At 45.3% G+C, this 113,454-nt stretch overlaps 1 protein-coding gene across 1 annotated transcript; it reads right to left on the reverse strand.

The window, feature by feature from the left end:
* Window positions 1-2,502: 2,502 nt before the first annotated feature.
* Window positions 2,503-82,096, reverse strand: FRMPD2 (FERM and PDZ domain containing 2). Its single transcript, XM_082407150.1, has 28 exons — window positions 81,971-82,096; window positions 80,175-80,332; window positions 76,021-76,086; window positions 73,662-73,853; window positions 71,702-71,834; window positions 70,911-70,998; window positions 69,032-69,158; window positions 67,048-67,119; window positions 64,783-64,957; window positions 61,733-61,883; window positions 60,960-61,098; window positions 55,573-55,728; window positions 48,387-48,572; window positions 41,501-41,648; window positions 37,098-37,308; window positions 31,647-31,747; window positions 29,649-29,738; window positions 28,847-28,954; window positions 28,638-28,754; window positions 25,316-25,521; window positions 21,189-21,293; window positions 20,094-20,187; window positions 19,154-19,239; window positions 17,161-17,308; window positions 15,214-15,428; window positions 12,897-12,995; window positions 9,232-9,575; window positions 2,503-3,576 (listed from the first exon to the last, which is right to left on the reverse strand). The coding sequence occupies exons 1-28, from the start codon at window positions 82,092-82,094 to the stop codon at window positions 3,528-3,530; spliced, it is 3,888 nt and encodes a 1,295-aa protein (XP_082263276.1). The 5' UTR covers window positions 82,095-82,096; the 3' UTR covers window positions 2,503-3,527.
* Window positions 82,097-113,454: the final 31,358 nt, after the last annotated feature.

The following is a 113,454-nucleotide window of genomic DNA, read 5'->3' on the forward strand; positions in this document are numbered from 1 at the left end:
TGAAAGAGAGAATATATACAACAGAGGCCCTTAACTTTTGGGGATTTGTTCTCCTAGAGAACTTGGAGAATGTTAAGAGCTGCTTTTTCCAAAAGAAGCAGCAAGTCAACATTCTAACTGTAGAGCGCCCCAGGTGCCTTGAAGCACATCTGTGGGCAGCTCCATGGAGCCCAGTCTGAGAACTCAGGCCTTGAGCACCCACACGTGTAGGCCCGCCTTCTGTCAGCAGGGAAGGTAAGTGACTGTGACAGGACTCAGCCTAACTACGTCCCAAGCCGACATCCATAGCTGAGGGCTATTCCATCCACCCTGGATCCTGACACCTTTGCCATAAACCAGTACTTCTCCTCACCCACCGCACACCCCATGTTAGGGCACCAGTCCTTTGTCTACATGGAGAAAAAAACGACGGCATTGAATGCGTTAATAAGGTTGCATCATCTCACTGCAGTAATTTCCTACTTTATGATTAAAAGTAGCTAACACTTTTTGAGTCGTTACTATATGCCACACAGTGTGCTAAACATGTGAGCCACGTTGTCATCTAACCCTCCCAGGAACAGCATGAGATGGATTTCGTTATCTCCACTTGGCAGTCAGTTAGCTGAGTCTTAGACGGTTTAAAAGTCACTTGCTGCTGGTCATTTAGCTAGTGAGTGGCGAAGTCTGGCTTGGAGCCCTGCTCTCTGCCGCCTCCCCCCACGGCACTGCAGATCTCCTGGGACATTTCATAAGTACTAACATTTATAGGCCTTAATTACTGCCCTGTGGATCCCCAAAGCTTTGCTCACCCTATCTTCTTTTAGCTCCCCAGCCCTGAGGAGCCCCCTCTGGGAAGATTGCCCTCCACATATAAGCTGCTCCCTGCTTGCTGCACACTTTCGTGAATCTGTAATGCATCATTCCCAAAGTTGTCAGAGTGTCTGACTTCCCCATAAATGGCATACAGGGTCTTCAAAGCCTCCATGTCATCTCCTCTACCAATGTGTTGCTTCCTATTTCAGATAAGAACCAGCCCTTTCGGGGGCCTCCCTGGTGGCGCGGTGGTTGAGAATCTGCCTGCTAATGCAGGGGACACGGGCTCGAGCCCTGGTCTGGGAAGATCCCACATGCCGCGGAGCAACTAGGCCCGTGAGCCACAACTACTGAGCCTGCGCATCTGGAGCCTGTGCTCCGCAACAAGAGAGGCCACGATAGTGAGAGGTCCATGCACCGCGATGAAGAGTGGCCCCCACTTGCCACAACTAGAGAAAGCCCTCGCACAGAAACGAAGACCCAACACAGCCAAAAATAAATTAATTAATTAACAAAAAAAAAAGAAAAAAAAAAAGAACCAGCCCTTTCGTCATATTTGAATTTCAAATATCCACCCACCTTATCAGCTTGCCTGCCACTGTCCTTTAAGAGTCCAGTTCAATCATTTGCGATGAAAATGTAGCTGGGACACAATGAAATGAAAGTGAACGAGTGTGTTTCAATTATACCTAAACCTTCACAGCCAGTGCCTTGGTAAGTTTCGATGTGTCTTGAAAATGTATTTATCTGAAAGTTTCTTGAACACTGAGCATTTTTGAAATATTGGAACTATCTATGTTGTAGGCACTTTAACAGAATGCTGGGTGGTTTACCAACTGGTCAAGAGTTTAACCCTCTCTACTTGAAGTCTGACGGTTTTTATTACACTTACTCCTCCCACGTCTTCATCAGTCTGATCTGACTCCAGCCTGGTCACCCAGTCCCAGCTTCTGGCAGCACCTTGTGTCAACAGTTTGACTTTCTTGATCAAGAAAGAGCTCACTGTGTTGAGGCACAGGGGCTGTTGAGAAGGGCCACATTACATGATACCAAGACTCTTCTCTGAAATACATTTAGCCCAAGGGCAGTCAGGAGCAGACAAAGTAGGAATCAGAACTTTACCAGCAACCCACCGAAAGAGAGAGGCCCGAGGAGAGATGGTGGGCCCAGCCACATGCAGGAGGCCGCAGAGGAGAGCACTGAGCAGGGGGTCCATGGAGTGGGAGACCTGGGGTTGAATTCTGACTGTCACTTACTTATCTGTCACTTACTATATGACCCTAGGAAAGTCCTAAATGTGTCATCTGTAAAATGGGAATGACAATAACCCTATCTCATAGGGTCGTTGCCATGGAACATGTACCATGAAAGTGCCATGATGAGGTATGACCCGAAGAGGGACTGCAAGGGGAACATGGTGATGTGCATAGACCATCACCCAGCCAAAGTGGAGACACTGAGCCCCACTAGAAGAACTCAGCCCAGCCTCATTCCACCCAGACAGAGTGATACCCACCTGAGGGTGCCATCATCTGGGTCCTCAGCCTCCTCAAGTTCTTCCCACTCGCTGTCACTCTCATGGGACTCTTCTGGAGGCAAAGACTCTGAGAAAGTGCCCCAAGGACAGAACTGCGGTAAAGGAATGGTCCCTGAATCTGCCTTCAAACATTCTCCACAGGGTAGCTGGTCTTCCAATGTAGAGTTGATAGTAGGATATGTTTCATCCTCCAAGGTGAGAGAAGGGACTTCAGGTAGATGGCACACGTCACCTTCATCATCATCACTGTACAATTCAGGACTAGAAAACAGAAACCCACGTGTCTTCCAGCATTGATCAGAAATTCCTCTCCCCACCTTCCCTTGCTTTCAGGATGCTCATCATGACACATCACAGGCAAGCCAGCCAGGCTTGAAACAGTTCTTGCCAGAGACTGCTCTGGGGTCAGGAGATGAACAGTGAATACGGCATGGCCCTTGACCTAGAAGAGCCCCTGATTTAATGGGAAGAGCGAGCAGTGAACAAATGTTAGAATCAGGCAGTAAGTGCTATGTTAGAGGCAGCACAGAGCCTTATGGGAGCAGGGGGAGCTCCTTACCGAGTCCAGAAGACAATGGGGGAACTTGCCAGAGGACATTGATCAAAAGCAGAGCTATGACCCAGTTTTAGGACTGACGCTTCCTATGGAAGACAGACCTCAGGCAAGTTTATTAACTTCTCTAGAACCTCAGTTTTTTCATCTGAAAAATGGGAAGGTTAAGAAACTTATAGGAGCATGGGGATGCTTACATTAAATAATTCTGATACAGCCACCCATGGCTCCTGGTACAGGGTAAGGCTCTCAGTAAATGGAAGATGTCATGATTACTACTATGATTACGTTTGCTATTTTGACAGAGGAATTAGATGGAAAGGGCCAAAGCAAGAGGCTGGGAACAACTCAAGCAGGTGACCTTCAAAGCACTCTGCCCAAATATCAGGTCCTTTTCAGAGCACTGAAACAGTGCCTATTTGGAGAGGCAGCCAGCTGGAGTGACATTTAGTCCCTGTGTGACATAGGAAGCAGATGAACGGTGAAGCTCATTGGTTGGCAACGAAGACGCAGAAGCAACAGGGAAAGAATAAGCCTTCCAGGGGCCACCGAAAGTCACCACACACATTTTTGATTAGAAAGAGCAGTCCATGAAGATGACAGAGCATTGGGCACAGTGCTTCCAACATGCAGACAGCGTACTCAGAAAATATCTGTCGAGAGTCTGGTTAGAGAAGATGAGTAGGAGAATCTAAAAGAAATGCACATAGGTTGAGCTTTGTACCAAATACATGGATCCTTGTTTATCAGCCTCCTTCCCCGTCCCCAAATCAATGGGTTGGCTTTGTCAGTGCCCCTGCCCTCCCTTTCCCTTTCCTGCAATACCTCTTTCCCTTAAAATCAGCGCTGGCACCTCCTTATAGCTACAAGCCCCCAAACACCCATGTAGCTGGCCCTCCTCCCCAGTAGGGCTGCAGTGTTGGTCCCAACCTGAGTTTTGCTGTCAAAGAGACATCATTTCTGCTCATGAGAGATACAGAGTTCATGTAAATGGGCATTTCCTGTAAATATACATGCACATGTGTTTAAAAAGAAGACCATATGCATAAGGACTAAAGGGGAACATTCACTTTAAGAAAACAATATCTTAAAATTGCTAAGCTCTTTAAGGAAAAATTGATTTAACACCTTAAAGTATTTGATCAAATTGTGCAGAAAATGTGTTTTCTTATAAACATAGGGAGGGAATACCACGGAAGTTTGGTCAAAGGACAGGAAATCCAGCTGGTGCCCAGGCCCACCCTGCCGCTGCTCCCCCGCCCCCCAGCAGCAACCCTCTCCTTCCCTCGCTGCGGAGAAGCAGGTGGCAACACTGCAGCGCCTGGCTGTCCACGCCTCACCTCCCACCGTGCTCCTCCAACCTTTGTAATAAGCTCCTTGCTCTCCAGGTTGGATTTGGGGCTCCAGCTACTGGCCCTGCCCAGAGAGAGACACAGGGAGGCCATCAGCCTGAGAGGCAAGAGGCAAGTCCGTTGGGTGTCCAGAGGGGGCTCAGTGGTCTCCAGGGTGACATCTTGGCCATTATCTCAGGGAGAATAACTGCCTTTCCATCCACCCTTCCACGCAGGCCACCAGGCTGCTCTTGGAGCTCTGACCTGGAGTTTGCTTGTGGGCACGGGGAAAAGGAAGTGAGGCAAGAAGAGGTCCAGAAAGGCCCAAGAGAGCCCACCAGGCAGAGCCTATTTCCCGGAAGGGGTGAGACTTGGAGATTTGGAGAATTTGATAAGATGTTTTGGCATGTGGACACGCCAGGTAGAGAGTCAGAGTCCTTCCCCCAGGGCTCAAGGCCAGCTCGGGACCTGGGGATAATGCAGCAGGGCTCCATCCAGAACCTGAAGGGATCAGAGTGCCCCGAGCTCTCTGTTTACCCCCGGGTACATTTTATGACCTCAGTTCCTCCCTGCCCTCATTCTCTCCCTCCCAAGCTGTCTGACAAAAGGAGCCTCCTGTAGACAGATGGTACTTAGAGGAGAATCTGGAGACCCCACCTGGGTCTCCTCAGGTGTGCCCAGCTGCCTCCTCCACACAAGCTGGCAGGGCCCTGGCACCAGGCCTCCCACCAGATCCTGCAATTCTTCAGCGACTGCTTTTAAGGAAAGGAATCCCAGTTCAGCTCTGAGGTCAGTGAAATCGTCGTGAAGCCTCTGCTTGCTACAGGGTATTTACTGAGAGTGGAAGACACCATGCCCAATGTCCCAGGAGGGCTGTGCCTTAGAAACCTGAGCCACCAAAATCACATTCACCTTTCAGGAAGACAAGTCAAATGAGTAGATGGCATTTCAGGCCTGAAATACCGGGTGTTGTAATTGCCCTATTTACTGCGGGTAAACTCACAACAAGGTCGGGTTTTGTGTCTCTTCATGTGAGGCTCAGCCTTCCCCAGCTCTCCAGCACCAGGCCCGCTCCACATCCCCATTAGCCTGGTGAGTGCCACTGGGACTTCCTGCCGGTGCCAAGTTTAACATCTGGGGGGGTTGTGTTTGCAGTGTTTCTAAGACATCAAGTAGAGATGTTCAGTGGATCGCTGGGGGTGAAGTTCAGTTGATAATCCTGAGCTGGAGTTCAGTATTGAGGAGTTGTGAGAGTGGGTGTGTATGGGGGTGTCCCCAGGGAGCCTGTCAGCTTGCGGAGAGAACCCAGCTGAAGGCAGCGCCCAGCCCCAGCCTGCCATGGGCTCTGCTCTGTTGGGTTAGACCACTGCCACTCCTGGCCAGGCACCTGCCCCACTCACTCCTCTCAGTCACACTTTGGCTGCAGAGCAGGCCTTCACAGGGGTCCCCTGTGTCCTCCCATTTGACTGACAGCCCTGCTCACCTAGCAGCTCATTCAACCCTCGGCCAGCTACTCTGAGGTTGCACCTGGCATGGCAGCTGCAGTTGAGTTAGACCCTTAATCTCCTAATCATCCTTTGCTATTCCAGGAACACTGCCCTCCCCAGAACGTATACAGTAACTTTAGGTTCATTTCAAGGACCTGGTTTCATTTTGCATTCTTAAATAACCATGAAGACTTATATCCTCACCTTCTCTAAATGATACTTGCTGAAAATAGATGCATTTTAATTACAGGAATATAAGTATATATGCTAGGGGAGAGAGACAGAGACAGAGATAAAGGAAGGAAGGAAGGGAAGGGAAGAGAAATAACCTTAAACACTCTGCAATGACCAACTTCTCACTCAATGAGTTTAAGCCCTGAATTGAACATGAGTGGGAAACTTGAATCTGCCATCCCTTCATTCCTATGAGGCTAGCATTTAAAGATAAGCATTCTGCAGTCAGCATGGCCCATAAATGCAAGTCACCAGACTTCATCTGAGGCTCAACCAAAGAAAAAGTAATCTCCTCCCACACCAAGGGAGAAAAACATCACATCTCCCAAAGTGATGTTCAGGGTAATGTGACTTGATATGATTTTACCTTATGCCCTACTTTAGAAACTACCCTTGCATAAGATGCAACTCCAGCCAAGTACCAAGTCCTCTCTCTGGAAGATACACAATTCCAGTGTTCCTCCATGAAAATGTACTGTACTGCTTTATTACATGTTTTACGACGATCTACTACTGTATGGTAGTAGTATGTGTACAGTTTGGTAAAAGAAGAGAACAGGGAAAGAAGAGTAAAACTTCGTCTTCTCCATGAACACTCTGGGTTTGCTGGGGTGCTGGCAGCCACTAGACTATAGGAAGTAACCACCTGGTAGGTGGTAAGATCTGGCAGTTTGCTGGGAATTTTAATTGATTGCGACTTGTTTTTTAGCTGAAAATGGCTCAGGAAAGGGAAGGAAAACTGTCTTGAGTTCGTGCTGCGTGCGTGCCAGGCTCTGGACTAGTGCTCTGCATGTGTTATTTCTTTTGAAGGGCACAGCACCCTGTGGAGTTGTCACGGTCTTCATTTACATTTGAGAAGCCTCAGGCTCAGGAAAGACAACTCTCCAGACACACTGTAAGTGGTAGAGCTGAAACCAGGGCTATATGATCAAGAAGTCAGTACTCTTTTTGATCTAAACTGCAGAAAGAAAACTTCACTCAGGGATGCCAGAAACCAGAGGCAGTTACCTGGGGCAGCCACCTCAGAACTGAGCTGTGGATATTCAAGGGAGATCCACAAAGAACCACAAACCCACTTTGGAATCGTAATTCTGACCCTACCCAGGAGCTGGGGGAACTGTGTCCAGGGATTGCTGAGCCTGTGCCATGCTTTTCCTCCTGTAGGGGGCAGTCACTAACTATATGTGCTTTAAGTGCAAGCTAAGGTCCCATTGGAGGAGAAACTAATATGGCTTGAGTCCTTCCTTTGTAGAGAAAGAACGGTTCCTGAATGGAAGAGAGAAAACGCAGTACAAGTGAAACACAGTAAAAGGAAATGTGAAGAGGCAGAGCGCTGCCATCACCAGGTCTGTGGGAGGTAAGTACAAGGGGGAGGAGTTGGTGATGGAGGGAGTCAGGGCAGAGAATAGCAAGGCTGCCACCCTGTAACTCCATGGACCACATGGCCTGGGCAGCAAGCATGGGGCAACAACCAAGACGGAATGATGATCTGGGGCTCCACCAGAATGTTGTGAAGAAACTCTTAGTATAACTCTAGGAAGGGGCAGCCCCCTGTGAGGATGGCAGATTTTGGACATCTGGTTACCCTTGCAAGTAGGAATGCTAAGCCAAATTTAATTTGATTCAGAAATATAAAATGATGTGATGTTTCTTATTTTTTTAAAAAAGAAATGACAAAAACATAGGAGGAAAACATATCAGGATTTATGAGTAGAAGATAGAGAAAAGCAATTTTCACATCAGTATAAGGAAGAACTTTCTGATCAACAGCTACACGATGATAAAATGGGCCACCTCAATAGGCAGCAACTTCTGCCTCCCTGGAGATATTCAAGCAAAAGCAGGCCCTCTACTTCAGAGATGTCACAGAGCAGATTCCAGCATGGGATATGAAGTTAGATGAGACCATTTTTATATGGAACAACCCTGAATTTCTGTGAGTCCATGAATGAAACAGTGACAACCTACAGTAATAATTAGTTTAAATACTATTATTAATAAGTAATAATTATATCATATTAAAGGCACATGGCAAGTCAAACTCCAGGCTTGTACCTAATCCTAGAGTCACTTTATAATCCAGTCCATCACCCCAAACTATCTATCAGTAAAACCTTTAAAAATCCAAAAGAGTGGCCCCATGTCTACAGGGAAGTACAGCTCCTTTTATATTTCCTACAAGATCATATGAATAGTTGTCCTTGGATAAATCTCTGTAGGTTATTTCCTTTATCATTTGATCAAGTACATCAATTACTGCCTAGAATGCAAATGTAAGGAACTATACATACACTCGTGCTTGTGCATTTTCAAACAATGAAAATGAACACCACTGATGAACGTGCTTGCCCACTCTGTTCTACTCCGCAGAGGAGCTGGATTTTGTTTGCTTGGCACAATACAGTGTACTTTAAAAATTGTATCTGGATGCTTCTAGGAACATATGCCTGGCTCCTGTCTGTCACGGATCTCACCCTGCCTAATTGCATTACCCCAGCTGCTTCAGAGTTCATGTCACCTACTAGTCCCTGTAGATTTGCCCTTGTCAATCTTCTAGGATGACCAACAGTTAAGAGCTATTTAATATCAATGGGTTTTTACGGTGTCAAACACAAACCATTGTTCCCCGTTGTTTGTCTGCGTTGTGCCCATGCATCTAGTTAGCACATTCCTAGGAGCAATGTCTCACCCTCTCTCAGTATTTGTACCCCTCTCTCTGCTCCTAACAGGTTTCCAAGTACCCTGGCTATGTGTAAAAATACTCATCAAACTGAATGAAAGAGTTTGTTTTCCATCAGAACAGGACTGAGAAGTGGATGAGCACAAAAATGCAGACTATGTTAAAAAACAAATGGCTATTAAAATGAATGTTTCAGTCTGGTTTTGAAGATGTAGATTTGCTTGTTTTTCTTAAGCTGGTGTTGATTATAAAGCATTATATTAGCAATAGAAATGATGTACACAAGGGAACCTCTTTCTTACCATGGTGCTTCAAGAGGCCATGAGGGATGCAGGACAAAGGTTTGTATGTGGGGAAGAAACCCCAAGGCCTGCCATCTGTAGTCTCCAAGGGTACTGGAGGACCTCTGGGTGGGGTTTGCTTTCCCAAAAGCTCACAAGTTGTGGTTACAGCAGCTCCAGATTGCATGCTTCTCTTGTCTCTTCCTCCCCTACAATGCCCAGAACAGTCCTGGCCCAGCAAGCATCTGAGCATAGTTATTAATTGCTTGATTGTAATTTCTAGCAATGACATGCATACAATTTATAATATGTCTGCAAAGGAGTGATCCTTACCTTTCAAGTCTCCTGATATCACAAACTGAATAGCAGTTTTGCCTCCTATCGTTTTCCAAAGAGGTAGCCAATGTTGATGCATCCATTTCTTGGTGAAGTCTCAATAAATGAGGGTAGGAATCCCGAGGACGAGTCAAGGAAGTGGCCCAGGGTCTCTCTGTGTCTTGGTCCCATTGTGCCTCTCTGGTGGCCTGTTGGAAAGACTCTGGCCTGAGACCCAGGCCTTCCCCTGCATCTGCGGAGGCACTGTCCCTCTGGCTGTCCTCTTGATCCAGGCTGGGGCTCTGCTCTGAGTCAGTGCATGTTGCCCTGATGAATTCTTTGTCTGCTGAGAGCACAGGTGTCTATTGAAAGAAATGCTAAGGATTACTGGATCCACGGTGCACACTGAGCAAAATCTAAATATTGCTTTGGTACCAAAGTTGGTACCAATCCACCCCTTTTCTCTGTTCTTCAAATGAGTGTCTGTACTCACTATTTCTGTGTCCCCTCCTTCTCCTTTGTACCCACTCCAACCAGGCTTCTGTCTCCATCATTCCACTGAAAGAGCTCTGATTAGGATCTCTAGTGACCTACATCTTTCTAAAGCCAAAGGATAATTCTCTGTCCTCATCTCACTCTAACCCTCAGCAACATGCAGCATAACTTGTCCCTCCTCCTTCTTGAGAATGTCCCTTACGAATTTACTCTACTTAAACGTTGAGTTTACCCTGAACTCCGCCCTTACCTGGACCACTTCCCAGGCCCTTTCTCAGTCTCATGTGCTGTCTCATTTCTTTGGACCAGACCGCTCAGTGTTGGGGTGTCACATGGCTCACTTCTCAGACCTCTTCTTGACTTTTTCTGTACTCCTTCCCGCGGTGATCTCATCCAATTTATGGCTTTCAGTGGCATTATTTGCTGACAATTCCAAATTCGCTTTTTCCAGCCCTGACCTCACACCAGTTCTCCACAAATAACTACCTAACAGACATCTCCATTGAATGCTCCACAAACATTTAAGTTTACACGCTGTCAAGAGCTACTTCTTCTCCCCCATGTACTTTAAACTGCTCCCTCCAAGCACATCCTATCATGGTAAGTGGTGCCACCATTCATCCAAGCTGATCAAGCCAAACTCTACTCTCTGTCCTCACACCCATATCTAATCCAAAAGTCATCCCATGGGCTCTACCTCCCAGTCACATCCCAAATCTGACCACTTACCAGCTATTTGGCTACAACCTGAGTCTAAGCCACAATACACCTGAATCGCTGCCAACTTACCTGCTCCACTCCATCTCCACCAGCAACCTAAGTGACCTCTCTAAAGTACAGACCAGATGAGGCCACATTCCTGCTTCACCATTCACCCTCCCACCCCTCCCAACCCAGTGGCTTCCTGTCGCAGCCAGGATGGAATCAGCACATTACCAAGACCTACAAGGTCACACATGGTGCAGTCCCTGACTCCCTCTACAACTCCTCCATTCCACACTCCCCTTCATTAGCTACTGTCCAGGCACAACCATTATCTTTGTGTCCTTCAAACCTCCAGGTCATTCCTGTCTCAGAGCCTTTGCACTTGCTATTCCTTCTGCCTGGAATGACCTTATTCCAGATGTTTGCACAGCCGCCTCCTTCTCATAACTGCTTTATTCTAGTTCTGAACTAAATATTCTCTTCCTTGGTCTTCAATCTGACCTCTGGAGCCACGTGAATGAAGGAAAATTCTTCTTGCACTTGGTCCTCAGGTATGAGGAGAGAGGAAGCATGCCCACCATTCCTCACCCCAAGCCCTTCCCACTAGATGCATCTGGGCTCTCCTTGGGGGAGCTCTTCTCCAGGACAGAAGGACAACTCTTTCCCTGGCATTACCAGATATCTCACAAAAACACTGGGTACCAGCCCCTTGGCCTGATCTTTGTGTGTATGAAGCTTGACCCTCCCCTGCCCTGTTCATTTGCTTAACACAATTGCTGTCATCTACCTTCTTTTCCAAACTGGCAACTGGAAACTTTCAGATTTCCTTCCCATAGCTCTTTTCTCACCAAAGTTGGTATCAAATGACCTCTTGGAGTCCAAGCATCAAGAGGATCTGGGTCACCAAGTCCCCGTGCTGTCTCTAGTGACTGTCACCCTCAGTGATGATAAGTGATTGATTTTATCCTCATCTTATCCACGTCTCAGATGAGGAATCATGAGACCTAGAGAAGTCAGGCAAGTGCCCAAGGTCCTTGCAGCAAACAGAGCAGGTGCAGGTGATTCCAGGGCGCTCACACAGATCCCCCTCCACAACTGAGGCCATCAGCCCCCAGCTGCCAGGACTGCTGGCTGCTGGCAGCTTACAGCTATCCCCTCCCCAGGAATTGTGCTCAGCTCAAGGGGACTGCCTTGGCCAAAGTTAGGCCCCCTCCCTTGGGGCAGCTCTTACCCCAGTGCTGGTTGATGCAGAGAGTAAAGGTACAGGCTCTTTTGTCCCAATTCGGGACAGCTCTGTGGGGCCATCCCAGCTTCAGAGCTCCCTGTGAGGTCAGCCAAGGCCCCTGCTGCAGCTGCAACACATTTACTTCCCCTTCCGCCCAGCCCTGCTTCTCTTGCCCTCACAAGGGTGTTCCCAAGAGCCGGCCCCATAAACCTCCTGCACTCCAATCTCTACCGCAGAGTCTGTGCCCAAGGATTCAACAGGTGGCATTGTGATGGTTAACGTTATGTGTCAACTTGGCTAGGCCACAGTACCCAGATATTTGGTCAAACACGAATCTAGATGTTTCTGTAAAGGTATTTTTTAGATGAGAGTAGCATGTAAATCAGTAGACTTTGAGTGAAGCAAATTACCTTCTGTAATGTTGGTGAGCTTCGTTCAATCAGTTGAAGACCTTAAGAGAAAAAAGACTGAGCTCCCCAAGAAAGAATGAATCCTGCCTCCAGACTGCCTTAGGATTCACCCTGCAACACCAGCTCCCCACTGGGTTTCCAGCCAGCCAGCCTGCTCTGCAGAATTTAGACTGGCCAGGCACCATGATCACGTGAGCCAATTCCTTAAAATCTCTCTCTGTCTCTGTCTCTGTCTCTCTCTCTCTCTACACACACACACACACACACACACACACACACACACACACACACACACACCCTATTGGTTCTATTTCTCTGGAGAACCTAATACAGGCATCAATGTAAGAATTCTGAACTGTCCTGATTCCAATGCTTCCCTTCTTTGCACTAGACCATACATGCCTAATTCATGTTTTAGAAGAGTGGACATATATCCTTCTTTTTTTTCTCTCCATTTTATTCCTCAGAATGGAAATTCTTACCTTCCCTTCATTTGGTTTTCTATCTACTCCCGTTGCTCCTGGTTTCCCCTCTCTGGTGCTTGGACTGCCAGAGAACCTGGCTCTAGAAGTTTCACAGCCAAGATCTAAACATGTAACCATCTACAGGAAGAGCCAAACATTGGGAGAGGCAGAAGCAGGGAGAGGAAGGGGAAGGCAGAGGTAGGACCTCATGAACTTGTCACAGACTAATTGAGGTTTGGGGGCCAGCTACTTTCCTGCCCCAATGAAAGTAGATGGCGTTGAACACTACCAAAAGCAAAGCTGGGCTTCTCAGGACCCACCAGACAAGAAAAGGAGTGTATGAACCTGAGGCATGTGGAGAGAGCACAGGGCACTGCCCATTACCTGCCAGCCCTGATCCATCTCAGGCAGCACACCTGGCAGCGGTCGGCAAAGCAGGAGCGTGACTTCCTGTGAGGCTCCGCGCAGTAAATGCAGCACCTCCTATCAGAATCCAAAATCCATGGTTACTTGTAGGGCTGTGAAGTGTCCTCCTCTGTGCTCTCCACTATCTTCCGGGCCCCTCCCTCCCCCCCCAACCTTGATCTGTTTCTTGGCTCCAGAGAACTTTGGAGGACACCGCTGACTTCCCAAAATGCATGGATCCAAGGCCACCGGCCTGCGGTTCCCACAAAGATGATGCACCGATGCTGAGCTGGAAATGGCCAAGGTCTGCTTGGGGCCTTTTGATGGCAGCATCTGCCAATACTGATGCCTTTTCTTCAGCGAGAGAGTGAATCAAGCAAATGACTCTTCCCGTCTCAACCTCCTTTCCCTCTCTACCCACCCCCACCTCAGGGGCCACCGGTCACGTAGATGCCACCACCCCAATCTCTAAAGCCTGACCCTCAGCCCTGAGCTTCTTCCCAGGGTCAGCTCGGGCCCTCGGAACCTCTCACCTGTGAAACTGCAGTGACTTCCTCTCTGCTCCTTGCCTCCTCCACTGTCACCCACGTCCCTTCCTCCACATCATTAACATGCAGTCGTTCCAAAATACACATATAACCAGGTTCTTCTCCTGGTGAACCCTCTCTCTGGCTCACCTCACTCAACATAAACACAGCACCCAAAACCTGTTCTTACCTGCCACTGCCTCTCACCCTGCTCTCTCTCCCAGCTGCTCCTCCCTGCACCCACTTCCTAAGCTCCCACCATGCTGAACCTCTTGCTCCAAGCCACCCGCTCAAAGCCCAGGGCATGAGGTTGCCTGAATAGCTCTTATTACCTATCTAGACCATGATTTCTCAACCTCTCAGCACTACTGGCATTTCAGGCTGGATAACTCTGTTGTCAGAGCTGTCCTGTGCATTGCAGGATGCTGAGCAGCATCTCTGGTCTCTACCCACTAGATGCCAGTAGCATCCATTAGTTGTGAAAACCATAAACATCTCTGGTCTTCACCAAATGTCCCAAGAGGCAAATTCACCCCTACCTGGAACCACTGATCTGGGTACTACTCAGTAGCCCCCGCTGCAATGGACTGCCATAGAACGGGCTCCTTCCCAGTTCCCTGGTGCAAGCACGGGAGCAGGGCCTTTTATCTCTCATGACACTTATTTCCCGCAGTGAGAATTGTTCTCTTGTCTATCCCACTACCCCCGTGAGCTCTGAGACCAGACCATATGAACTGTCCGCCTCTCTGTCTTCAGTTCCTCGTACAGTTGCTGGCCCAGCAGCAGTTCTCAGAGGATGATCCTGGGTCAGATGAAGGATGCAGGATGGATGGAGGTATCCCCACCCTAAAGCTGTTCTGAGGATCCTCCACCCTTCCCCATCCCACCTAGAGCCACTCTCCACCTTCGTCTGCCTTGCTCTGTGCCCTGGAGGTAGACCTGTGTGGGCTGCAGAGGCTTCCTGCTGGGCTCAGCCAATGCGAGGGTGAACAGGGATCAGAGCTGAGGAGGAGAGGGAGGTCCAGGTTTGCTTTCCTGCCTTCCTCCCCATGGGGTTGTCACAGGATGACTATATCCCTGATCCACCCAGCTCACTCAGTCTCTAGGATCTGGTAACTGCTCCTACCCATCTCCCTTTGGACTTGGGGGGTAGGGAGGGTGAATAACTGCACCCACTGTTCCCAGCCCCAGGGCTCTATACTCTCCCTTGAGTTTCCCAACAATCTCCGCACCTTTATTAAACTTTCTCAAATGGCCCAATTTCTGCCAGGACCCTGACTGATATGTACAATATTTCATTGAGATTTTATGCTATAAGATTAAGAAATGTCCACTTTTTACTTTCTTTTTTATTACATTTTTGATCATACACACGACAACCAATGCAACACTACACGTCAAAGCGGTAAATTTAGTAGAGAAATGGGAAAGAGGGCAGAAAGGGACCCAAGGTAGCCCGTTGAGCCCTCACGCCCACCTCTGGGAGTGTGTGTTAGGAGATCTTTAGCCAGCACAGAAGCCAGGGTTTTATCTTCAGTTTCATTACGAACCTAATGAGAAGCAAGGCTTACTCAAGGTCAGATACTTAAGAATTGAGATGGAAATTTTAATATGAGGATGTTCTGCCAATTTCTCTCTTTACATGATCCAAATCCAGGCTCCACGTGTGATTTCTGGGAGCCCAGAGCATTCCCCATGGTGGGTGGCCCTGAAAGGAGCATGGCTGACCTCAGCCTGCACACAGGGCTGAATCCCTCATGGTCTCCCACCTGGAAGTCGAGGCCTTCCGTGGGCCTTCCGTTCACAGCCAGGATAATGTCACCAGCTGCGATGGCCCCATTCTCCTCTGCCGGCTGCCCCGGGAAGAGCCGCTTAATCCTCACAAGATCGTTCTTGAAATGGCCGCAGCGTTCACTCTCCATCTGCACGAAACTGAATCCCAAACCACTGGCATTCTTTTTTAGCTTGACTTCAAACCTGGGACCTGTATCGTGGGATGTGAATGAGATCCATCCTTCAGTAGATTACAAATGAAATTGGCCAGCCTCAAAATGCAAATTGTCAAGTAAATGAATTATTCCTGTTTTACATTAAAAGATTTCATTTTGCTTATTTTTATGAAAGAGTCCATTATACCTGTTATAGGTCAGTGTCATCCAATGGAAATATGTGAACTGCATATGCAAACCACACACATAATGTCAAAGTTTTCAAATAGCTACATTTTAAAAAATAAGAGGAAACGGGTAAAATAAACATAATCATATTTTATTTAACCCAACATATCTAAAATATTACCATTTCAACATGTAACAACACGAAAAAATTATTAATGAGGTACTTTACATTCTTCTTATGATCTAAGTCTTTAAGACTCGAGTATATATTTTATCAGTTTGGAGTGGTCACACTTCAAGTACTCAATAGCCACATGGGCAAGTGGCTACCATATTGGACAGAGCAATTATAGACAATCAACAAAGCTTATATGTAAAAATATAACTTAGAGACGTACACAATAGGCCCAAATCATTTAGTAAAACTTGAATCACATATATTCCTATTACCCTTTTAGAACCAGAGTCATTTTTTAGTATACTTGAAAAAAAATTTTTGCATAATTAGACCATGGAGATAATCACGGCCAACTCTATGAAAATGTTTTAGCTGCCATTTTGTTCAGCCCTATGTAGTGACCATAAGACAAAACAGTTGCTTCTGGGCACCCAAGATGGATACAGCCCCAAGAACTTATATGGTCTGGCAGCCAAAGAGGCCTCTGGGCCTCCCCTACTCTACTTTCACCACCTCAGTTGGCAATCATTCAATAGAGGGACAGAGCACTGATTTATAAACTATGATTTGGGGCAAGAATGAAAGTGTCTGAAGCAGTTAGGTTCAGGTATGTCGTATGACCAGTTTCACCATCACCATCGTCTGACCCCTTTAGCTCATTCTGTATTCAATTTCTCAAAGGCCCTCACTGGAGTGAGCCGAGGAGCAATGAAAGAAGAAACAGACTTATTTTATGCACATGCTTTTCCCTCTCCACCCAACCCCATCGCTCACTATGGTTACCTTGCATTCAACCTGACTTAATGCCTTCAGGAAAATCTCTATAAAGGGGTTAACAAGTAGCTAAGCTGCAAATCATGACGTACTAAGGAAATAAATGTTTTCCTAGCAGGAAACAAAATCCCAGGAAAGTGCAGAGAGGCAACCCATCAGACGATGTGTAATAATGCCCCTGTAAACTGATCATGGGTTTGCTTTTTGATGCTAGTAACGAGGCTAGGTTTCTGAGCACCTTCCTCTCCACCACCCCCCCACCTCATCTTTCCTCAGATTTTTGTTACAAGTGTCTCGGCTGAAACGTGGGCCCTTTGTCAGAAAAGGCATGATCCTTTCATTCCAATTTCAACCCCAAATACTTATTTATACACAAACATTCCAGCAGCTGATCAGAAATCCTCAGAAGGCTTGGGGGCAGAATTATGCCTGGTCATCATTTTGGGGAGAATGCATTTTTTTTCTAGAAACATGTTCCATTAGATTGGCTTCCATTGCATCAGAAAGCTGGCCACATGATGACCACCACTGCTCACTATCTTTTGAGAGCCCAGACGGAGCCTTCCTGCTTTCCCTTTGGAGTTGACAATTCAAAAGCAGCACAGGATGACATGACAATAGTAACACTCAATCCTCTCTCCTCTCACCATATGTCGCTGAGACACTGCTCGCAGGCCTTCCAGGCAAGACTGTTGCCAAGGAAACAGCCGTGCATTCATCTCCCATCCTGTCATTAGCAGAAGGACACTGTTGTGCAGTCCTGGGGCCTCTTCTCTCTAAGACCAGTCTTGCAACCTAGAAGGATGGGTGGACGAACTCAATTTACACCTCATATGGCAACCAGGAGTCTCTCCCTCCACTCGGCAAATGCTTCGTAATTTTCTGATACCTCCAGTAGCTGCTTCATTTGAATCTCAAATCAATATCTCCAATCTAGCTTATTTGTTAGGATCCAGAGCCATATTTCCAGCTGTCTGTTGGACAAATGCTTCTGGAAGTAACACATGTACTTCCATTTCAGTGTATTCAAGGTCAGATTCATCTTCTTCCCCTCACTCACCCTCACTTCCCCCTCCTCATTTTGCTTAAAACATTCCTCCTCTTGCCTTTGCTCTCTCAGAACACTGACTTTTCCCTCAACTAGTCTCCCAGGGGCCACACTTGCAGTGGACCAGCTCTCCCCCTTCTGCCCTCCAAATACCCATCTGGCTTCCAAGGCTTGCATGTTCCCCATCAGAAACATCTCCCTCAGTGCTCCCCTCTCCTCCATGCCCTCTCCTGCTGCCAATGGCCAGCTGGACTGGGGCAAGTGCCCTCTAACTTGACTTCCTGGACCCTATCTCCTCCTCCTTCAGTCCACTCCCCTCAAGGTTACCTGTGGATTGAAATAAGACACAAGCTGAACATGCAACACTCTTGATTAAAAATCTCCAGTGTTTTCCATCACCTAAAATCCAAACCCCCAGCACAGTATCCCAGGCCTATGTCAGTCTGGCCTCCCCCTTTCTTTCTGGTTCAATTTCCCTTTCTTCTTCCCCACACACTGTATACTCCCGTTACCCAGAGCATGACCCAGTGGCTAGACATCGCCTGGAAGCTTTGGAGAAATTCTAAGCTTCCACTCGGGGGACTTGACCCTGCCAACATCCTCCTGCAGCAACAGTCATTCAGCACCAAGCCTGTGACCCCAGAGTGACAGTTCCTACCTGTCATCACCGCCAGTATGCTGGCCAAATACATTCTCTAAGCATGTCTGTCAGCAAAGTTCTGAAGAATAGAGAATACTAATAAATTATGACTTTGTTCTCAAGATATGTCAACCAAGGTCGCCAAGACAAGTAAATCTCACCACAAAATAGAAGAATGGTTTGGGAAAGGAAGCAAAAGGGGGCCCTTCCACCCCTCTGTTTGCCAGAGGGGTTCCTAGGAGCCCTTTGCATCTCTGATGATTGCCCAGTTGCCAAGAGGGAGACCCCAGCTCTCTGGCTTAGGCCACCATGGCAAGTAAAGGCTCCCACCCTCAGGTGGAGGATGGGACAGAGTGTAGTAACATCCAGATGCTGCCTGGGCACTGCATAGAATGAAGACCTAAGGGTAAATGCTCTTGGCATCTTGAATTTCTACCTCTTTGTAATAAAAGGACCCCTAGGACAGTGCAGCCTGTAATTACACAGGATGATGGGAATGGCATGAACTTGGGCGGGGGTGGGTGTCAGCACGTGCCAAGGCAAGTGCTGAGAGGCCCTGAGAGCAGAGAGAGGCATTGGTCAGTTACAGCTGGAGCAGAGGGCGTGAGGGGGCGGCCACAGCCAGGCAGGAGAAGTCGCTTCACTCTGTCAGCTCAGTCCAGCTGTCTGATTCCAGAATCTAGGCAAGAGACAGTAAACTTTTCAAGGCTCCTTAGAGGAGGTGAGTTTCTCTGCCTGGGAACATCTGCCTGCTTCCTCCTGACTTTCACACCTCCAAAGAAAAGCACTGGTAAAAGGAAGATGTGAAAGGAAAAAAACAGACAAAAAAGAAAGTCTCGTTGGTTTCCTGCCTACCCACCTCCCACCCAGAGGCAACCACAGCTTCTGATGTTGTCGAGGAAAACTCTGGGGGGAAGGAAAGCTCCCCAGTAACCAGTAACAGTGCACTCACCTGCCCAGAGCCCTTGAGGCACTGCACGGCCTGCTTGTGGGTGAGGCCGCACAGACTCACTCCATCCACCTGCAAGAGCCGGTCACCTGGGAGGGGGACAGATGTCATGTCCCTGAGCTCCTGGGGCTGCAGGAAGGACTCTTCTGCAAGGCCCCTGCCCAGCGCCCCTCCACACAGCCTCAAGGAGGGGTAGCGAGCTGAGCTGGAGGGAGCCCCGCCCGGGCCCTACCAGCCTCCCCTGTGAGCACCTCCACAGATCAGTGGTCTAGAAACCTCTATCCTTGGCTCACAGAGCAGTTAAGCCAGCTAACAAGTACAACCTTATCCTTTCTCCCGATTTCCTGTGAAACCATTTTTGAAAGTTTTTGCAAGTCTCTTAGGGGTGATATTTATATCTCCAGGATGTTTTTTTATTTCAAAAAACGTCAGGGAGACCGGGTTGATGCCAGGGACCCTGGAATTCTAGGGGAAATGGAGATAGGTAAGATCGTAGGTGCCCTTTTTAGCTCAATTCTAGCCATTTTGGAGAACAGTAAAAATCCACCCCCCCTTCCTTCAGAGCAGTGGACGTGAGGAAGGGCAGAGAGGAAGCTTGCTGGTGTCCTCCCCGGATACTTAAGTGGAGGTCACCAGTGCCTGCTCTGTCCTCCATGGGGAGCACGGCTTCTCCCATGAAAGCCAAACAGCAACAAGTTTATTTAAAATTTCATATTTTTAAATCACCTTATGTTTCCCAAGCATTTGGGCCCCACGTTAACATATCAGGTAGGTGGGTCAGGTTAAATCATCTCCTTTTCCAGGTAAGGAAACCATGACCTGGAGAGGCAATCATTTGCACAAGGCATCAGAGTGAGAGTGGGGCAAGGCTTGAAGGCTGCACCCCCCACGCCGGGGCTCATCACACCACAGAACGCAGAGCCCAGCATGACTCCATCCTCACCCTGCAGGATCCGCCCTTCCTTGGCTGCTGGCCCTCCGGGAATGATGGATTTCACGTAGATACCTCCACAGAGCACACTTGTGTTAATGCCACCCTGGAAAACACAATGAAAAACTCACCACCCATCTGTCCCCTCCTGAAGGGGCCTCCCCCACCTCCCTGACTCAGAGAGCCCCCATCTGCCTTCCGCTCTATCCCATCACCTCATCTCCATGTGACACCATCTTATATGTTCACTTGTTTGTTTAGGCTTTATTATCCACTGAGCAGAAGTTTAGGTGCTCACAAGAAGTATAACGATATGAGCCGTGTGAGGGAGCTGTGTCATATCCAGCCCAGCACTGGCCAATGGCAGGTGCTCAGAAATGAGTCACATCAATGTACCACATCATCTCTCCATAAGCAGTGACCAGCAAAGGTGGATACAGCGATGGGCCCAAAGGCTGGTGCCTGGCATATTCTGTATCCTTGTGTGTTGGTTTGTGGATACAAAAGCAGAATTCAACCACACAGTATTTTGCAACTTTTTTTTTTTAACTTAACAATAGATTATGAACATCCTTACAGGTCACTAAAGATCTAACTTTATCTTTTTCTCTAACTTTTCCATGTATGTATACACACATATATAAAATTTTTTACATCAGTGGGATTATATATCATTCTTGTACAATTTTTATCCTCCCTCCTCCCGGGTCTGCCAGATGGAGCCCAGAAACCAAATGCAAAGTGTCTGTCCTGAATAGAGGTCTTACCAACCTGACGACCAGGGACCACCCCATTCACCTTTGGCTTGTGTCCCTGAAGCTCTACAATGCTACCCTCTCCTTACTGTCCAGCATAACCATAATTCCACCCACACTGCTTGGAGTGTCTGCTCTTCCCAAGTTTGCCATTGGTCTCCCAGTTTCACTTTGAACTCCCATCCCTCACTGAGGCCCCCACTGACTTTCTTGGTTCATCACTTCTGACGTGCTGCTTGCACCCAGCGAGCACTGGGTCATCAGAGGTTGGCATATGAGTGCAATGCCCACCAAGACTCCAGATGAACATCTTTCAACTGTTTACTTTCTAAGCTCTCCTAAGAATTCTTACAGTCACGCTGAATCCAAGTGTCCCATCTTCTTTAACCAGCTCCACAAAGTAGATTTCACTCGCATTGTTTTCTGAAGGTGATAGAGGGCACGAAGAACCAGTACCCTGCCACGAATGAACAAACAAAAAGAAAGAAGAAGTGAAGGCGCTGGCCCTGCCTAAGCAGATGGCACCTCTTAGCTCTCACCTGCTCTCAGGAGCCAGCAGCATTGCACATCAAAAAAAATCATAAGTTTCAGGGCTGGGCCAACAGGGGATTCACTCTCAGCTTAATCAGTTCCTCCCTGTATGACCTTGCACCTGTCTCTTGGTCCCTCCAGACTTGTTTCCCAATCCACGGAACTGCAATGAGAGATCACCTTCTAACAGTGAGTATGAATGATGTCCAGCACATAACAGGGTCTCAGTAGATTCCCTCCTGTTTCTACTCATGATGCAAATATTGTTATGAGAACTGAAGTCATCCAGACACTTGCTGGTAGCTTCACACATGACACCAATCAAGTGAAGGCATGCTGGATACCAGATACACAGCAGCTTCTGGAGCAGAAGAAAACCTCAGGAGGACCTTCAATCATCTCTAGCAAGAGTAGCTGTACTGGGTCTCTACTTTACAGTGGTTGAATGCTTGAGGGAATGACAGAAGAGAGTATTTTCTACCTCATGCCAGGTATTTTGCTTGGTGCTGTGACATGCATGTCATGTTGATTCATCCGTCCAGTCATGCTACAAGATTAATTAAGCACCTGCTATGGGTCAGGTACTGCGATAGTTGGGGAGATGACAGTGATAAGACAGACCTGCCCATATTGAACTACTTCTCATGGGGAAGGGTCTTTCGATGAACTGTGCCAAGAAGATGGGGCCACAGATACTCCCAGCCTTTTGTCCTATCTGTCCCCTTGGCTAAGCTGCTTAGCGGCTGCCCGGTCCACCACATCAGAAAATACAAATAATAGACAGGAAAATAAACAGGCTGAAGTAAGCTTAAAAAAAAAAAAAAATGAGTCAACAGAAGAGGTTCCAAAGAGATTTGGTATAGAAACAGATGAAACCCCAGTTGTTTCAGAGACGCTCCACATCCCGTGGTCTGGCAAGGGGTTTTATCTAAATTTTAAAATTCAAAGGGTAAAGCAACCACTGAGGTCGAGGTCCAAAGTGAGAGGGTGTAACTTGACTATGCCACAAAAGGTTACCTACCCACAGAGCTGGCCACGTGACCCAGAGAGCCCAGATGGCACAAGTTCTGCAGTCTGTGCCGTGGTCAGCTGTGGCCTTGGTGCACCATTGCTCCCCTCAACTGCCCAGCACAAACCAGCTCGCAGGTGCAGCCCCAGAGGCCCCAACTGGAAGCCCTCTCAGCCCTGCTTCCTGTGAGAGGGGGCTTTCTGAAGTGCAGCCTGGGGGGAAGGTTTCTGCTCTGGAATCCCACTCCTATGATTCGCATCCCAGCTCTGCCACGTACTCCCTGGGAGACCACGGGCACGTTCCTGTCTCTCTGTGCCTCAGGAACCCCACTGATAAAAAGTGTTGATGATAGTAATTATCTCACAGGCTTGTAATGAAGCTTGCGTGATGTAACACATCCAAGTGCTCAGGATCTTGCCTGACACATGGTTAATCACTCAGTAAATGTCCACTGTTAGTATTATTCTTTTGCCGACTTCCTGTCCAGCTCTTCATGGGATGCACCATCCGGGTGAGCACCACGGCCAGTGAGGAAGGATCTAGCCTGCACGGAGCCCTACTGCCAGCCAGATCCTTGGCACTTTTGTCTCCACAGCTCTGTGCCCAGACATCACTGCTTCTCTCATAAGAGAGAAAAATGAGGTTGAGAGAGGTGGGGTAACTTGCCCCTTTCAACCAGAGTCCCAGCAAGGAAGAGAAGGTGTACATCTCCATCCTGGGTGATGGAGGAGAGCTGACACAAGGCCTGCTTTCAAAGGTGTGGGCAAACAGTTAAAGAAACCAATTAGGAGAGCTAAGCACCCCAGGGCTAGAAACTGCAGGTGCTCTTACCTTCCCTGAGCCTGAGGAGTGAGAGGGGGGATGGCTGATGGAACTGAGTGAGTGGTAAAGAGCTCTGGGGCAAAGGGCACCTAACAGGAGCTGTGTTCTTCAGCAGAGGGTCACAGCCGACCTGAGCACAGGCAGAGAGTGACAAGCCAGTACTCACTCATCCCCCAGCTGCAGGCTCCCACTGGACTGTGAAATAAGAGAAAACCTATATAGTGGTCTCTGCCCCCTATTCCTGGCACAGAGCTCCTTCAACCCTTGTAATTTCCTAAGTGATATACGTGGAATCTAAAAAAACAAACTCAGAAGCAGAGTAGTGGATTGGTAGTTGCCAGGGTGAGGGTGAGGGGTGGGCGGTGGGGAGAATGGGTGAAGGTGTCAAAGGGTACAAATTTCCAGTTATAAGGTAAATAATTTCTGGGTATGTAACGTACTGCATGGTTACTACAGTTAGAAATACTGTCTTGTATATTTGCAAGTTGCTAAGAGAGTATATCCAAAATGCTCTCGACACACACACACACACACACACACACACACACACACACACAATTTTAACTCTGTGAGGAGATGGACCTGCTAACTAACCTAGTTGTGGTAATCATTTTGCTATATATGCGTGTGTGTGTCTATACATATGTACATATGTATAGACACACACATATATGTCAATTATATCACAATGAGTGATTAAAAAACTAAAATACACGGATGGCTAAATTCAAAAATAAAAAACTTTCCTAAGTGATAGGAGACTAGGAGCATCTTTTGTTCTAATATTTGGTCTTTGATCTCAGCTCCTGACACAGAGCTCTCAAATCCCTTGAAATTTTCTGGGTTATAAGAATGTCTTTTGTTCTAAAGAGGGAACTCTGGTTCCTGTGTAGCTTCAGGATGGGGGCTGGTCACCAGAAAACCAAGCCATGATTAGAAGCTTGAAACTTTCCACTCCACTCAACCCCCCATCCTCTGGGGAGGCAAGAGGGGCTAGAGATTGAGCTAATGGTCCACCATGCCTGCGTGCTGAAGCCTCCATAAAAATTTCAGAAGTATGGGATTCGTAGTTTCCAGGTTCATAAACACATCTATGCAGGGAGTACGGCACACCCTAACTCCACAGGGGCAGATGATCCTGCCCTCAGGGCCCTTCTAGACCTCACCCTATGCATCTCTTCATCTGTCTGTTCCCTTGTACCTTTAAAATATCCTTTATAGTAAATCAGCGATAGCAAGCAAACTGTTTTCCTGGATTCTGTGAGCTGCTCTAGGAAATTAACAAACCCAAGGAGGGGGTCATGGGGACCTCCAATTTGCAGCCAAGTCAGACAGAAGTATGGGTAACCTGGGGACCAACAACTTCATTATCATCTGGAGTGGAGGCTGTCTTGAGGGATGGGTCCTTCATCTGTGGGATCTGGTGCTAATTCCAGTATGTTAGTGTCAGAATTGCTTGATGTGGAAAACCCACCCAACTGGTGTCAGAGTGTTGTGAGTGGGGTAGTAGTGTGAGATAAAGGAAAACAACTCTCTTTTCCTAGACACAGGGCTTCTGGGCAGAGCCAACAAGAAGGCAGAGGGCTGACACAGTCTGTGAATGTCAGCTCCGCGGGGCCCAGAGAAAAACGGAGAGAGGTCTGGAGGGGCAAAAGGAGACCTTTCCATCCAGTGTCTAAGGAAACACAGCTGGAGTCTGGCGGCCCTGGGACTAAAGCAGACAGTTCTCTGTATGCCAAAGTTGGCCTTTGTCTTCTTCCTCCTTGGTGTGTTGTCAAGAGCAAAGGCAATGAGTTGCAGCTTGAGGACTAACTGGAGACCAAGAATACAAGACGTCTGATTGTCCATGCATTGCCCTTGGCAGAAGCCAGTTATTACCAGTCACAGTTAAAATTAGTGACCGAGGACACTGAAACCTCAAACGCTGAGCCCTGGCACTGCACTAGAAGCTTTGCCTTTTCCCCTTTATATTCTTCTCAACAACCATGCACTGTAAGTATTTATTTCCTGACGTGGCAAATAGAGAACAAAGAGGGACTTTGGAGCCAAGGCTGTTGGGCTCCACAGCCTGTTCTCTTTCCTCCGGATTCTAGAGAGTGAAGCAAGGGAATGATTACCTTAAATGGCAGAGCAGACAGCTGAGGCCTCAGCCTGGGCATTAAGCTCTGAGTCCGAGCCATTTCCAGTTCTTCAATATTTCTTTCCTGGTCTTGTGTGTGTGATGAAAAACTTCCCAGGTGCCCGTTGCTCAGGCTGTCTGTAGAGAAGACCCCAGAGTTGGCCGTGCTATTCTTCTCCTCGCTTGAGGTATTTCCACAAACACCTATAAAAACAAGCCAAGAAGAAATCAACAGCTTGGAAAGGCTGGCGTCTCAGTGGCATTTCTATGTGGGGCATAGCATTTTCCTCCAATGACAGAAAGACCTTTTATAGCTGCTGGGAGCCATGTGAGTCTAGCACCTCATGAGAGATGATGCATTTAGAATAGAGGAAGGGAAGATTCTGGATGTGTTCTTGAAAGTTAAATAGAGCTTGTGTGACCCAATTATGAAAACACAGGAGCAACGGACAGTTATAATGGCAGTTCCCCCTTTTTAAGCTCTTGCCACATTATGGGCACCACACACACACACACACACACACACACACATACACATATATATGTGTGTATATATATATATATATACACATATACATATACGTATCTTTCCATGTTTTCAACATACCCACCAGGAAGGTGTGATCCCAGTTCAAACATAAGGAAGCAGAGTCAAAAGGATTAAATATTGCCCAAAACCCCACAACCAGCATGTTGCTCTTAAAGCCAGCCTCTTCCAGAGTCCCTGCTGAGCACACCTGTAATCACCCTGTGATCCAAAGTTCACCGTGTCTGGTTCTTTGGAGGGAACTTGGTACTAACCAGATGGTGGACTCCCTTTGAGTGAAGCCTGGGCTACTGATTCCCATTTACCCCATGTCTGACCCTTGAGCTGGCACAGAGCAGAGGAAAGAACATGAGGTCAGGAATCACTAGGTAAAACCTTGGGCAAGGTAGTTCACATTTTTGGACCTCAATTTCCTCATATCTAAAATAGAGATCATCTCAACTACCTTGTAGGGTTGGTGAGGCTTAGAAATTAAATATAGAGAGATGCTTATACATGTAGAGAGAGAGAGAAAGAGATTACAGCTTAGTACATAGTACTAAGAGCCTCAATACATGTATTTACCATGCATATGTTAATGTCAGCTATTTACCATGCATATGTTAATATCAGCTATTTAACAAACCTATATGGGAGGAAGGAACACAGTTAGATTTTCTTTACATCTGGATATGTAGACACACAAGTAAGTTTACAACTTTTGATACAGACTCATTAGTACTCAGGAAAATGCTCAACTCACACAGTGGATAAACTTAATTTAATGAATCAGATTAGAAGTTGTTCAAGCCTAACGGTGTTCAGTAGAGAGTGGAGGGCCACCGTTCAGTAATGTCTTATTCCTGACAATTTCTTTTTTTTTTTTTAACATCTTTATTGGAATATAATTGCTTTACAATGGTGTGTTAGTTTCTGCTGTATAACAGTGAATCAGCTATACGTATACATATATCCCCATATCCCATCCCTCTTGTATCTCCTTCCCTCCCTCCCTTTCCCGCCCCTCTAGGTGGTCACAAAGCACCGAGCTGATCTCCCTGCGCTATGTGGCTGCTTCTCACTAGCTATTCTACTGTCATTGTCCTTCTAGCAATGTTGTAAGCATCTGTTCATTTTCTTCCACACCCTCCACAAGAAACAAGAACAAGACTTATGACTGGATTAAAACGTCAAGCTGTGCAATGTATGTCTTGCCTAACGGAAATACAAGCTAGAACTTCTGCAGGTAATTAAAACTCAATCTGTAGTGGAGGGTGATGTCTGCTCCTGATGGGAAGGCTCTCTGTCTTGTCTTTGATCTCCAGTCTAGAGCACATGCCCCAACAGCAGCCCAACCAGATAGAAACTCACGGCGGTCAAGCCTCTGCCCACAGTGACCAGCCAGAGTCACTGTGGAAGCATCTTCCTCCAACAAAGGTGGCAGCTGTTTCGAGGAACCCCAACTGTGACCAGGCAGAGTTACCAACAGGTGACAGGGACTCCAGGGTGAGAGGACACGCAATTCACAGGAACTGTGAGTACTCCATCATCTGAAACTCTAAAGTGAGGTTGGAGCCTCACAGATTTTGGGTGCCAGTTTTGGACATCCCCACCCCAGCAGGCCATCCTTGACACTGAATTGATCCCAGCTCAGCTGCATTATGTTTCCTGATTTTAAAAATAGGATGGTTTGATCGCTCCCCTCTGTCCTTTCCTGTGCAAAGTATGGAGGGAAATGCAAGGACAGCTAAAACATTGTGGGAAGAACAGTGACAGTGTAGGAAATCCAACAGAGCAGTGAGCTGGGGCGGGTGCTGTGGAAGGGCCGGGCCGGCCCCTGGGTCAGGTCCAAGCACAGGATGAAAGGCACATGGCTAAGGCCCCAGTTTTGCCACCCCCCATCCCCCCACAGCTTCTGGACGAAGGGCAGATGCAGCACCTGGAAAGCCATCTGGTGATGGTGTGTACATGTGCAAGAGTGAGAGAGGGCATGTGGTTTTCAGAGGGCAAGGCCAAGGGGGTGACTACATTTAGGACCCAGAAAATGCTGGCTGGTGTGACATGAAGCATTTCTGTACATGAGAGGAAATTGTACAAAGCTCCTAGAGTGTGGGCCTGGCTTTGTAGGCAGTCTGCTGAAAAATGGCAGGATCATCCAACCAAAAAGCTGTGGTGAGCCCAGGTAACTGGGAGGGAAAGGGATGTTAACATCCCCCCATTACCACCCCAAACCTGACCCAAATAAACATAGTCATATTATTCTTCAGTATAGGCAATTGTTGGATAGTTATCTAAAGGATGAATAAAATCATCTTTAAAAATAAAAAAAACCTTTACTCTTTTGGTTGATCTCTAACATGCTGAGTCCTAACCAAATTAGAACAGAATGCTTGTTATGTTCTTCAGCTTCAAGAACAGCCCCCTGTCTCCTTCCCACTGGATTCCACGACTAAGCCCCAAATATGTAGAATTACTGCAGTAGCTACTTTCAATAAGGACTTGGGTGATAGAAAGAATATCCTCCCTGTCATGCGAGAAGAGTGGCAGAAAAACACACAATAGCTGCATCTAATAAAGAACTAGAGTAGGCTTCTCCCATTCAGCAGGACAAGCAATGGTAGAGCCCATTCTGCCCCTGAAATTGCAGAGTTTATTGATTTGTGCCAAAGCCACTACCACGAGAGAGGTAATACAAAAGACCTACATGGACTTAAAGCCCCAGTACTCTGTGGTAAAAATGTACTCCTGAAAATAAAGGAGGCTCTCCAGCTTCTGAAAGTGGGTTAAGACATACCTTTTGACTGAGAAATGATTAATTCTATGTTGTCAGGAGAATTCTGAATCATTCTAACAGCCATGTCGAATGTGAAGCCATCCAGACTGATGTGATTCAAGGCTAGTATCTGCCCTCCTGGAAAAATAAGACATCTCAATAATCCCATCAAGGAAATGAGAAAGAGCAGTTCCTTAAAGCAGCATCTCTGGCAATCAAAAAAGACATACCTGGTTTGATCCTTTTAGCTTTTTCAGCTGGTCCCCCAGGTATAATAGAAGATATAAAGATGCCAGGATCAACTTTGCCTACCTCTTCTCCCTCATTAATGACAAAACCTATAATCCAATTATATGAAAGAAGATGATACTTAATGATTTTGCAGCTCAGAGAGGTTAGGTTATTTGCTTGAGATCACACAGCTACTAAGTAGCAATGCTGGTATTTGTACCTAGGTCCTCTGATCCTCCAACAGCTCTTTCTACTCTGCCATGACGCATGGAGAAAAGTGGATTGTCCCGCATTCATAAGCACAACTACAGCTAGGAACACAGCCCACCAAAGTGCATGGATTTTGTTCCAATACATAATCAGATTGGAAAAAAAAGATGATTTTTAATCAAGTAACTTCTCTCAGTGCCTTGTTTCTTATGTGTTCTTAAGGGTCTTCGAATGTGGTAAATAGTAAGAGGTGAAAAAGATTGACTACTCTTCCCCATCCCTAAGAATCTAAATATAATAGAGAAAGGTTATTACGTGGTATTAGACGGAAAAGTCTTTTTCTATCTTGTACTTAGATTTTCAAGATCTGCACCCCAAAACCTGATCAGGCCTAAAAGGAAACTTTGACCCCAACATCCCATTGCTGGTTAGGGACATTTAAAGGGAAGAAAAAGAAGTGATCACTGAAAAAGGCAAATTGGGAGAGGACAGGCAGGAAAAGGGAGTAGAAAAGTCTAAAGGGAAGATGGCACACACCTCCCCTCTGCCCAGAGGGAAAGACTGGGTCCCCCCTGCCAGGACCCCTCTTACCAAAACCACGGCGTGGATCCCGGCTCAGTGTCACACGCACAATTTCTTGGTCTGGTTCGGCTGTAAAGCTCCTTCTCTTATTTTGTGGCCCTGGAAGTGGAAACAAAGCCCCACATTGCGCTTTTCCCCCAAATTATCAGAGACCTAATACAAAAGGTGTGAACACTATTTCACACACACGCACAATGCTGGGCATGGATGGCTGAACACATACTTTTTTTTTAATAAGTTTTTAAAATTTATTTTACTGAAGTATAGTTGATCTACAAAGTTGTGTTAATTTCTGCTATACAGCAAAGTGGTTCAGTTATACATGTATATACATTTTTTTCATATTCTTTTCCATTATGGTTTATCACAGGATATTGAATATAGTTCCCTGTGCTATACAATAGGACCTTGCTGTTTATCCATCCTATATATAATAGTTTGCATCTGCTAATCCCAAACTCCCAATCCATCCTTCCCCCAACCCCCTCCCCCTTGGCAACCACAAGTCTGTTCTCTACGTCTGTGAGTCTGTTTCTATTTTGTAGATAGGTTCATTTGTGAACACATACTTCTGATTAGCCTCACCGGGTCAGTGTTGGCTCATCAAGAGCAGAGGCAAAGGTAGGGTGGGCCATGGTGCTTGCTCTGCATGACTTACTACAGCTATTTTTTTTCTGCATTGGTCTTGGGACAAGACAGAATCCAAGCAGAGATGACCTTGCTGGCAGTGAAAACTGAAACTAAAGTTGGAGCACAGAGATGAGACAGCAAAGCCTTCCCCTCTTGGGCCCCTAACAGTAGGGGGTGATATGGCCCTGCAGCCCAGCGCAGGTTTCCCCCAGCTTGGGTCTTGGAGGGGACCCAAGGCAGAGCCCTGATGAGCAATCCAATGCCAACCACAGAGCACGTGGAAAAATCCCCAAAGAGTGACCCGCCACCCAGCGTTTTCCACATCGCTCCCTCCCCCAAGGGACCATGGTGGGACCTGCACACAGTTCATGGTGAAGAGCCACCTGGTGGTATTCCAGATCCAATCCCAGGCTTAATGCTCATCAAATATAAATATCTTCTCTAGCTCAGGAATCTCTTTGTGTTTATGTCCCACTGGGGACCTGCCTGGAGGATATATGACAGAGGGGAATGCCGCCTGCCCTGTATACGTTTTCTGGTGAGTAGTGGGAGATGATATTCTGGGCCCATATGAAGAGTTGTAAAGAAAATGAATGATACATTTTTCCAGCCACGCCCCTCCACAGCAGGTATTCCTCACGCTGGACTAGAGCGCTGGGAATCTTCACCAGTGCTAACACATTTAGGATCTATGTGCTCAGCCCAAGCCAAAGGTGGACAGCATGGGCTTTTCCCAACCATAAGTAGTTGTTTGTTTTTAACATCTTTATTGGAGTAGAATTGCTTTACAATGGTGTGTTAGTTTCTGCTGTATAACAAAGTGAATCAGCTATACATATACATATATCCCCATATGTCCTCCCTCTTGCGTCTCCCTCCTACCCTCCCTATCCCACCCTTCTAGGTGGACACAAAGCACCGAGCTGATCTCCCTGTGCTATGTGGCTGCTTCCCACTAGCTATCTGTTTTACATTTGGTAGTGTATATATGTCCATGCCACTCTCTCACTTCGTCCCAGCTTACCCTTCCCCCTCCCCGTGTCCTCAGGTCCATTCTCTACGTCTGCGTCTTTATTCCTGTCCTGCCCCGAGGTTCTTCAGAGCCTTTTTTTTTTTTTTAGATTCCATATATATGTGTTAGCATACAGTATTTGTTTTTCTCTTTCTGACTTACTTCACTCTGTATGACAGAATACTCTGGTTTCTCTTCAGATCGAATAAATCTTTCACCTTCTACATAAGTAGTTTTGAGATTAATGGGAAAGCAAAAAGATTGTGAACATTATTGGGGAAGCAAAATGAAGTAGTGGCAAAAGATTGAAAGCAAGAGTCACGTGTAAGGTTTCCTTTACCCCAAGCCCATGGCTTGGCCCGTACCTGTGTGTGTGCTCTGAGCAGGCAGTCCAGAGAGAGGGTCACAAGTCGTTGGCTTCTGGGTCAAACAGATGTGCTCCAGCTGCTCGTGGCCAGGGCAGGGCCTGCAGGGAAAGTCAACAAGATGAGGTAAGATGCCCCTAGAAGGCAACTTCCTGCCATTCTGAGTATGGGTGGTGGCCCCATGCTCATCAATCAACAGATCCATAGGCAGACCCCATCAAGGGCTGATCTGGTTATCAGAAGTACACTGGAAAGAATGGCTTTGGGGGCTTTCTATCTTAGAGGGGACCCTAGAGTCACCCAGGCCCCCTATGAACCTCCCACTATCTCTCCTTTGAGTTGAATAAGCAGCCCTTCAAAACCTCCATTTCCTTAACCAGAAAATAAGAATATTCCTATTTCCTAGACTTGTGATGGTCCCAAAATGAGGTAGTAAGTATAAAGCACTGATATTTTTAGTGGGTCCTGATTTTTCTGTTGTTTGCTTTTTTAGCTGGGCCAGCCCTGTTCCATCACTGCCACTGTGATGGCCCCTGAGGGCTTCACACAGTAACTTACCTGCTTGATCCTTGCAGATACTGGAGTTGGCTACCCCCTAGTAATACTGAGCTGAAAACAAGAATCTTTCATGCCGACATTCAGTTGGCTTTGCCAAGCCAGCATTCTATCAAACAAAGGATGTTCTAGGCCCTAGAAGAATAATGAATTAAGTGGGGACCCTGCCCTACCCACAGGGTCAGCTTTGCTCAAGATAAGCTACATTCAGGGATGAACAAAGTACAGAGTGAGCAGAAAGAATAGAGGCAAAGTCACAGGACTTAGAGCCCTGGAAAAAGCCAGCACTGGGCCTCACCTGAAGAAGGAAGGCCAGGAGGTTGACCATCTGAACAGATCCATCAGCCCTTCATCACCCAGGTTGGCCCCAACCTCAGGGAGCCCACACCTGCCCCACTGCTTTAGGCGGCCGGCCCAAGGCAGGGATGGATGCTGCCACCGCACCTCTCACTGCAACCTGGGATCAGTGATGCCAGGTGCTCCGGGCACAGAGCCTGGCGCTGTTCAAGGGGCCAGAGCTAGAAAGGGAAGAAGAGGAGCGAGGTGGGGAGAGAAGGCAGGTGTAGGGCGAGGGACAAGCACAAGGCCATTCTTCAGAGATTAGGGAGGAGGCCTCACTCTGACACGGCTCCTGTTTATACTGTGCATTTCAGCAAGTTCAACCCAAGTTGACTGAGACCCTACTAGATGTCAGTCCCTGGGCTGGCAAGGGACTGAGGGTAAAGGTGTATCAGACATGGGCTCTGCCTTCTGGGAGCTCCCAGCCCGCTGCAAGTTGAGGGATGGGTGCCTTTCATGCCATCTAGAGCCGACCTAAGTGCCCAGGAAGAGGCTTTGGCAGAGCACTCCTGGGTTTCAAAGAAGGAGGTACCCCAGCAGTCCTAGAGGGGCCAAGAAAGGCCACAAGGGAGGGCCTTTGGAGAAAGGAAGGGATTTTCTGCCTCAGGCTGCCACGGCCCATGTGATGCAAGTCACACGTACAAGTCTATTGTTTAAAAAGGATAAAAAGCAGCATCTACTGCAAATCACAAAAAGACTAACACTGTGTGATTCCACTTCTACAGTAGAGTGAGGTCCTTAAAATAGTCAAATTCATCGAAACAGAAAGTAGAATGATGGTTACCAGGGTCTCAGGGAGGGAGGGATGGGGACTTGTCTTTTAATGGTCATAGGTTCAGTTTGGCAAGATGAGAAGAATTCTGGCTGCACAACAATGAGAATATACTTAACAGTACTGCACTGTCCACTTAAAAATGGTTAAAATGGTGACTTTTATGTTATGTATATTTTACCACAATTAAAATAAGCTTTTAAGGGCTTCCCTGGTGGCGCAATGGTTGAGAATCTGCCTGCCAATGCAGGGGACACGGGTTCGAGCCCTGGTCTGGGAAGATCCCACATGCTGCGGAGCAACTAGGCCCATGAGCCACAATTACTGAGCCTGCGCGTCTGGAGCCTGTGCTCCGCAACAAGAGAGGCCGCGACAGTGAGAGGCCCGCGCACCGCGATGAAGAGTGGCCCCCACTTGCCACAACTAGAGAAAGCCCTCGCACAGAAACGAAGACCCAACACAGCCATAAATAAATAAAATAAATAAAAAAAATTTAAAAAAAAAAAATAAGCTTTTAAAAATGCAAACCTAAAGAAAATAATGCCATTTACCGAAAGTCTCCGCATGCTGGCCTCAGAGCTGAGGAGGAGACAGGCGCGTTACTCTCCTCTGGAAGTTCCCCGTTTACAGGACAGATAGATGCATGTGGATGTCAGGGTGGAGGGGCCCCAGGGTCGGCTGCTTGAAGGCGAGCCAGTGGTGCTGGCCAGGGCAGTCAGGAAAGGCTCACAGAAAAGGTGCCGTGAAGTAGGTGGGGCAGGGATCGTATGTCAGGGTTGGCACCCTGATGGCATCCCCGTTCTAAGCAGTGCTGAGCACACAGCCCCTCAGGCTTGACGCTGGGAACGGGGTCCCACCTCTTGAGTGTCAGTGTCTACATGCCATCCCATCCCTCCCGTCCTGGCTCTGGCCCGCTGGTCAACAGCACCACCTGCTCCTGCCACACGGGCCCTCTGCTTGTCACCTCTGTGAGCGCCATGAGGCAGGGGCTGGGTCTGTCCTGCTCACTGCTGAGCCCTCAGTGCATAGCTCGGGGCTGGCACACAGCAGGCACTCAACCAATTTTTGTAGCAAGAGGAACTGGGCCTTCGCTCATGGCATTCCTGCCTATCTCCCCTCCTTCTCACTGTGCCCAAACCCACTGTTGGTCAAGACCTGCTGTCACTTCCCCCATGCAGCCCTCCTCTGTCCCCTTACTTGGAAATCACCTCATCTCTCGGGGGAGCGATAAAGCTGTATCTGTGTCTGCCTTAAACATTTAACCATTCTATCCCCTTTAAGAGGGTTTGTGTTCCTACCTTCTCCCCTAGAGACGAGGGGAAGGGCACCAACATTAGGACACTCATCACCGACTCACCCCATCTTCAGGGTTCTATAACACCATTTAATTCCCACAGCCATCCAGTGGGGTGGGCACCACTGCTCCCACCACTAGACAAATGAGGAAAGAGAGGCACGGGTGTTATAAACAACTAGCGCAACATCACACGCAGCAGACAGCTGAGCAGGTGTAGGTGGATTTCCATGGCACTGGGCTCGTTCCAGCACTCTGCCTGAAGGGGACCCTGGGCTGGGTGATCTTTGCACCAGCCACAGCAAGGATGATGCACTTCTCATCCATGCACAGGGATGACAGAGCCGGATGGGTGCAGCCCTTGTCCCACCTCAGACCGGCCAGAGCAGTGGTGGGCAGTTCCACATGAGCTCAGGCTCAGCTCATGCTGATCCTGCCTCAGATGCAGTCCTCTTTCTGCCCTAGAGCTTCTTGAACGTCTTGGGCATCTCACCCACCCCCTCTATCCCCCCACCTTACCAAACAGTATAGGAGAGTTCATACCTCCCACAGACAAGCTTGCACCAGAGCGGGATGGGAGCCGATGCACAAGTGTCCACTCCCTGGTCCTTCAGACAGACAATTCTGGGAGGACTCCTGTGCACTTCTCGTGGAATTAAGCCCTGGCTGCCCACAGCAGCTATCTTGATGACACTGCCCCCTTTCTTTTCACTTTCCCTCCTTCCCTGTCTCACTTACCCTGCTCACTTCTGCTTCTCGGCATCACCTCCACAAAAACCACCCGCACCCAAGTCATTGTCTTGGGCTGTGCTTCTGGGGATCTTCCAGATGGCCAGAGACCCTAGATTTCCCTTTTCATGGAAGGTGACCCATAACCTCTGATGTGAGTTACTAAGGGTTGTGAAAGTCCGGCATTCATAAACTAACATTAGAGGAGAACCAGAGATCACTGAGGACTCCAGTTCAGCTTCCGACTGAGAAGGCTGGCTGCCATGCTGGGCTGCCAGTCCCCTCCCGTGCGTGCCCACTGGCAGGTCACCGGAAGGGTGCTTCGCAGTCAACATATTCTCAAGGTGCCCTTGAGTCAGTCATGGCTCCTTCAGGCTTTTAATCTATAAAGTGCTGTAAAGTACTATCAGTTTGAATGATAGATTAAAGATGGCCACATATGCTTTGACACACTCCTACTACATCAGGAGGTGGGGTCTGTTTCTGCTGCCCCTGAATCTGTGCTGACATGTGACTACTTTGACCAAGAGAGTATGGCAGAAGTGACCCTGTGCCAGCTCCAGGCCCAGCCTCTTAGGAGACTGGCAGCTCGCCTTGGGCCCTTGGAGCCCTGAGCTGCCACATAGAAGCCTCACTACCTTCCACATGGAGGCACCACATGGAGAGGGCCTGAGACCACACTGGGATTGAGGAGGGGCCCAGCTGAGCTCACCATCCCAGCCATCCCCACTGAGGGCCTGGGCACATGCACAACACAGTCCTGGAGCCTCCAGACCAGTCCTGATGAGTACGCTCAAGAGAAGCAGAAGAATCGCCCAGCCAAGCCCTGCCTAAATTTGTAACACAGAAAATCGTGAAACAGAATAACCAAATGCGTGTTGTTTTAAGTCACTATGCTTTGGAGTTGTTTGTTACATGGTAACAATAATAGATAGTTTTGCTTCATCATTATTGACTTAGATTGCAGTGCGTGGTGATGCATATTTGCATCAACAGAATCTGGAGCAGTAATTTTCTAAGAATTACTTTAAGATATAATATATGCATTGCAATTCAAATCAATCACCCATACCCTCTTGCTGAAGCAGATGTATAACTCATTCCAAAAAACAGCTCCCTCCCACAGCCCCCTTCATTGGTCCTGTGCTGCCTGCGAATCTGTGCTATTTATAGAACTTGTAATGTAAGTGCAATCCAACTTCCAGGCTATTTTAAAATTTATGGATCATTATGTTATAATGTGAAGTTGTGTTGATAAGCTCATTATTTTCCCTTGCAAATTAAATTGCAAGCAATCCATCAAAAGAGAAAGCAGCGGCAATGTAGAACTTAGGAGTACAGACTCCAGGGCCAGCTGTGTGTGTTCAAGTTTCACATTGGGAGAAAACAGAAAGTACTTCACAGGGTTGTGAGGGCTAAAGTAGTTGATGGGTACAGTCCTTAGAACAGTACCTGGCTAAACAGGCTATTGCAACTTGTTTATTTTGTCCCCTTCAATTTTGTATCATCACCTAGCTCTTTCTCCACCAAAAGATAGAGCAACGCAGCAGGGAGACACGGGATGTCTGTCCCGTGTCTAGCATAGATCTGGCCCATAACTGCCCTTTGGGAAATCTCTGTGGATTTAGTTGATAATTACCCAATGAATGCATACTTCCCTTAGACATCTGACATCCTTTAAACAATGTCTTCATGTATGAATTACTCCAGAGCACCAAGTACATGATGCTTTGGGCCCAGAGAACAGATATGTCAAACCCACCTGCCTCTGAGTCCTTGCGCCCTGGTCCCCTTGCTGGTGTCCACAGTGAAGTTATCCAGTGACCTGTGCAGCAGGCCTCCTGCCGCACTCTCCAGCCCAGGTACAAACAGAGCATTTTCTGAGCACGACAGTCTCTGAATCCAAGTGAGCGGCTTGGACTGGGCCAGGTGTGCAAGACTCAGATTGGCCATTTGCACACACTTATCATAGTCTGCAATGTGGGAGAAACAGATAAACATAAATACTCACAAGAATGACGCTGGCCCCGTCGCTCTTCTGGCAGCCACACACCACAGGCCCCAGGTTCTGTCCTGGCTTTTCTTTGTCTGCACGGAGGGGCTTATTTTTCCTCATGCTAGCTTGTGGAGCTGTCCTATGATTAGCCCTGAGAATGCCACGTCTGCCTAATTAGCACTGACTAAGGAAAGAAAACTCAGACACACAGGAAGGAGGAAACAAGATGCCCTCCACCCCCTGGCAGCTGACGGGCCTTGGAGCCATGGTTCACGGCAGTGTCACAGCACCAGCAGAGCCTTGTATAAAATTAACCGCTGTCATCCGCTCTGCTCACTGCCTTTACAAACCATCCTCCAAACGTTGTTTTAACAAATAGGTCTGCAAACTACCTGAGCTCCCAAGAGCTCTGCCCTGTGGAATGTAATCTTTCACCTCTACATGGCTTAGTTTCCTTGGTAATAATATTTAAGATCCGATTTTCTGAAATATGAATACGGATCAGATGTGTTGTCTCCCAGCTTTCACACTTTCCTTCCTCCCTTCCTGCAGAAAGAGGTAATAAATGATTCTAATGAGCCCGGGAATGTGAGTGGCTCTCACCACTTCACTCCTCACGTCATTCACAGGAAACTGGATTTGACAGATAGATTCCTTAAATTAACTAGGATTTATACGAAGCCCAGTTTGTATTTTGAAAAAAGAAAATGATGACTGTGTCCCGACCATCTGTTCCCTGTTAAAACCAAGAAGGAAAGAATGCCTGGGCACACGGCGTTTGTATGGCTCCAGCTGTACGTGTGTTTGTGTGCGTGTGCTTGTGTGTGTGTGCATATCTAAAGCACAGTGAAGTGCCTCCACTGAGAGCATTTGTTTCCTCAAGCAGACACCCCCCCCTTTCCTACAACGGTGCCTGGTTCATTGTCGGGACTGTGCCCACTGAAAAGGTAGCCTTTAAAAAATACTTTTTGAGAACGTTCTGTGTCTAGGAGGCATTAGGTACCATCATTCACATACAGTAGGCAAGGAAGAAAGGAGGACTAAAAGCAATTTGAATATGACCTGCAGCTTTTGCAGAAATTGTCCAGTATCTGACTCCAGAGCTTGGACCTGTTCAGACACATAGCAGCAATGACTGTAACATCCACACCAGCAGTTCACACATCCTGCATGCTTATTGCATGCCAGGCCCAGTGGTAAGCATGTTATCTGCATTGTCTCATTTAATCCTCACAATAACCCTGTGGGGTAGATATTATTATACCAATTTTATAGATGAGGAAAAGTGAGGCTAAGAGAGAGTTAACAATTTGCTCAAGGTCCCCGGGCTTGTAGGTGGTAGAGCAGGACTCACACTCGGCTGACTCCACAGTCCACACCAGAAAACGGACGTACAGAGAACATGGAGATACAAACAGTAGCACAGGAGATTCATCTGAAGCATGCCCAGCCCTCTGATCGCTAAGGTCTAAAGGGACAGTGATCTTAGCTTTAATTGTGGTGTATATTAATACCCACAGGGGGACATTTCAGGGAAAGAAAGTGGTGACAGGGAGAGGCTCAGAGAAGTTTTATGGGTTTCAAGGGAGCCTTCATATAGAGGTTGGAGGTGCAGGAAGAAGGGGCTTCCCCCTGGGGGAGGAGGGCTCCCAGAAGGTAGTAGACGAATGAGAGCATCACAGCCCTTGCGTTCTGAGCAGGACTTTGTCCCTGCAAGAAGCTGGAGAACAACAGGGCACTGGGAAGGATGCTCTGTTAACAGGACAGATCACACAGTGAGGTCAGGGAATGAGAGTCTGGATGTCAAGCACTTAGCATCAGGCATTCAGCATGAAGCAGGGGGCCTCCTGGGGCTGGTGGGGTTGGTGGGAAGTGCTGTTATCATTATTAGACCTTAGCTTAGTGGGGTTCAATTGGCTGGACAAATGGTGCAGGAAGGATTGCTTGGTAGGTAGGAGAGCCAAGAGTTGATAACCTTCCAGGAATGGAAGGAAGGGATACCAAGAATGTCCCAATGCCACAGGCATGTCAAGCAGAGCGAATGGTTTCTGTCCACCGGTGGAGGGCGGGGGCAGGGAACTCACAGCCTGACTGTGGCACCAGGAAAGTAGCTGACAAATATCCAAATCAGTCTAGATGGCAAGGCTGAAGCCAAGGTTAGTTAACAGAGTTTGAAGAGTACAGGAGCCAAGGAAAAGGTAAAGGGAACCAGGGCAAGATCCTGGGCAGCCACTGCAGATCTGCAGAGTCTCATAGCCACAAGCTCATGGAAGGGCCACCGGCATCCCTGCAGCCCCCTGCTATGCGTCTGAAAGGGCTGAGTGAAGGCCTGTGGTCCCACTCTGCAATGCTGACAGATCCTGCTTGATTTAGCCCTGAATTTATGCACTTGTAAAAGCTTGTTGAATTTTCTCTCTCCCCAGGGAACCAAATATAACTATAGAGTAATATGCTTGTTGAGACAATTCACAGAAGAATGACTAAGAAACATTTGGAAAATGTCCAACTTCTTAACAATCAAAGAAATGTCAAATGAAACAACACTGAGAAATCATTTTTCCCTATAAATGAACAAAGATAAACATGATAATATCTATTCCAGCAAGGATGCAATAAAACAGGCACAATGATACTGGGCATGGGAATGGCACTCAGGAAAACAGCAAGGGCCCTAAAAATGCCCCAACCTTTGTACCCCAAATCTAACTGAAATCTACCTTAAAGAAATAATACACAATACAGAAAATTTTTCTTCCAATGATGTTTACTGCAATATTATTTATGTTATTGGAAAATGAAAAGCAAACTTAAAATCTAGAGGAATGATTAAGTAAATGATTGTATTTCCACACTAATCATCCATCCATTCATTCATTCAATAAAACATGTATTAACCATCTCCCACTTGACACACCTCTGTTCCATGCTGGAACCGTAAAGGTACTGGGACACTGTCCCTGCCCACCAGGAACTCCCAGCCCACTGCAAACTGGAGGCAGACACATCCACAAATAAAAGGGGCAGAACATTACAGGTGAGAAGATGGAGTCTGCACAAAAGAGGGGTAGTCAACTCCACCTGGGAAGGGAGTATGGGGGCAGTCAATCAGGAGGGACTTCAAGGAGGAGGTTGTCCTTGAACTTATTCTTGGAGAATGAGGCTTATCTTGATGGTCTGAGCCTGGAAGGAGGCAGGAACAGCATTGTATGTGGAGGCCACACAAATGTTAGATTCCCCCAAACTCCTATGATGGTAGAATTTGCAGTTTGAGAAAATAGCATATTATGAGCAAAACAGGCTTAGAAGGACTAATTTTGCTAGTAAGCCCAAGGAGTCTTTATAAATATTTTATGTTCACTGATATCAGGCAATAAAATTGATATTGATGATGTTTCACACTGTATCTCAGCAATAGCAGGTAAGACATAATTAATTTACATTCATTATCTCCAATTCCCTGGAAACATCATGGAAATGCTACTCTGAAATTTCAAAGAAATATTTATATATTTATTTGGTTTCGCTGCAAATAATATGCCACCTTTGTTTTCTGTATTTGGTTCTACGTCCGAATGCTCAGCAATTTTGGTTCCTAGTTGATCCCCCGTCCCAGGACTGCAGCAGCCAGTGACACAGCTCCCCTGTGAATTGACTGGCACCTAACAAAACTCCCCACAAGCAGGAGCTGCCATTACTAGTCACATGGAGCCATGAACGCCAGACACTCATTCTAGATGAGCTACAAACAGCACACACACTATCCTGTTGGAGCGCAGCACAAACCTGCCGGACGGCCAGTTGCTCAACTGAGGACACCAAGGCTCAGAGCGGGCAAGTGAGCGGTCCAAAGTCACACAGCTAGTAAGTGGCACCTCTCTGAGTCTGTTGAACTCCAGGCTCCACATTCCAAGCCTGGAGTTCCCAAACTTTCATCTGCATCCAGATCACCTGGGTTCTTTTTCGAATGCAGATTCTGATTCAGGGGCCTGAGGTTCTGCATCCCTGGCAAGCTCTCAGGTGATGCACATGCAGAGACCACTCTGAGTATGAAGGGTGAAACCACTATGTTATATTGCTCCCTCTTATAAATGAATAGGAAATAATGGTGAGAGATCAACAGCAAACTCAAAGCCAAATATCTCGAGGTTGAGAAGATAGTGTCTACTCACCAGTTGTAACTCCGGGAGAGCTCGTCTGAGCATTAAATCCATGCTGGGCACAGCAGAGGCCCAGTAAATATTTACAGGTCTTGGCTGAATCAGTGACAAACATGTGCTTTTTCCCAGTGATGCTGCTTGTGATGATGAACTTCTTTCGCTGAGGGAAGCAAACACAGACTTTAATATATTGATCATTCTCACCTATCCACTGAAGCACAACTATCCAGAAAATAGCCAAATGCTGGAGCCGTCAGTTGGATACCAATGTACTAGGCATCCAGAAGTGTGTGGCCGATGTCTGACTATGGCCCAATATTTTTTCTTAGATTAAAGACAACCCCTGTTTTTATTTTTTCCTTCATTCGTAAATCAAATGTTTGTTATTGGGCAATTGCTATCTGCCAAGGAGTGTCCTAGGTGAAAAGAATATGAAATGAGTTCAGTACAGGCTTGGCCCTCAGCAAGTAGTGCATTGTGAAAGGCCATTAAATACACCTATAGTTTGCATTGTCCAAATGCCCAGAAATTGAAGGCAAAATCTCAGCTTGCATCATTATAGAAAAGATAAAAGCACATCTGTAGGCGCATGTTTCATGCTATTATGTGCCAGGCCCTGTGCTAACTCCTTTCTGTGTATTAATTCATTTCATCCTCGAAGCTATAGAAGGAGGGAGGTCCCATCATTATCCTTATTCTACAGATGAGGAAGCAGATGGAGACTTCTGAGACTGCAGCAGGAACTGAGGTCACATCACCAAGAAACGCTTTCCTACATTTATACCTTCAAGGTCCATGCACAAAGTGATAATATTTGTACAGCTCACTGTGATAAACTGGAGAGGATTATCTATATAGGGTTATCTATATGGAGTTTCCAGGAAAAAAATCCATAAATTTTTGCAATATAAAATTCTAATAAGAACAATAAAATACAAAATAATAGAGATTATATTAGATATGAATTTATATATAACTTCCAAATAAAATCTCTATTCTACATATTTCAGTAAGAACCTTGAGCTTGCTCCTATAAAGATAACTTTATAAATACAGGGTTTGTGCTTGAAAGGGCTCCCTGAACCTCTTTAATGTTGATTCCTTTTAATTCATGATAGTCACCATTCCTAAGAAACTCCATTCACACAGTCAGATATTAACAAAAGACAGATAACTATTCATTGCTTTTCCTCTAACTCCTTTTTATCATTAACCTAATTTCAGACAATTTGAGCATTCTCTAAATACCCTTTTCTTATATTAACAAATGTAATGTTGAACCTATACTAATGTGAATGGATTCTGAATCCAATTGAACTATACTATATCTAGTATTTTTTTTTATATAATGTGTTTTCTCAAACATTCATAGATGCTGTCCTACTAGCCTTACTAATTCTTCCTTAGTATTCAAATTATAATAATGTCTAAATTCCACTAGCTAATCATTTTATCCACACTTTTCCAAAGTTGAATATTTGCTTAGAATCCATCTACTTTTCCAGTATGCATTGATATGCTTTCATACAGTCCTGACAATTTTATATCAAGTTCACTCAGGTATTAAACATTTTAGATAAGTCATTTTTTAAAACTGAATAACTTGGGACTTCGGTGGCACAGTGGTTAAGAATCCACCTGCCAATGCAGGGGAAACGAGTTCAATCCCTGGTCCGGGAAGATCCCACATGCCGCAGAGCCACTAAGCCTGTGTGCCACAACTACTGAGCCTGCTCTCTAGGGCCCGAGAGCCACAACTACTGAAGCCTGCACACCTAGAGGCCGTGCTCTGCAACAAGAGAAGCCACTGCAATGAGAAGCCCGCGCACCACAACGAAGAGTAGCTCCCGTTGGCCCCAAAAAGAGAAAGCCCGTGCGCAGCAGCAAAGACTCAACGCAACCAAAAAAAAAAAATTAAATAACTGTTCTTGAACAAATCTGAAAAAAGAGAATTGTTCACACACATGTGCCACTTCTTTCTTTGAGCTCAAAAACTCTTGGCAAACTCTTGTCCTTTTGGACCTCAGTGCCCTAAGGTATCCCAGAGAGTGGAACTTTTCGATCTCATTTCTTGGCATGAAGCTGAAAACAGTCTTCACTGTAGCGGTTTGGATTTTTTTCCATTTTGATAACATCATTTAATGGGAAATTCATATCTGTAGGCCAACTTTCACACAGGCAAGCTGCTCTACGAATAAGATGATGTATAACTTGAATCCCAGGGTTTTCAGCACAAACATGAAAAATGTATTTACATCCCTGCTGTTGCAGAACAAAAATACTTGGTGCTTCTGTAACATCATGTTTGTTTCTAAGCATGGTTTTACTATTTCAAATATTTCATCCCCAGTAGTTTTATTGTTGCCGCTGTTTGTTCACAGGCTGGTTTCTTTGTTTGGTTTGATACATCTTTGCAGAATAATAAGATTCTTCCAGACACAGGCGGATGTGCCCTGAAGCTAAGGAAGTTGAAGTCCCAGGCCTCTACTTGGGAAGGCCATTTCCTGGGAGGGACCCAGCATATTTTCTTGTGTTCTTGTAAAACGTGGGAAGTAAGATGCTTTCGCCACAATCTGTTAAGACCACTGACTCTTCTTTCCACTGCAACTCAGTCTCACTTTTCTCACCATAGGTAACGTTGCATGGTGGGGAAGCAGATCTCACTAAGGAGAAGTTGAGATAGGGCTACATTTAGTGTAGATTTAGCGGGATTTATTTATGCGATTTGCAGTCTCTTCTGCAGTAGTTTATTGCCAACCATCCCAGAATACTCCTTGCATTGGACCGACTCACTCAAAGTCTCAGCATAAAGATATAGGGCCAGTGGCCATGTGAAATTGACTGTGCCCTACAGTACCCAGCCCCAGAAGTATGCGGTGTCAGCACTGGAGGGGAACAAGGTTTAAAATACACAGAGCCACAATATCAAAAACAAACAAACAACCCAATTAAAAAATGGGCGGAAGGCCTAAATAGACATTTCACCAAAAAAGACATACAGTTGGCCAAGAGGCACATGAAAAGATGCTCAACATCACTAATTATTAGAGAAATGCAAATCAAAACTGCAATGAGGTATCACCTCACACCAGTCAGAATGGTCATCATCAAAAAATCTAGAAACAATAAATGCTGGAGAGGGTGTGGTGAAAAGGGAACCCTCCTGCACTGTTGGTGGGAATATAAATTGATATAGCCACTATGGAGAACAGTATGGAGGTTCCTTAAAAAACTAAAAATAGAACTACCATATGACCCAGCAATCCCACTACTGGGCATATACCCTGAGAAAACCGTAATTCAAAAGAGACATGTATCACAATGTTCATTGCAGCTCTATTTACAATAGCCAGGACATAGAAGCAACCCAAGTGTCCATCAACAGATGAATGGATAAAGAAGATGTAGCATATACATACGATGGAATATTACTCAGCCATAAGAAGAAACGAAACTGAGTTATTTGTAGTGAGGTGGATGGACCTAGAGTCTGTCATACAGAGTGAAGTAAGTCAGAAAGAGAAAAACAAATACCATATGCTAACGCGTATATATGGAATCTAAAAAAAAAAAAAAAAATGGAACTGATGAAGTGGCAGGGCAGGAATAAAGATGCAGACATAGAGAATGGACTTGAGGACATGGGGTGGGGAGGGGGAAGCTGGGGCGAAGTGAGAGAAGCATCGACATATATATACTACCAAATGTAAAATAGATAGCTAGTGGGAAGCAGCTGCATAGCACAGGGAGATCAGCTCGGTGCTTTGAGACGACCTAGAGGGATGGGATAGGGAGGGTGGGAGAGTGGCTCAAGAGGGAGGGGATATGGGGATATACGTATGCATATGGCTGATTCACTTTGTTGTATGACAGAAACTAACACAGCATAGTGAAGCAATTATACTCCAATAAAGATGCATATAAATTAATTAATTAATTAATACACAGAGCCAAAGGCCAGTCTGAGGGAAATATTTTCAATTATCAGAAATGAAAACCTGTAATTTAATTCTCAAAAACACCTAATTAAGTGGAAGTTTTATCTTATCAGGGATATACTTTATAATTGTATATACTGCCTTATAAATACAGCACACAATTTTCTCTTTTTTTTGATAGGAATCACACAATATGGAATGTATTCGATTTTCCTGTGTTGGTAGCATTTAGAAACCTACAGAGGCACTTCAAAGAGCAAATATGTCTCTGCCGCAAAGCTGCATGTTTTATGCATCTCATCAACAGTAAAAACAACTTTCAATCAGCCATGCTAGAAGGAACACTAAATTAGATTTCTCTTCTCTGTAGAGAAAATATTACAAAAGTATCATCCTATGGAAAAGTAATCAGAGGGTACGCCACCAAAAATTTGAAAGGAAAAAAAAAGAATTATAGTGTTTATCAGGGAGTTCATTAATAAGAATATTACTTTTTTTGCTTTTGTGATTTTGCAGTAGCTGTTCAAGTTTTTTAATATATATTTATTTATTTATTTTTTTTTTTTTAAATTTTTGACTGTGTTGGGCCTTCGGTTCGTGCGAGGGCTTTCTCTAGTTGCGGCAAGCGGGGGCCACTCTTCATCGCGGTGCGCGGACCTTTCACTATCGCGGCCCCTCCCGTTGCGGGACACAGGCTCCAGACGCGCAGGCTCAGTAGTTGTGGCTCACGGGCCCAGCTGCTCCGTGGCATGTGGGATCTTCCCAGACCAGGGCTCGAACCCGTGTCCCCTGCATTAGCAGGCAGATTCTCAACCACTGCGCCACCAGGGAAGCCCTCAAGTTTTTTTTTTTAATTCACAGGTTGTGGTGATTTCTTTTCTCATTCTAAATGAACACTCACTTTAAAATCTTGTTTGTGTTTGGAACTTTGCTTCCTTGTTCTTGAAAAGAGCCCTACAAAGCCTGTATTCTCCCAGATTTCAGGCATTTCTCTCCAGACATTTTAACTACTGCTAATACCCAAGAACAGTTACTAACATGGGAAGGTTCATCATTACACAATGAATGCTTTCTTGATTGAATAATCTTCTGAATTGATGTCTCTGTCATAGATGGGCTACCAATGCACCTACAAATCATATTCATTGAAAAATGGCATTTTCCTCTATTTCCTTTGTTACTTCTCTCCAGGCTGACAAAACAAATGTCTGCAATTGTCTGGAGCATTCCGGCTTCCGCTATTAATTAAGCAAATTTGAAACCAGCTTCCTGAGCTCATTCTCGTATTGTTCGTGGAGTTCCCATTTTGTGCTTGCAGAAGTGTGAAGAGTCCAAGTCATTTTCTGTGTAAGACGCCTGGTTTGTGGCAAGCAGCTGGTGACATTACTTCCCATGATGACTTTTCCATAAAAAAAAGGATATTTATGCTGAGGAAGAGACTGGTCATCAACATGAAAATTCTAATTCGTGACAAGGGTGTTTTTAAGCTACTAAGTTTGTTTTGTGAACCTGATGATTTTCCAGCTTTAATCAAGAAATTGTCTATTGTCATGGGGAAAATAAATATCTGTAAAAATTAAACCAACTTAAATATAAAATACTTAAGGGGACTTAAATTTTATGTCTTCAAAAAATTCTATTTTTCAAAATTACTTTGTAGGTTGTCTGCATTTCTACAAATGTTTTAAAAGAAATTACACTGAGAATTTTGAACAATTAAATATGAGATAGAGAAAATAGGAAGTAATATAATAGCATTGAATAAATTCAATAATTAAAATTCTTCAAATAATCTTTCAGTTGAATTAAAGTTATTTGAGTCATTAAATTTCTGAAAAGTTCACAGAAATAAATATCAATTACTTTTAGATAAGGTCAAAAATATTTGGGAAAAAGTCAGTTTCCTGATATTATAAAGGCCACTTTAATAAAATTATGCTCAATTATTATTTATTTTTAGATGTCAGCTTTTTTTCTAAGGAAAAACAATACTTTATTATGAAGTTCTATCAAGAATCACACTTTAACAATACGTCAACTTTAACAGCCAAGATGGGAGAAACACAAGAAACACTGAGAAAATGAATAAAATCAATTATGTTCTGCTTAGGAAACTTTAACATTAGATAATGATAATGAAAACAAAAACCAAAGAATCAGATCATGAAAAAATATCTCGTTAGTAGGAAAAATTTTAAAACCACAAGAGACAATTCAATAGAAAGTAAAACTAAAATGTTTCTTGAGCCACAAGTCAAAGAACTTCATGTTTTATAATGAAATCATTGCTGAAGTTATGGGATACTGACCCACAGGACAGGCAGGTAGATTAGCTACTGGAGCATTCTCTGCTATGGTGACACACATAATGTTTTTGATGTCAAATTTATTGTAACTGAATTCAAGAAAATGGTGTTCAAATGTTATTTCAAACATTGTACATTTAATAGGGTTGTTGTTTTGTTTTGTTTTGTTTAAATGGCTGACAAAGGTTTGCACACTTGTAGTCCATGGGAGACAGGCCAGATGCCTCGGTACAATGTGTGCAAAGGGAAAATTAAAATACAAGGAAAATGTTTCAAAAGCATGCAGACTCCATTGCACCTACTATACACTCTCCTCCTCCATCCCCCACCTCCAACCTTGCTCTCAACATCAATAGATTCCCCAAATTAAAAGAACTTCACCCAGAGGGAAAGTGTAGTCCTTTAGGCCAATGGCTGCCCATGGGGGTGAGGAGGAACTAGGTGACGGATGGCAGAGAAGAAATGGCCTCGTGGGGACCCTCAAACCCCCTGGTAGACTTCTTCCAAATATGTAACAGTCATCAGAGTACAGGTTAGCTGACAGGCTGTGAGCTTACCTTCTTAGGAGAAGATCACCTGACCTATCGCTCTTTAAAGGGATAACAGATCAAAGAAAAATGAAGCATGGGTCATAATCAACTGAGTGACACTCACATAGGCCAAAATCTTTTCAATTTCTCTCCACTGAAACCGTGAAGTCGCAATTCTGCTGTTGTTTCTCATTTCGTACACTATGACTCCCTTGGCACAGAGCCCCAAGGCCATCTCTCCTCCTGGCCTTGTCTTCTCTGGGAGAACTTGGTAAACCAGCACACCATATTCCGGGAGCTGCTGAGTCACCTGGAATGAGAAAAAGGCCAATTAAGAAGAGACAGGCACATTGGTCTAAAATAATGGATTTCAAACCATTCCATGAAAAAAACACCTTCACGTATGTTCTGAAAAAAAAGAGTAGGATTGTCAGATAAGTTTAGGAAACACTGAACTAAACAGATCTCCTTACTATAGAATTCCTCCGTACCTCTAAGTATGATAGGGTTTTTCTATTTTATTAACCCAAGGAATCCTTTCCTAATGAAGTACCTTAAGACACTTGGAACACAGTTATTATGAAAACGGTACAATAGAGTAAAAATATTCTGAACAAAGTTGTAGAATTCAGACTCTCTTGAATCATCTCAAAGTAAAGAATCCTTTTCCCAAAGTCTACTGCAATACAATCCGGTACGACCCCTTCATTTTACAGATGGAAGAACTGAGGCCCAGGCACAGAAAGCAAACTTCCAAATGGTTAGCATCACTGTTAAAGCAAGATGAGCCATGAACATCCTGCAGAGAAAATGACCAATCACTGGCACTTCTCACCACGTAGCAGTGCTTTGGTGGGGTCCCCACAGCACAAGATCTGTCTTCAGTTTACCAGTTTAGGAGATGGAATTTTGTCAGGGGCATGAGGGTCAATCAGAGCTGGGAACTGCATCAGGCCAACCAAAATCTTAAGAGGCTGGAGTATAAACCTAACACAAATGTTTTTATGTCTGAATGGTAATCATGTCTCTATTCTGGTCTCTACCATCTTCATCTTCACCTGGAAGGCTCCAGTTTTTACCAAATGGTTGATGTACCTCAGCTCACAGCAGGGACATTTTTCTCCAGGCATTTGAAACCCTCTCAGAAGGGTTTCACTGGTGAGATCTGGTATCTCATCTCTACCCCTGAGCAGAGGGCTCTATGTCCTGCCTAACCTCTCTCATCCCCAGGTGGGGTCACAAAAATGAGGACAAATTATGGCTTTTGAGAGCTCCTTTCTCAAGCTCTTTGCTGACCTTTCTCCTTCTGCTGATAAGTAATCTGTGCAGATAGGTTTCACTGCCTTCAAAGCCTACAGCTCTTCACATGATCTTCATTGCATTTCTGGACCCTGAACCTCCCCGCTTTGTTTAACTTTGGAGAGACCCTCTCATTGCCACTATCATCATCGTCATCATCATCATCCAAAACAATATTTGTTGGACATTGGTGCTGAAATATCCAATGGCCAGACCAGGCATGTACTTAAAGTACGACAAAGCAGGGCCATCCCAAAACAATTAGGTAAATTCTTTTAAAGAATTTGATGTGATACAGCAAAGGAAACCATAAACAAGATGACAAGACAACCCTCAGAATGGGAGAAAATATTTACAAATGAAGCAACTAACAAAGGATTAATCTCCAAAATTTGCAAGCAGCTCATGCAGCTCAATATCAAAAAAACAAACAACCCAATCCAAAACTGGGCAGAAGACCTAAATAGACATTTCTCCAAAGAAGGTATACAGATTGCCAACAAACTCATGAAAGAATGCTCAACACCTTTAATCATTAGAGAAATGCAAATCAAAACTACAATGAGATATCATCTCACATCGGTCAGAATGGCCATCATCAAAAAATCTAGAAACAATAAATGCTGGAGAGGGTGTGGAGAAAAGGGAACCCTCTTGCACTGTTGGTGGGAATGTAAATTGATACAGCCACTATGGAGAACAGTATGGAGGTTCCTTAAAAAACTAAAAACAGAACTACCATATGACCCAGCAATCCCACTACTGGGCATATACCCTAAGAAAACCATAATTCAAAAAGAGTCATGTACCACAATGTTCATTGCAGCTCTATTTACAATAGCCAGGACATGGAAGCAACCTAAGTGTCCATCGACAGATGAATGGATAAAGAAGATGTGACACATATATACAATGGAATATTACTCAGCCATAAAAAGAAATGAAATTGAGAATTGAAATGAAGTGAGGTGGATGGACCTAGAGTCTGTCATACAGAGTGAAGTAAGTCAGAAAGAGAAAAACAAATACTGTATGCTAACACATATATATGGAATCTAAAAAAAAAAAAAAAAAGGTCATGAACAACCTAGGGGCAAGACGGGAATAAAGACGCAGACCTACTAGAGAATGGACTTGAGGATACGGGGAGGGGGAAGGGTAAGCTGGGACAAAGTGAGAGAGTGGCATGGACATATATACACTACCAAACGTAAGATAGATAGCTAGTGGGAAGCAGCCGCATAACACAGGGAGATCAGCTCAGTGCTTTGTGACCACCTAGAGGGGTGGGATAGGGAGGGTGGGAAGGAGGGAGAGGCAAGAGGGACGAGATATGGGGATATATGTGTATGTATAACTGATTCACTTTGTTATAAAGCAGAAACTAACACACCATTGTAAAGCAATTATACTCCAATAAAGATGTTAAAAAAAAAAGAAAAGAATTTGATGTGATAGTTCAAAAAAAATTTAAACCATTAATGTAGTCATCATCAGAATAGAGATGCCTTTGTTAGACTTGCTTACATTTTTTAAATTGTTTAGTATTTATTTTAATTTTTTAATTATATAGAGAGGGATATGATACTGAAGTACTTGGAGCCACAAAATTCTTAAAATGGTAAAGTGCCATTCTGTAATGGAGCAGGACCCTATGGGGCCTTCCTGGGACAGACACACACACACCCTCCCCATGTCTTCCGCCTGCCTCTTGTTTGTAGAAAAACTTTAGCTTCCTAGTCCTTCCCCGAGTTCCAAAGAATAAATTTAATCAGACAAGTGAGAAAATGCAGAAACGAAGGAAAACAGTCAAGCAAGACAATTTAATAAGAGCCGTTAAACAAAGTTAAGAACGTGTAATTCCTCCTCAAAGGCTATAGATAATATTCTGAGCCATATCCTTTGAGCTGTTTTGCAGATACTGAAAGCCCCACCAGGAGGAAGAAGTTAACTGTATGCTGACCACCACCAGCATGTAGACCCCCAGACTGGTTGGAACCAGAAGTTGATGATGGTGACTCCCAATTACCTCACTGCCAACCAATCAAAAGAATGTCCATGATTTGATCACACACCCCACAGCCCTCTCCCTCACCCTGTCTTTAAAAACCTTTCCCTGAAAGCCATCAGAGAGTTCGGGTCTTTTGAGCATGAGTTGCCCATTCTCCTTGTTTGGCACCTGCAATAAATGCTGCACTTTCATTCACCACAACCGGGTGTCCGTAGATTGGCCTTACTATGCACAGGTGAGAGGACTAAGTTCAGTTCAGCAACAATTCTAAACATTTCTCATGCATTTATTTCATTTAATCTTCACAGTAATCATAAGAGATAGGTGTAGCTACCTCTTTTCAAATGAGAAAATGGTGGCACAGGAAGCCTAAGTAGTCTGTCAAAGTTCCCACTTAGGAGCCAGGAATGAAAAGATGAGTCTGTTTTCTTCTGAGTCTTCACTCTTAACAACTAAAATACAGAGTTTCCATAAAGTCTGCAAACATAGGTAAATTTATGTAATGTCGTCAAGGGCATCTTCCATCTGTAAAATAAATAATATTACCTATGTCTCCATGCTTTACTAGGGAATCTTCTGTGGCATCACTCCTCCTCCACTCTGTGCTGCTACTGCTGACTTTCCTCTCTGAGGGGCACCTCATCTCCTTGTGCTTAGGGCCATCTCACCGTTTTCGCCTGATCCCTACAGTGAGCAGCAAAGCTGAGACTGGACCCAGGCTCTTCTGGCTCCCAGCCCACACAGCACCCTGGCTGTACTAAAAATTGTTGGAACAAATGGATTATTTCCAGATATTCTTCAAGAGATTTACAGCAATTTATATCCTTTGACCCTATCATTCCACTTCTGGGAATCTGTCCTAAGAAAATATACTGAATGATCAAGACAAACCCTTGATCAGAGCAATGTTTGTTGCACACTTGCAGAATTGGGTTGGCAGGACTAGTTTCCTAAAGGCAGTACCACCTTAAAAGGGATTATCAGGCAAGCTTTACAAAGGATATTTACAAAGCATTTGTAATTATCTGGGAAATGCATCTGTTATAACACTAAGTGGGAAAAAACACAGGGTACAACCAGTATGATTTCAACAGCAAAAAGAAAAGAAAAGAAAATATTTTAACAGCATATGGCAACCCCTAGTTATGTGGAAAGATGGTTCCATGGTTGAAGAAGTTTGGAAAACACTGAGTTAACCTTGAACAGGTTGTTCTGGGACTAATATGCTAATATAACTGTGAATCTTGGAGACAGAGTATGTTATTTAGCAGTACCCAAACTGGACTTCTGCCAAGTCTCCTTCTAGTGTGAGATGATGAAATAGCAGAATTAGTCATCAGTGAACCGGAGGCCAATAGGCGCCATCTGATAATGGAAAAGGGAGCCACGAGGAGCTATAATTAAACAATCCAGTGACTGTTTATGGAGTAACTGGGCTATGTGCTGGGCTCTGGGGATTCAAGACCCTCTGGACATTTACAACTTAGTAGAGAGGACAAGAAGTGAACAAAATGACTGCAGTGTAGAGTGTCAGAAATATATACCAACAATGTTTCAAATGTTCTTAACCTTCGACCCTGTAATTCCACTCATGAGAGTCTATTCCCAAGAAATTAATCAGAAATGCAGCTAATGACTTATGTAGTAAAAATACTAACCTCAGTATTGTTTAAAATAGTCCCATATTTAAAACAATTTATGTGCCAAACAACAGAGTATTGAGAAAAAATTTAGGGTACCCCATGTGTTGACTCAAAATAAAGTTTCAAAATTTTAGTGAGATGGGATTATAAAAAAACACAAAACTGACTATATAATATAAACCCAATTTTAAATATATATGCATGTACACATGTGAATGCACAGAGAAGGATGAATATACTCAAATGTAATCGTACTGTCTCCAGGGGGCAGGATCATGAGCTAACGTCTACTTTTATAATCATGGAGGAGAGGGCTTGTTTAACAAACACTAGCCGTAACAAGAAGGGTCACAATGTGGTCTGGGGGTTACCAAGAACTCTCTAGTCCATGTGTCTGTACCGTGGGCAGGCCTAGCATCAGCAAGCCCAACCAACAACTGTGGGGAACCACGGTAGGTGTTCCTTGAAACTGGTAAGATCGCATGCAAATCAAATCTATTTAGTGTTTTCCATCAAAGACTAAAAAAAAGTTTAGAGATTACCATACTAAGTGAAGTAACTCAGACAGAGAAAGACAAATATTATACTGTATCACTTATATGTGGAATCTAAAAAATAGTACAAATGAACTTATTTACAAAACAGAAACAAACTCACAGACATAGAAACAAACTTATGATTACCAAAGGGGAAAGCAGTGGGCGGTGGGGGGGGGGGTAGATAAATTAGGACTATGGGATCAACAGATACACACTACTATATATAAAATAGAAAAACAGCAAGATTGACTGTAGAGCACAGGGAACTATATTCAATATCTTGCAATATCCTATAATGGAAAAGAATCAGAAAAAATATATATCAATATATGTATATAACTTAATCACTTTGCTGTACACCTGAAACTAACGCAATATTGTAAATCAACTATACTTCGATTAAAAAGCAAAGATATGCCCTAAAGAATTTCCTGCATTTTTGCTTACAAGATGGTGGCTTCCTTTACAACCACTTGTCATCCTTCAACCAGAGGAAGGAGGGACACAGTGAGCCCAGCACACTAAGCCAGGGCCTGGGCAGAGGCAGGCCAGACATCGTCTGCCTGCAGGAGCCTCTGCAGACCTGAGTCCTTATTCTGTCCGCTGGCTCTATGGTCCTGTGGCCACTTTCCATCGGATGTGTGCTGATGGCTTTGAAGTCCCCACTTGTCTCTCGTCAAGGAAATGCTGCATCCCCTTAACAAGGAACGCACATGAAGTCTGGATAATGGAAGACAGTGAGAGCCTTTCTGCCCGGGCTTCTCAAATGAGATGCTTGAGGGTTTACACTGTGCTAGGTGTTGCAGACAATTCCAAGTGACTGACCAAAAAAAATGGACAGACCTCACCTTGGCAGTTCTGCTTTCAAATGACTGTCTCTATCAAAGGCAAGAAAACACAGAATATTTCTACCCGCTTCAGGAGACTTTTGTACAAAGAAATGTATAAACCCTGGAGTTTCCTTTTGAAACTGATCCCCAGCTCTAAAGGCCCCACCAGGCACATCACCCTGGGGAAGCTGGGGGGCCTCCTCCCACGTGCCCCCGAGCTCTACCTGCACAGGCAGAGCGGCCATTTCCTCCCACCCTGAAGTAAAGTAACTGGTACTGTTATTGTTCTCATTGGGCAGTTATCACAGTGTTGCATGCCTCTGGGTACCCATCTGTCCTCCCGACAAGACTTGGGACTCCCTGGTGGCAGGAAGCATGTCCTTTCTGTCTCTATTTGCTACTGTGCTTGGTCCACTGCAGGTGTAAGTCGTGGAGTGAGCAAAAGCTATTCGTCGGAGGCTCTGTGTGCCCACAAACATAAGGGACTGAAATATCACTGCTTTTGCTAAAGGGCCAAAGAAAGAGTAGACCAGAGCTGCACCCATATGTATGGACCACACCACCTGTGCTGTGCTGAGAACAGTGCCCGGAAGGCTGCAAACTTGAAGTCTTCCAATGGCTTTGCTTTTGGCTCACACGCAAGGTTTTTACTTCAGTTGTCAGAAATGTCTCTATGAGAAATGTGGTCTCCCCCCACTCACTGAATAGTGACTGTGAGCTCCAAGATTGAAGAAAGGCCCTGCCATACCCACCCCAGCCCAATAAATCTTACCTATTTGGGGGGATCATTTCCAATGCCATCTGCTTCCAAAAGTCTCTCCTTGCCCCACAGGGCGATGGAGCTTCCTCCCTTCCAAAGGCTCAAGTCCCTTGGTCATACTTCCTTGTGGGTCTGAGCACATCCAGCCCCAGAGAAATCTCTGGAGGGGATTGCCGACTATGTGCCCTTGAACACTGATACACCCTCTCAAGAGTCCAAAGGCCTCACCCTCAAGAACTCCAGCTCCGCATCCTCTCCCCAGAGCACAGGACTTAGACGGTGCAGCTCTGAGACTTCGACTTGGACCCGGAGAGCCGTCATCCTCTCAATCAGACTTGCGGGGATGTAATCTTCAACTCGAAAATAGGCTTTACTCTCTACCTGCTGGAAAGATGCAGAAGAAAAGAGGTGCCACCAAGATGCCTTCTATGGGACTCTGAGCAGAACAGAAGCCTGTCTGCTCCTTTAAAGTGCCCACTGAGATATCATTTCCTACCATATTAGAGGCTGGGCCAAACCATATGATAGGACAGAAGGGAGAGAGGAAAGAAGCCACCTGTTTTTGAGCCCCTTCTGTATGCCACGTGGTGCCCAGAACACATTAGCTCTTTCTATCCTCACGGTAATCCTATGAGGACAGTATTATTATTGTCATTGCCAAGATGCACAAAATGAACAAGAAAGGAAGTCATTCAACAGGGCCAAGGTCACACCACTTGTAAGTGACAGAAAGAAGATTTCATCCCCCAAAGGCCTCACACATTCCACAATGCCACTCCACTTCCCAAAAGGCACAGTGAAACCATGGCCCTAAAGCTTTGTTTCTATGTATTCATTTAGCACTTCTGTCTGCATGTGCTACCAGTACACTGTCCCCTCTCACAAGGGAGGTCTGGGCTGTGGCACCGTCTCTCCACAACAAGGTGATCAAGAAGTTGTCCCCTGAACAAGAGAAGATCTGACACCCACACCCTGCCCCAGGCCAGAGCCTACATCAAGTCTACTCTTCTGGGAACCTGAGGCTGCAGCCCACCAGGAGCTGCAGGAAGATCGTCATGACTCAGCATCACTTGCTGTCTGATGCTAGGTTCCCTGGTACAGACTCCAGGGCAGAGAGAGGTAGGCAGATGTTTTGGAGGCATGGTCTCAGGGTTCACTGTAAGGAATGAGGAAAGTTGAGCTTGGCAGATGGAGAAGCTGACCCTTCCCTGGTATTCCTGAATCAGCCCATCCTAGTCTCAGGAAGCCCCTCCCAGTCTAATCTTGGGCAAGACAGGTCCCCACAGCTGAGGACAACTGCCCATGAGGGAGGCAGCTGGGAGCCGGGAGCATCTGGCCTTCTTGGGGCTGGGATTGGGCAAGTCGGTCTGATGAGGGGGTCTGAAGGGAACAGCACAGCATTCACTACATCCCCATGCTCCTGGTGTGGCACAGGAGTCCCCATGTAGCTGTGGACTGAGAATCCTCCAGCCGAGGGCTGGCCCATGCCACTTCTGAGCTCAGCTCAGAGACACAAAGGGAAAGAAATTGCTCAGCAATCCAGTGCATAAAAAAGCATTCAGAATGCTATCAGAATGGCCAAAATCCAGAACACTGACAACACCAAATGCTGACAAAGATGTGGAGTAACAGGAACTCGCATTCATTACTGGTGGGAATGCACGATGGTTCAGCCACTTTTAGAAGACAGTTCTTCAATTTCTTATGAAACTAAACATACTTTTACCATATGATCCAGCAATCATGCTCCTTGGTATTTACCCAAAGGAGTTGGAAATGTATGTCCACACAGAAACCTGCACGTGGATGTTTACAGCAGCTTTATTCATAGTTGCCAAAACTTGGGAGCAAAAGAGGTCCGTCAGTAGGTGAATGAATAAATAACCTCTGGTACATCCAGACAATGGAATATTATTCAGCACTAAAAGGAAATGAGCTATCAAGTTGAAAAGACATGGAGGAAACATAAATACATATCATTAAGTGAAATAAGCCATTTTGAAAAGGCTGGATGATTCTGACCTTGTGACATTCTGGAAAAGGCAACACTATGAAGACAATAAAAAGATTGGTGGTTGCCAGGGGTTGGGTGGAGAAAGAGAGACGAATGGGTGGAGAAAGAGAGATGAATAGGTGGAGCACAGAGGACTTTTAAAGCAGTGAAACTACTCTGTATGATACTATGATAGTGGATATATGTCATTATAAATTTGTCCAAACTCATAGAAGGTAAAACACCAAGAGCAAACCCTAATATTAACTATGAACTCTGGGGGATAACAATATGTCCATGTAGGTTCATCAATTGCAACAAATGTACCACCCTGGTGGAGGACGTTGATTGTGGGGGAAGATATGTATGCGGAGGCAAAAGGGTATATAGGAAATCTCTGCGCTTGCCACTCAATTTTGCTTTGAAACTCAAACTGCTCTAAAACAAGTCTACTAAGCTTTTTTTTAAGTATGTAGGATCTTTGACCCAGCATCTCATTGCTAGGACTATGTCCTAGAGAAGTCAGCATGAAACTAAAAAAACTCCAGCACAAACATTTATTTCTATGTCACTTAGGTTAAAAAGAAAGATCAGAAGCAACTGGAACAATAATAATAGTAGTTATTACCACTCACATGGTACCTCTAGGTGATGCCCACCGGTGAGAGAACAAATAAGTAAACAAAGGTCCAGCCCTGCTGAGGCATACCACGTGGCTATCCCAAAAGCTCATTAGGAAGGCCAGGGGAAGACATACTAAGGAGTGAGAAAGCAGAATGCAAATCGAATGTGGCAACGTTTACAACTGCATAAAATCCCTGCGTGTGGTCAAAGGCTGGAAGAGAATGCACCCAGAGGAAAGTTGTTCTACTGTAATGATGTGATTAAGGAGATTTATTTTTGTACCAAATTGTCTTTGCCTCCCTTTTTAAAATGCAAATGTAATCATGTTACTTCCTGCTTAGAATTCATCAGTGGCTCCCAATCTTTCACTACAGTGGTTTCTAAATCATGGTTTCTTTTTCCAGCACCAGAACCATTTATCAAACAAAATATCCACCCCTTAGGAGGGCACACGAAGTTTCTCCTGGATCTGACTGGCAGTGCCACCCAACCTCACAGCCTGGTAGCTAAGGCTGCCGTGAAATCCCTGCAGAGCTGGACGGGCCAGCCTCCTCCTCCTGCCCACTCAGTGACCCAGACACAGGGAGGGGCTCTCCCCTCTGAGACCCCCTAATGCCCTTTGATGTGCCCACCGCAGTGCCTGGCACATAGCGAAGCAAGGCCCTAAAAGTGAGTCCTGGCTGTGCTCTCACTAGCTTACCTAACCTCACAGAGGTGCAATTCTTCTATAATGCAAATAGAAATAACACCAGCTTTGCAGGGTTGACACAGGCTTAGATGATGCAAGCATGGAGGAGGCCCTCCATAAATTAGGGCTGAGCGAGTGGCTGCACAAATGAATGGGTGTGTGTAATCTGTTGCCTTTATACACACACACACACACACACACACACACACACACACACACAGAGAAAGGGAAAAAGTCTGCCTTTGGAGGCCACACAGGGGCAGCAGAGAACATCTTGGAACCACACTGGTCCCCAGAGCAGCTGGAGAGGTTGAGGTTAGGCAGGATCTGGGGGAGAAGCTAGAGGTGAAGGATGAGATTGGGCTAAGGCAGGAGCTAGGTGTGGCCAGTCAGAAACTGGGCAGGCCAAAGGCGCAGGGGGTCGCCAGAATTGGGCGCCTAGAGTCAAGTCTGGGCCCCTGGAGCCTCGGGGCAAGTGATCCCATAAGAAAGGTCTGGGCCTGCGTGTTCCCAACTGCCTTCAGTGGACCTGGCCCACAGTTTCCACCAACTATCAGCCCTAGAGTTAGGGTCTTGGGTTAAACATCGTGTCTGAATCCATAGACTGAAAGTTAGTCTTTGTTTTGTTTTATAGCAGAGCACTCCTGATTCTGGGGTAGGGGAAGGGAAGCTTGCAAACAGCAGTTGCTACATGCCGGGCCTCATACGTACGTCACCACCTTCCACCCTTACAGCAGCTTTGACCTACTACTATTTCCATTTTGCAGGTGAAAAAGCCGAGACTCAGAGAGACAACGTGCCCAAGGCCACTTAGCTACTTAACAACAGAGTCAGGGTTTGGACCTGGTTTCTGTCTGACCCCAAAACTCAGGCGCACTCCTTTGCTCCATAGAGCCTAGTAAGGGCAGCCCAACACTCTGCCCCTGGAGGCTGCCCTCCCTACCCCCACAACCTGCACCCAACCCGTCCACATGAGCTGCACACAGGGCTGGACAAGAGGCTGCAGCTAGGATGGTGACTGATTCACCGGGGCACCCCTGGCTGATAGCACCATCCATGTGCCTGGGCCCTTCTCCTCCCAAGACCCCCTCCCCACAAGTAGCAGTACAAGGGCAGGAGGGAGCTGGCCTAGGCATGGCTAGCACCCCAGCTCTGGGGACTGAGGAGACAGCAAGGAGCTCCAATGTAAGCAGTGACAGGCCTGGAGGCTTGTCAAAGGGGCAGGGAGGGGTTCCGGGGGCCAGGCCAGCCCTGGGAGACTGCCTGCCCAGGACAGGGGCGTGGGTGGTGCCAGGAGGAGAAAGTGAAGTCTCAGTCCTTGTGGACTGAAGTGGGAGCAGGGAAGGGAGGGTCAGAAGGACAGGGTGTTGGGAACTGAGCTACATTTCCCTGACAAGCAAGCTGCTGACTCCCCTGATGGATGACTTTTATCCACAGTGTTATCCAGCCAGGAGCCTGTACTCCATTCGTCCATCCACTCCTTAGATCAATGCTCTTGAGCAAACTGCCTGTGTTTGAGACACTGCTTTGGTGCTGAGGAAATGGCAGAACAAAACACACAAAACCTTTACCCTCTGGTGGATTCCATTCTAATGGAGAGACCTACAGTAAGACTGATGAGGAAATGGATACACCATGCTGGGTGGTGAAAAATGCGAGGGGACGAAGAAGGACTTAGAAGGCTCCAGACATGGTGGCACCTTCTGAAGATGTGCTAGGAGGAAAGCAAGATGATATTGGTGTAGTCTGAAACGTATTTTTCAAACTGCAACCTGCAATCCATTAGTGAGCTATGAAATCAATTTTGTGGTTCATAGCCTGCATTTATAAATTAACTAGAATAAAATAGGAAATACCAATGTGTATCACATATAGAAAGGGTGCATCTGATTTCCTAAACTTTTGCCTCAGTTCTGTTACATGGACACATGTGTACCGGTTGGGTGGTAATGTCTGTCATTTTTTTTATCAGGGGTTATGGCACAAACCATTTGAAAGCCAGTGATTATGAGAACGCAATAAATTAGTAAATTACTGTTTTTAGGCAAGACCTCAGATTAGAACTACATTACAATGTATAAACTTGACCTGTTGATCTTTGTATCCCCCAGAGTCTAGCAAAGAACACTTGATGGTTGTTTGTTGGATGAATGGATGGATGAATGAATGGAGGGATGCAGTTTACCCCAATCTCAGTGGTTGATAGGTGCTGAAAACACAGGCTCAGTCTTCACATTTCTAACTGTTCCCCCCATCCCATAATTGCTTCTCCAGTGACCCCACCCAAGGGACCTCGGTCTCCACCCCTACCTCCTCTGGGTAACTGCCAAACTCAGCCTGCAGGGCGAGGACCCCCAGCTGCAGCAGCATCTCGTCATTGCAGTACAGTTTCTCCTCCAGGACGTCTCTCCGAAGCTGCAGGTAAAATTGGTGCCTTGTCCAACTGTGCCTGGGAAAGAGATGCAGGAATAAAGGTCACTGGAATGCTGAGGGTGAGGGAGACCACTAAAGCCTGGGAAGCAGAAAAAGGAGAGAAGATGAGATACAAGTCAATAGAACCCAGAGGGCAATGCCAGTAAGACAAGGATGGTCTCCTTTATCCACACCGTGCTTCCTGTTACTCATTGAGGTCTACTCTGTGTCAGTCATTTCCCACAACCATGGAGATGTTTGTTCCTGTGGTTCAAGTGAGAAAACTGATGTTCAGTTAGATGGTGTTTCTAGTAAGCAAAGGAATAGAGACAGTGATCCAACCCCAAACCAGTGACCCTTTCCTCGAACCCTCATCACTGGGCTGCTGGGAGGCGGGGCATGTTGGGGTCAGGGGAGAGAGAACTTGACCTTGACTGGCATATGTTTGAAACAAAAGGGTAAGTTCTCATTTTGACCAGGGCCTGTCCCCAAACACTGACTTTTCCCCCTTTTCTGTCATATTGGAATCCGATCAACAGAAGATCAGCCACAGTAACTGTTTTTTATACGCACATTAGTGTGTCAAGCACTTGCCTACCCATTATCTCTAATGTCAGCTTGGATGTACATAAACACCTTAAGGAACAAACAAAGAAGTTTGCAGCACTCACTGGAGCAGCCCACAGTGACTGACAAAGAACTTTATTCTCAGAAAGAGTGTGAAGGTATCCGGGGAGCTCTTCTTCTGGGGCTGCTCACTCCAGCCTTCGGGGGCTATTTTGCACAACCTGGTTTCAACGTCCAGGAAAAAGAACTCTTTGCCTGAAATGGAAGTAGAGAGTATTTAGAGGGAAAAGCAGTCGGTCAGGCACCACCCCTCAGACTCACAGCCCTGAGCTCTGCCCGGAGGGTCAGACAAGAGCCAATTGAGTACAGGAGAGAACAGGAAGCAAGTCATCTGGATAGCTAGTACCACAAGACCTTTGTTGGGTCCATGAGGGGCCAAGAACAGGGGACAAAGAGGAGAGCGTCAAGGAAGAGAAACTCAGCACCCAGAGGAGAAAATATGATTATTTATCTTAGAGAAGATATCATTTAACATCTGCCTCCCAGCTACCATCTTATGGAAATAAAATTAAAAAACAAAGAGCTGAGTATTTATTCCATTTCTGCCATGGGCCAGGTGCATCAGCTGGACCATGCCCACATCTCCCCAGCCAGAGTGTTATGGACTGAATGTTTGTATCCCCCAAATTCATGTATTGAAGCCCTACCCCCTGCAGGTGTGATGCTATTTGTAGGTGGGGCCTTTGGGAAGTAATTAGGTTTAGATGAGGTCATGAGGGTGGGACCCCCATGATAGGATTAGTGTAATAAGAAGAGGAAGAGACCAGAGCTGGCTCTCTCTGCTATGTGAGGACACAGTGAGGAGGTGGCCATCTGCAAGCCAAGAGGAGGGCTCTCACCAAGAACATGACCATGCTCGAAGCCTGACCTTGGATTTCCCAGCCTCCAGCACTCTGAGAAATAAATGTCTGTTGTTTAAGCCACTCAGTCTACAGCATTTTGTTATAGCAGCCTGAGATGACTAATATAGGGCATAAGTGGAGTCACCTTTGTCTTTTGACCTGAATGTTGCCACCTTGAAAACTCCACCAACCCAAGCTCAGGACTTCAACTTCAGTTAAGTTTGTCTTCTAGCACCTCTGGGAGGGAAGCTGAATCAGCTCCAGCCACTGGAGGCCCCACCTCTACCCCCTGCTCTCCTCAAGGCAAAGCTTGACCCTCACCACCCTGCCTGGGTGCCCTTGGACACTCCCCCTGAACCCCTGCAGGTCTGCCGCAGCCCTGCTCTGCCCCACGCCCTTCTCCACACTCCGCCCTCACCACATAGTGTCCAGACCTCTGCCCACTGTGTCCTCAGCCCTGGCTGCTGAACCTGACTCCCCACACCGACTCACCCTTCCCTTTGGGTCACTTCTTCCCAAGGGATGCGCAGGTCCCCATTACAGTTTGGCTGGAAGACCCTCCCAAATGGGTTTATATCTAAACCCCTGACTGTCACTCTTGAGTGATTTACCCAGGAGGCCCCAGCTGAGTAGGTCTAGGATGTCCACGTGGAAGGGGTCCAGGGGTGGGCACCTGACTGGGAGGGAAAGTAGGGGAGAAGCCTTAAGGTTTTCCTCCCAGAGCAAGCACACTGGTTTTATTAAGGCTGCATGTTACAGATCAATAAAAATGTTTCCTGCAGGTTCTTCTATTCACACTTTAGGAAAGGTTGAGCAAACATCAACTGACAACATTGAAGCATATATTGTTGTTCTTTTCACTTGGGAGAGGGATTTTTCAGAGGTCTGCTGAGAACTATGAGAGGTAAGGACCGCCCTCTACCCACCATGGCACACTGAGTGATCCTACCACAAGCTGATAAGCCTCTCCCACTGGGGATGGGAGAACAGAGGAACACGGAGATCATGACACCTAGCAAGGTGGGCTGGTGGAGCAGGGTTTAACCTGAAGGCCTATGTGATCCCAGCTCAGCCTCCTTCCCATCACTCCACACAGTGGTTAAAGAGCTTCCACTACAACGAAGGGATCTTTGCGGTAGATGGAAATAAAAGACTCCCTTTAACAAAAGGGCAGAGATGGGAAGGTGTAAAAACCCTTTCCTTCTGGATCTTCAGAAGGGGTTCTTAACTTAGGCTCCTGGGGTGGGTGTGCTGATTTCCCATTAGTCTTGGATGATTAGATGGACTCCTTTTTATTTTTATTGTGGTAAAATACACACAACATAAAATTGACCATCTTGACCACAGTTAAGTATACAGTTCAGGAGAGTTAGGTACATTCACACTGTTGTGCAACCCCATCACCACATCCATCTCCAGAACTTTTTCATCTTGTAAAACTGCAGCTCTGTCTGTACCCATGAAGCAATAACTCCCATTTCCTCCTCCACCCAGACCCTGGCAACCACCGTTCTACTTTGTGTCCCTACGAAGTTGACTGCTCTAGGTACCTTACGTAAGTGGAATCATACAATATCTGCCTTTTTGTAACTGGTTTATTTCACTCGGCATAATGTCCTCGAGGCTCATCTATGTTGTAGCCTCTGTGTGTCATCTAGCCATCTATGTGTCAGAATTCCCTTCCTCTTTAAGGTTGAATAATATTCCATTGTACGTATATACCACATTTTGCTCGTCTATTCATCCGTCAGTGGATACTTGGCGTTGCTTCCGTATTTTAGCTACTGAGAATGATGCTGCTATGAACATGGGGATACCAATATCTCTGGGAGATGCTGCTTTCAATTATTTTGGGTGTATATGTCAATGTGGAATTGCTGGATCATAGGGTAAATTTGTAATGTTTTGAGGAACTGCCATATTGTTTTCCATAGTGGCTGCACCATTTTGCATTCCCACCTAGACGAAAATGTTTCTCACATTTGCTTGTCTAACCTCAAGGCACTGAGATTGGTCAACCAGACCCAGCAAATCACAGAAGCTACATCTTACAAGCATTGTTTCCTTACCATCCTCTGCACTTACTTGACAGTCTGCACATGAGTACTTGACATACTGACTAAGGTCTAGGTGTGCAAGGGGCAATGTCCCAGTCTCAAGCAGTTTTGTTAGAAGGAATAGCACTCAGGTACCTAGACACTGGGGTTACCTGAGGCCCCAGCCCAGCTGCGGGCTACCTGGGAGACACTTACCTTTCATGTAAGCCAAGCCAAAGTAGGTGAGCTCCCCAAGGTTGGCAAAGGACGCAACAGCGCTGAAGACGGCTCCCACTGTCGACGTGATGTCACATCTCACCTCCAGGCACTGCCCGTTCAGCAGCACTACACAGAGGGCCCGGAGAGCCAAATAGGACTTCCCTTTTTTGGTCTGAAAACAAGAATGGTATAAATTGTAACAACAACTACAAGGCATAGAGTCTTTACCATGGGCTAGCTATTGTGCTAACCACTTTATATGTATTTTCTCATTTAACTGACAAACAACCCGAAGAGATAAGTACGTTTGTGATTCCTGTTCAGCAGAGGAGAAGCAAGGCTCACAGATGGTAAGGGACTTGCCCAGAGTTACACAGTTAGTAAAAGGCAGAACCAGACTCAAATCCGTGCTCTCTGCCAGCCTCTGCAGGGGCCAGGAAGGCTGGGGAGCCACATGTAACAGATCTCTCCCCTGCAGAAATCCTGGCTGCCCCTTGGGCTCTGCTTCTCGAGAGAACTGCCCAGGACCACAGTGGTGAATCGTACACCCCCAGGAGTGCTGGACAACCTGATACTGACCCCCAGGCCTTCACAGAGCACAGCAGAGAGAATTTGGGTGGGCAGAGATCCAAGGAAGAGAGAGGGCTGGCGCTAAGGTGATTACTGTGAACCGAGAAATTGATCAGCAGAGCCGCATCCAAAGATGTGCCTTCTGTCCCTTCACCCTGCTCAGACTAATTCCAGATTCATCGGCCTCTGTAGCCCCCCTAACCACTGTCGCCTGGGCTCAGCCGCGCAGAACAGCCCATCTTCTGCCCACAAAATCTTGTCTGCCTGAGTCTCTGCACATACTGCCCGCTGCCTGGAATGCTCTTCCCCTCCATCCCCACAGGGCAAATTCCTATGTGTTTCCCAGATCAGGCTCAAGACCTCTTGTCTGTGGCCTGGAAGGTCAAGCCACCCTCTCCCTTCTCTGCTCCCCTGAGGCTTTCTGCTCAGGGGCCCAGCCTCCCTAAGGACGGGGGCTGAGTATCCCCTGTGCCCCAAAGCCTAGACTGAGGCCTGGCCCAGACCTCCTCAGAATGTCCTCATTAAAAGACAGTCATGGATGGACACTACAGCTGGCTTTAGTGCCATTGAGACCATGCCTGCCACCACACCATGACCTTCCTACACCCAGGGGCAGCCCCACACCCCAGGGGCCAGTGCAGGTCTGAGGACCCTGTGGGAGGGAGAGCTCTCCCATGATCCCAGGCAGGGCTGACCACATGGCACACTCTAAGCCACCCTGGTTCCTGCCCATCCTGCACACCTGTGTCCCCTGGGGCGGTTGTTTACCATATGTGCGCATGCTGGGGTGGGGAGGGTATGGAAGGTGCTCTGAAGCACCCGGTGCTTCGGTTTAATGCTCTGCAGTTGCCCTCTTGAAATTTGTAATAATTGTATCCTTGAATGTGTGTTTTCTAAGTGATGTCCCATTGGAGCACGCACAAGGAGCTTGGGTTCACAGTGATCCTGCCTCTCCACCTCTGGTAATGGGGTCTGGCTGCCAACTCCTCTGTTCCCTGGTGCCCCAGGCCCCGTCCAGTCTCTGCCTCCCACTCCCTACCCTGCAGCCTCTGCCACCCTTCACCCAGGGCAGCCCCCGGCTTATATATTCCACCATCCCGCCCCTCCTCCCCAGGGGGCTGGTTCAGGAAGGGTCCCAGTCAGGCATCTCAGAGCAGGGCATGGCACTGGCTGTACCCACTCTGGGCCGACAGCACCACAGCTCTTTCCTTGGGCCCCAGGAGGGACAAGCCTGTCACTCACTCCCAGTCCAGGTCCGCCTGAGCTGGGGCAGCAGAGCCAAGGGAAGGGAAACTGGCTTTTCCTCCCCAGAAAACAGACAAATGCATAAATGCTAGAAAGCAAGCTCCACGTCAAAAGGACTCTGCTTTGTTCATATCGGAGATCTAGGGTCTGGAGTAGTGCCTGGTACCTACTAGCTGCTTCAAGAATATTTCCTGACTGAATGGGAAGAAGAAGGCAGAGCTCGTCTGGAAGGACAATCAGGACTTTGTCAGAAGTCACAGAGGGTTCCTCTTAAAGGGGAAGAGGATGCTGAAGAAAGGACATGAAGTAGGAGTGTGACTTGGCGAGGGCTGGCAGGTGCCTGGAGGAGAGAGTGAGCCCCTCAGAGCTCAGTCAGCCTTATGGCCTGCCCAGCTGGTCACTTCCCTCGCCAACCTCCAGCCCTACCCAGTCTAACCCAGCAGTTACCACAACTGTTCCAGGCAGATACAAGATCACCGGGGCCTCTCCAGCCAGCAGGACGAACTCCGGCCTGGAGAACTGAAGAAATAGGCAGAGTCACTCACGGTAGAGGAGAGAAATTAAAGTCAAGTTCCACGGAGCTGGACCCCCAGCTCCAGAACTGGGCTTTTCCCATGGCCTCACTTCCCTCTGCCCACTAGCAGCACTCCCTTGCCCAGAGCCAGCAGCAAGCAGGTTTCAATGAAATGGAGCTCAACTGTGCTGAGGCCCTAGCTAGGCTGGGCATCTCAGAGCAGATGTCTTACAAGAGGGTGTGGTTTTGGCGATGTTCTAACTCTTCAGTTAGGTGTCCACTTCATTCTCAGCGTCATAATTCATGCATGATCACATAGTCTTTTATATGTCTCAAAATAAATATACATTATATGCAACAAGATTTTTCGAAAACGAAAATACCTTTAGATTTAGATCCGATGAAACGTTTTTCCAGCTCTGGATGTTGAATCAGTAGTGTGCATGAAGAGCTATTTTCAGTTTCACAATACTTTATGTTTGTAGCACACTTGTGACGCAGGAAGTGCTTTAACGCCACCATTATTTAGACCCAGCCATCTAAAATGGGCTGAGAATGTGCACCCTATGGGGTGCACATTCTCAACCCATTTGGCAGGAAGTCGAGGCTCCAAGAGGTTAAGAAACTCACCCAAATCTAACAGCAGTGAGTGATAGGATTGGGTGGGCCTTCTAATGTGTCCCCCATGGGTACCTGGCAGGACTTCTGTCTCAAGAGGCCGAACACCCAGCCAGGGTGTCCCTCAGAAGCGCCTTTAGTGAGTGGTTATGAAGAAAAGCCAAAGAAGATGAACAAGGCCTCCCTGATGCCCGTCCGTCCCTCCCCCTCCAAGCTCATGAGGACCTGAGAGTGGCCTTGGAGGGCAGCAGGGGCTGGAGGGGAGCGTGGCACCAGGGCCACAGAGGAGAGGATGTCCTGAGGCTGCCCCGAGCTCAGCTTATCCCTAATTAGTTGAGCACATTAAGCAAATCTCTCTGCAACAGACAGACAGGCAGACAAGGCCTTCTGGGGGCATCTGGGTCTGACGTTCCCAAAGGGCTCCTGATGCTCGGACAGAAGGCCTGGCAGGGACAGCCTCCTCAGTGAACAGCCTGCTTGGGAGGGGCTCGTCACAGATCCAGGGGCACTGATCCCCATGGTCACTGTGGGCTTGTGTGGGTATTAAAACAGTTTTTCAGCTGATGTCAGTATCATGCATCGAGGAAGGGATGCTTTTTATCTAAACACCGGAAGTGGCTCTGACCGCTGGTGCCAGAGCTGTTTCTGGCAGAAGGTGTTACCCTGCGACCATCCCTGATCTCACCCTGCAGCACAGGTGTAGCAAGCCGGCCCATCAGCAGAGACCAGCCTGCCTGCCAGGAGTCAGGGGTCCCTGGAACCACGAGCAGGGGTCACCCAACATGATCCCTCCTGTCGTCATGGACTCCCAGGCTGGGGCAGGCTGGCCTGGCTACTCATGAGCCCCGACTCCCCACACTCGTCCAACCCCTACTGCCCTATGTGCCAACCAACCTGGAGAATCTCTCTCCCTGACTGTCCCACCAATTCCTTTGCTCCCACATGTCATCTGTTCAGAAGGCCCTTTCCAAGTATATTCAGCCTTGTCAGCTCTCTTACCACCTCCCCTGTTCTGCCACCATCTACGCCAACGGCTGTGAACTTCCTGAATGCTGGGACCTGGCATCTTCAACCTTCTGTCCTACACAGAGTCTACAGCAAGGCCACTCAATAACACCTATTGCCCTGAATTTCAAAGTTCAGGATGATTTTAGTCCAGTTCTCTGTAAGTCTCAGCCCAGGGAAGCTGCACCCCCCGACCCCCGGCAGGACCCTGCCCATTTTCAGCTGCTGTGTCAGTCACACATGGCTCCTTGCTCACACCTCTCTTGGGAGTGCCCTTTGGTCCTCTCTGCTCACCTTTCCCTTTCTTTGCAGGAAACCCTTTCCAGAAGAAGTTGCTAGCCGTGAGTTTTCTGGGAGAGCAGAACCAGAGCTGAGCCGTCGGCCTTCCTGAAGATCTGGGGGAACTTCAGCTGGAAGAACGCTGGCCAGCGGTCAGAGAAGGAGCAACAGTTAACAGTGGAAACAGCTTCCATCTAGCAAAAGCCCCCACACACATGTGTACCCACTACTGCCCCTTCGCCCCACGAGTTATATCCGCTTTGTCAATGAGGAGGCTGAGGCCCAGAGAAGTTAGGCTGCAGAGCCACGGGGGTTGTTTTGAGGTACAAGGGTGCAGTCCATCTCTTCCTCACCCCACTTTGACCCTGCCTCTGCTCACTGAGCTCAGGACAGACCGGGCCCACGACCCCAGGTCCTGAACACAGGACGATGGGGCTGCAGAGGGTTCTGACTTTCCTGCCTAGAATTCTATCTATTGTTCAAAATGTTTCAACGATAAACACACATTGTTTATGGAATCAGAAAGAAAAAAAAAAAGCGATTTTCATTGGGAAAATAGCAAATAGAGTTTTGTTTTGTTTATTTATTTTTGGCTGCATTGGGTCTTCGTTGCTGCACGTGGGCTTTCTCTAGTTGCGGCGAGCAGGGGCTACTCTTTGTTGCGGTGCACGGGCTTCTCGTCACGGTGGCTTCTCTTGTTGCGGATCATGGGCTCTAGGCACCTGGGCTTCAGTAGTTGTGGCACGTGGGCTTAGTTGCTCCACAGCATGTGGGATCTTCCAGGACCAGGGCTCAAACCCGTGTCCCCTGAATTGGCAGGCAGATTCTTAACCACTGTGCCACCAGGGAAGTCCCACAAATAGAGTATTAAATAGAGGAAAAAGCATTTTGAGGTGAACTCTGCAGCCTCCTGCCAAGGCCCCAGCTGTGTATTTGACATCAAGCTGGCTACAGCCCTTGGCTGATCCGTGGAGGGACAACGAATCAAGATGTATATAAATAAAGTTTCAAAATGCATAATGTTCCAGGTCCAGGAAGATATGGGCCCATATGGGTTTCAAGCAGGTTTGTTAGACTGATTTTGAAAATAGCCACAATTCTTCTCCCTGATCCATGCCCTTAACCGTGGGACTTTGACCCCCCTCCCATCAGCAGGTAGAGTCTGTTCCCCACTCCTTGAATTTGGGCTGACCTCTAGCTTTCTTTGGCCAATTGAATGAGGTGGAAGGAGTGAGGGCTAGGGCTAGTTCTGGAGGTTCTGTGGAGATATCTCTCTCTCTCTCTCTCCCTCCCTCCTTCCTCTCTTTTCTCCTTCCCTCCTTCCCTCTCTTGACCTCAACTCTGCCATCGTCATGAGGACAATCCCAGGCTAGCTAGCCTGTGGTGAAGAGCCAGGGCTTGCCTAGACAACAGCCAGCCATCCCCCAGAAGTGAAGCTGCCCAGCTGAGGTGCAGCTGATCACAGATGCACAAGAGTACCCTGCAGAGTCCAGAAGAACCTCCCAGCTGAGCACAGCCTAAATTCCTAACTCACAGAATCAAAAGCTAAATAAATCATTGTTTTTAGTCACTGTGTTTTGTGGCTGTTTGTTACACAGCCTCATGTGACATAGATAATCACAACAACAACAGAAGCATGTTGTTCCATAACTGAGTCTGAACTTGGTTCCCAGAGGAGACAGAATGCCCTGACACCATAGCTGCCATCAGGCCCCTCATCACCTTGGCTTCATATCTGCTTAAATGTGGCTCTTTCACCTGCCAATGCAATAGGGTCAGCTTTTTCTGGAAAAGCAACAGACTTCTCAATAATCAGAAGAAAGAAGCAGGGTACAGCAGGTCCCACACCAACGTCCCACACCAAGTTCACAGCCCCGTACACCTTGCTGCTTACCTGTTCACAGAGAGGCTGCAGCAACTGTGTGCTGAGGCACTCAGTCTGGGCTCCAGGGAGCTCTGAGTCTCTGTGCTTCTCTCTGAAACTAACCAAAGAGCATGGTGGAGGGCATGAGCAGAGGCAAAGCGCATGGCTTTCTTGAATTAAGCAACCTAGGGTGTGTATATCAGCATCACGACTTACTAGCTGTGTGCCCTTGACAAAGTTACTTGACCTTTCTGAGTCTCTTTCCTCATGTGAAAAATGGAAATGGAAATAACAGTTACAGAGGGTTGGGGGAGTTTTTAGGAGGAAAGATGAAGTCTAACAACAAAGAGAACCTTATTTTATGGACAACAAATAGTAAATTAATTTTTTTTTTAAATCTCAAATTGAAAAGCAGAGAATGGTGGAAGATTTGAAGATTACTCTAAAGGCCATTCTTCTAACACACCTAGAGCAACAACAAAAACACTCTTTCACAAATTGCTTTTTCTTTCACTCCACCTAGAAATCAATTAAAGGGAAAGTTTTTTCATGTCATTTGTTTAAATTTGTTTTTATCAATTTTAAAAAAGTTTACATTGGACATAAATAACTCTGCTAAATTACATCTCCAAATGAAGTTTTCCTCAGGACACAGGCGAGTCCTAAGCTCAGCCCCTTCTCTTCAGGGGCTTCCTGGAAGAGTGGGGTTTGCACGGGCTTTCTCTGCCTCCACAGCATGGACATCAGGCCCACAGGGGCCAGGAAACAACAGAGTGGGTACCATCAGCCCACCCAGGGAATGCTCAGGGCACCATACCCACCTCTGCAGGGATGCAGACACCCCGGGGCCCTCGCTGCCCGGCTCTCACAGCTGGCCTGCTGCAGCCTGTTTCTGAGCAGGTAGCTTCTGTCCTGCTGCCCGGACGAGCTTTCCTCCACAGCCCTCCTCTCCACCTGAAGGTCAAGTGTATCACACATCCGCATCCCAAGGTCGAGAGGGGACATTTACACAGACGCATACAACCTGGCTATCGGTTTGAGTCAGTGTGGAAGGGTCTGTCCTGCACAGTGGGAGCCCAACAGTGAGCACGTAGCAACCAGAGCGAGGTCTGTGTGTACCAGCCACACAGCCTAGAGGTGGTTCACTCACCCCCACCCCCCAACACCTGCATACTCATGCACATCTGTGCCTTCGCTCACACGCCCCCTCCACGGGCCAGGGTCTACCTGATGATCTCTCCTGTGCTTCCAAGGCCCAGAGCTACATCCTCTCTACTTCTAACCCTCTCCACCTCTGCCCTCTCCATATCTGCAGATAGGAATGTCCTCTCATCACCTCCCCTAGTCACTTTACTCACATCTGCCTCTATTCCACCATGTTACAGCAAGTTTGCTTGCTTGTCTCTCTCCCACAATCTCACTGTGTGCTTAACGCACCCCTGTAGCTTACTGAGTTCAGTGCCCCAGTGAGGGTCGAATAAGCAGTGGAAATCACTTCACAGGTCCCTGACTGAAATCACTTTATGATTTCCCGATGGCAATGCTGCAGATCATCACAATGTTCATCAGGGGACAATGACATATCAATGGATGGTAGGCTCTAGCGTCCTTCGAATACATGGACCTCCTACGTCCCCACCAAATCCTCTGGCTCAATGAACGGGAGTGACATGTTTACACGCCAAGAGAGAAGGGGTCCAAGAAGGAGGACAGGATGGGAGAGGCATTTTCTTTTATTTTTTTTTTCCCTCTTTTTCTTTTTCTTTTTTTTTTGGCCACCCGCACAGCTTTCCGGATCTTAGTTCCCCGCCTAGAGATCGAACCTGTGCCCCCTGCAGTGGAAGCACAGAGTCCTAACCACTGGACCGCTAGGGAATTCCTGGGAGAGGCCTTTTCTGATTGACTGTGGGCAGCACCTCCACAGCCATCCCCTCCTCTCCATTTGCATGGCCCCTGTCTCAATTCTCCAACACGCCCCTGGACAAGCGCAGTGCTGCCCAGCGAACACCTCACTTGCCTCACCCGAGTCCCAGCTCTGTCCTGGCCTCAAGGGGGACCAAGGCTGGTGCAATTCCTGCTCTGGAGCTCCCTGTGGGATCAGGTTGAGGCTGTCTCCTCCTGAGACCACCTCCTTACTCGGCTTGTCCCCCATCCTTCCATCGCTCCCTCTCCTGGGAGTACTTCCCCAATAACTAACCTGCACAAGAATGCCCACCTCTGGCTTTGCTTCAGGGAAACCCAGCCTAAGTCAAATGCTCACTATGTGCCAGACCCCTTGCTAGGCCCTGGCGAGTGCACAGGGCAGCAAGCAGCACCGTGTGACAAGCACAGCAAGGGGACCCTCTGCAGGTACAAGATGGCAGAGGGGAGGGAGCGGCCAGGGACGATGTAGGCAAAGTCAGGGAAGGCTTCTCGTGCAAGGCCTAGAGCTGAATTTTGATAAGCTAACTCATGGGTCATAAACACGACTGTTTTTATGAAAAGAGGCTCTTTCAAAGATCTCAAGGGTCTTAGCCACATTAGAAATCTAGTTTCACTCAAAGGTCTTCACCAGCACTGCCCGATAGAACTGCAGTAACAGGAATGTTCTAGATCTGTCCTGTCCACTATGGTCCTCGCCAGCTACAAGGGGCTACTGAGCACTTAAGTGTGGTCGGTGTGACTGAGGAACTGAATGTTTTATTTCCTTTCAATGAACTATGACTTAGCTCATTTGAACTTCAACAGCCACACGTGGCTAGCGAGTGGCCCCTGGCTTGGAAAGCGCAGATCTACACTGACCTCGGAGATGGTGCCCAGAACCAAGCCGACCAGCTGTCTGACGTGGAGACTGGCAGAGGCTGGGTGGACAGCCACTTCTTCCCAATGAATCCGACAAGCTTCCAGGATGGACTGCAGCGGTAGCCGCCTGCCAGGCTGGTCTTCGCACATGGTCAGCAGAATGGAGTGCAGGGGCTCGCAGAGCTGCAGGGGCTGGAGAGTGGGGCAGCCACGTGAGAAGCCTCCAGAGCCGCAGCCCCTGAGGCCAGTGCCTTGTCAGGTGTGCCATGGAGACAACTAAGAACGGATGTTCTCATTAACTAGGTAGATGCTCACTCCTTCTGGGGAGTTTAGGGAGGCTAAACGGCTATATCACTGAGGCCACAAAATGCGGAGCAATTATCTCTGCATCAGCTGTGTGTAGTTTGCTGCTTTCTAATCTGCAACGTCCTTCGGGGCGCGGGGAGCCCAGACACATCCTTGAAATGCCTACGAAAAATAGGTGCTTGACAAAACGGATTTCTGCCTATGCCAAGCACCCAGATCAAACCAGGTCAGCCTTTAACTCACATTCACCTGGCCAGCTTGACATTTTCTCTAATTATTTAGGTGGCTCTCACTGTGCCTTTCCGCTAGAGTGTGAGCTCCAGGACCACAGGGACTGTGGCTTTTTCACTTTGGAATCTCCAGTGGTCAGTGTAAGGTCAATAATCATTGATTGAACTTTATGTCACATGTACACATCAAGCAAAAGAAAAAATAGTTATCTTATTAAACACTTCCCTCACGTATTTGAATGACCATCCTTTATATAGGGAAGGTCTCAAATTCATACTCACTCTCAGGTGTTTTCTCACCCTCACCCATACTGTAAGTTACTTTCCAGATGAAGACTGCACTACCATTTCCTGCCACGGAGCATGAGTTGTGAATGCCTATCTTCATGTGTATCCAGGCTACTGAGTCCCACACTCATATAGCACATCTGAGGACCTCTTATGTGCCGGGACTGCGTGGCTACTTGCAGTATAAGGTGGGAGACAGTCCCAGCCTTCAAGAGGTGTAAAGTCTAATGAGGAAGATGGCCACTTAAAGAGACAAGGACAGTACAGGGTGATAAGGGCTTTGGTCTCAGAAACATAAGACATGGTCATAACACAGAGGAAGGGGCCTAACCCAGTCTGGGGAGGGAGGAGGGAGCTGGGGAAAGAATTTGAACTAAATCTCAAAAAGCACACTGGGGCTGGCCAGGAGAAAGGCTGGGGAGTGAGCCGCAGACAGAGGGAGCAGTGTGGGCGAATGTTGGCATGTGTCTAGAAGGAAGGAGGCTATGGGCAGGACCAGGCCCAGGGCAAAAGGACAACGCAGGGCCCCTTGGTCAAAATTGTTAAGAACTTTAATGCAGAGCACTGAATCAAGTGGGGAGCCCTTTTAAGTGCAGGGCCCTGTGCTATTACACAGACCACACGCCCACTAAGCCATCCCTGATTATGGCAGAGTATCAGAGAGGAACCAGGGTCACAGGTAGGAACCAATTCTGGGCTCCAGGTATGCTCTGCTGAGAAGTGGAATGCAACCCCGTGGGGAGTGGGGAGCTGTGAAAGATTCCACAGGAGAGGGACATGGGCAGGTCCCTTTTCAGAAGGAGCCGGAAACACTGGGATGTTTAATTGGAGAGGGCAAGGGTGAGATGGAAGGAAGGAAGGAAGGAGGTTAGGAAGGAAGGAAAAGGGGGGAGGGAGGAAAGAAATAAGGCAAACAGGCTGGACAGAGTTCTCCAGTGTATGTTCTTGTTACACTGGTTTCTACGGAATTCTTAGTGTCAGATGAAAATTTACCCATACACACAAACACACACATACGCATCCTGTAGTCAAAAATTTTGTAAAATGCTATGATAAAATTTAAAAGTTTCTGTGCTTTAAGCCTTCTCAGAGTCTTTAATAAACTACTCTGACAAATCTTCAAGAAGAAGACATCGTAGGGACATTTTTCCAAATCAATTGAGCACAGAACCCTTTTTCATGGAAGCATCTCACTTCAGGAAGGGCTGCTTTAAAGCCTTTTTTATAAATTGGTATCTTCAGTATCTATAAAATTCTCTAGCTTCCTACTTCCTCTGGACTGGAGTGGCAAATAAGTTCTTATCGTGCTTGCCAATCCCAAATTGTGTCTGCCTGGAGTGCCAAGTTGAGTAGGATTCTGAGGTTCTTTCTGTACGCAGCAGGAGCAGCTCTTTAATCAACTGGTAATCCTTCCTAGAACCTAGGAGTGCAGAGTGGTGGCACATAGCTCAACAGATGTGGTCCCTGCCCTGGGGAAAAACTAAATAAATCCAAAGACATGACCTGGCAAGGCTTTGAATATCTTGTTCACAGACCTGATTTGGTGGAATGTGAAACCCTGCTGACCAGTAGAGGGTCATTCCCAAAGAATAGACGTGCATCTGCCCAAGAGAAAAAGCACATGATTAGATTTGTCACCTCTGTTATTCCATGGTCCTGTAAACAAGATACAATTCATTTCCACATGTGGCAGACACTGTTGGCTGGCTAGCCGAACAACCATCTGCAACTCCCTTAAACTTTGCTGCATCCTACTCTAGAGGCTGAAAGTCTCAGTGACCATGACGCTCAATTTTTGTGAAAGATGTGAAGTAAGTCTGTTAGGGGGCTTCTGAAAAAGTTTGTTCTTTACTGTCAACAGGAACACATGTGGCTGGTCCCATCCTTTCTCCCCTGTTTCTGTCTTGAACACTGATATGATACATGGAATCATGGCAGCCATCTTACGACCATGAGGCAATAAGCATAAAGACAAAAAGTCAACAGCTAAGGAGGATAGATTGGAAATATACAGCCTAGATCCTTGATGACATTTACCAAGCTTCTGACCAATCTCTTAACTTCCTGTTACATAAATAACTATATGTATGGTTCCAGCAGCTGTATTTTAGGCTTTCTGTTTCTTGTAGCCAAAACTGTCTCTACATGACACACTATGGTTCAGCCTGATTAAAAAGCATCATATGTTGTCAGAAAGCAACATGGTATAACAGAAGAGCATTATCTGACTTCCCTGAGCTTCAGTTTCGTCATCTTTAAAGTGAATATTCTGCCTAAAAACTTCTGAGGATTGAGTAAAGAGGACCTGGACACGGTAATAATAATATTCATTATTGTTTTTATTATTATTAGTCAGAGAGCACTTATAACAGACTAAGCCTTTCTCTAAGTCTTTTACTTATATTAATTTATTAAGTCCTCACCACCATCCTGTGAAGTATGTATTTAATTGTCCCCATTTCACAGAGGAGGAAACTAAAGCAAAGACAAGTTAGGGAATTTTCCCAAATAAGACCTAAAGCCTAAACTTGATCCCAGGCACCAGAGCCCCTGCCTTGAGCCACTTGGCTTTGTCACCTCTGGATCATACTAAATCCTCAATAAATGTTTATTATTATTATTATTATTATCATTACTATTATTATTAGGCTTCTATTATAACTGACAAGGTGCATTTCCCTTAAGATTTTTCTCTTCATGAAATGATTTCTGGGACTTTGAAAGGGAGACGTTGAATTCACAAAGCATGATATGTAAAAAAGTATCGTTACTTGAGCAATCTACTGAGTTTAGTGCAAGTGGGTTTTGTTTTGGTTTTTACATTTTTAGGTCAAGGGCATGTGTCCAATTCACATGTGCCAATTAGTCCTCTTCTTGGTCCGAAACTGTACACCTAAACCAGCTAACCACTCCTCTGATAAAAGGTTAGACACCTGCAGGGAAGTTCACCAGCTGCACCCTCATTTCCAGAGAACTGACCCTGAGAATGGCTGCCTGAGCACTGCCAGAGGCACCGTCCACACCTGGGAACTCACCTGGATTCCAAGGGCTCTATCTTAAAGTGTCCCAGCGCAGGGCCTAAGGCTGCAATGACAACAGGCCTCATCCCAAATCCCAAATACAGCCCACTGGTAGTTGCTGCCTTAGAGAAGGGTGGTGAGAAGGATTCTGAAGGCAACTCCTGGCTCAGTGTGAAAGAACATCATGATAGATTGGTAATGTCTGCCATGATCCCGGGATGGGATGATGGTGGCATGAGTGCCTTGTAGTTAGAGACCTGCCCACACCTTCCACCTGCACCTAGAACTAACACTCCAAGCAGTGGGGGAAACATCTCAGTGTGCTGGGTAGAGCTGAATGTTGCCCTGAGGAGAGGGGTCAGAGTACATCCTCTTAACCTCAGAAAGGGCCCAGGGCTGTGGGAGGATTCTGAGCACATCCTCCCTTGAGACTACTTTCCTGATTGTCTACCCCACCTCCCACAGGACCCAAGCCAAACTGGATGAAGACAGGAGACCCTGATGAATGGAGGAGAACAGCAGTTAATAGAACTGTGTGGTAGGGATGCTGTAAGAGAGAGAATGGCCAGGTAACCTTGCATCCTGGCCTAACAAATAAGGCTGAAGGCCAGTGGTTTCTTCTCCTTAAGCCACACTCCCATATGCCATGCCTAAGGAATTAAACCACCAACAAAAATTGCTGTTTGGTCCATTAAGGACTCAGTCCCTGCCCACACTGACCCTCTCCCAGCTCAAACTCACCCTTTCCTTCCTGGCTCAGATTCTCAGCAACACACTTCCCTAGTTCTTAGCTCAGCCTATTCCTTGAGCCTTGGAACTCTGAGAACCCTCCCTCCTCTCCATGGAGGAACATGTGCAGAGAGAGAAGGATGTTCTTCTCCAGCTTGGCTCAGCTCCAGGATGCTCTGAGCAAAGGAGTGACTATATCTTCAGAAGACACTCAGCAGAGGCCAAGCTGCAGTCAGGAGGGTGATGTCTGTCCCTCACCAGTGAGTGTTGGGAAGGATGGGGAAGGACCGCAGGAGCACTCAAGATCTGTCTTAGCTTAGGTCCTGGAGAAAGCAGAGCCTGAAGCAAGGATTCAGTGTGACATTTAATTCAGGAGGAGTAAGCCCAGGGCAATGAGGGTGAGGAGAAAAGGGGGAGGGAGGCAAGGACAGATGTGATGTGTGGGGTCACTATGCTGGCCACTTCCTTGTAACAAGCGACAAAGCACAGCAGGAAGCACAGCAGACTAAGCCTTGGCACTCAGAACTTCCCTGGAAGGCTAGCAAGACTTTCCTAAAAGCAGTTCATGAAGAAAGGAAGAAGGGAGAATTTATCTTCTCCTTCCCCTCCCATCTCCCACTTCCCATTGGTGGAGTTTCACTCCATAGGAAACTAGCTCCCCTGCACTTTCAGGTTTCATCAGCAGGCCCCTCTAGTGTTTGCTCAGAAAGTCAGATCGCACAGCTCAGGATGTGTCATCTTAGCTGAGTTCAGAGTGTAGAGGCAACTTGGTGTGGGTGGAGCATCACCCAAGAGACCCAAATAGGGACAATCTGAGAGGCACTCAAGTCTGTGTCCAACACAGGAGTCCAGGGATTCACCCCTGGAATCTGGCAGTGTAGGAAAGGGTTCAGGGGCCTGGAGTGCTGGGGCAACTGCCAGTGGGGTGAGAGAGCCCAGGCCACTGCAAAGGTGACTCTCATGTTTTTGCCATGGTGATCTGATTTGGAGACAAACCAGTCAGACATGGGCCCAAACTAGACAAACCTGGAAGCCACTAAGGTCCTATTCTCCAAGCCCAAAGGAAAAGCAGCTCCCATTCCAGGATGCCTCCTGAGAGGAGCGGAAATTCCAGATTTGCCCTTTTCCCATGAAAGGGAAAGGAACAGAACTCAGTGATTAAACACACACTATGCCCTGCCCAGCACTGTGTGCCTGCCTGACATCATTCTTTCCTTAGAAATGCTTCTTTTTAAAATTGAAGATCATGTTTAACTAGAACGTTTTGCTATTCAGAAGCAAAACACATCCATGGAAAAACAAAAATCACCACTGATGTTGCCATCCAGAAATAATCACTCGAGACATATTTTTAGAACTCTGGGCATGTGTATGTGCGTGCGCACGTGTATGTGTACCCAACTAGGATCACGTTGTACATGTATATATTTAATTTCTTTTCAGGTCATTAAGTTTCTACAGCTTAATTTTAATGCTGTCTTGTTTCATGTCCACTCTCACTGGAGATTTAGCTTGTTTCCAGTTTGTCACTAATGTCAACAATACAGCAATAACATCACTGCAGCCAAATCAATCTTTACTCATGCCTTGGGATACATTCCAGTTGAGGACTTGTTGGGCTCTTTTTACCATTTTGCTACATGCTGCTGAACCATTTATCTACAACTTTTCCAAACTTCTTTTTGAGTATTTCTAATAAGCTGATTTATTAGGTCATATTAACCCCACTTTACAGACATAGATCTTGGAGCTCAGAGAAGTTGACTTGTCCTCATCTAAGAGCTAATAAATTACTGGCAAGAAAGCCTGGGAATAAAATTCTTTAACTCCATTCTGCTTCAGTGTTCCTCGGGGCTGAGCTGGGAGCTGGGGATGACCTAGGACCAGGTGTTTCCCAGAGGACAGGCCCAGGGGTGCTGCAGAGACACCACGTGCCTTACCTGAGATGCATCAGGCTGCTCGTCATCACTCTGTCCCTGTAGCAGTTCACGGGCCTTGAAAGGAGCCGCCTCTATATGAGAAACATGGTCTTGGAAGGAGAGACTTCCAGTCGCAGAAAGCAAGACTGACCAGGGGCAGACCACATAGTCCGAGGAATCTGAAACCAAGGCAGCGACGCGGGTGTAGAGATAGGGCTGCCATCTGGAGGACCATCTGTGGGACTGTGCCCGGCAGGCGCCTTGCAAACCCCCCTCTAGGATGAACTGTGAGCAAGACCCGGGGAAACATGTAATGGAAGGAATTCAACCCTGACGTATGCAGGCATAGGAGCATGTGTCATGAAAGGTGGCTGCAGCGGTAGCTGGGAAACTAGCAGCTGCATCCAAATTCACTGGTGGCCCAAGAGTCTCAAGGTAAAAGGTAAAGAGAGATCAGATCCACCTGGAAATTAGCACAAGTCTGAGTTCTCTGGAGCCAATTCAGGGACCAAGGTAGCTGGTCTTCTGGATGTACTATACCTGTTTATCAGAACCTCCAGGGCGAGGAAGAGGGAGTGAAGACTCAGGAAGAAGATGCAGCTGAAGGGACAGGTGCACAGCCTCCCTTCATCTCCCCACGCGGGGACCCTCACCCTGACTGCGCATGTGTCATCTCCCGCATGGGGAGCCTCCACGGCTGGCTGGCAGCCCCCAAGCACGTGTGACTTCGGAGCTGACATCTGAGTGTGGGCAGTCAGTGTTTGTTCCAGTTATGAATTTAATGCCTCGAATCTCCAAATCCGTCTTTCAAGACCTGCTCCCTCCCTTAAGCATCTTTTACGGCGAGCGCGATGTGCAGTTTTCTCAGTAGAGGGCGCTGGAAAGACATTGCGGGAGGCGGGCTCTCCTGCTGTTTCGAGGGGCGTGGGGGAGCGGTCACCGGTTTGTGCGTAAGAGTGACACTCTGCTCCTACGCACATCCCTGGGCCACCCCTCGGGCCGACCTTGTCAAGTGACCATCTTCCCGCGACCCGGTCTACACAGACTCGGCGGGCTCCAGGCCTCCTGCCGGCACTAGGTCCCGGGGCTGTGGCTCACCTGCTCCCGCCCCCACCCAGAGGGTCACCTGTAGGCAAGTGCCTGTGCCTAGCTTGTCCGGTGACTGCAGACGGCTATGTCCAGGCAAAGCAGAGAACTTTGCCATCATCGTGGGCTACAAGCACAGCTCCTCCAGCCGATCTGAACCCCAACCTGGGGAGGGGGCTTCCCTTCAAATTTTGTCCCTCACTGGGTACTACCCTCAATCCTAGGGGGCCATGTCGAGTTTTCTTATATATGACAGTTACTTTTCTATCGGAGTTAAATAATTCTTTATATTAACCTCCCCTGTTTAGACCACTGAGTGTGTGGGTTCTGTCCCCTGATGGGACACTAGCTGTTGCAGCATCTTGCAGGGGACCATTTTGGGGGTGCCAGCCATCCCGATAGCTGCCCCCTGCCTCCTGTCTCTGATTCTGCCCAGACTGCCCAGGTGTTGGGAGAGGCCCACAGAGCTGCAGCCGCTCTCTCCCTAGACACCATGCCCAGAAAAGTTGCAATACCAAGGCAAAAGAACTCTCTTCCAACTGCGGCATGCCATGGGTCCAAGAGACAGAGCTGCCCTCCCAGAGCAGCTCCATGGGCAGGTGTCCTTTGCCTACTCATTCTAATACCTCGGACGGATGACAGATCAATAAGCAGCACCCAGAAATGTGTTTGTTTGGGAAGCTTCACATTCAGCTCCCTGTGACTCAGCTGCCCCAGTCACACACTCTTACCACCACGGAGGTCTTCCAGGAGCCGCTCAGCAGCCAGGGACAAGAGAGACCAGATCTCCTCTTCAGACAGAGCTTCGCCCCGGACCTGCAGGGCACTGGCCAGAGTCACAGAGGCCGGGCTCATGCCTGGAAAGACACACGTGTGGCAGAGCCCTTGCAGTGTCCAGGAGCATGTCTGGACCAGCATTGGCCATGCCAGCCCATGCATGGTCCAGCCCACTCTGCAGCACACCAGCCCCATGTTTTATCGCTTGTATCCCCAGGGCTGGGTGCAGGGCCAGGCACACAGGAGAAGCTAAAGGAATGTTCATTGGGGGCTGGCTGGGTTCGGCTGGTTCTCAGTGAATGAGCACGTAAATAAATAAACTCCCAGTTAAGTGTTAAGTCAATAAATGAATGAATGAACAAACAAACCATGAGAATGGTTCCCTCTGAGCTGGGCATGTGCTGTCACAGAGAGCTTCCTTGTCTGGGGAATGTCTCTCGCCTGCTGCCCTCTCTGTCTGGGAAAGTGGGTAAACAACCTTTTTTGCCTCCCAGACATGATTCATGTCTTTTCCTCTCTGGCTGCCACAAGCAGAGTTGGATTTGGTGCCAGAACCAGCCCTGTCTCTAATGATCACCAACACCTGCCTGAAGGGCAAGAATCAGTAGAAGGAATAGTAAGCCCTGTGTTTTGAAAAGGTGCAGATTCACAGGAAAGCAAGTGACTGATCTGCTGGAGAAGGAGGTGAGAAAGGCTGGTCTTCTCTTCCCTCTCTTCTTAGAAGCTCTCTTTAAACTAAAGCTGACGTTTAAATGTCTGCCCCCTGACAAAGCTGCCACCCACTAATCTCCAGCATGGAGAGCCCCAGGTGCAGTGGCAGCAGGAAGAGGCCAGGCAGGCTTTTCCTAATCCATTTGCGTCACTGATCTTTTCTATAGCCGGAGCTCCGAGGGCGGGTGTGCTGAGTTGGGGGCAGGGTGGGGAGCACATTATGGCCCAGCCATCCCTCCATCCAACATGCTAATCCAAGCGCTCCACTCGCCAGCTGCTCAGCTCCCTCCACGCGCCTCCAAGACCAGCCTCCTGCAGCCTGAGTCCCAGGAGAAAGAGCCTGGCTCTTCCATCTGTCCCCTGAGGGTGAGAAGGGCACTGCAGCAGAACCTAGACACTTTCTGTATGTGATATTATTTACCACAAGGAGTCTGTGAAGAGGGACTGTTGATCCCATTTACAGGCAGGAAAGCAGTCCAAGGGAACCCAGGTAAACAATGATGGAATCAAAGCTGTAATCCAGGCCCTCACTTGTCTTTCTTTTCTTTTTTCTTCCTCCTACTTCCTCTTTCAAACTTTTCTTGATAGGCATTCTCATTCTGGCACATTTTTCTAAATCTTTATAACCACAGTGAAACACTGCCTAGTAAGGAAAAAACAATGGGACAAGATTATGATTCTCAAATAGGAAATGAAATCTCTGAATCTCGAAATGAAGTATCTCTCAAAAAATATGAAATGTGATTTTTTTTTCTAGCTATTTTATGACTAGAAAAAATTTCATTAAATGTATAGAAAGGCTGGAGTAGTTAGTTAATACCATCATTTCAATATAGTAATTGAATGGAAGAAGGACAGCCTTTTCAACAAATAGTACTGGATCCATCATGAAAAAAACTCACACCTTACACAAAAATTAACTTAAAATGGATTATAGATTAATGTACAACATAAAGCTGTAAGTTTTTAGAAAAAATAAGAGACAATATTTGGATCTAGGACTAGGCAATGGGTTCTTAGACTTGACACCAAAAACACATGCCATAGAAGAAAAAATTGATAAATTGGACCTCTTCAAAATTAAAAACTTTTGCTCTCAGAAAGATGCTGTTAAGAGGATGAAAAGACAAGCTGGAGACTGGGAGGAAATATCTGAACATGTGTGAGGTGGTTAATGTTGCCATGTCTGCTTCTTCAGTAGATATTTCCTGTGTCAACTCTTAATATCAACTGTTGAGCAGAAGAACAATATTTGCCCATCACAGGCTTTTGTGCAGGGTTTTAAAATGAAGAGACTGAAACTGGGGACTTCATGATTATTGAGTATAATGTAGTCAACACTTCCCAACAGATGCTAATAGGAGGAACAAAATGTATATATTGTATATATTCACATTTTCAATTTACCAAGCAGAGGGAAATGAAAATATGCACAATATGTAAAAGGGAGTAGGGCAGTGCCTAGCACAAAATAAATATTATGTAAGTATTAACTTTTATGATTAATATTGGACAGCACTGACCTAGTATTCATAGGGAATTATTATACTGTACTGAAATATTACAAAAGTTATTATAGTTATAGATGGTCTTAGATCCTAAAAGTTCTATATTTGACAAACCAACATATTGAATTTTTCTTGTTTAATAGCCAGCTAAGAGGGTTTAGGTTTGTTTGAATGAGATTTCTGCTCCTATTTTAATTTTGGAATGTAAATGTACTTACCATCCTGCTTGAAAATAAATTTGACTGCACTAGAAATATGCCCTGAAAATTCATATATTGTGTCTCCTGTAGAAGGGACACAACACCAGCTATAGTCTTACAAAGGGATTAAACCTGAGTCATATCAGGTCTCTGTATCTAGCTGCCATTTTATGACCTTTAAAGGGTAAAGAATATATTGAACTACACAGAGTATGCCATTGCAAAATCCAAACTTGGGAAACTCTGCAAGTCAAACAGCCTAAGTTCTTCAGCAAATAAATTATTTAAAAAAGAAGGAAGGAAAGAAGGAATAAAGGAAGGGAGGGAGGGAGGGAGGAAGGAAGGAAAGAAAGGAGGGAGGGAGGAAGGAAGGAAAGAAAGGAGGGAGGAAGGAAGGCAGGAAGGAAGGAAGGAAAGAAGGAAGGAAGGGAGGGAGGGAGGAAAGAAGGAAAGAAAGGAGGGAGGGAGGGAGGAAGGAAGGAAAGAAAGGAGGGAGGAAGGAAGGCAGGAAGGAAGGAAGGAAAGAAGGAAGGAAGGGAGGGAGGGAGGAAAGAAGGAAAGAAAGGAGGGAGGGAGGGAGGAAGGAAGGAAAGAAAGGAGGGAGGAAGGAAGGCAGGAAGGAAGGAAGGAAAGAAGGAAGGAAGGGAGGGAGGGAGGAAAGAAGGAAAGAAAGGAGGGAGGGAGGGAGGAAGGAAGGAAAGAAAGGAGGGAGGAAGGAAGGAAGGAAGGGAGGGAGGGAGGAAGGAAGGAAAGAAAGAAGGGAGGGAGGGAGGAAGAGAGGAAGAAAGGAAGAAAGAAGGAAAGAAAGAAAGAAAGGAAGGAAGAGAAAGAAGAAAGGAAGGAAGGAAGGAAGAAAGGAAGAAATGGAAAGGGAAAGAAAGAAGAGGGAGGGGGGAAAGAGGAAGGAAGGAGTGAAGGAAGGGAGGGAGGAAAGAAAGGAAAGGAAAGGAGAAAATGAGGTAATGGGAATGCCAGAGTAAAAACCTCCAAAAAACCCTCTCCTCCATAAAAGCAGTGATGAAACAAGCAGCCTTGTAGAGATAGTAAAGATCAAAACAGAGTTGTAGCTCTTTCAAAACTCCATTGTCAGAGCATTATCATTATTTGACCTGTCTGGCAGTTCTCTGGAAAGCCCCTCTCACAATGTTTGCTATCACTTGACCCAATTCAGAGCTTGCCCAGTGCAAGCAGACTTTTCCCAGGGGACATTTCTCGAAAACAATCAACAGCAATTGTTTAACATTGCAGCTGCTGGAGGTAGCAATAACAGTTGGGCAAACAGCAAGCTAATTAAAAAACAGAACAAAACAAACAAACAAACAAAAACCTTAAAAGAAGAAACTGAGAAATGAGATATCTATAGTTACCTTTGAAAAGCTCCAGAAAATCCCTGAGAGGCGAAACACTCACCTCTGGCTGACCATGAGATTCTGAGCAAGTCGGAAGTGATGGCTAAGGCAGTGTACTGCCTGGCTGAGTGTTGAAGCCCTGTTCTCACATCACACAGAGCCCTCCAGCAAAGACTGGGAGAACTATTGGTTACAAGCACTTAAAGAAACCCCTGTCCAATCATTAGGTACCCACTAAATTAACTGAGTGGAGACTTCAGTGGCCACCATGACAAAGAGTACAGACTTACAAAATTAGTTCAGGAAAGTAACTAAACAAACAGCAAATGGGCTATGAAACAGTCATCATCAGCCTTTCACCAGCATGTTGTGATGCCTCTGGGCTTCTCTCCAAGTTTTTCTAAACGGTCTGGTGGGCGAGTACATGCTACTGCTGTACCGTGGACTAAAAAGGGTATCGTTAACTATCTAAAGGATGGAGGGATCCCACCATATGGATAAACCCAGTCCTCCTGCCAGTGAGGATGCTTGGAAACAGCGTCCAGCCAACAGGCATGCCTTTTGGGGGGAGTTTCACTGCTGCACCCTCATCTCTCAAGCATCTTGCTGGATCTCACCTCCACTGCCTGAGTCCTCTGTATTGATTCCATTCTCTGAAGACTTCTGTGGTCATATAATAACCTAAAAGTCTCTTTTTCCATCTGAAACCCCATTGCCCATTCAGGAGTTTCATGGGGCGCCCTCCCATAAGTTCTCGTGCTGTGGTACATCCTGTCAGCCACCAGCTTCCAGCAGCCTCGCACCCGGGTCTAGCTTGGCCTAGAAGCTCCATCCATGACCTTGCTCTTTAGTGCTTCTTCTTGGGCTGCCCTCTCACGTGGGCCATGGTGGCAGCAGCCCTGAGCTTCATCTGTGAGATTGCCTAGTATATTTTAAGCTCTGGCTATGAATAGAATGGTAGGTCCCATAGAACATCATACACTCATGAGGCTTACATTCTGGGGGGGATGGGGAGAAGGGGACAGACGATGAACAGGTAAACAGATAAACAAAATAATTCCACAGAGAGAGAGAGACTAGGCAGAACAAATAGACAAGGGGATGCACTACAGCATGCCTTTGGTGTGGGGACACCTGAGCTGGAATGGTCCAGGAAGGAGCCTTGGGGAGGTGACATTTGAGCTGAGACTTGAAGGTTGAGAAGGTGTCAGCATTGGGAAGAACTTTCCAGGCAGAGGGAACACCAGGTGCAAAATCCCAGGGCATGGCAGATTCTGAGATCAGAGAGAAGCTGGGCAGGACAGGAGCATGGGGTGAGGGAAGCGAGCAAGGGGGCAGAGAGGTGTGAGGGGAGGCGCAGAGCTGGTCAGGTGCACTTCTACCCATCCTCTCTGGCCAAGGACAGGAGTTTGCATGTTTGCCTCAGAGCAGTAGGAAACTTGGCATACCTGCTAGCTTGCAGCAGAAATGCAACCCACGCTGTGTGAAGCCACGCTGTGTGATGCCACGCTGTGTGATGCCACGCTGTGTGATGCCACGCTGTGTGATGCCAGGCAGAAGCCTTACTGACACAGCCACACTGCTGAGTATGGACCAGAGCAGAGAGGGGATTACGATGCCTGAGGGCTGGAGTCTAACACCTTATCTCATTTCACCAATTCTGTACCTGGAGATGGCTTTTCTCAAGGGCAAGGCTCACATCTGCCCCCACCCTGCCCCCTCAGGAAGAACCATGTCTAATTCACCTAGACATCTGATGAGTGACAGTCACCGAGTGCCAGCTGGTGGATCAAGCCACCTACCCGAGGGTGTGCCTTGTGCATTTGTTGCCGTGATATTTTACAGTGTTTGTAAAGTGCTGGCTTCAGAAGAAGTCAGGATCTCTACTAATCCTAATCATCTACTGACTGTGTAGTGGCTTTTGAACTGTGAGATTTTAGTCACGTTCCAGTATCCTGCCCTCACTTACCTCCTCTCCCTCACCTTCCACCAAGGCACCAGTGATGATCTCTGGCCTTAAACGATGTATAGTTAGTGTGATTTACAACCCTCTGCAATGTCCTAGGAGACACTCCTGCATTGGGACAGAACTTGGACCAAGGTCTCTGGAGCTTCAAAGAGCTTTCTTAGCTCAGGAGTTCAAGGGCCCACTGCCTAGGAAGAGAGGGTATAAAGGTGGAAGCGAGGGCAGCAGAGGAGACCTGTATGGTGGGGATGGTGCACAGCCTCTGGTCTCCTTGGGACAGGCCAGTGGTTGAATACTCCCTCCTTGAAACACTCCGTGTTACTTCAGATTCCTGGTTCCCCTAACTTTCTCAGTATTCTTTCTCCCTCTCACTGTCCCTGAAATGCTGTCCCTTACGATTCTATTACAGACCCTGTAATAGTTTCTTGTGGTTGCAGTAACAAGTTACCACAAACTTGGTGGTTTGTAGAAATTATTATCGCAGAGAAAACAGTCTCTCAGGGCTGAGATCAGTGTCAGCAGGGCCACACTCCCTCCAGAGGCTCTAAGGGAGAATCTGTTCCTTGCCTCTTCCAGTGTCTGTGGCTGCCACCATTCCTTGGCTTGTGGCCACATCACTTCAATCTCTGCCTCTGTAGTCACCTCACCTTCTCCTCTTCTGTCTGTTTTAAACCTCCCTCTGCCTGCTTCTTACAAGGACATGTGGAATTAGGGCCCACCTGGATAATCCAGCATAATCTCCCCATCTCAAGACCCTTTAACTTCACCACATCTGCAGAGTCATTTTTGCCATATAAGGTAATATTCACAGGTTCCACAGACCAAGATGTGGATATCTTTGAGGGTGTACAGGTGGAAGGAGGCATTATTCAGCCTGCCATAGACTTTTTCATGCAACACTCTCTACCTGTTAGCTAAAAAAAAGACATGAACTTTGGGAGGTTGAGTCCCCAGTCAGGATAACAGGCTGTGAGCTTGGGCACAGAGCATATGCATAACCTCTCCGAGCCTCAGTTTTGTCATCTGGGAAATAGGGTTAATCATGGCAGTTCCCTCATGGAACTGTTGGGAAGATTATATCAAAGTGCTCGATATATAAAAGGTGCTGAACTCATCTTATTTACCTTCTCTTTCCATCTCTGCTCCAACCACCCAGAGAGGGATTTTAAGCATCAGGGCTGCTGAGCAGCTTTCAAGTATGAGATTTTTAAACTATGGTGTTAATTGTTTCCATCTGTCTGCCAGGATTGAGCCTCTATAAACTTCCCATTTTCAACCTTCAAAAAATGCCTAAAATATCTCAATGTCCCCAAAATAGACACCCCGGGGAGAGACCAGAGAAGGATGTGGGGCTCCCAAAAAATCAAAGCTTTCAGAATGATCCTTGTTTCTCTTCTCCTTTTGTTCCATGTGTCTCCCTTCATTCCTCTCCCTTTGGACATTCATTAAAAACCATCCATCTGCACTCAGGCCAAAATCTGAGCAAAACTTTGCAGAAGGCAAATGGCATCCTTCTCCCCAGGAGGAAAAGACAGCTTCTGCCTCATCCCAGTTCTGTTTAAAGAGGTAAAGGTCAGGGCTCTTACCTTCCAGAACTCTCCTACAGTGAGCTCCTTGGAACCTGACCTCAAGTGACATTCTCCACACAGTCCCTGCCCCCAACCCTGATTTAAATACTGGCTGCAGCACCGGCATAGTATGACCTTGAACAAGTAAACTCTCAAAATCTCATTTCCCACATCTATAAACGGAAGATGATACTTCCTACCTTACAAGACAGCTGTGAGAAACAGAACAAGCTAATGGAAAAAAGGCAACTAGCAGATAGCCTACCCTTCTTTAGTACCCCAAGGTGGAATCTTGCATTTCTAGATAAGAGAGTGGATACTGGTGTCCAGAAAAATATTTAGAGCATTTTAAAGTAGTGTTACTCCCACCTTCCACTCTTACATACCATTTTCCCAATTATTTTGCCACTTTCCTGTATTATCTGTCCTAATGAGGCAAGTTTTTTAATTTAAGTACATTTATTTAAAGAGGAAACTGTATAATATACTTATAGTGAGTGAAAAATTAGTATTATTGGACATAAATAGAAGGTAATTATAACTAATTTTTTATTCACTGAATTCTTGCCAGATAATATTGCCTTCCAAATGCTCTGAGCCCAAGGCCTGATCTTTCACTGTGAAAGGAGCAATTCTTTCAAGAAATGTGAAAGGCCTTTGGCTCTGAGCAGACTCTCTTCTTGACATAATCTGAAGAATTAAAGTTAAATGTCAAAAACATAATTCAATGTCATTAACGCAGCTTGCGTTCCAGCTGTATTCTTTGGTCCTGCTTGTCCTTTGGAAAGCACTGTTTCACCCTTTTTTAAGGCCTCAGGGCCAGTTATAATGCAATCTGTACTCAGAGGGTACCAATTTTACTTACTTTAAGATAATGACTTAAATTTTACTTTAAGGCAATGCCTTCTAAGGAGACAAGCCCTTTATAGCTTAGAGTTTTCATAAAATTGTGTGCTTCCCATAAAAATGTTTCAAAATAGGCAAAGCAAAATGATCCCCATTTCCAGATGAGGAAATTGAGAATTTAACTGACAAAAGGTCACAAAAGTCACATGTCTAGTCAGTGCCATTTAAGGTTCTAAATGAGGGGAAGGGAGGAGTTGTAACCTAACGAGATTAATTAAAGCTATGTGTGTTTAAATTAGTATTCAATTTATTAATGTTGTGAATTTTAAAAGCTGCTTTTTCTTAAACCTTAAATTCAGTATTATGCTCCATTCATCTAGTGATTGATATAAAAAAAGAACCACTTGACAAGATACTTGATTAATGTTCAACTTATTCATAATATTAACTGTCAGGGTGTTCTCCAGAGAACCAGTAGTAATTCACACAGTCAGAGAGGTTTATTCACATACCTCTTCCCAGACTTCCTTGTGACCAAATTTTTAATCATATTCCTTCCAAGTCCCTGGCCAGACAGCTAAGTTATTGGCCACAGCCCATGAATCGGTATAGATTTGACCTCTGGCCATTTCTCTTTCCAAGAAAAGTCAACAACCAGGCACACAGCTAGAACTTCTGCCCACTGGGAGGATTTCCCTTCACCACTGTCCTCCTGGGTTGTCCCAGAGTGGGGCTGCAGCACTGTAGCTGTTCCACTTTGCGGTGGTGCCAGCATATTATGCAGAACCATCTGTAAACCAGGTCCCAGTTCTTCCTCAGTTAACTGATCATAGGGAACTCATCATGAGACCACAGGTGCAGGCTGAGAGGGAACAAGCAGTGTAGCAGGAGAGGGGACCCTGGCCTCATGTAAACTACTTGTGCCTTCAGGGGCTGCTGAGCCAGATATCACATATACCACTTCCTGTGCACACCTAACTTTATGGCTTGGTGGGTCAGACTGCACCCAGCTCATGATGGGCAGCTCAGGTCATATGGTAACTTGGTGGCTCATAGTTAAGTTTTCAGCCTGTACTATGGTCTAGTACAGGTCAAAAGATGTTCCTCAAGAGAGTAGCTATCCTCAGACGATGGCAGGGCTGTGCTCCAAAATCCTAAGGGTCTGAAGGTTCTGCACTGTGATTCACTCACAGGGGCCTGACAAAACTCCAAACACCTTTATCTGCCACAGACACTTCAAGCACCATTGGATCTGCTGGGTCATCTGGGCCAAGCATCAGAGCAGCTCTGTTGCAGAACCTTCTCTTGTTCTGGGCCCTACTCATAATTAGCAGATTTTCAGGAACTTCAGTAAATTGGCTGGAGTAGCACAACCAAATGAGGAATATGTTTCCTTCAAAATCCAAAGAGCCCCACTAAGCATTGTGCCTTTTTTTTATTTGTAGGAGAGGCCAGATGCAGCAACTTATCCTTCACCTTAGATGGACTACTTCAACGTGTTCCGCACCACTGGACCCCTAGAAATTTCACTGAGGGGGAAGGCCCTTGAATTTGGGGGAGATTAGATTCCCACTCTCTGACATGCAAAGGTCTTATCGATAAGTCTAGGGTAGTTGCTACTTCTCAGTCATCAGGTCCAATCAGCATAATACAATCAATGTAATGGACAAATGTGATAACTTGTGGAAGGGAAAGGTGGTCAAGACCCCTGCAAACTAAATTATGACATAGGGCTGGAGAGTTAATATGCCCCTAAGGAAGGACGCTGAAGGTGTATTGCTGGCCTTGACAGTGGAAAGCAAACTGCTTCTGGTGGGCCCTACGAACAGGTATGGAGAAAAAGGCATTTGCCAGATCAATAGCTGCATACCAGGTACCAGGGTATGTGTTAATTTGCTCAAGCAATGAAACCACATCTGGAATGACAGGAGTTACACCTTGATTAAGTTTGTAATAATCTACTGTCATTCTCCAAGATCCATCTGTATTCTGCACAGGTCAAATAGGAGAATTGAATGAGGCCATGATACAAATCACCATCCCTGCATCTTTCAAGTTCTTGATGGTGGCTCTAATCTTCGTAATCCTTCCAGGAATGCAGTATTGCTTTTGGTTTACTATTTTCTAGTGGCTTCCACTTGGCCTTTCCCACAGTGCTAGCCCTCGCTCCATAGGTCAGAGAAGCAAGTTAGCATTCTGCCAATTGCTGAGTATACCTATTCCAATTATACATTCCAAAACTGGGTAAATAACCACAGGATGGATTTGAGTACCACATCTACAAAACACTTTCACAGCAACACCCAGATTAGTGTTTGATTGAATAACTGGGTACTATAGCCTAGCCAAGTTGACACATCACAAACTAACCATCATACCTATGATTAACATATTAAATACTCCTAAAAAATTAACTCCATTTTCAAAATTAGTTAATTAAATTCTCTTGAATATTTGAACTGCATTTAAACTTTAATACTTTTAATTAGGCCAAAGCAAATTAACAAACCTATCAGGCCAAGTCTTCTTATATATATATATATATATATATACACAACTCCTACCAATATAATGAATAAAAGTAGAATAGCAAATAAATCAGGTTCTCTTAAACATTTCATAATTGTTTGGTGCTGATGCAATTAATATTGTGTTTATAATTTCAAATTCTAATCATCAAAGAACAGTTGACTATTTTTGAATTGTATGTGTCTCCCTTTAACTTCCACCCATAAACACTGTTTATAAACTTAACTAATTAAGTTAACTTAACTAATTACATTCATATAATTTCACATTAAATCATTAAGTCAAGTATGTTGAGTGTTCTCTAATATGTCATATTTTCTTAAATATTTCAAATATCTTAAACATATTTCTTCATGATTACAAGGCTTATCTCTAAAGGAACATTACAATTATTAATGCTCTCTGCCTTTGTCTTCCCAAACTTTTGTTTTACTTCCCTAGTTAAAGGCTACTAGAGGCTACTGGGTCTAAATATTTAGTTTATAGATTAGTTACAGACAGAGATTCTGGATCTGGGTCCAAGGTTTTGCAGATTAACTGGCTGAACTTTTAGCTTTGGGACTTTTCTATTCTACAACACAACCTCTTACAACTGGGAATGAACACTTTTTCATGATGTTTACTTGCCTGAGTTGCATCAATTGGATGCATCACTGGCTCATTATGATTATAATTAAGTGCTTTATCATCCAAGTTATACTGTTAAAACTCTATACTCTCTTTTCACTTTCTTATCTATCTCCTGTATCTATTTTATCCACCTCCTCTCCATAGTTCTTTAATTTTCCACAAGTGTCTGAGAATACTCAAATACCCGACCCCTGTCTCAACAGGCCCGTGCTTCTCAGGGAATATTCACTGCCATGCAAAGTGAAAAGCAAAGAGAGCAAGAAGACCCCACGTGACCATAATCAAGCCATGTTTAAATTCAGCCCTTGTGGGCTTCCCTGGTGGCACAGTGGTTAAGAATCTGCCTGCCAATGCAGGGAACACAGGTTTGAGCCCTGGTCCGAGGAGATCCCACATGCCACGGAGCAACTAAGCTCGTGCGCCACAACTACTGAGCCTGTGCTCTAGAGCCCATGAACCACAACTACTGAGCCCACATGCCACAACTACTGAAGCCCGTGCGCCTAGAGCCCATGCTCTGCAACAAGAGAAGCCACCGCAGTGAGAAGCCCCTGCACCGCAACAAAGACCCAACGCAGCCAAAAATAAATTAAATAAAATAAATTTTTTTAAAAAGTAGAACTCTTCCTTGTGGAAGGAGCAGAGAGAGAATGGCTTCAGATAATCTACCTTTAAAAAAAAAAAAAGCCTTATGGCAGTAACGAATGGGTGAATTTGAGGAACTGTGGGGGAGGGGATTATAATATCTTGATTCAACCTTACTAAAAATTTCTGTTGAAATCCTAACAGTGTCAATGGTGCTTAATGAAAGACTTCAAGTAAAGAAATTATTGACCCAATGTTTGAAAGCTCAGGGTTGGAAAGATTAGCGGGGAGATTAGTGATTTACCTATGAGGTATTGTAAAATTTAAGTTAAATTTATATTTATACTATAGCTTATTAAAATGGAGGTTCTGACTAAGTATTTGTTTATTTGCTTTAATAGTCAGTCTACTATCTCTGACTTGTAACCTTGAAACTGTGTGTTTGGAAATGTAAATTACAGTTGTTAGAAGGCTTGCCAGAGAGAAGCATGTTTGTTTCACCCAAAAATGACAACAATGTTTGCAATAGGAAGTTAGGTGTGTCCAGTCCTGTAAAAACTAATTCACTATAACTGAAGGCTTCTTTACATTTTACACTGCCTGTATATCTGTTAAAAATATATACACAAAGATACTCTTAAAGGTAAAAATGTATATTAAAGGTTTTGTCTTTGTGAAATTTACTTTTGGAAATAATATAAGTGATTCTAACAAATGGACTTTGAAATACTATGCAAGGGACTTCCCTGGTGGTCCAGTGGTTAGGACTCCACGCTTCCAATGCAGGGGACATGGATTCCATCCCTGATCCGGGAACTAAGATCCCACATGCTGCGCGGCAAAAAAAAAAAAGGAAAAAAAACATGCTACACAATGTCTCATTCCTCCACAGATCTATAAGGTGTGTGTTGGGTGATGTTCCCAAGACCGCCCCCAGGTTCCATGATTCACTAGGAGGACTCAAAAGGCTAAGTTTATAGTCCTAGTCATGTTATTATTTAATACAGAGAAAGAATACAAAGCAAAATCAGCAAGAACAAAAGGTACATATGGCAAATCCTGGGAAAACAAGGCACAAGGTTTCCAGAGCCCTCTTCCAGTCAAATTACAGAGGATGTGCTTATCAATTCCCCCAACAATGAGTTGTAACAACATAAGTGAAATATTGTCTACCAGGAAACTCATTACCCAGCGTTTTTATTGGGGGCTGACCACATATGCACCCTCTGCCTAGTACGTACCAAAATTTCAGAGTCCCAGAAGGAAAGTATGTACTCAGCATAAACCATATTATTTGCACCATCTAGGCACAGATAATGACGCTTATCAGTTAGGGTGATGGAGACTCTCCCAAAAACCAAACTCCCAGACATGAGCCAAGGGCCAACCTTTTAAGCAGGCTTTTCAAAGAATAGCAATCAGTCCTGCTGTGTTGTCCTTTCTGTACAGAAGGCTAATATGGCTAGTGTACAATGAAGGAGAGGTAGAATGGAACAAGATGAGACTGAGGAGGTAAACAGAGGTCACATCATAGAGAAGTGTTCAGGCCATGGTAAGGCATTTGGAATTTTTCTGAATAAAATGGTAAATTAATGAAGAGTACATCTGTCAGGGTTCCTCCAGGATAAGAGAAATTAGGTTTTTCAAAAGGAAAATAGTTAATACAAAAAATTGATTGTATAAGCAATGGAAGAGCTGGAAAGCTGAGAGGGTGGTTAGGAAAATGTCCAGCACAGAGAGTTGCAAGCATGTGACCAACTGATAGAATTCATACTTGTGAAAGATCACTCTGGCAGCAGGGTAGATGGTACAATTGAAAGGCTCCAACATCCTTCTAGTGTAAGTTCCAGAAGAAAATGGAGGGAGAAGAGAGGAGGAGGATTTGAAGAAATAAATGAATTGCTGAGGGTTGTCCATAGTTAAAGAAATGGGAGTCCTTAGGTACAAAGTACATTCAAGTAATGAACAGGATAAATCAAAATAAATTCACACCTAGACACACTGCAGTAACACCACACAACATCAAAGACAAAGTCTATATGTTATCATTTACAAAGATAGATTATCTATAAAGCAATTACACTAGTCTTGGAAATTATATCTTAACAGTAGCATATAAGCCAAAAAATTTTAGGCTACTCATCTCAAAGGTAGAAATCCAGAGAATTCCCTGGCAGTCCAGTGGTTAAGACTCGGTGCTTTCACTGCGGTGGCCAGGGTTCAATCCCTGGTCGGGAACTAAGATACTGTAAGCCGCTTGGTGCGGCCAAAAAAAAAAAAAAGTAGAAATCCAATCTATAGTTTCCAAATCAGCAGATTACAAAAAGAATACTAAAAAGTTTATTAATCCAACAGAAAGTAGAAAAAGGAAAAACAAAGAAAAATAATGATAAATAAATCACACAAAATAAGACCAAACACATTAATAATATATCAGAAATCAGTAAATGTAAAAAGATTAAATGTACCCACTAAAAGGCTGGATTTAATCTGTTTAGCAAAAGACACCATTACCATTAAAGAGTAAAATGATAACCCAGAGGGGGAGATGATATCTGGAATACATATATCAAAAAAAGAACTTTTATCTAGAATGTATCAATATTTTTAAAACTACCACAAATCAATTTTAAAAGAACAGATGCAATAGGAAAAAATGGACAAAAACTTGAACAAGAACATCATGAAAAAGAATACTCAAGTGGCTAACAAACATATAAAAAATGTGCTCAACTTTATCAATCATCTGGGAATTCCAATTAGAATCACAATGAGATACCATTATACACCCATCAGAAGGACTAAAATGAAAAAGATGTAAAGTACCATGAGCTGGTGAAGATATAGAATAACTGGAACTCTCATATCTCATTGGCAGAAGTGTAAATTAGTACAACGACTTTAAAAAACTACCTGGCGGTATCCACAAAAGCTAAGTATATGCCTACTCCATGACCCCAAATTTCTACTCTTCATATATACATGTCCACAAAAGGCAAGTAGTGAATGGACATAGCAACACTATTCATAGTATCACCAAACTGGAAACTACTCAAATGCCTATAAACAGTAGGACAGATAAATAAATTTAAAATACTCTACATCAATGAGACAGAACAAACTACAACAAAATGCATCTGATAAATAGAATAGTGAGCAAAATAAGCCATGCACAAGAGTATATTCTGTTTGATTCAATCTATATAGATTAAAAAAAAAAAAAAAAGAGGTAAAACTAACCTTTCCTGTTAGAAGTCAGGATAGAGGTTACCCTTAGTCAAGGGAGAGTGGTGGAGAGGGTACAAGTAAGGCTTCTGTCATGCTGGTAATATTCTGTTTATTGATCTGGGTGCTGGTTATGCAGGTGTGTTCAGTTTGTGAAAATTCATCAAGATGTGCACTTATGATTTGTGTACTTTATGTATCTTTAATGTCAATAACAAGCTTTTTTAAAAAGCTGAGTTCATCATATTAGAGGAAAAAGAAAATCCTCCTAGAGTTGTTTAAAAGAAGCCATCTAAAACAGAATAACAGAAAAATTGAAAAGACAGAATTAAGGATAGGAGTGCTATGGAAGCACTAACCAAAAGAAAGCTAGCATAGCAATATTAATAAAAGACAAAAGTTAAATTTTTGTCAAAATAATGACCAAGAAAATCCTCAAAAAAAAAAAAAAACCAATCATGAACTTAAATGCACCAAAAATACAACCATAAAGTCTATAAAGAAAAAACTGACATAGTTACAAGGAGAAATTTACAAACTGACAATCATAGGAAGAAATAATAACATATTTTTCCTAGAAATTAATTATTCAGATAAAATAATAAGGACACTGAAGATGAACAATAACATTGACATATTTCTTCTAATAAATCTATGATCAACAAACACGTTTCTGTTATAAAATTACATGATTGGTAAATAGGGGAAATAAAGTCAATATAATATGGAAATAACATTGGTAAACACTTAATTAGTCTTCTGCCTAGAACAGAGATGTTTTGCACCAGGTAGTAACAAATGAACACCAAGTAACAGAGCTGAATTCAGCAAGCCAATAGGCTACGGAATTCATTTCCCCATTCATTTCCTGTACTTCATCCTCACTCAGTGTGTTCTTTTACTCTGCTTTGGAAGTATTCCATCTTGAAATTTTCTCTGATCTTTGTGCATCATTAGCTAAATGTTGGATTCCAAATATTAAGTATGCAAAGTGGTTTGAAAGTGCCACAGAACCATGCTGTGACATAATTTATTCTGGCAAGTGTAAGAAAAGACAAGTTTTAACAATGAAAGAAAAGCATGAAATTCTAAAGCATTTTTAAAAAATGGAAGAACATGGGACATCCCTCGAGCTACTGAATCAAGGGCATCAACACTGTTGCACACAATTAGAGACAGTGTAAAAATAAAAGAAAGTTATCTAGCTGGAACAATTGATTGCTAGTTCAAAAAAATCTAAATGAAGATGAGAAGTAAGAATAATAAAGGCAATGGAAAGACCAAAGATTAAACACAGAAGTCATCAGGGGAAAACTTCTCCACAATTAAAGAAAAATCCTTGGCAACATATAAAGACCTTTTTATTAAAGCTAAAATATTTCAAGTCTGTTATCCTTTAACATTCACAATGGCTGGTTTAGTGGCTTCAAGACCTAGTATGTTTTCCACAATGCTGCTCTCTGGTGAAGCTGAAAGTGCAAACGAAGAAGCTGCAAAGACTTTTTACCCAGTGTTAAAAACAAAAATTAGTCGTATTATAAAACCCCTATGAATAAAATAGTGTGGTATTCGCATATGAACAGACTAATGAAATAGAATATAAAATAGAAATAGATCAAATTGAATAAAAAATTTAGTAATTTAAATCAGTGAGGAAAAATGCATTGACTAATGAATGATATTGGGACAATAGTTATTCACTTGGCAAAAATAAATTCAAATTCCTACTTCACACTGCACACAAAATTTAGGATTAATTAAAGTACTAAATATTATGTATCTATATAGGAGAAAGAGAGAGAGAGAAAGGAGGGGAGGAAAGGGAGAGGGAGAGAGAGATTTAGGATATAATAATGTTTATTTTATTTATAAATGAAATGGTGAAAGACTTAAGCAAGATAAAAAAATTCAAAATCCATGAAAGACAAGTGATATATTGGACTACATTAAAAAAAAATAAAAGTTTGGTATGGCATTTACATGAATTAAGTCTTAAAATATGCAACAGGCAGACTTCCAGTTTCCGCTCCAGCCTGTGAAGAGTTTGGAAGTCATCACTCCCATTCTCACAATTAGAAAAAAAGTAAGTGGCTGGAGTCAGTACCAGGAAGGAAAACAGACGGTAACTGACAAGCTGCAGAGGCTGAGGGTAGACTAGCTTAACAGTTAAAAATTCTGCAGGGCCCAGTCTTAGAGGGACCCCACACTTTCGTGAGTTTTATCTCTAGGAGTCCCACCAGGTTCTTGTGGCAAATATGAGAAAATCCCCTCATGCTTTCCAGCAGGGGAAGAAAAAACATAACCATTTTGAAATAAGCCAAGAGCATTCTGATCTCCCCATTAAGGGAAACTACTTTACCAGAGTCTAACCAAGATAAGGGAAGGGAAGGGAAATACCCAAATCCATTGCCTCTAGCCTTCCTGTCTCACCACAAGGGAGAAGGAAGCTAAGAAGAATGTGTGAAGGTCACAGCCCAAGGGAACAACAGACTTACTAAGAGACTGAGACCTAATCATAGGATTATAGAACACAACTTCTTCCCCACACCTCACCACCACATCAAGAGGACTCCTGTATAATAACAGAGGATGACAGTGAAAAGAACTGCAAGGATTCTATCTAAGAAGGAGTTTTTAGAGACATCCAAAGACAACAGGGGAGACAAAAGCAAAGATACTAGAAGAAGTTGAAGCCTCAGACACCTACAGCTACAGTAAATAGTAAACACAGTGTGAATCTTGGCCAGATAAACACAGGTGCTCACACTAATGGCCTATGTATCTCAATTATTACCCAATACATCATGTCTGGGTTTCAACAAAAAATTACAAGTATGTATAAAAGCAAGGAAAAAACACAGTCTGAAGAAATAAAGCAAGTGACAGAACCAGGCTCAGATACGACAGAGATCTTGAAATTATCATACCAGGAATTTAAGAGGATATTACATAATAAAGGAGTTAATACTCCAAGAAGACATAACAATCCTTAATGTGTACGTGCGTCACAACAGAGCATTCAGAATGATGTTAGAATGACCAAAATCCGGAACACTGACAGCACCAAATGCTGACAAAGATGTGGAGCAACAGCAATTCTCATTCATTGCTGGTGGGAATGCAAAATGGTGCAGCTACTTTGGAAGATAGTTCGGCAATTTCTTGCAAAACTAAACATACTCTTACTATATGACCCAGCAATTGTATTCCTTGGTATTTACCCAAAGGAGTTGACAACTTATGTTCATACAAAAACCTGCACACGAATGTTTATGATAGCTTTATTTATAATTGCTAAAACCTGAAAGCAACCAAGATGTCCTTCAGTAGATGAGTGGATAAATAAACTGTGGTATTTCCAGACACTGGAATATTATTCAGGGCTAAGTAGAAATGAGCTATCAAACCATTAAAAGACATGGAAGAAACTTAAATGCATATTACTAAGTGGAAAAAAACAATCTGAAAAGGTTACATACAGTATGATTCCAACTATATGACATTCTGGAAAAGGCAAAACTACGGAGACAGTAAAAAGATCAGTGGTTGCCAAGGGTTAGGGAGGAGAGTGGGATGAATAGGTGGACCACAGAGGATGTTTAGGGCAGTGAAAGTATTCTGTATGATACTGTAATGGTGGATATATGTCATTTTACATCTCTTCAAACCTATGGAATGTATAACACCAAGTGACTCCTAATGTAAACTATGGGCTTTGGGTGATGATGTGTCAATGAAGGTTGATCAGTTGTAACAAATATACCACTGTGGTGGGGAATGTTGATAATGGGGAAGCCTATACATGAGTGGGGGCAGGGAGCATATGGGAAATATCTGCACCTTCTGTTCAGGTTTATGTGAATCTAAAACTAGAAAATAAAGTCTATTTTTAAGAAACTTTAGTGGACAAAAGACAGGAAGAGACATTTTACTGAAGCAGTTATACACATGGTGAATAAGCACATGAAAAAATGTTCAACATCACTAGCCACAAGAGGAAAGAAAATTAAGACTATAAGGAGATATCACTACCCACCTATTAGAAGAGAAAAAAAAAAGTGATCATACCAAATGGTAGTGAAGTTGCAGAGAAAAAAAACTGTTAACAACCAAAATGTCCTTCATCTGGTAAATGGTTAAACAAATTGTAGTATAGCTATACCGTGGAATACTGCTCAGCAATGAAAAGCAAACTGTTGATACCTGCAACAACTTGAATGGATCTCAAGGGCATTATTCTGAGTGCTCTAAAAGGAAAGTCTATTAAAATAAAGTAAAATAAAATAAAATAGTAAAATAGAACTAAATTAAATTTAAAATACATAAAATAAAACAAATATTGAAACTTAAAGTTCTTGGAGTAGGCATTAACAAGCCAGGTTTCTGGTCCTAGTTCTCCAGACATTCACTTTGATCTGTAAAATGGAACAAGGCTTTACATCTCAGCTCAACCATTTCTCCCTGACAACCAAAGACAAAGAGTACATTCCTTTTGCTGGTTGCATCACCCCGTGGGAGAGGGAAAATGTGAAACAGAGGTAAGTGTGTTGGGGGCTATGATCTGTGAATACCAGCTGGCGAGGTCTGCTGCCTCCAGAGGGGTCCAGGAGCCAGACAAGCCTGGGAAGGCCCCTCTTTACAGAGACCTTAATCTCCTCTCATCTTGCAGCCACAGCTAGGAGATCAACCTCTGGTGGAGGGGACTCAGGCAGGGCAGGGACTTTGGTGGGCTCCCGACCTCGTGCAAGTTGAGAGGTGGCTCACCCTGTCACAAACCCCACAAAATGTTCCACCAGGGGTGAAGCTACATCCTTCAGCTGAATTTATCCATCGAGAACATATCATTAAACATAACTACTGGAAAAGAAATGGTCCTTAACTATCTCTATCAGGCTTAACTGTTCCAAGAGACCTTGCTTTAGCACAAAAAAGAAACATTTGAGAACAGCAGAGGGTTGAAGAAGTGAGGGTTTTTCCTCACAAGACATTCCAAGTGGTTTCAGGGAGAGAACTACAGTCTCAAGCTCCTTGCCTGGGTTTCAGTCACCAGTTTCCCTCTCTAGGCTCTTGAGTTCAGAAGCTGTTTCCCACTGTGACATCTATAAAGTGCAATACAGTGAGCTGGGAAAAGGGATGAAGGTCAAGCTGAAAGTGACTATTTCTGTCGAGAGAGAGAGAGAGAGAGAAAGAGAAATCTGTGGTTCCCAATACCAATAGATAAGCAGAAGTGAGATTAAGAAAAATCATAAAAGAAACTGCAACTCATTATTAAAGCATACAGAACACTGCCCATCCCTATAGGTATTCAAGGAGACTCAAATGGAAACAGTCAGGAGGCCCATTTTTCATCCATCAAGTTGGCTTCAGTGCTGAGCACACTCAGTGCTTGTGAGGTTGCAATGAAACTGTTCCTCCCAGAGACCTGACCTGAGACTGCTGATTTATGAAGCAATCTGGCAATACCTCTCAGGAGCCAGGGGATGTCCATCTCTCTTGGCAAGTTACTCCTCTTCTGGGAATTTACACTAAGAATATAATTGACATGTATATACTCAAAGAGATTTGCCATGGCGTTATGTGTAACAATGAATATATGAAATACCGAATGCCAGTGGGCCTCAGGGTTCTTCCTGCCCTGGCCTCTCTCCTCAAATCACTCTACATACTTTAAAGTTACCAACTGTCAACTCACCACTTCCAGTCGTGCCTCCAGTTCAGACTTCTCTCCTGAGCTCCTTTTTGGTGCTCCCAGCTGCCTACTAGACAATCCCACTCGGATGCTCAAGACTGAAATCATCTTCCCCCCAGCGCCTCCTCCTCCAACTCCCTATCCAAACAAATGGCATGACCACCTACCCAGCTACTCAAGCCAAACCTTCAAGCATCACTCTTCTCTCCTGTCCCTCAACTCCCCATCCTCTTAATCATTACCTCCAAAACCTCTTTCAAATGCATCCATTTCTCCCCAGCCCCACTGCACAGGCCTGGCCTAAGCTACCAGCATCTCCCACCTAAATGACAACTATATTCTCCCAAATGGTTTCCGCTTACCACTGCCCCAATCCATTCTCCATTCTGTGGAGACCTCTTCCTAAAACACAAATCTGACCCTGCTACTCCTCCGCATTAAAATCTTCAGCAGCTTTCTAGTCTCCATAGGATCATTTCAGGTTCCAAACTCCTGACCAAGGCTTGCAGGACCTCTGGTCCACCCCACCCTACCCCACCCCTGCCCCAAACTAATCTCCAACCACTTCCCCTTGCCTCCATAGCCTTTCTAGAAAGGCTGCATCTAGAAAGGTGCATCTGAAGATGCACCACCCTCCTCTCACCTCCTGCCCTTCCCACGGGCTGCGTGGGGACACTCCCACTTGAAGCTCCTTCTTCCGCATAGGCTGAATGACTGAGTAAATCAATGAACGACTAAGTGGGAGCAGCCTGTACTCTGACCAGCATCACACAGATACGGATACAGGAAATAAACGAAATGCTTAGATGATACTTTTTTTTTTAATGTCCAACACATTTCCTACATAGCCAAACGCTTTTTTATACCTTTTTAATCTATGGAAGAGTAAGTTCTGATGGCTTAGCCTCAAAATCTTCTTCTTAACTGGCACCAGCCCCCCATGAACTGATCCTTTTCCACCATTCTACAGATCTCCTTCCTGCCTTTTTTCACTACCTACTCTATTTCTAATGACATTAGGCTATTACAACCATTTAAAATCAAGGAAATATAAGGAGCAGGAAGTCTACAACCAAGGCAAGAAAAATAAGGGCAATTAGCAATAGAGTTGCCAGTGACCAAGAATAAAATGAAGACCAAGTCCGGGGAAGGGGAGTTAGCCAGTCTCAGGGAGAAGAGATCTGGGAGGAGAGCAACTGCAAACACCGACCTCTGGGCCAAAAAGCGCAGAAGGAAAATGAGGAAAGCAAAGCATAGTGGCTGAGAGAGCAGGTTCTAAAGTCAGAGTTGGATTGACCCTCGTCTACCTTGGGCAAACTTATTTTTCTCTTTACTGATGTGTCACATCGGTTATTGTGTCTGACACATAGTAGCTTCTCAATAAATGCTAGCTATTTATATTATCAACAGTTGAGTATATGCTGAGGGCAGGGGATAGGGTAGGGACAAACTCACAAAACTAGGACTTAGGAACAGAAGTGGCTTCATCAGTCGGGAGTTGGCCTAGGCTGTACTTGCTACTCAAAGTGCAGTCCCTCAGACTAGCCACATTGGCATCAGTGGGGAGCTTGTTAGAAATAGACTCAGGCCCTCCCCAAGCCTCCTGAGTCAGAATCTGCATTTTAACAAGATCACTGAAGATCACTGGGTGGTTCACAGAACATTACAAGCCACAGAGCCCTGCTCTAGGTTCCATCAGCTTGTTTGGAAGAACCAGTGGCAGGCAGGCAATGGCTTCAGCCAACTAAATTGGATGTGGAATTGCAGTGTTAAGTAACCAAGGAAACCCCTAACTAGGGCTTCTCAATGTTCCAGGGAACTTGGGTAATTACTCTCTTAGATCAAAGGGAAGGAATTTGGTGGAGGACTTATCAGAGGATGAGCCGAGGCCATACACCAGGATGGGCTGCCCAGTGTCAGGTGGGCTTGTATGGCCTGAAGTCAAAAGCTGTGGGTGGAAGGGACCTGCAAAAGGGGATGAAGGGGGTGAGGCAGGGGCAATGACCAGGGCCAGAGACTAGGGGGATTGAGAGGGGGAGAAATGGTCACCAGGGCTGTTTTCATTCATGCTCCCATACATGCTGTGTGCCCTGCCCACACTTCTCTGGCCCACCAAGAGCACTTCCTTAGTTCAGCAGGTCCTTCTGAACCAGCCCTCTCCTTCCTCCATAACCTCAAGTCCAATGAGCAAGACTGATGAAGAGGCAGGATGGGCAAGGGACAGCACCCAAGAGTCTCTCTGGGAAGGTTTACATTGCTTTCCAGATAGTTTTAGGCTAAAAACACTTTGTAGAGAGTAGCATTGCATTCATTTTATAGCAGGGCAAAGTAAACATTATTTTAAAAATAAAAGGATTAATGCACAATGACTTAGCCAAAATAAATTCCATTGAGTGCTGATGAGCCAGACCTAGAGGTTTAGATGCTGGGAGTTCAAAGAATAGGATCCCACCAGGGGAGTGAGCACAATGTCTGCAGGCATCAGAAGAAGTCCAGGGACATCTCTTGAAGGTTGCAAACTTCCCTCATCCTTCTCTGTTTTGTCTTTAAATCATAGTCATCTTTCCATACTGGTCTTTTCAAAGAGCCCAGCATTGACTTGCACACCTGAATCCATTCCTGTATTTCCTATCTTGATGAGTGATATATTTGTCCATAGAGAGAAACAGGTATTTTTCTTAATTCCTTTCTTTGTCTCCCCTTCTCCCATCCCCACTAATCATATTCCTATCCCCATGGATTCTGCTTCTTTAAAACTTTCTTGGATCCTGTGATGTGCTAAAGAAGGTTCCTACTGACTGGTAAGAACCAATTATTAAATCTCCAGAAATTTTGCAAGCTGGTTGTTAAACATAGCTATTACAAAAATTAATTTATAGAAACTTCTAATTAAATAAATTATATTGATAATATACTCAAACTCACTACTTCCTGATTATATTACTATATATATTATGTTGTCTATGCTCTTGAGCTTATTTAAATCAATTCCATGTATATGGTAGAAATTATATACTGATACAATGGTGTACTGGTGCGTATCACTTCCAACTTTATGTTCAGAGATATCACATTGGGAGCTTAGAAGTGGCCATAGTGGGAGTATTTACACCAAAGAAATTGGCAAAAGCTACAAATCAGGGCTTGGTTTGTTGTTTTGTTGATTGTCTAGACTGTGGACAAAAAAAAAACTCCAGTAAACAGTGAATGTTTCCTGCCACTGCCGCCACCCCGATGGTGGGCCCTGCAGAGGGGAATTCAGGACAGAGAAAAACAGGATACTGGCCCAAGATAGTTAAGATGCATATCAAAGGAATAATTTCTATGAGCCCAGACTCTTGCATCTTCCCATACACAGAAAGGCACTAAAATCATTTACTTGAGATGTCTGTTTTTTGTGTTTAGCAGTAATCTTTTGATGTTCAACTACATGTGTTTTTTTTTTTTTTTTTTCTTTTCAGCAAAAACTCCTATGTATACTGGCTCCTCCTTTATCTCTTTGGAACAGTCCCTCAGAGCTATCTGAGAGGCTGCCTTCCCAGGCTACAGTCCTCAGTAATGTCCTCAAATAAAATATAATTCTCAAATTTTAGGCTGTCAAAAAGACTTAAGAAAATGATAAAGAAAATGTTAACAATGCAGATTAAAGCTAAAAGTGTGTCATGTCTGCAGTTATTACATTGTAAATAGAACAAAATTTGAGGAAATGTTCTTCCAGAATTAAAAAACTATTGTCCAATTCAGCACAAAAATCACTCATGTCATTGACAAATGAGTGGAGCTAACACATTCACCTTCATTGCTTAACTTTCTTCTTCCTTGGCAACGTAAACAAAAATATCAGTCAGTGTTGGAACTATACTCATTGGTCAATTGCAAACATAGGCTGACTAAGGATACAAGAGTTCACCAAAAATCAATGAATACATTCCATGTGAATCAGTTGGCTATACAGAATTGGCAATAAAGAATATCGTATACTTTATTGCTTGTAAATTGTGTAATACACATCCTTCACATCATTAATGTTTATAACAAACTTATGTATATATCTATGCATGTTTGGTTTTTTTCACAGTGTTGGCAGCATTTGCTTGGAGGTTCTCAACATCCCCACTATCGTTTCCTTAAATTAGGCCATCCATCATTATTCCAGGCTCACTCTCTCCAATCCCATACCCATATTACTACCAGAATAATCTTTCTGATATTTAAATGCAATCATGACATCCCCCTCATTAAAATTATCAGTGGCTCTGCAAGACCTTCTGAACAAAAGACAAGCTGTAGAAGGCCTTCCTTGATCTGCTCTGTTCACCTCTGCAAACTCCTCTCTTATCAGATGCCCAACACTCATACTTCACTCAAGTTATTCCAGACTGTCAGATGTTCCTAGAATGTGTTTTACTTATTCATGCCACTGGGCCTTTGCACGTGCTTTACTTTGCCTTTCCCCAACTCCTCCCCTCCCATCACTCACTAGTTCCCCCCTAGCATTCGAACAGTACTCAGACAGCACCTCTTCCAGGAGCCTGCGCCACTCCAACACTTGCTACCACCACAAGCTGCTGTGCAGGTTCACCTCACTGGCTCCCCCACTCACCTGGAAGATCCTGTGAACAGAGAGAGGTGTCCCCAACACCTAGAACCTGGCCTGGCACTCAGGAGACACCTAGTAAGTGCTTCTTGAATTGATAAACTAATTGATTAGTTTCAGCTAATAGCCAATAGCAAATCACAGGATTTAGCCAGCAAATATTCATCTCTGAATTCAATTACTGCTTTAAAAAAAAAGGCTGTTTAAAGTGTCAAAAAAACTCAACTGAGCTTTTTCTTTCCTTTAAGTATACATATAAAACTAGATGAATCATTGACATTTTTTTCTTTTTTTCATTGTTTTCTGGAAGTCAACTAGACATGGCTTGAGACTCTTTATCTTAAACCACTGACCTCCTGTAAGGAATAACCAAAACACTCTTTCCTGAAAGACAGTGACTGCTATCATTTATTGGGCTACTCTTATGCTCCAAGCATGTGCTAAGTGCCTTTCATATGTCACCTCATGTATCTTCAACATCGCTGCAATGTGTGTACTATTATCCCATTTAACAGGTGAGGAAACTGAGTGTCAGGAAAAGTAAAGCATTTGTATGAGTTTGAACAGATGTTGAATAGCAAAGCAGAGATTCAAACAAGGGTTGGTCTGACTCTAAAGTCCAAGTTTTCTCCGTTGAGCCCATTCTTTACTCATTAAAAACAAATGCACTGTCTGAATCAGTCCCTGCCAGTAGCCTGGAACGCATAATACTCCAAACAACACTGCAAAGAGCCTTTAACACAAGACCTAGCCCAGCTGAGTTATCCTTATTCCCAATACCCAGATCCAGTGAATGGGTTTGCCCTTCCCTTGATCCAGTTTGACAGGAGAAAAGTGAAGGATGACAAGGAGTACCTGTGTCCTGTGTCAAAGGCTGCATCCAAAAAGTCTCCGTGACCTGGTCTAGGCCTTCATCATGGACCACTTTCCAACAGGAGCGGGGATCTCGTCTCTCAGCTGAGCTGCCTCTGTCGCCTGTACTGCTGCCTTTGATTACTGTTTGTTACTAAGCTCTTGGCGGCCCAGCAAGTGAGTCAACAAGGGCCCTTCTCTTTTCTGCGGCTTGCTCTCGTGCCCTGAGCCCTGTGCAGCCTCTGGCCTGTTAGCAGGCAGAGCCACCCCAGCAGCCTGAGTCCTCAAAGCCAGTGATCCGAGAGAGCCTGTAAGAGCTCAACTGGATTAGGTGCCACTGAAGGCAATGGGATTGCAGCTCAGCCAGGGCTTTGACAACGATGTCACTTTATCTCCTGGTGCAATCAAAAGAAAGAGCCCTGCAAGGAACCAGGGGGCTGGCCAAGAGCTGAGCCTTCGTTTAATTAACTCCACCATTCTCCATGACCTTTGGACCTGCACGAAAGGACAGAGAAATGTGCAAGAACATAATGAGAAATAATGGCCTGGAGCTGCCAGTGGGAAGGCAAGAGAAATGTGATTGTGATCATCACTTATGCCCACATAATAATAATGATAATAATAACAATGGGACAGGAGGAAACTTTTGGAGATGATGGATATGTTTATGGCATAGATTGTGGTGATAGTTGCACGGGTGTATAATGATCTCCATACTCTTCCAGTTGTATAAATTAAATATATACTGCTCTTTGTATTAAATCAGCCCTCAATAAAATGTTCTTTTTGTTTTTTTTTAAAGGAGCACTGTGGTTGGAGAAAAGGGAAAAGGAATTCTCACACTCTCTGGTACTTAGGTTCAAAAAGGAGCCAGCAGAGAGAGGGAAAAGCAAGAATTAGAGTGATCATAGCTCTGTAAAGGTAGGGGTAAAAGAACAGATCTTCGGAGCCCTTTAAATCAAAGGTAGTTTCAAAACGGAGAGACTTTTTTAAAAGAGAAAGAATGCATTTTACTTCATATATTAACCAAAAACTAAAATAATTTTTTGAAACCCAGGGCTTGGTGAGGGCATGGCTGGTGAGCAGCCCCATATGCCGGAAGTGGGAATGTAGGTTAGCGCAACCTCTCAGCGGGGCATCTGGTGATACTCATTAAAACTGTAAATGCACATGTCATTTGCAAACCCAGCTGCGAGGAACTGATCCCATGAGAAGTTTTGCAAAAGTTCACTCAAGCAAATAAAATAGTGCAATATTTTTTGTAATAGTGAAAAACTAAAAGCCACCAAAGTGTCCATCAATAGCGGACAGATAAATAAATTGTAGTTCACACACAGTGGAAAACCAACTACACAGCAATGCAAAGGAGGCAGGTAGGTCTGTGTTTGCTGGCATTCAACACTTGCCAAGAAGATCTTTTAAAAAACAAAAAGTGTGGAATAGGCCTGTATGATTCCTCTTAGTGTAAATATATGCATAATATGTATAAACATAAAATATATATTATTTATATCATATACCTTTTATTATACATATTCTATATTCTATATTCTATATAATATATATAGAATATGTAGAATATATAATCTACATATTATATATTTTATTATACATATTATACATATACTCTTTATCTAGAAGGAATCACTAGAAACTTTAACAGTGGTTGCTTTGGGGAGAGTTTTTGAGTTGTTATTATTTAGTCATTAATTATGACTTATTCAGGGAAATTATTGTCCATTTCTGGGTTTTTTCCCCTTGTACCCCTTCGTGTTTTATTGCTTTTAAAAAAAACTAATAAACATTATATAATGTTTTACAAAATTTATCTTTTTCCTGCTTAAGGCTACTTGCATTCCACACTAGCTAGTAAAGCATGTTACTATATTTGCAACCATCTTGTGTTGCTTCTCCCAAATTTGTCAACTCATCAGATTTAAACTGGAACTTGATGAAATGTAAATTTCCCAACACCGCCCCAGGGGGGAGAGCCAGGGGCATCGGCATTTTAGCTAGTCCCAGGTCGTTTTTACTTAGTAATTTATTCGGGTCAACCACGTACATCTGAAGAAACCGAAGCCCAGAAGGAGAACGTGAACTGCTCTGGTCATGAGGCTGGTTCACGGTAGAGCAGAGAGCAGCACTAAATCACAGATGCCCAGGCACGGGCTGGTCTGCTTAAAGTCACCACCGCATTCACCTTTTTTGTTACCAATGTAAGCACTCAGCAGTAATCCCCTCCTACAACTATCTCTATTAAGATTTCATTCATTCACATTAAAGCAAGGAAAAATCCTAATTCAGTATTGAAATTTTTGAATTGGCATATCTTTAAAAATTCAATTGTTTTACTTTCAAGAACCATGTTAAACCATATTGACCTACAGTTCTTGAAAGCAGGGTATAAAATCAAGTAGAATTCAACACTAAAACCGATCCCCAGTTATACCTCTTATGCTTTATACCAAGGCTATGTCCAATGTTTAAATTGTCATAAATTGCAAATTAATTAAATTTAAAATAATAAAGTTGTATTATTCTAAACAGAATCCAGGACCCCTCATACACTGCTGCTGAGAATATAATAATGGCACAGCCACCCTGGAAAACAGTTTGGCAGTTTCTTAAAAAAACTAAACATATCTTTGCCAGTAACTGAATCCCTGGGCATTTATCCTAGAGAAATTAAAACTTCTGTCCACACAGAAACTTGTACATGATTATTTGTTGAATTTATTTACAACAGTCAGAAACTGTTAACAACCTAAATGTTCTACAGTATGTGAATGGTTCAACAAACTGTGGTCCATAGCATCCTACCCAGCAGTAAAAATGAATGAACCATTGGTACAAGCAACACGCGAATGGATCTCAAGGGCATTATGTTGAGTGGGAAAAGCCAATTGCAAATAGTCACATATAGTATGATTCTATATATACGGCATTCTTGAAATGACAAAATTATAGAGATGGAAATCAGATTAGTGGTTGCTAGAGGTTAGGGATGGGGACAAGTGATTATAAAGGGATAGCATGAGGGAGATATTTGGAGTGATGGAATAGTTCTGCATCTTGCTTGAGGTGGTGATTATGCAAAGGATGTGCAGCTCTGCCCATCCCCAAACCCCTAGCCGGAATCTACCTCCTGTAGCCTTGATTCACCTGGCTGCCTCCATAGGGTCCAGGAGGCATCTTCCTTGCTCCTCTAACCACCTGTCTTACCTCCTCCCTCCAAATCCTGAGCCTCTTTGAGACACACGACGAGATGCCCAGCTACCCTTCTGCTATCACCTATTCACTCCTCAGAAGCCCCCCACTCAGGCAAGAAGACCCACTCCACCCTCCTCTGAAGGCACCTCTCCCCAGTGGGTGAGAAGTCCATGGGCCAAGGGTTCATACTGACCAGCCTCTGTGTCCCTCTTCTGGGCTTTGTTCCAGGTGCCCTGGCCTTCAGGCTGGGACCCCAACTTCCACCCACCTAGAACATTTTCCCTGGAGTGTTAAGTAGGAAAGAAAACAATATATGTTGCCTGAGCCATTGCATGTTGTCACATCATCTCCATTAGTATAGCCCATCACTAAAATCAGTCACCTGCATGTATGTGGGAGGGAGAGCTACAACACAGCACAGTGGTTAAGAGTAAGATTATTGAGCCAAGAACACCTGGGTTCAAATCCTGGCTCTACCACATACTGGCTTTGCTACCTTAGCAAGATCCTGACCCTCTCTGTGCTGTGTCTCCTCATCTGTAAAATGGAGATAATAGTACCTACTCATAGGTCTGTTTGAGAGTGAAGCAAGTTAACACGAGTAAAGGGCCTAGAAAAATTAGACCACTGTCTGGCACGGTAAGCACTATGTGTCTGCTGCTCTTGCATACACCACGTCCCCCCCCACCCCGCCGCCTCTCTCATACTTAACTGGGAAGCCCCCATCCTGGGTAAAATTCAATTTTCCACCTCCTGTACCCCTATGTCCATGCAGCTGAACCAGCTTGAAGAATTGCACAAACCCATGCTAACTGGTCTTAGTCAACACTCATGGCCACACATCTCAAGTGGCTCTCACACTTCTCGATAATCTCATTACGTTTCCTTAGGTGAGTTGCCCTCAACTCTCCCAGGATACAGGCAAGCCTTTTCCTCTCTCCCTAGGCTCAGCTGATAACCTCAAGCTCTACTGAGAAAGGAGACTCCACCCAAGGAGACCCCCTTCATGGTCCCAACATCAAATCTACCCACCTCTCTGCTCTCCTCAATCTGTTTCCTCACCTCTCCTCTCCTCAACCTTCTCCAATCAGGCTTTTCCCCCAGGAGCCCTGAAAAGGCGATTTTTCAGACTGCTAAGCCCAAGGTCAGGTCTCAGTGCTCATTTTACTTGATCTGAAACAGTACTGGGTCAGCCCCACTTCCTTAAAATGATTTATTCCTTTGGATTCCAGAATGAATTCCTCTGACTTTCTTCATACTTTGCTCAGTCTCTGTGCCTGCTACCCTCCTTCCACTGACCTCTGAATGCAGGAATGCCTTGGGATTTCTTCTCTTCTCTCCCCACTGAAGAATGGCTGCTACAGCTCCAGCCTTCACATCCTGACCCAAGCAGGTCAGAAGGGAAAGAAAGGACTTTAACCCTTCAGGTGTCTTTGGAAACTTTTTCAGAATCCTAGCCAACTTCTCCTTTTATATGATTGTCTAGATGAAGTCATGGGCCCACCACTAACCCAAAGTGGAGAGGATGAAGGTGATTGGCTCTGATCAGTCATAATTTCTCCCTGGAGAGAAAGACAAGCCCATCTTTCCAGAGCACCAGCTTCCTGACATATGCACAAACTTGGGCCCTGAGACCAAGGAAAAAGGGAGCATGTGTCTCTTGGGTGAAAAATCCAAGAATTTCTGCCACAACGTTGCACCCCCAGCACCCAGAAAAAGATGTGTCTCAGAACATATGCTCACTAAATACATACTGATTGAATGATGGAATATTTGTACCCTTACAGACTAAAGTGACAGAGGACCCAAACAGCACCCACGATGACCCTGTAGAGATGTGCTCTCTTTGGCTTTGTCTCACTAGTCTCTCATAACAGCCCTGTGAGGTCAATGCTTTTTTGTTATTTTTCCAAGAAGATGATTAAAGCTCAGAGGGGTTAAATGAACCAGGTAGGGTCACCCAGCTGGGAAGT

The sequence above is a fragment of the Balaenoptera borealis genome, assembly GCF_965194805.1.
Source record: "Balaenoptera borealis genome assembly, chromosome: 10".
NCBI lineage: Eukaryota > Metazoa > Chordata > Mammalia > Artiodactyla > Balaenopteridae > Balaenoptera > Balaenoptera borealis.

Bases quoted from the DNA above. Each gene is read 5' to 3' on its own strand.
- FRMPD2 (XM_082407150.1), bottom strand. From the start codon at position 82,094: ATGAGCCCGGCCTCTGTGACTCTGGCCAGTGCCCTGCAGGTCCGGGGC. The intron at 31,748-37,097 runs GTGGGTTTGACA...CTTTCCCTGCAG, and splicing joins GCGCAAGGACTCAGAGGCAG to GCCCTGCCCTGGCCACGAGC. The intron at 20,188-21,188 runs GTAAGAATTCTT...TGTGTTTTCCAG, and splicing joins CACTTGGATTCAGCGTGACT to GGTGGCATTAACACAAGTGT.